Consider the following 142,782-nt stretch of genomic DNA (forward strand, 5'->3'; position numbering starts at 1 on the left):
AGTGCTCCAGGAGCACCTTTGGGGAACCTCTGATTGGTTGCTGGGCTTTGGGGGTAACACTTGCCCTTGAAATGTATGGAGGAGGTCTGGGCAGCCTGCGTGGTTCCCTGGGGGACAGTTGGGGCTCTTGGGGATGGGCTAAAGTGCTGGGAGGGTCCCTGCCTCGCTCCAGCTGGTCTTTCCAACGCAGAGGACAGCGGGAGAAGGACTTGAAATGGAGATGACACTGGGCAGTGACATCCAAGTGCCGTGGACAATGGAGCAATGTTTCCAAGTGCAGGAGACTCGGGGGCGGTGCTCCATCTGACGGAGACAAGTGACGAGTGACGTGAAGGGAGAGGGGACAGACAGGAGGACTCTGAGCAATTCTTTCAAAACCTGGGGTTTGTGGAACAGTGACTCCAAAAGCAGAGGACCCTGCATCAGGGACATCGAGGCAGAGCGCAGAGCTCCGGCACCCCTGACGCGGAGCGGAGCTGCGGGAGCTGTGCCCGGTGCGAGGACAGCACAGCGGTGCCTCCCACACGCAGAGGACGGCGGGCAGTGCCACCGAGACGCACGCGGAGGACACTGGGCAGCGCTCTCGAGGCAGCCAAGAGAGCCGCAGGGTGTCCCAGCGCCGCGGGCAGGCGCAGTGCCGGCAAGTGCCACAGAGGGCGCCTCGGAGCGTCCGCGCAGCCTGGAGACAATAAGTACAATTACCTTGTTTTAAGTCACCCAGCTTGTGGTGACTTGTTTCAGCAACAACAGAAATCGGATACAGAAACCTGATGCCCTCTATCTAAAATATGAAACTTCTGGCAGAATAACAATGCGCATTGATTTAGAAAGGAAACTGTGTGCAAGGGATTATACTGAAAATCAGGAAAGCCGTCCCTTCCCTGCCCTGCCCCACGCGCACCTCCCCCTCCGGATCCTGTTTTCTGGCACGTCCTGTTAGTAAAGAACGCCCTTAAGCTGCTCTTCAGCTCTGTGAGCTGTATACACTGCGGTTCACTTTCTGTTCTGAGAGGTTAAAACTGTTCCTGGGAGATGTGTTTCACCCCCCCCCCCAAAAAAAAAAAAAATTATGGCAGAGCCACGAATGAGGAGGACACAGGGAACCAGAGTCAGGAGCCCGTGAGGCCAGGGAGGGCTCCGGAGGAAGCTGTTAGCAGCCCTGCAGCTGCCGGCTTGGGGCGGAGAGGGCAGTGAGAGTGAGGTGGGAGGGTGCTTGGGGTGGGCTCTGGAATAAGGGATGTGCTATAGGAGGGGCTTGATGGACTATTTGGAAATAATTAACCATCTTTGGCTAGTAAGTTATGCAAGTTATCAAACAAGGGAAATTATATAACAGAGAAAGGGATTCGTTCAGGGCACACATACCAGTCAGGCCCACCCTGAATACGGATCCACTCAGCGTCCGGGTGTTCCCGAGTGCAGAGGGACAGCGAAGGGATACAGCGTGACCATGGAGGTGTCAGAAGACAGAACCAGGGGGAGGGGGGTGTGACTGGGGCAGAGAAGGGAAGGGGCAGCTTTGCTGATTTTCAGTACAAAATCCCTTTCACACGTTCATTCTTAAATCAACGCGCATGTGATATTTTGCCCAAAGTTTAATATTTTGGATAGAGGGAATGTGGTCCCTGTAACCATTTTCTATTGTTGCTGAAACAAATCACCGCAAGTTTGGTGACTTAAAACATGAACTTTATTATTTCCCCGATGTGTGATCGGAGTCCCATGGGCTCGCTGCTTCCTGGGCTCCGGCCTCACCAGGCCACCAGCTGACTGTGTGGGCTCTTATCTGACGCTCAGGGCACAGCCAGCCCCCATGCTCTTCAGGTCATTGAAAATGTCCATTCCCTGAGATCCTACTCCTGGGGTCCCCGTTTCCTTGCTGGCTGTCAGTGTGGGCCACCTTGAGCTTCGAAGCTGCTCTCTGCTCCCTGCACGCAGCCCTCACATCCCCCAGCCAACAAAGGCGCAGCAGACCCTTCTCACACCAGGAATCGCTCCGACTTCCCGTCTGTCAGACTAAACATGAAGGAAGTAGTGAAAGCATTTTAGGACCAAATCACATAGTACCGAAGGAAGCATAAACATCCGCCAGAAACTGCATCAAAATAGACTCCCGTGCCTGTCAGACTAAACCTTTCCCCTCTCACCCCTGTTTCCCTCCGTGGGCGCTCCCTCCAGGGCGCGGATGTGGTGCAGCACAGGGAGCACACACACCCCCGCAGGGAGCAGGGAGCAGAGAGCGTGGTGCCCCGGGACTGGGCGCCGGGCCAGCACCAGTGAGTGACCACAGGGACTTCCGCCTGGCGGCCCCAGGCCCTCCCTTCATATCCAAACCAAATGGCCCAGCTCCCACCCACAGTGCCCTCTCCACCTCAGTGCAAGGTCACCTCCTGTCAGAGACCTGGGGCACAGGAGGACTCCCGTGACCCCTGCTCACCCAGCGGCTGGTCACAGCCGGGACTCTGGGTGCAACCATTTCTCCACCCTGCAGCACCACTCAAAGAATTACTAGTACGTAAGGGTCGTTGCATAATGGTTAGAGGAAGGGAAAACCCTCAACGTGAATGTCACTCTCACAGTCCTAGTGTTACGCCCAGACTTCGTGATCCCCAAGGACCACCAGGGAGCCGAGTCTGATGCAATAAACAAAAGAGCCTTCTCCATGCTAGCATGGGGCCCCCCCCAACTCATGCCGGCAGCATGGCGGAAGAGAGCAAATTTCTCCCAGTCCAGGGGTTTTGAGGGCTAGGGATAACTCCGCCCTGCGGGGCGGAGTTGGGAGCTCATCCTTGCCCCGCCCTGCCCTCTCACTAGCAAGTCACTCGCAGCCCGGCCACAGGGACTTCTCCGTCCACAAGCCCTCCCTCCCTCCCGCCATCTAAGTCTTCCTCCATCTCAGATCCGGGTACTGAAGACTCTACTAGCCCGATGGCGACAACGCGAGGGCCTCTGCCTGGGGCTGGGGTTCGAGCTCCTCCACGTGCACAGCCCTTCTCAGGTGACATGTCACTCAGAGAGGGGCCGCTCTGGTCCCGGCTGGCCCCTCCCTCCCCACTCATTAACCTCAGAGGACCTCAAGCTCCTCAAATGCAAAAGGGGCCTTGGCCATGCTGACCTCTAACTTTGACCCCTTTCCCCCAAACTGACAGCTGGTGGCCACTGGTTGCAGGAGATGCTCTGTCCCAGAAAACATCTTTCTTGTGGAGGAGGCAGGGCCCCTCGAGGGCAGAGCACCAGGCTCTTCACTCTCACAGCAGGGCCTTCCTGGCCCAAGGGGAGAGGGGACAAAACCAGTAATGGAGAACCCCGGGGCTCTGATGGGGGCTGGGGGAGAGGGTGGCGGTGGATGCTGACGTTCTCGGGATAAATGACCACAGTCAGAGCTCAGACTGCTCCAGGATGGCCAGGCCAGGCGCACCCCGTGGGAGAAGGCACGGAGTCCTTCAAAGAAGGTGACAAATGGGAATTATGGGCGTCAGGAGGATGGGGCCAGGAGGACGAGAGCTTAGGGAATCAGCTAGAACCGGGGTCTAGGCTGAATCAGGTGCCAGGCAGGAAGCCTGAGGCAGACACACACTCACTTCAGAGTCCGTGTGAGGCAGTCAGGTGACCAATGGCTGGGGACAGGTTTGGCATCTAGGCGGGGCAGCAGGCTGAGCACAGAGGCACCAGATACACAGGTGAGAGCCGGGTGAGTGCAGATACCAGGGCACCCAGGTGGGAACGCAGCCCCTGCAGGCGGAGAGGAGGAGCTGGGATCTGGGCATGAACTGGAGGCAGAACTCCGTCAGCTCAGGGCCTCCAGGTCCCACTCAACCAAAGCTCTGACAACAAGCCTCGGGGCCAGCGTGGCTGCTCATGGGTGGAAGCTGGCAGCCAGGGGCAGCCTGGAAGCTTTTGGGGAGAAGTGGCGTGTGTTCAGGTCACAGTGGTGACACAGCAGAATCCCCTCTCCGACTCTCTCTGGCAGAAAATCCTGCCATCAGACAGCACCTGCCACCCTCTGGAGCATCCCTGGGCCTCGCAACCTCCACACCAGCTGCAGGCAGCCCTGTCCCAGAGCCCACAGCATCAAGAAGCGTGACTACAGATATAATTTTTGGAAAAAGATAAAAGTCATTTTCCGCTAAGCCTGCTGAATTAAGTAGATAATCACGATGAGTAATATTGTTTGTTCAAAAGTGAGTGACGATGGCATAACAAAACCACTTCTTTCCTGGCTCCAGACAGCACAGGGATCTCTTGTGATCTGACCCCTCCCAGGCCCCTGACTGACTGGTAAAGCACTGCCACCTGGTGACACAGAAGGAAACTACATGGCAAAAATCCTTACAAATGCAAACCCAAGGATCTGTGCTTGTATCCTGCAGAGGTCTTCCGTTTCCCTTTCACCAAAGTGTTCCCGGAAGTGAAAATGATGTGATCTACTCTGCAACTCTAAGTCGGCCAGGCTGTTAATATTTCCTACCTTCCATTTTCAACTTGAAGACATAAATCATACACATACTCACATAAACTTAGACACATTCCAGAAAGATTTTATCTACTGCAAGCATAAATCTATCCAGCTGCAAGAAGAACTGTATAGTTCTGACAAACAGATGCACACTGTGTACTCCACATCTTGTCAAGATAAGGAGCATTTGCCGAAGGCGGTTTGGCTCAGTGGTAGAGCGTCGGTCTGCGGACTGAAAGGTCCCAGGTTTGATTCGGGTCAAAGGTATGTACCTTGGTTGCGGGCACATCCCCGGTAGGGGGTGTGCAGGAGGCAGCTGGTCGATGTTTCTCTCTCATCAACGTTTCCAGCTCTCTATCTCTCCCTTTCTCTCTGTTAAAAATCAATAAAATATACTGGGGGAGGGGGGAGAGAAGATAAGGAGCATTTTCTTCAGCCTGGGCAGCCCCGTGGGCCTCCCCAGCAGCCCTCCCCCTAAGAGACAGTGACGCTGCTGTTTTCCATCACTACTGATCAGCCTTGTCTTTTATGTATATCTTATTGATTTTTTACAGAGAGGAAGGGAGAGGGAGAGAGAGTTAGAAACATCGATTAGCGGCTTCCTGCACACCCCCAACTGGAGATGTGCCTGCAACCAAGGTACATGCCCTTGACTGGAATTGAACCTGGGACTCTTTTTAAAAAAATATATATTTTATTGATTTTAGAGATAGGGATAGAGAGAAACATCAATGAGAGAGATCCTTTCAGTCCACAAGCCGACGCTCTATCCACTGAGCCAAACAGGTTTCGGCGAACCTGGGACTCTTAAGTCCACAGGCAGACACTCAATACACTGAGCCAAACCAGTGAGGGCAGCTTTGTCTTTTCTAGTTTCATGTGAGTGGACTCATATAGCATGAGTTCTTCTTTCACTCCACATGTTGCTAGAATTCATCCAGGCATCAGTAGCTCATTCGATTCATGTTGAGTAAGAAGTAGTGCATGTGTAAATATGCCATCACTTGTTTTGTTTTGTTTTTCTCATGCTGCTGATGGACATTTGGGCTGTTTCCAATAACAATAGTACTACTAGGAACATTATGGAATAAGTATTGTTGGAACGTATTTTTCATTTCTCTTGGGTAAATATTCAGGAGTCAGATTTCCGGGTCAATGGGTAGGTGTGTGTTTACCTTTGTAAGAAACCACTAAGCCGCAGAGACCGGTTTGGCTCAATGGATAGAGCGTTGGCTTGGGGACTGAAGGGTCCCGGGTTCGGTTCCAGTCAAGGGCATGTACCTTGGTTGTGGGCATATCCCCGGTGGGGGGTGTGCAAGAGGCAGCTGATCGATGACTCTCTCTCATCGATGTTTCTAGCTCTCTATCTCTCTCCCTTCCTCTCTGTACAAAATCAATAAAATATATATTAAAAAAAAACAAACCACTAAGCCATTTTCCAAAGTGGTAATAGCATTCATACCTTCCCAGCAGAAGTGTGTGAGTTCCCTTTTATTTCTAAACATTGGGAGAAGTCCATTTCTACATGAGCAGCAACATAAACTATGATTTCAGCATTCGATGAGGCAGGTGCTCCATAGAACGCCACACACTTTAAAATGGCAGTGTTGGCCCGGCTGGTGTGGCTCAGCCATTGAGCATTGAGCCAAGAACGAAGAGGCCACCAGTTCAGTTCCAGGTCAGGGCACATACCTGGTTGTGGGCTTGCCGGGAGGGGTGGGGGGCATGCAGGAGGCAGCTGATCGGTGGTATTTCTCTCTCATCCATGTTCCATCTCTCTTCCCCTCTCCCTTTCTCTCTCTCTAAAAAAAATCAATAAAATATATATTTTAAAGTGGAAATGTAGGATTGAAACATAATAAATCTGCTCATAAAAACAAAAAGCTATCACCTCACACCTATTAAAATGGCTATTATTAAAAAGGCAAGAAATAACATGTGTTGGAATGTGGATAAAAGGGAACCCTAGTACACTGTGGTGTGACTAAAATTGGTGCAGTCATAATGGAAAACAGTATAGAGGCTCCTCAAAAAAATAAAAAGTAGAACTATCATATGTCCAAAAACATCTAAAGCACTGCCCCCATGTGGCCAAAGATTCTGCCATCATGTGGACACAAGATGGCCAGCAGGGGAGGGCAGTTGGGAGGGACCAGGCCTGCAAGAGAGGGCAGTTGAGAGGAACCAGGCCTGTAAGGGAGGGCAGTTGGAGGTGATCAACCCTGCAGGGGAAGGCAGTTCGGGGTGACCAGGCCGGCAGAGGAGGAAAGTTGGGGGCAAACAGGCTGGCAGGGGAGCAGTTAGACATCAATCAGGCTGGCATGGGAGTGATTAGGGGGTGATCAAGCTGGCAGGCAGAAGCAGTTAGGGGCAATCAGGAAGGCAGTCCTGGATTGTGAGTGGGATCGGGCCTAAACGGGCAGTCGGACATCCCTGGAGGGGTCTCAGATTGGAGAGGGTGCAGGCTGGGCTTAGGGACACACACACCCCGCCCCCATGCACAAAGTTTGTAAACCGGGCCTCTAATATATATATACCTGGTCAGATTATTATGCATTCAGAGATTATAATAATCTGGCTACTCAATGTACATAGACTGAAAGTAAAGGGATAGAAACATATACTTCATGCAAATGGAAAGGGGGGGAGAGTGGGGGTAGCAATACTTATATGTGACAAAAGAGACTTTATAACCAAGGCTATAGTAAGAAACCATTTATAACAAGCAAGGATCTGGAAGAAACATTTTTTGAAAACTAACTGTATTGTAAGAACCTGACATTAAGCTTTTTTATTATTATGTAGCGCCTAACATTAGGCTTTTGATTGCTAAGGTACCATCTCTAGTAAACACATAGACAGCTATACAGACAAAGAGCCAGGCCACCACAACCTTAAAGCTCTGTTTTAGAAAACACTGGGTAACCTAGATAACTGTTTCAGTGACCCTGCTTGCCCCTTCCCACACCCCAATTCTGGTTCTTATGCTTTAAACTCGCCAGTAATGAGTAAACCTGTGAAACCCTGGGCACCCCATCCTTGGCCCCTATAAAGGCAGAGCCCAGCTCCACACGCTTTCTCTCTCTACCCATGAACTTTCTATGTGGCCCTTGGATGTGCTGTGTACCCTCCAGGATTTTTGAGTAACAAGTCTTTTTATAAAGTCTCCTAATGGTTGGTGCTGAGGTGCATTCTGCAATCATAATAAGATCCACAAAAGTCAACTACAACATTGGCTCCAGTCAGGGAAATGTCCATGGGAGCTCCCACAAGTAGTACACACCCAGGTGAGTGTCTCCAGCATTCCTAGATCATGCATCATTATCATAGACTGAGACCAACACAAAACATTAATGTATAAAATAATGTTGGTTGGATAATCCCAATGTTCCTGGACAAAGTGGTTAAAAAAATGGATAAATTCAGAGATTGAAATTCTCTAGGATGGACCACATGTTAGGTCACAAAACAAGTCCTAACAAATTTAAGAAGATTGTAATCACACTAAGTAGCTCTTTATCGATTCAGCAGAGCAGTCTCCCCAGCAGATGCAGATCTTTGTGAAGACCCTGACTAGCAAGACCATCACCCTCGAGGTTGAGCCCAACACCACTGAGAATGTCAAAGCTAAAACCCAAGACAAGGAGGGCATTCCACCTGACTGGCAACATGTGATTTTTTGCAAGCAAATGGCTGGAGGATGCCACACTTTTATAGCACAATATTCAGAAAGAGTTCACCTTGTACTTAGTGTTTCATCTGTGGGTGGCATCATTGAGCCCTCCAGTCACAACTGCAACAAGATAATCTGACATGTGTCATGCCCACTTGCATCCCACACTATCAACTGCTGCAAGAAAAAGTGTAGCCACACTAATAATCTGCGCCCTCAAAGTGAGGCCCTTCTCCCACCATCTGGAGCTCATAGGGCAGCCTTCTGCCCAAACCCTATGGCCCTGGGCCTCAACAGTATCCTTTTCGTTTACTGGAGGAGAGAGAGAGAGAGAGAGAGAGAGAGAGAGAGGGAGAAGAAAAATATCATACTAAGTATATTTTCCAACCACAATGGAATGAAACTAGAAATCAGTAGCAAAAACAAATAAAAACACCAAAAAATTCACCCATGTGTGGAAATTAAACAGCACACTCTTGAATAATCAGTGAGGCAAAGAATAAGTCACAAGAAAAATTAAAAAATATCTTGATGCCTTGGCTAGTTTGGCCTAGTGGATAGAGCATCGGCCCAGGAACTGAAGGGTCCCAGGTTTGCATGTACCTCAGTCACAGGCTCCATCCCAGGCCCCATTCAGGAAATGTTCAGGAGGCAACCAAGCAATGTGTCTATCTCACATTGATGTTTCTGTCTGTCTCCCTCCCTTCCACTCTCTCTAAAATCAATGGGAAAATATCCTCCGGTGAGGATTAACAACAACAACAAAAACAAGCTAATGCCCTGACCAGTTTGGCTCAGTGGATAGAGCGTTGGCCTGAGGACTGAAGGGTCCAGGATTCAATTCCAGTCAAGGGCATGTACCTTGGTTGTGGGCACATCCCCAGTAGGGGGTGTGCAGGAGGCAGCTGATTGGTGTTTCTCTCTCATTGATGCTTCTCTCTCTCCCTCTCCCTTCCTCTCTGTAAAAAATCAATAAAATAAATTTTAAAAAAGAACAAGCTAAGTCCAAAGTTAGCTGAAGGGAGAAAATAATAAAGGTTAAAGCATAAATTTAAAAAATAGAAAGTAGATAAACAATAGGGGAAAAAAACAATGAAATTAAAAGTTGGATATTTTAAAAGGTCAAGAAAATTTAGAGAAACAAAGGGAAGGAAGAAACTATATTACACTACACATACACACACACACACACACACACACACACACACAAACATGATATGGTTGTGGTCAAACAGGTATTACATTTGTCAAACTAAACAGACACTTTAAATGGGTAAATTTTATTTATGTAAATGACTAGTAAAACTAACAAACCTCTGAAAATGCAATCAAGAAAAAAAAGAGAAAGAATACAAACAAGCAATTCTGGGAATAAGAAGGACATAGCTACAGATAAAACAGGGGTTTTAAAGAAAAAAACCATATTTTGAACGGCAATAAAAAATATATTTTTTTAAAAACTTAACTTTAAAATTTGTTTCAAAAATAGGAAATCTGAATACCCTCTAAAACCAATCAAAATTCACATCACACAATAATCCAGTTTACCAGGTGACTGCAACTAAAGTATTCAAGGAACATAAACTTTTCCAGGATGAGGAAATCACTAAATTAGATAAATCCCAGGAATGCAAGTATTCTTTAACATTAGGAAATCCTTGAAGGGAGAATAAAGGGTACCATTTTATATATATAATAAAGAGGGCCAAATATATGGTAACAGAAAATTATTTTGTGCCCATCGGATGGTGGGCACAAAATGCAATACACAAGTCACGATAGAAATGTGCTTGAAACCTACATGATCTTATTAACCAGTTATCCCAATAAATTTCATTTTAAAAAAAGAAATAACTCAAAAATCTTTGATGCAATTTACTATATTAACAGATTAAAGAAAACCATATAATCATCTCAAAAGATGGAGATTTAACTGGTGTTTAAGAAAAAATATTTTTCAAAAGATAAAAAGAAACATTACATTGTATTTGTAATCATTTTTATTGGGTTACACCAGCAGAAAGCATACATAAAGGACTCCATATACAATACATAATGGTTAATTAGCACTTGATGCCTTACAAATCACTTTGTATCTATTATCTATCTAATCTAGTCACTCTCAAGAAGGTATCACATGTTTTAAAACATAAATGAAGAAACCCATTTTTAAAAAAAGGTGATTTATCCCAAATTCCAATTTTTATTCTTTATTTTGTTGATTCTCTGATGTCCTGTGTTATATGTCAAATTAAAAATGACAGATGTCTAACTAGAGATAATATATAACTTAAAAAAACAAAATTCTGAATTCAGTTCTCCAGTGGTTCCCACATGTTCTTGGAACAGAGACAAATTAAAAATGTCTAATTCCATAGTTTATGTTCTTAGTCATTTCTATCTTTTCTTCTCAAATTTGTAATCTACAATTAAACACTAGCTACCCTGGCCAGAGTGGCTGTTGGTTGTCCAGTAGACTGAAAGGTTGTGGGTTCAGTTCCCAGACAGGGAACAAACCTAGTTTGCAGGCCTGACCTGCAGTCGGGGAATGTATAGAAGGTTAATCAGTGCTCTCTTTCACATCGATGTTTCTTTTAATCTTCCTTCCCCTTTCTCTAAAATCAATAAGCATATCTTGGGGTGAGGATTAAAAAAAATAACACTGGTATCTTCCCTGGTTTGGGTCAGTGGAGAGTGCATTGGCCCATGAACTGAAGGGTCCCAGGTTCTATTCCAGTCAGTAGCAGGCATGCAGGAGGCAACCAATTAATATATCTCCCTCATATTGATGTTTCGTTCCCTGTCTCTCTCCCTCCTTCCCACTTTCTCTTAAAAAAAAAAATGTTTTTCAATAGAAAAATGTCCTCGAGGGAGGTTAAAAATAATGATAACAGCCGAAACCGGCTCAGTGGATAGAGTGTTGGCCTGCGGACTGAAAGGTCCCAGGTTCAATTCCAGTCAAGAGCATGTACCTTGGTTGCGGGCACATCCCCGGTGGGGGGTGTGCAAGAGGCACCTGATTGATGTCTTTCTCTCATCGATGTTTCTAACTCTCTATCCCTCTCTCTTCCTCTCTGTAAAAATCAATAAAATATATTTTTTAAAATAATAATAATAACAAAATAAAATAAATAACATTGGTGTTCTCTCCACTTAAAAACTATATTGTTCAAAGCTGGATGAAGCTTGAAGCCTGGTAGTTTCTATCTACCAACTTCGCAGCTCCTCTCTGGGGAACAAGTGAGTGTCCCTCTTGTTAATCCTGACTGGTTACAAACAACCTAGGTAAACCACAACCTCTGACAAACTTGACATATCACTTACGTGTCGAAAGGAAGGACATCATGAGAAAGGGGAGGAGTACTAGTCCCCCTTCCTCTAAGCACAGCTAAAACCTTGGACACCATCTATAAAACAGTGAAAGAAGTTCTGAGGATACAGGCTACTGGGGTACAGGGACCTGAAGAATGACAGCACAGAGTCCCTGGAGTTTTCCTCTTGCCTCATCTCTCCCAGGCTGGGTTCTGAGGAAGCTGGCAACCCAGAAATGCCACAGATACAGACCAAAAAAGGTACAAGAGAAGTCTTCTCTTTTCAGCCAAAGGACTAAGAAAGGAGTATACTCACAAGACAATTTTTTTAGGCAATAAACACCCTCCTCCAGCCAAAAGTCATAGGAAAAAATTCAGCCCTATCCACACTATCAAAGGCCAAGTGGGGTGCCTACACTTCCACCCTCACCAGGCTGTAATCCTCACCCTGGAGTAGAGTCAAAGAAGGTCAAGTGAGGAGACAGGATTTAAAACAAACAAACAAACAAAAAAACCCTCCCCATCCCACTCCAGCAGTATCAATGGAAACCATATGGGGAGACCAGGCTTCTAACTCTACCCAGAAACCAGACATCTCTCCCTTCTTACTGTTTTGGACATTGGAGGGTCAGGACTCCCAACAAGTCATGAGGTCACTCCCCACCCAATGCTGGCACATGGTGTCAGTGGCTAGGAGCACTAATGAGACACTCCTGCCCCTCCCAGCTAGGTGGTATCAGTGGAGCCTTACTGGGGAGCTATAACTCATACTCCTACCCAAATACTTTAGTAGTAGAGGCCAATGATGGACTTCCAACATCAACTTCCAAACACTTTATCCTCCAGGGCAGTGGCAGAAGCCAGCCCAAATAGATTTAAACAGTATAGTTTTCTAACATAATGCCCAAAATGTCCAGATTTCCACTGAAAATCACTCATCTTGAATGAGAAGACAATCCACAGATGCCAACACTGAGTTAACCCAGATGTTAGAATAACAGCTACCATAAAAATACCCCAGTAAGCAATTACAAACATAATTGTCCAAATTTAAAAACAGAAAATGTCGGCAAAGAAACAGAATAGAGAATCAAATGGGACTGAAAAGTTGATAACAAAAGTTAGTGATGGGCTCACCAGCAGAATGGAAGGGACAGAAGAAAGAATTGGTGAACTTGGAGATAGAATAAAAAGCACCCAACCAGAACAAGAAAAAAATTGCTATGGCCCTGACCGGTTTGGCTCAGTGATAGAGCATCGGTCTGCGGACTGAGGGGTCCCAGGTTTGATTCGGGTCAAGGGCATGTACATTGGTTGCGGGCACATCTCCAGTGGGGGTTGTGCAGGAGGCAGCTGGTCGATGTTTCTCTCTCATCGATGTTTCTAGCTCTCTATTTCTCTCCCTTCCTCTCTGTAAAAAATCAATAAAATATATATATATATTTTTTAAAAAAGATTTTAAAAGTTCATAACTGTGGGTCCTAATCTGAGAGAGTTGGTGTCCTCTAAGAAAAGAGCACTCACTCTCTCTCTCTCTACACAAAAGTCCTGAGAAAGGGCTATGAGGGCACAGTAGGAGGGTGGCTGTGTGCAAGCCAGGAACACAAAAACTAAATCAGCTGGTACCTTGCTCTCAAAAACTTCCAGTATCCAGATTTGTAAGAAATACATATCTGTTGTTTGAGCCCCCAGTCTGTAGTATGACAGCCCAACAAGACTAAGGCAGATTTGGGTGCTTCTATACCAAATACTTAACCATGTTAAAGTAGCTTTGGAACTGGGTAACGGTTGGAGGCTGAAAGGGTTTTAAGGTGTATGATGAGGTGTCAGACAGAAATGGAAACAGGAAGAAAGGCAATTCACCTGGTAAAGTGGCAGCATCCTTGGCTGAAAGGTGTTCCACTGTTTTGTGGAAGAGAGAACTTGGGAGCAATGAAACTGGGTATTCAGCAGATTTGTAGGCAAAATATTAAAGGTGCAGCTTGGGTCTACCTGTTTATAGTAAAATGTGAGAGGAGAGAGGTGAATTGAAGAAACAATTGTTAAGCAAAAAAGGAAAAAGAACTTGGAGATTTGGAAAATTCTGTCTATCCCCATTGCAAAATGAGAAAACTTGTTCAGCTGTGGCTGAAGGGCCATTTATAGAGATCGTGGGTGTGACTCATGGGTTTAATCAACCATCTTAGTAGAAGCCAGGAATAGAGATGGGATTAAACCATCAGAAACACTGCCAGTTGGTACTAAAGGGGACAGAAAACACTAGACAAGATGAAGTCAGGCTGTCAGACTTCTTAGGTCCTACAGGACCATATAGCAGAGCCCTATGCTACAAGGAAAGAATGACTGAATAGATTCAGAGACCATCAGGCTACCTCTTTAGTTCCAACAGGCGGGGATACACTGAAGTGTCAACAGGCCACATGGCCTAACACTGAAGCTTTGGGGGTAGGACTGCCCAGACCAGTCTCAGTGGCAGGACTACTGAAGCAGAGAATTGTGAAGGTGGAACCCCTGCTTCAGTGAATCTGGAAGGTAAGGCATAAAGATCTGATGGAATTGCCCCACTGGGTTTTGGAATTGCTTGGGACCTTTTTACTTCTTCCTTCCTTCTTTCCTTCTTTCCCTTCCCTTCCCTCCTTCCCTCCCTCCCTTCCTTCCTTCATTTTCCTTCCTTCCTTCCTCTTTTATACTGCAACATCTGTCCTGTGCCTGCCCCACCATTGGTCTGGTTTCACAAGTTCACAGCTGAAGATGAATCTGCCTCAGGATGAAATATACCTTGAGTCTCACTCATACCTACTTTACGGGATATGTGGGTGAAACTGTGGACGTTAGAGTTGATGCCAGCATAAGTTAAGACTTTGAGAGTTGTTGGAATGAAATGAATGTATTTGGCATGTGAGAACATGAATTTGGGGGGCCAGGGGCAAATGCTATGAATTGTGTCCCTCCCAAATTCTTGTTGAATGCTATTTCCAAATGTGACAGTATTTGGAGGAAAGATTTTTTAGAGGTAATTAATGTTAAATGAGGTCATAAGGTTAGGGTCCTAATCTGATAGGACTGGTGGCCTTTAAAGATAAGGAAGAGAGATCTTGCCTCTTTCCACAGGCATACATCAAGGAAAGGCGAGGATACAGCAGGCAAGAAAGCCAGGAAGAGATCCAGCACCAGAGACTGAAGCCGTGGGCTTCCAGCCTCCATAATTCTGAGGAATAAATTTCTGTTGTTTGAACCACCTAGTCTACGAAATTTTATTTTAATGACAGCCTGAGCAGATTATGATAAACATATAGTGAAAAATAATAAACAGAGTTTCAGGAACCTGTGATATTACAAGCAAAGTCCAAACATTTGTTTCAGTATCCTGGAAGGAGAGAAGGTGTGGGAATGGAGGCTGAAAATGTATTCAATGATAACTGAAAATTCCCCCAATTTAGCAAAAGTCATAAACCTACAGATTCAAGCTCAGTAAACAGGATAAATTCAAAGAAATCCACACAAAGAAACATCTTAGTCAAATGTGAAAACTAAAAACATAGCACTCAAAACATTTCTAGCAATAACCTTCAAAGTTTCAATTCAAACATATCATCTTCCTCTACCCAAGAAGAAAATGGTGAAAGGCAAGTATTTCAAAGTCTTTTCAAATTTTCACAACCTAATATTCAGTGTCAGTTCAGGCCTACAACTAAATTTTACTATGGTATGAAAAAGTCTAAAGTACAAACTACATACAATGAAGGTAAATCTTCATAAATAAGCACATTGTCAAGTAACTCAGCTTGAAACAGACAGAAAACATCAAAGACTCTTCTGTACTCCCCCTTTCTAGGCTACAGGTCTGACCCGGGTAATTAACGTGATTTTCAGTAGATATCTAAATAAGCAAGGTCTAAAAGACACAAAGCACAAAAGTGAACTGCCAGGCCAATGTTCTGTGGATTCAGGGGAAGCTGCCCTCATGGGAACTTTGTGACTGGCTAACTCACAAGCCTCATTTTTTCCCTGGGTGTGAGTAATCATCTGAGTAGTTATCTCAATCAACAATTTCCCCCTCAAGAATGATTAGTCACATCCAGGAAAAAAATTTACAGTCTTTAACTATTATGAATTCTATTTTGCTGGCCAAATTCTGAATGCTCACTAAAAACTCTTCCATATTCTTTGGTTTTCCCTCCAGCATGAGTTTTCTGATGTTGAGAAAGGGATGAACTCTGGCTGAAGGCTTTTCCACATTCCTTACACATATAAGGTTTTTCTCCAGTATGAGTTTTCTGGTGCTTTGTGAGAGATGAGCTCTGGCTGAAGGCTTTCCCACAATCATTACACTTGTAAGGTTTCTCTCCAGTATGTGTTCTTTGGTGACGGATGAGGGCTGAGCGGTCACTGAAGGCTTTGGCACAATCATTGCATTTATAGGGTTTCTCCCCTGTGTGAGTTCTCTGATGTTGAGTCAGGGCTGAACAGTAGCCAAAGGCTTTCCCACATTCATTACACTCATAAGGCCTTTCCCCAGTATGAGTTCTCTGGTGCTGGATGAGGCCTGAACGATCACTAAAAGCTTTTCCACATTCATTACACTTATAGGGTTTCTCTCCAGTGTGAATAACCTGATGCTGGGTAAGAAATGTGCTTTGGCTAAAGGCCTTCCCACATTCATTACACTCATAAGGTTTCTCCCCAGTGTGAATTCGCTGATGTTGAGTGAGATATGAGCTCTGATTAAAGGCTTTCCCACATTCATTGCATTCATAGGGTTTCTCTCCAGTGTGAATTATGTGATGCCGAATCAGGGCTGAGCGGTGACTAAAGGCTTTCCCACATTCGTGACATTTGTAGGGCTTTTCTCCGGTATGAATCCTCTGGTGGAGAGTAAGGTGTATGCTCTGGCTAAAGGCTTTGCCACACTCATTACACTCATAGGGCTTTTCTCCTGTGTGAATTCTCTGATGCAAAACAAAAGCTGAGTAGTAACTAAAGGCTTTCTCACACTCATTACACTTCCAGGGTTTTTTCCCTGCACAAATTCTCTTATGCCTCATTAGATCTGAATTTTGTTTTAGGTTCTTTTTCAACAAATCACAGTTACGTAGTCTTTCTCCTTGCTGTTGAACAAGTAATGACCTCCGGCCAAAATTTCTTCCAAATTCATCACACTGGTAACTTCTCTCTCCAGATTTCTTCTGACTGACAACTTCTTGTATTAAATGTTTCTCGTGGTTTTCCTGCTGACTCTCTAGAGAATCCTCACATCCACTGTCACCTTCCTTTGGAAATCTTTCAATTAACACCCCAGGGGATGACTTTTCTTCAGAAACATCCTGTTCTCGAGTTAACTCCTTGCCTTCTGGTTTAATCTCCCAGTCTAACAGAAACAAAAATGGACACGTATCATTTCCTAAACTGAAAGTAAGGTAATTACTATGGTGGGAAAATAGTAAAACAAACAAAAAATGCTGATAGGAACACATGAATTTAAAAGCTCTCAAAACAGGCTTGCAATCTTAAGAGAATGTGAGGAAAGAAAGATTACTGGGCAAAGAAGTACAGCTGCATACAGGGAGAGGGTGAGTAGGCATTCACAATTCCTCTGTCCAGTGGCTAGGAAATGAGAAAAACTAATGGCAAGACTAAGAAGAGGTGGGAAAAAAAAAAAAACAAAAAAAAAACACTGTCTGGGGAAACAGGGTTGGGATCAGAGAAATATAGTTTCCCAGAGACTGCCAACTGCCAGCACCAGACCATGGCATTATCAACTCACACCTTGAGAATGACCATTCTTAGCTGATCTCCTTCTGCCAATCTTTTCCCATTCCAAAATATCCCACTCAGTGCTAACAGACTAACCTTCCAAAACTACCACTCTCACACAAAAACCTGTTAGTTCTGTCTCGAGATAAGACACATATTCTAGTTACTAGCATTCAAAATGGTCAAGATCTACAAATTCACCCTAGCCAGTCTGTCTCAGTGGATAGAGCATTGGCCTGCAGACTGAAGGGTCCAGGTTCAATTCCGGTCAAGAACACATGCTCTGCTTGTGGGCTCAATCCCCAGTAGGGAGGATGCAGGAGGCAGCCAATTACTGTTTCTCTTTCACATCCATGTTTCTTTCTCCCTCTCCCTTTCTCTCTAATATCAATAAAAACATACTTTAAAAAAATCTACCAATTCAAATAATCACAATTCATAAGCAATTGGTCATTCTCTGACTTCCCCTTACCCAACAAACTGCAAAGAGTAAAATAAAACTAAGTGTTTGTTTGTTTGTTTGTTTGTTTTTAATGAATAGCATTAGAGAGGAGAAGATCAAATCCCTACGTGCTCAGATTGGTCCCCAACCTGTCAGAATTGCTGCCCCCAAATCCTAGGCTTTCTAGTAAGGGTTTGTGGGGAGGGAGGGGAAGCTTCACTGCTAAAAATGTTTAAACATTTCCAGGCTTAAAGTCTTTAATATCCATTCCAACCATGATGGTATATACAATAAATCAATATGATCAAATGTTCTCAACTACATATCTTAATTATAGAAGTGCCTGAGATTTTAAAGGACAAGTAGGTAGATACAGGTTATAAGCAAATGGAATTCCAGCTAAGAAGATAATTAACTTATTACAGGTCACAGAGCTTGAGTAGCTGAGATTTTGGCTTTGGACCTGGGGAGACTGGGTCCAAAATCTGGACTCATACCACATGCTATGCTGCTTCTGCTTAGATAGAAAAGGCAAGGGAAAACTCTGAGATCAATTTATAGCCATTGCTGTTAGACAAAAAGTCACATTACCCTCAGAAGTAAAATAACATACATGAAAAGCCTGGTTTAGAGCCTTGCACCCATGCAAATTATTAATATACATTAAAATGCTACTTTCATTTAACCTTATTGTGGGGGGGTGGTTTAAAAGAGTAGAAAGTATTTGCTTTCTAAAATAAAAAATTATGAATTTATAACAGATCATCATCCATAGAGGGTAAAATGTGACATGGGACAAAGGGACTTCAACTTTTCTATGGTCTAGCAAAATCTGAAAGGCTCCTTCACAAGCATTTCAAAGATGCTTTTCCCACTTGCCAGGAGGGTTTTTAATTCTCTGTTTCCAACACTTACTCACCTGGATTAGTGCCTTTTGAGGCTTCTCTCTCCAGCTTCTCCCCAGACTCCAACTGAGAGATTACATCAGGCTTGGAAATTGGAAGCCCTGTTCATGGGAAAAGTAAAGAAGTCTGGTGAAAAGCACAGCATTAGCTCTTTGGTCATTAGGAAAGACACTATGGGAGAGGTGGGTTCTGCGTTTCTCCCTCACCAGTGCTAAGGATGCAATTCAGAACAACTGAGGCCCTGTTTCTACCTCTTCCTATTAAAAGAATAAGCACCCACTTCTTAAGAGGTATTTTCACTAGGACTTCATCTTAATATCTTTGGTCAGAAAAGAAGGCTATTACCACCTGGGCAAATTCAATAAAAAGGAATGAATTTCTAACTCTAGGGGTGTTAAAACAATATCCAGAAACATAAAGCAGAAATTATATGTCTCAGGCCTTTCAGGAATTAAGACTCTTTTAACCATTTGTACACCATAATCGTCTAGAGATTCAAGTGGCAGACCTTTTTTAATTAAATTCAAAATATCATGGCAGTTAACTGGTTAATCTAAGAACCTCCGAGTTCCTTGGAGGAAGCAAAGCTATCTCATTGAGTAAATTCACAGGGACCGAGGAGCCATCCTTACCCAGCAAGACCAGATTCCTATGCTTCTCAGGCACATCTCCCTGTGGAGGGTTCAGCTGTCCCCACTGGGTGAGAGCCTCAGCCATATCCCTGATCATGAGCGACTCCTGAAAAACCAAATACATCCATGCTCACCAAGGGAGCTCCTTCCAGAAGTTTCTGGGAAGGACTCAAAGTGACAGAAGAAGGAAGGCATGAAGGATGGGAAGGTTAGACAAAATGACCTCTAACACCCCTTCCAACACTAAGATTCTCTGGTGTATAATAGTCCCCCCTTATTTGTGGGAACATGTCCCAAGATCCCCAGCAGATGCCTATAGACAGCACTGAACCCTATAGATACTATGTTTTCCTTATACATACCTTTCAACTTAAAATACGCACTATGACTTATCTTTGACATGTCTGAATTGCCAGCATCATAGAGGCCCTGATGGGTCTGACTCCCTCCCACCATCTGCCCTGGACCCCATCATACACTGCTCCTTCTGAAATCTCTGGGCTGCGTGGTGGCCGCCTTTCCACATGCTGTTTCCTGTTCCTGAATGCTTTACCCTTGCACATCCTTTCAGCTCTCCAAATCCCACTCACACTTCAGATCTCAGCTCAGGAGTTACCCCTCAGGGAAGCCTTCCTGACTCTCTGGGTTGTAGCACCATGTTCCTTCCCTTCTCTTAAATCATGCACACATTGAGGAGACTTTCTGATCAACAACTCTCTGTCTCATTCACCATAAATGCCTGGAGAGCAGAGGCCAGATCTGTTTTCCCTCACTGAAGCAGCCCTGGTACCTAGCACACAGCAGAACACTGTATTGGTTAGACAGATGAAGGAGGGAAGGGACACCTGACAAGAATCAGTAGAAACATTTCAAATGGCTTGGATGGCAAGAGGAAAGGAGGGAAACACCAAGGAGGAAAGAGGAGGAAGGTTCACTCTCCAACCTGCCTGCCTATAAATCAAGAACTATTCTAAATGTTAAGGTCTAAGTCTTGTAGGAGATGCAGAAGAAGGTGGCCACTGCCTTCATTGAGCTTGAGGTTTAAGTGATAGGACTGCCCACCATTCAAGATAGTATGTAAGGGGTTAAAAATGGCAGTAGAGTAGGTGGATGCTGCATGGACATGCTCCCAGGAACAAGCTGGAAATGCGACTGAAATATGGAAAGGCTTCCTAAATAATCAACGGAAAACTCACTGAAGAGAACCTTGACATCCAAGAACTGAAGGTGGAGACCACATAGAGACTGGTAGGAGGGGCAGAGGCACAAAAGGGCTGGCTGGGCACCCACAGACAGAAACTGAAGTCCTGGAGAGATATCTCAGCTATGTGGGGGGGGGGGGGGGAAGGGGGGGAGGAGGAGGTAGAGTGCTACTGAGAACTCTGGGATCTAATCTCAAAGCTGGACTCCCCAGAAGAGAGCACCAAACTGAGGAAGGTACCCACATAGCATCTAGCTGTGAAAAGCAGTGGGGTGCTGTCTGCTAGGGAGTGACAGCTGAAAGTTCAAGCACCCTCTTGAAGGGACAATACATAAAAATTCCCTGTGGAGCCACCAATCTTGTGCTCTGGTAGAAGGAGGGTGAAGTGGACTGGAGCTGTGAGAGCAGAACCCAGTACTGGGGATTTAGGAGGTAGAGCTCAGAAGGCAGACACCCCCAAGTTTCCTGGGCTAAGTCATTCCCTCACATAGCAGAGGACATCTTCCCACATAGACATCTGCCTTGCCTGGGGAAAAGACAGTCAACACACCCTATTGGAACACACCTTGCCCTGAGGCCACTTAAGAGATTAAAAGTAACAATTAGCCTCCAGGCAGAAGCAACTATCCCACCCTGTTAAACTCTCACTACAACTAAGGATGATTACCTGGGAGCAATTCAGGTCTGAATCCTATTAGTCTGTAGACAGAGGTGGTCTCTGGAGGCTTTAAGTCTTTGCCTGATCAAATTAGTCAGAAGCAGCTTTTAACAATGTCCTGCACTAGAGATTGAGGGTGTAGAGCAGGGGTCTTCAAACTACGGCCCGCGGGCCACATGCGGCCCGCAGAGGAGTCTGATCCGGCCCGCCAGGTTTTTTGGGCAGTGAGCGCAGCCGAGGTGTTACAGTAGGAATTAGTAGTTCATATAGTCCGGCCCTCCAGCTCTCTGAGGGACCGTGATCTGGCCCCCATTTTAAAAAGTTTGAGGACCCCTGGTGTAGAGGATCTACCTACTACATAGTCACAAACCCAAAAAGACAACCAAAATGAGGAAACAAAAAACAACCCCCAAATGAAAGAAGTAGAGAATAATCAAGAAGAAGAAATAAATAAAGCAAAGACAGAAAATTTATCTGAAACAGAGTTCAGAGTAATGATGGTAAAAATGCTCAACAGTATGAAAAAAGATACAGTTACTTTGAAAAAGAACAGTCTGAGATAAAGAATGACATTACACAAATAACACATTTGAAGGAATACACAGCAGATTAAGGTAAGCTGAGGATGGAATCAGTGACTTAGAAGACAGAAATGAAACTATCACTCAATTAGAGATCTAAAAAGAAAAAAGATTAAAAAGCAAGAGGACAGCTTAAGGGAGCTGTGGGACAATGTAAAACATAACAATATTAAAATAGTAGGTGTGCCAGAAGAGAGAAAGAATAGAGAAGGTGTTTGAAGAAATAATGGTAGAAAATTTCCCTAACCTGGTAAAGGAAAAAGTCACACAAGTTCAGGATACACAGAGAACCCCTAACAAAAAGAACCCAAATAGACCCATGGCCAGACACATCATAATTAAAATACCAAAAATTAAGGACAAAAAGAGAATTTTAAAGGCACCAAGAGAAAATAAAACTGTTACCTACAAAGGAGTTCCCATTAGGTTGACACCTGATTTCTCATCAGAAACTCTACAGGCCAGAAGGAAATGACATGAAGTACTCAAGGTAATGGAAAGCAAGGTTCTGAGAACAAGATTACTATATCCAGCAAAGCTATCATTCAAAATAGATGGTCAAAAAAAGAGCTTCCCAAACAAAAAAGGCTAAAAGAGTTCATCACCACCAAACTGGCATTACAAGAAATGATAGTGATTGCTGTAGGATTGCTGAGAAGAAGAAACAAAGAGAGAAACCTTACTATACAGAATTAAAATGGCTATAAAAAGGGATCTCTCAATAATAACCCTAAATGTGAATAGATTAAATGTTCTAATTAAAAGGTATATAGTAATAGAATGGATACAAAAACATAACCCAACTATATGCTGTCTAAAAGAGACCCACCTGAAAATAAAAATATTGGGTCGGCAGCTAAGTAATTGTGGGTTTCACACATATATGGCTTCAGTTGAATTTTTAGTTTGCAGACGTAGTACAAATGTAAAACACATTTTGTTATTTGATAGTTGGCTATTCAGCTGTTAATCAGTAAAAAAAGTTTTTTGATCTGTTTTGTAGTTTTCGTTTGGCGTTCGTTGAAAAATGGAAAATCAAAAGGAACATTTTCGTCATATTTTGCTTTTTTATTTCCGCAAAGGGAAAACGCATCGCAAGCTCATAAAAAGTTATGTGCTGTTTATGGTGACGAAGCCTTAAAAGAACGGCTTGTCAAAATTGGTTTGCCAAATTTCGTTCTGGTGATTTTTCACTCAAAGATGAAAAACGCTCTGGTCGTCCAGTTGAAGTTGATGACGCCCTAATCAAAGCAATAATCAATTCAGACTGTCACAGTACAACACGTGAGATTGCAGAGAAGCTTCATGTATCACATACATGCATTGAAAATCACTTAAAACAACTTAGCTATGTTCAAAAACTCGATACATGGGTTCCTCACGAACTGAAAGAATCACAGTTAACGCAACGCATTAGCAGCTGCAATTTGCTAAAGAAACGTAATGAAAATGATCCATTTTTAAAACGACTGATAACTGGTGATGAAAAATGGGTTGTTTACAACAATATCAAGCGGAAAAGATCGTGGAGCAGGCCAGGTGAACCAACTCAAACAACATCAAAAGCTGATATTCATCAAAAGAAGGTTTTGTTATCAGTTTGGTGGGATTACAAAGGAATTGTCTACTTTGAACTCTTACCACCCAACCGAACCATCAATTCTGATGTCTACATTGAACAACTAACGAAATTAAACAATGCAGTTGAAGAAAAGCGGCCCGAATTGACAAATCGAAAAGGTGTTGTATTCCATCATGACAATGCAAGGCCACACACATCTTTGGTCACTCGGCAAAAATTAATGGAGCTTGGTTGGGATGTTTTGCCACATCCACCATATAGTCCTGACCTTGCACCATCTGATTACTTTTTGTTTCGATCTTTACAAAACTCCTTGAATGGTAAAAATTTCAATAATGATGATGATGTCAAATCGTACCTGATTCAGTTTTTTGCTAATAAAAACCAGAAGTTTTTTGAACGTGGGATTATGATGCTGCCTGAAAGATGGCAAAAGGTCATTGATCAAAATGGGCAATACATTACAGAATAAAGTTATTTAGTTCCATGAAAAAATTCTTTGATTTTCTTTAAAAAATCCGCAATTACTTAGTTGCCGACCCAATTAAAAAACCACAAGATGAAAGTAAAGGAATGGAAAAGAAAAATAAAGCTGGAGTAGCAATACTCATATCCGACAAAATAGACTTTAAAATGAAGGCCATCACAAGAGACAACAAAGATCATTACATAACACTAAATGGACTGATCCAATAAGAGGATATAACCCTGGTAAACATATATTAACCCGATATAGGTGCACCTAAATATATTTAAAAAAAACTTCTAGAGGATTTAATGGAGAGATTGACAACAATACAGTCATAATAGAGAACTTTAACACCCATTTGACTTCACTGGACAGATCTTCAAGACAAAAACTTAACAAGGAAACACAGACTCTAAAGGACACCCTGGAGCAGATAGATTTAATTGACATTTATAGAACATTTCACCCCAACACAGCAGAATGTAGATTCTTCTCAAGTGTATGTGGATCATTCACAAAGATATACCACATGTTATGATACAAAGCAGGTCTCTACAAGTCCAAGAAGACTAAAATCATATCAAACATCTTCTCAGATCACAGTGGAATGAAATTAGAAATAAACTACAGTAAAAACACTCCAAAACATTCAAATACCTGGAGGCTAAATAGCATGTTATTAAACAATGAATGGGTTACCAATGAGATCAAGAAAGAAATTAAAAAAAACTTACTGGAAACAAATGAAAATAAATACACAACAATCCAAAATCTCTGGGACACAGCAAAAGCAGTCCTGAGAGGGAAGTTCATACCACTACAAAAAAACAAGAAAAATCAGCAATAAACTATTTAACCCTACATCTTAAAGAACTAAAATGAGAACATGAAAAGCCCAAGTAAATAGAAGGAAGGAAATAATAAATAATAAAGATTAGAGCAGAAATAAATAACATAAAGAATAAATAAATAAATAAATAAATAGTACAAAAAAAAATCAATGAAACCAAGAGCTGGTCCTTTGAAAGGATAAACAAAATTGATAGATCATTAGCCAGACTCATTAAAAAACAAAGAGGACCCCAATAAATAAAATCAGAAATGAAAGTGGAGAAGTAACCACAAAAACCACAGAAATACAAAGGATTATAAGAAAATACAATAAACAACTATATATCAATAAGCTGGACAATGTGGATGAAATAGACTAACTCCTAGAACAATATAATCTCCCAGAACTAAATCAGGAAGAATAAAAATAAATAAATAAATAAATAAATAAATAAATAAACTGAACAGGCCCAAAACAACTGATGAAATAGAAGCAGTAATAAAAAAAGACTTCCACCAAACAAAAGCCCAGGTCTGGATGGCTTCACAGGGGAGTTTTTCCAAACATTCAAAGAAGAACTAACACCTACACTCCTCAAACTATTTCAGAAAATCCAAGAAGAAGGAACACTTCTAAACTCTTTATGAGGCCAGCATCATCCCAATTCCAAAACTAGATAAAGACCCTATAAAGGAAATTATAGGCCAATATCCCTGATGAACATAGATGCTAAAATCCTCAACAAAATAATAGGAAGTTGCATCCAGCAATATATTAAAAAGATCATACACCATGATCAAGTGGAATATATTCCAGGGAAGCAAGACTGGTACAATATTCATAACATGATACAGAAGGACAAACCAAGATGGCAGCATAGGTAAACACCTGAAATTGCTGCCTCACACAACCACTTCAAAACTACAACTAAAAGACAAAATGGACATTATCCAGAACCACAGAAAGGCTGGGTGAGTGGAAATTCTACAACTAGAAGGAAAAAGAAAAGCACACTAAGGCTCAGAGGAAGTGCAGAAGTAAAGTGCAGAGGTACTGAGGTGCACATGGAAAGGGCTGACAACTGAGGGCGCTTGTCTTTTTCAATCAGGAGGGAGACACAGGCTCCTGACTGCTCTGAACTCCAGTTCCTGGCAAGACTCTGGAGACCCAGACTTATACAGGGAAAAATTGGACTGTCAGACATCGGGTGGAACTGGAGGGCGGCTTTCTCTCAGAAATGCTTGCAGAGATTATTGAGGGACACTGAGACCTGGGGCCATTTAAGGGAAGGCTGTTTGCTCCACCCTGTTAAATCCCTGAGACTCCCACTCACCCAAGCTGTGCGCAGAGGCTTTTGCATATGAATGCCCTGGCCCTTTGCAATCTAAAATTACCTAACAAACTGCAGCTGGGTCAGAGAGACCCAGAACATCCAAAAGAAGGGCCAAGGCCCCACAGCAACTTGCACTGCTTCACAGCTGGGCCTCATCTGGGCACCTCCAAACCCCAAACAAAGAAGAGGAAACTGCAGATCTTTCTGTAACTCCAGCTGGGTGGCCTCAGGTAGAGGCTAAATTAGCACCTCCTTGGAGATCCAAGAGCCAGTGTACGCAGTGGTCAGAGCGGGACCATCCAGATTACAACTCCTCGGGTCCATAAAGGACACACTCAGGGGGCAGATTCTGTGAGCACCAAAGCCCCACTTAAGCAAGTCTTTCCCCATAAGGGTGTCTCCAGCACAGTTCTCTCATCATAGACACAGCTGATTCTCACAGCCACTTGGCCTGGAGGCCAATTCCTTCCAGTGATACCAACAACTATCAAGGCTTAACTACAACAAGACTATGCACACAGTCCACAAAGGGGTGCACCAAGAGTATTCACCTCAGGTAACTGGAGAGGCTAGGCCACTGGGCCCTATAGAACAGCTAACACACAAAGCCACTCTATCAACACAGAAAAGCAGCCAAAATACGAAGACAAAGAAACAGGTCACAAATGACAGAAATGGAGGAAAGCAAACTACTAGATGTAAAATTCAAAACCACACTTATAAGGTTTTTCAAGAATTTTCTAGAAACTGCCAATAAATTTAGTGAGACTCAAAGGATATAAAAAAGGACCAATTAGAAATTAAGCATATACTGTCTGAAACAAAGAATAATATACAGAGATCCAACAGCAGACTAGAGAAACACAAGAATCAAGTCAAAGATTTGAAATACAAAGAAGCAAAAAATAGAAAAGAAAAAAGAATCCAAAAATATGAAGATAGTGTAAGGAGCCTCTGGGAAAACTTCAAGTCCAAATTATTGGGGTGCCAGAAGAGAGAAAGCAAGATATTGAAAACCTATTTGAAGAAATAATTACAGAAAATTTCCCCTACCTGGTGAAAAAAAGACTTACAAGTCCAGAAATCGCAGAGAACCCCAAACAAAAGGAATCCAAAGAGGACCACACCAAGACACATCATAATTAAAATGCCAAGAGCAAGAGACAAAGAGAGAATCTTAAAAGCAGCAAGAGAAAAACAGTTAAGTAACCTACAAGGAGTACCCATGTGATCACCTTTACCATTGCACTGAAAAAAATTAAGATACCTAGTAATAAACTTAACTGAGGAGGTAAAAGACCTGTACTCAGAACACTACAGGACACTGAAAAAAGAGATAGAGGAAGACATAAGCAAATGGAAGAACATACCCATGTCCATGGATTGGTAGAATCAACATCATTAAAATGTCCATACTACTCAAAGCAATCTATAGATTCAATGCAATTCCCGGTAAGATACCAAAAGACTATTTCACAGACCTATAACAAATCCTCCAAAAGTTCAGCTGGAATGGAAGAAGACACGGAATAGCTGTAGCAATCCTGAGAAAGAAGAATAAAAATGGAGGAATCACAATACCAGATATCAATCTATATTCCAAGGCTGCTGTTCTCAAAACTACCTGATATTTGCCCAAGAACAGACATGTAGACCAATGGAACAGAACAGAGAACCCAGAAATCAACCCAAGCCATTGTGCTCAATTAATATTTGACAAAGGAGGCAAAAGCATACAATGGAGTTAAGATAGTCTTTTCAATGAAAGGTGCTGGGAAAGTTGGACAGATACATGCAAAAAATGAAACTAGACCACCAATTTACACCATATACAAAAATAAACTCAAAATGGATAAAGGACTTAAACATAAGATAAGAAACTATAAAAATCTTAGAAGAATCCATAGGCAGCAAAATAGCAGACATATGTTGTAGCATTCTTTACCAATACAGCTCCTAGAGCAATGAAAATTAAAGATAAAGTAAACAAATGGGACTACATCAAAATAAAAAACTTCAGCACAGCAAAAGAAACCATCAACAAAACAATAAGGAAGCCCACTGCATGGGAAAACATATTTGCCAGTGTTATCTCCGATAAGGGTTTAATCTAAAAAATTTACAGGGAACTCATACAACTTAACAAAAGGAAGATAAACAATCCAATAAAAAAAAAAATGGGCAAGGACCTAAATAGACACTTTGGAAAGAAGACATACCCCAGGTTCCCTCACCACATTCCTGCCCACTCCACAGAGATACACACACACCCCTCAAAGACCTTCAACACTCTCGTCACTTAGAGACTTTTCTTTGCCAAAGCTGTTCTCTCTTGGAACATTCCTGTATTCTACTCTCCAACTCCATACTCTCTCTTGTTTTTGAAAGTGCAGCTTTTTATTCCAGTCTTTCCCTCCTCGCCCCCCAATATTCTAGACAATGGCAAACCTCTTCCAGGATCTATTATGACTTGTCCTTGCCAGTCATTTTTGCATTTAAAAATATGTATATACGTACTAGAGGCCTGTTGCATGATATTTATGCAAAAATAGGCCTTTCTTCCCCTGGCTTCACTCCCAGCCGCCTGCGAGCCAGCAAGTCCTCACTTCTGTGCAGAGCACAACTCCAGTAGTTCCTTCCACCTAGCTTCCCTCGTAGCAGGCATCACACCCCTTCCGCTCCATGCCTGCATATGCAAATTAGCCTCCATCTTTGTTGGGTTAATTTGCATACTAACTCTGATTGGCTGTGGATGTAGTGGAGTGATGGTTAATTTGCATGTTTCTCTTTTATTAGGTAAAATATTTCTTCTTGCTATTTAACTATTTTACTTATCTGCATCTTACTTCCTCGGTAAACTTCATGAGATAGGAGTAAGTGGTTTTTATTACATTGTCTTTCACCATGAGCCAATTACATTCCTGCAGAGCTACTAAGTGTGCATTAAGCACTAAGTGGGTAGGGGAGAAGTCATGCCAGGAGGGAAAGTTCTGCACAGTGAGGAACATTTGTCATGAAGTTCATCTCTCCTCAGTTTATCAGGGTAAACACAGTGGTCTAGAACAGTGTTTTTCAACCTTTTTTGGGCAAAGGCACACTTGTTTCATGAAAAAAATCACGAGGCACACCACCATTAGAAAATGTTAAAAAATTTAACTCTGTGCCTATATTGACTATATATAAAGTAATTCTCTTGAATAGGAATCAAATAAACACAAAGAAAGTATTTTATAATTACTTTATTATGAAATATTAAGTAAACAAAATAGTGAAAAATTATAAAATTCTTGTCTTGTCTGCACCTACGGCACACCAGGCAACATCTCGCGGCACACTAGTGTGCCGCGGAACAGCGGTTGAAAAACGCTGGTCTAGAACTCAGAGCTGAGCAATTCCATAACAATGGAAGAAATAATATCCATGATCTGAGAAAAAAAAGAAGTAACTTAGACCCACCAGGGCTGCAGGGATCAGCAGCACAATGAGCACCCCCTTTTCTTCTTGGTTCCCAGCATGGAGGTTTGAGTCCTCAGAAAGTGACCCTAGAAGTGGAGAAAGGAGCCAGAATGATTACTCTTGCCTTGCAGTGAACTCGCAAAAATGTGCCACACACATCTACATGTCACCTAAAAGAATCACCCAGGGAATTAAGGAATAATTCCACAACTTCTCTGAATCAAGACGGCCATGACCATGACTGCCTCGGGGTTCTTCCTATCCTCCTCTTCCTTAAACTTCAACAGAACTCCTCTAGACACGTAACCTAAACACATATTTCTGTCATCTGCTGAGCAATAGTCAAAAAAATAATCAAAGAATCTGTGTCAATACGTGTCTCCCCTAGGGATTCACTCCGGCTCTATTCCAGGCTCACTAGATGAAGGAAGATAAATTCTTTTTGAACACTTGTTTTTCGGATACAGTACACGTCACAGTAAAGCGACGGGTCTTAAAGGGCAATATCAAGGGAACTAGTCAAATCTTGTGACTTCTCAAATCCTCACTCTCCTCATCTTAGTCTCCTTCCCAATAGTGTCCTCTTGTGAGGACAAGAGTTAGTCGTTATCAAAAGTCAAACAGATCTGTAGGTTTGGGGGCAGGGAGGCATGCGCATCCTACTGGCAAGCAGGCGATGCAGGTAGCAGCTCTCCCTCCAGGAAAGGGCTCTCCTAGAGAAGTCAGATGCTGCCCATTCCTGAGCCGGCCCCAGCCAGAGGGCAGCTTTTCTCCTTTCATCTCTACAGCAGGCACCGCGTATTCCTCCGAAATTCTCACCTCTGCGCACAGGCTCAACGGCGACTCCCTCCCTGGGCCGTGCAGGAGACCCCCACCGCGAGGCCAGGGTCCACTGCTCTGTCCACCCAGAGGCCCGGGAGCGCGCGCGACCCTCACCGGGCCGCCAGGCGCCTATCCGGGGGCCTCCCTGAGTCCTCCCTCCAGCCACTCGGGTTTAGAGGATCCGCGCTCAGCCCTCTTCCACCCCAGGCTCGATCTCACACTAGACACCACCGAGGAAGCCGGGCGAGAGACAGAGGAATCTAGCCAGCGGGGCCAAGACCCGCAAGCCCGGAAACAAGGTCGAACTACAACTCCCAGAACCCTCTGCGCGGTGTAGTACAGAGGCTCTTCCTAGAGGCTCCCTGGCGCTCCATTCAGGCAGCCTTCTGCTATCATAGCTTTGTACCCCGTCACCGAATGCAGACCCTTGGGAGTGCTCGGCCGCTCGGAAGTCGTCTTCCAGGCACAAGAAAGGTTAACCCTTCTTCTAGGCCGTCTCTGGGCTCTGGCCCTGAAAGATGCCTTCGGCCGCACCAAACTGCACCTGCTGGGAACCCTCACTCCCTGCAACTGGACCCCGCGGAGGGCCGCGCCCCCAACCACAGGATTCCCGCCTGGGCTGCTGAACTCGTGGGAGGGGAGGCGCCTGCATCGAGTCCCCTCTACTAGGTCTCCCGGCTTTAGGCCCCTTGTGGTGGGGACAGAGGTCACCCCAAGTAATCCGGGATGTTTATTCCGGGCTGCACTTCGGAATAAGGGAAAGTAGGATCTCAGCCCCGGAAATTACTTCAACCCAGAAAAAGCCAGGTCCCCACAGGTCCCGCGGACCTCAAAGAGACTGGAACCTGAAACTCCTCCAGACTCCCCACAAGCTTTAAGAGCCGCCGGCAGGTGTCGGTGTATCTCCAGGCTAGTGCATGCTCTTGTTTATCTTCCCACTATAAAGTAACTAATTTTCCACCCAGATCAAATCCCAAGAAAGAAAATCAAATTAGCAAGACTGTCCGTGTTTCGCTACAAGCCACAGGTCCATTTGGTTTTTCTCTAATAGAATTGGCACTTTTAGCTAGGCATTAAATTCCCCAGAGTAGATTACATTTCTCCTCGTCACTCACCCCCTCATATCTCCCCCCCCCCCCCCCCCCAGCCTGCCAGGGGGATGAAAGAAAAAGTGGTTTTTACAGTGAAGAGGAAAGCGCCTACATGCTGGCTGGAACACAGACGAGTTGTCATGGAGTATGTGGACAAGATTAACACCCTAGGAATGGCGAACCAAAAGAATAGAAACAAGTGCCCCTGACAGTGTGGTGGAACAGATCTCGTGCTTTTTAACATAAGTGAGGTATAAACTGGGATTTTGTATAAACCCCTATTATATTTGGTTTCTGCTACACAGATAGCCACATTTACCTCCTAATTGGTCTCTAGGTTGTCTGCTTTTGGCCTAATCTGCTAGGCCTGGAGGAGAGGGGGCATATGGAGAATACAATGCTGTTGACTCAAAGAACCCAAAAGGGAGTCTCCACCCCCTTCCATCAGCAGAAATGGGAAATTTCTTTTAAATTCAGCAATGTCTGGAACACCAGGAAAAACCCTAATTTTTATTAACCATCTCCATCACAGAAATCCCCTGTTTTCTGCTATCAAATCAATAGTCAGTTCTCCATCCTCTCAATTTACCTACAAACAGTAGTTGATAAAACTGATTATTCCCTCCTTGACTGGTCATTCCTTAGTCTCCTTAAGTAGTTCCTCCACTTCCTAGCCTCTAAATCACTGTTTCTCAAATTGTTGCCTGATCAGAATCACTTGGATGGCTTGTCAAACACTGTGCTGAAAACACCCATATCAGGATGGGGTAGGGCCTGAGGATGTGCATTTCTAAGAAGTACCCAAGTGATATTGAAGGTGCTCATTTGGGAACCAACTAAACATTGGCATGTCCAAGGGCTCACTGAATAGTAGGGGAAACCTATGCCATTCAAATGTGGTCAACTGTCAATTTTTATTTTCAGCCATTAAATTCACATTCCAGGTTGGAAGAAGGGAAGGAAAGAGCAAAAGGGAGTTTTTAGGTGTCCCTCAGCCTTATAAGGTGCTGTGGGGTCCCTGTTTAAAGTGCACTAGATGGTCAAGGCTGCTCTGAGCCTAGGACTCATAATCAGACTGTTCAGGATGCTGAGCCTGGGAATCCTAATTAAGGTATGAAGATGTGCCTTTCTGTAGCCAAAATACTGATGTTACCATTTGGCAAAGTGCTGCTTTTGTTTGAGCATGTATTGATATATAAGCTGCTTTTGTGTGAGCATGTATATTGACCAGCCTGCTGTGGCTGCTTTTGTGTGGAATAAAGCATGTCCCGTTTGCCTGCCTGCACATGTGTATTCCAATTCCTGCCACCCAGGAAGGTTAAGTCCCTAGTTAAGGAGCTTGCACCTGACAGGTGCCTTGCTGGAAGTCATGTCCAACAAATTACAAATATATCAATACTAGTGGCCAGGCACATGAATTCATGCACAATGGAAGGAAATTCTATAATAGAACTGTCAACTAAATTCACGATCGACAATGACAGAATGAAGCACACACAACCAGTGAGAGCTTTATGGTATATGTATTACCCATGTGCAAGTCAAGTTAGCCTTTTATAGATATAGAATAAACTTGCTTAATTAGAACTGCTTTCTGATTTAGATAAACTTTTTCCAGCCCAGTGAAGCATCCCAACTTCTCTTTCAGGTAATTGTCCGAACACAGCAGTAAATATCAACATGAAGCAGATTATTATTGTAAATCACTGCAGCAGTGTTTGACTATATTCTTCACAGTGAGAAAACCTAGTCATTTTCAAGGTCCACCACTTCTTTTCATTTGCTGGCTAATGAAAATAGGATTCTACCTAGTCTCCTATCTACCTACTCCAGGACTTCTGTGAGGATCAAATGAAATGAGGCACAGGAAAATGCTTCACAGACATTTGTTTAAAGTGTGAAATGTTTCCACCTGATTATAAAGCAAGTCATGTTCCTGGGCTAAAGAAACTCCAAGGAGGCCTGAAGCTAAGGAGAGGAAGCCAGGTGCTGCTACATGATGTCATTACCCAGTTGGACACTTAGCATATTAGTCTGATAGGTAGGTAGATAGATAGATAGATAGATAGATAGATCATTGGCTTGGTATTTAATTTATTCATATACCATTGGACTGATATTTGATATAGCAGCAATTCATTGTCCTGCAAGAGAGGCCGAGAAATATTGTTGGGCACTCTGCTGCTCAGAACAGACTCAGAATTCCTATTATTAAAGAAGAGAAGGATATCGACTACAAGTTAGGCAACTAACAGTCTCTGCCATAGAAAGCATTACTCAATGCCCATTATGAGCACTTTAGCTATTGAAAGTTATTTTATCATGAGGTTCTATAAAATGACTCAATACATTGAACAGCTGATTCTAGGATAATTAGTCATTTGCCTCTTCTGCAGACTTTGTGCAGGTTTAATACACATGAAATCTACATCCTTACACAGTACCTCTGGCATGTTCAGCAAGCTGGGCACTATAACAGGGGCCAGATATTTGATCATCACAGGGACTGATTTTTGTGGCCTCTGCAACTGGGCTTCACCATCAGTCCATTTGTCCTCCTAAAATCCAAGATCCCTGCTTATTAACAAGGTTAAAGAAGAGAATGCCATGTTAATTCTCCATCCTTCATCCACTGGAGTGCTGGCACCAAAAAATTAAAGTAATTGTGCTTCTTAAAAAACATAACTGGACATGAGGATTCTGTCCTTATCTTGGTGCTCATGCTCTCTCAGCTCTCTCTCCCCCTTCCTCCCTCTCTCAAACTGCTTTATTACTAGGCAGGAATTCTCAATTGAAATCCTCATTCTCATTAGGAGTCTGCATTTGGTTTCACAGATGTTGATGTTGAGGACATCATGTCTAATAGGACTTGGTGGCCTGGATTTCAATTATATTCTCACCTATGTATTCTGCTTCTGTACTGATTACTCAGATGAGCTATGTCTAGAGTGGACTTTCACTTTGTGGTGTTTGAGATTAGACATAGCCCATCTCCTGGTTCATTGTAGCTGACTTCTTAAGCTTGGGACCCATCCTCCTCTAGCTGCCCAGGCTGAAGCTGACTGTTACAACTGGACTTTGAATTTCTTGGTATGAATATTTTTTCTTCAGCAGCTATGAGTGACTACGTGATGAAAAAGGAATGCAGCCTGTCCACGGTATCAGTGGAATATCAGGGCCAGACCAAGGAATCTTAGTCATCAATACAATTAAATCAAAGATAAAACACCAGCACCCTAGAAACAAGAACAGTTAGGTGACAGGTTGGTCCACTAGATGTCAGGTTAGAGGGAGAAGAGTCAAAGGTCAGGAAGCCTGAGTCTTTTGGAACTGAAGTGAAGAACAAAAATATATAACCCAAATCAGAACTCCATGTAGAGCGAACTAAGAGCTATTAGCACAACAGTGTAAAGTATTTGCAGTCCTAAATCAATATTAGCTTGATGTTTATTTTCATAATTATAGAAAGTGCATTTGGTTTGGGACTGAAATTCTCATGACTAGATATTTGTTAATTCAGTGCTCAGATTTTCTCTACCACACTCTCTTCATTTCAAAGTTCCCTAGCATTACAGAAACTTTCCTTTGAAGAGTTGATTTGTGGAGTACTATTAAATATGTGTGGTAAGTATTCAATTCTTTTACAATTTAGATAGGGCTTATTTAAGTACCAGAGAGATTATTTCATTTCCTTGAAACTAATTTCAAAGTATTAGTCTAAATCACTACAAACAGTACCAAGTATTTCACCTTTTGTCTTAAGAATGCTGGCATACTTCTAATTTGGCCAATTTCTGATTCCAAGATTGGGTCCTACTAATGATCATTAGGTGAAATTAAAACCTTAAAATTTAAGACCTCCACTACTACATGCCCTATTGTGAGATACCAATTAAAAGGTAAAATGGCCCTTTCTTCAGAACTTTAAACAGGAATTGGAACAGTATTTCACATTTTTTTAAAAATCCCTTTGCTGGTGAGGCTCAGTTAATTGGGTGTCATCACATGCACCTGCCCATTTGATTCCTGGTCAAGGCATGTGTCCTGTTGTAGGTGATGTTTCTTTATCTTCCTCTCTCTCTAAATATCAATTTTTAAAAAAAAGATGTAAAAGGCAAAATTATAGAACAAAAAATCCTCTGAATACCAAATTTAAAAAGAAAACAAAGAACTATTGATGCCTTCACTTAGTTTACCTCTATACTCAAAAATCTGTTAAAATTCTGAATTCTAGTGTCATCTTACTGACATTGCCAGAATATCTTAGGGAAATATTTGATCTCAATTTACTTTTAACAAAGAAGTAAATGAAAGATTTAGAACTCTCAGATATAGTCTCCAGCCAAAAGGTTATCAATAATCCCTTTTTTCTATGTAACATTAAATAATATCAGGTATTATTTACTTCAACAGAATGTTGCTTCCAAAGTCCACACATGAAAAGTCTTCCCTGCCACTCATCTGCTCGAAGAAAGGTGGAATACTTGGTACTCAACAGGGACATTAGTAAGCTGAGGTTCACCTTAAACAAATGCCTAGAGTCAAAGTTATTTTACTTGATAAAATTAAAATATTGGGCTGGACCTAGGGAATAGATTTTGGAGTCAGGACTTAAAAGTTCAGCAATGTGGGATCACATCAACCCAAATCTTTATTTTATATTCAGGGACACTTAAATTGAGGAGCAATTTCACATCCTGCATAAGACAAAGATTGGCAGAAGAGTCATTTGGAAAGATGGCCTAACAGTAATATTCAAAATATAACCAACAGCTATTGATATTAACCAAATATTGAGTTTACTTTTCTAGCCTCTTTGTTTATGAGATGTGGACAGAAGTGATAGCCATTAAAAATATTCTACAAAATCCTCCAGTTTTCTCTTCCATGATGACTTTGGAGTAGACAGACCCATATCAGGTTTTATGTGAGAAATGAATGTTTGTTTATTGGGGGGTTTACTTGTGATGACATCATAGCATAACTCTCTTCGATGGTGAAGAGGGAAGAACTGGAATCAGAAAGTGACTACAGCAGTAATGGGACCCTTTGATAATAAAGGTGTAGGCTAGATTGAAAGAATTCAAAGAAAGGATGTGAATCTATTAGGTGTTTTAAATGGAACTGTGTAAGAAGAAAAGTCATTCATTCAGGTAAATATTTATTGGGCACCTATTATTTGCAAGGCACTGGGAGCTACAAAGTGCTTACAATTTAGTTAAGTAGATAATACATGTACATAAATTATAAAACCAACTTTACAGCATAATGGTGAGAGGAATAGATTTTGAAGGTAGACCTGTATTCAAGAACTGGTCTCACTAGCGGTCACCTTGGGCAACTTATTTAACCCTTCTAAACTCCAGTTTGTTCACCTGCAAAATTCAGGTAGTAAGACTACCTATTAATAGGGTTTTTAATAATATATATTTTTATTGATTTCAGAGAGATGGAAACATCAAAAATGAGAATCATTGTTTGGCTGTTTCCTGCACGCCCCCTTACCGGGGATTGAGCCCACAACCAAGGCATGTACCCTGACCAGGAATTTTACCAGAACCTCCTGGTTCATAAGTCGAGGCTCACCCACAGAGTCACACCAGATAGGATTATATGAGAGGACCAAATAATCTCCTTGCAGTTGAGTGTTTACCCCATAATATGTGCTCAATAAGTGCTAGCTATTAGTAGTATCAGTATGAAAGAGATCTAAAAGTTGGGACACCCAAAAAGATCAGTGTGCAAAAAAGCTCCAAGAGAGAGGGACCGACAATTATAAAAAGAACTATTTGAGAAACCACAGTCCTGCTCTGATACAATTTTGTCTTTCCCTTTCTGTTATAGCCTCAGTTATTTAAAGTGCAGTGACACCAGGGACCTCAGATAAGAGGTGTGTCTGAGGATCACCTCCTAACATTTATCCTGCTGTCTGAGAAATGTCTGCAAAATGTTGACTCTTTACAATTGCATCCTAATTTCCAGCACCCCACATCTGTTTTATAACATGGTATATAGTTTTTATTCAAACACTGTGGTAGCAGAGGCAGGTAAGGAGAACAGTTAGCCAGAATAGGTAGAATGATTAATTGATCAATTTAAGATGAGAAAGACCTATTTTAAGTTTTCGTGGAGGTCCTTTGACTAAAACTTTCACTCAATTCAGTCTATTCACTGTTTGGCATAGCGCCGTTGATGTTGAATAACTGATGATTTAGAACTAAACACTTTTCCACATACGCTGCATTCAAAGGGTTTCTCTCCCGTATGAACCCTCTGATGTCGTGTAAGCCTGCTTCTCTGGCTAAAGGCTTTCCCACATTCACTACATTCATAGGGTTTGTCTCCAGTGTGAATCTTCTGATGCTGTGTAAGGGATGAGCGGTCAAAGAATGCTTTCCCACACTCACTGCACTGGTAGTGAGGGTCTCCAGCATGAGCTTTTTGATGTCTGTTCAGCGATGAGATACCATAGAAGGCTTTCCCACACTCAGTACATTCATAAGGCTTCCGGCCAGTATGGATGAGCTGGTGTCTAGTAAGAATGCTTTTCTGGCTGAAGGCTTTCCCACACTGACATTCATAAGGAGTTTCTCCAGTATGAATTCTCTGGTGTCGAGTGAGGGATGAACGGTCAAAGAAGGCTTTCCCACACTCGCTGCATTTAAATGGTTTCTCTCCAGTGTGAATTCGCTGATGTACAGTTAGGGATGAACGGTCAAAAAAGGCTTTTCCACATGTACTGCATTCGTAGGGGCTTTCCCCAGTGTGAGACATCAAATGTCTGCTGAGACTGCACCTACGACTGAAAGCTTTCCCACACTCACGGCATTTAAAGGGCTTCTCTCCAGTGTGAACTCGCTGATGTACAGTTAGAGCTGAACGGTTGTAAAAAGCTTTCCCACACTCATGACAATCATAGGGCTTCTCTCCCGTGTGAGTCTTCTGGTGGCGGATAAGGGATGATTGATCAAAAAAGGTCTTCCCACAATCACTGCATTCCTGGTCTCTGTCTTTAGTGAGAATTTTCTTGGGACTGGTTAACCCTTGCTGCAAGCTTTCCTCATGGGAAAGGGGTTTCTTACAAGTCTCTACTGTAGGACTTTCCTTCTCTGTTTCCAACCTACCTTCTAGTGCATGAACTTCCAATTTAGTACACAGAGGACTTTTTCTTTCAAGCTTTTCCACTGAAATTTCTTCTGACTTTTCTTCTGAATCACTTTGAATCTCACCTTGAATCTCGGGCTTAGTCTCCCAGTCTGTAATGGACAGAAAACAGAGATGCAATTTCTTTCCTGGGATAGAAAATATTACAGCAAAAAGAAGAGGTACTATGATAAATCTGAAAAGTGATATGTCATTGCATTGCTTGCTCTGCAAAGAGCTACACAATTTAGGTAAAGACTGAGATTTGGGAATAAAGAAGGAAGCAGGAATAGAACTGATGTTGGACATCTTAGAAAAGAATGCCCAGGATAATTATGAGAGTATGCAAAGTGGGAAGGATGGTGAGAAATAGGAATATCAAATTGTGAGTAGGCAACTTGACAGATCTCAGGGTAACATTTGGTGAGAAAAAGATGAATAATTCCAGCCCCAACCAGGTGGCTCAGTTGGTTGGAGTGTTATCCTGTGCACCAAAAAGGTTGCAAGTTTAATTCTGGTCAGGACACATACCTAGATTGCAGATTCAATCCCCGGTCAGGGCACATATGGGAGACAACTGATCAATGTCTCTTTCTCACTATAGTATTTCTTTCTCTTTCTCTCTCCCTTTCTCTCTCTTTAAAATCAGTAAACATATTCTCAGGTGAGGATTTTTTTTAAAAAAAGATGAATAATAGCTTTAAATGTCAAAAAATTAAAACCTGGTGGGCAATAGAGAATAGCACTAACCTGGCCAGAGTGGCTCAGTGGTTGAGCACCAACCTATGAACCAGGAATCATGGTTTGATTCCAGTCAAGACACATGCTGAATAACTGATGGGTTGTGGACTCAGTCCTCAGTAAGAAGCATGCAGGAGGCAGGCCATCAGTGATTCTCTCTTATTATTGATGTTTCTATCTCTCTCCCTTCCTCTCTGAAAACCAATATATATATATATATATATATATATAAAATATATTTTATTGATTTTTTTACAGAGAGGAAGAGAGTGGGATAGAGAGTCAGAAACATTGATGAGAGAGAAACATCGACCACCTGCCTCCTGCACACCCCCTACTGGGGATGTGTCCGCAACCAATGTACATGCCCTTGACTGGAATCGAACCTGGGACCCTTCAGTCCACAGACCGACGCTCTATCCACTGAGCCAAACCGGTTTTGGCAAAAAAATATATTTTTTTTTAAAAAAGAGAGAATAGCACAAAAGCAGAAGATCTGAATTTGAGAAAATGGTGGTAGCCAATGCTCCCCCCCTCAAACCCCCAAATACCCACAAAACAAAACAAACTCTGCCCTACCCTGTTCATATGCAGTTACCTAGAGAAATGTTCTCTGGCCATCTTCCTTCATGAGGTCCATGAAGATCAATTACCCAAGGTTTATCCTCTCTCTTCAACTGGAAAATCACATCAGGTTGAGGAACTGGAAGTCCTGCTCATGGAGAAAGAAAGAAGCCAGGTATGGGACAAATATACACAACCACTCCAAAACTTCATCCCAGCCTCTAGGACTTTCAGAGAGAAAACACAGAAGGCAGACCACGTGTGCCAAGAATGCAGAATACAAAGTAATACAGAGAATGCAGGGACATCTGGAGAGAGGTCAACACTACTAGTTAGGTTCTAAAAGGGATCGCTGCACTTGGTCAAGAAGTCGATAAAATCCCCTTGAATGAATGTGTTTATTTTTTCCTCAGAAGTCAATGGGCTTTAGCACTGGTAGGATGGGTGGGAATAGTCCTTACTCAAGGAAGATAAGAATGAAAGCATAATCTTGAGTAAAAAAATCTAATGAAAGTGAATTTTTATTTGTTTATCCTTTAGTGATAAATTAATTTAATTATATCAGTCATGTTCACTGTAGGAAAATTATAGGTATACACTTTGTATTCTTGTTTTAAATTTTCTATTCATTTCTGTACAGATATACTATGTTAAAAACTGCATAATGAAAATGTTGATTTGTAAACTTGGTATTTTCACATAACAACAAATTTAAAAATTATTTCAATTAAGCACAAATCTACCTCACCATTTTAATGGCTACCCGATACTATATTGTATGGAATAATATAATTATTTAATCTCCTGCTGACAGATATTTCAGTCTGTTTTTAATGTTTTCCTATTTAAAAAAGCCCCAATATAATGAACATGTATGTACAGCATGGACTGCTAATCCTATTCTTTCCTTGGGACCCATTTCTAGAAGTGAACCTATCCATTTTTTTATTTAACCCTCACCCATGGGTATTTTTCCATTGATTTCTAGAGAAAATGGAAGGGAGGGAGGAGGGGAAGAGAGAGATGGACAGGAGGGAGAAGAGGGAGAGAGAAATCACTGTGAGAAAGACACATCAATTAGTTGCCTCCCACACTTGCCCCACAGGAGCTGGGGAACCTGAAACCTAGGTAACTGGTTTTTTCTGTTCTGAACAAGGCACCGGCCCTTGATGGGGAATCGAACCCGTAACAATTCAGTCCAGGCAGGGCTGAACTTACCCATTTTTTGTTATATAGATTTCACTCCTAGAGATAGCCTTGAGGTCTAAACTTCCTTTGCATTGCACCCCCAACTTGGGAAAGAGAAGCATTTTCTTACTAGACCCATGGATCATGTATCCAGTTGTATGTTGATTCTCTGCTGACAAAGAGGCCACATCCATCACCTCCCTGTGGCTTCTGATCTGATGAATTCTATATTCCTGACAATTTCATCCCATCAAAGCCTCTGATAAAGGCTTAGCAGTCTCTTTTAATACTCCATGAACACTATTCTGTTCTCCATATTTAACCTGTTTAAACTAATCCAGGGGGTGCTTTTTTGAGTGAAACGTGCAATCTGACTCCTCTTATTAGCACCTGCTGTTGACTGCAAGCCTGGTTCTGAATCTGTGCATCTCTCAGCCTCTTATTCTGGAAGCTCCTGAGATGTTCTCATCACCTGCAAGAGTCCAACTTTACTTCTCAAGAATACCTGACATCAGCAGTAATTCTTAACTTTCCCTTTGTCATGAAAGTCTCTAACTGCAGAGTTCCATCTATGGGCATCGAAAATGCACTTAAGACAAATATTCAAAATCAAACACATTTCTAGTGACCTACTGTGAGGCACAATCTTGTATTCCCACCTCACCCCACCCCCACCCCCACCCCCACCCCCACCCCCACCCTCACCCCCACCGCACCTTCTTTTAAAGTGAAACATATCTCTCCTCTGCTTCTTTAAGGAGTTTCCTTCAACAAGCTGGCTCCTCGCCTCACCCTTACTCTGGATGGAGCTGAGTAAGTTACCTGACTGATGAGCTGGGGGAAGAGCAGGCATAAATAACTTGGCTTCTTGTCTGTCCCTTCTGGAGAGACAGCTCCCTATAGCAGATACACGTCTGGTCTGCTCCTTAGGGCTCTCTGTGCTGCAGGGCCAGGACTGCTGAGCGAGGGAGCCTGTGGTGGTCCCTGCTTAAGATTCAAGGAGCTGGGTCTCAGGATTAGGAAGCCCACTGTCACTGTACACCTAAGCCTTATACTCTTCTATCTTGTCTCTCAGTGGTTCAGAACTCAGGTGGAAGAAAAGGTATCAATTTATTAGCCTCTCAATCCATTTTAGCGCAGTACAGAGACCAGCTACTTAAGGGAAGCTCTCCTTACCCAGTGAGATGATGCTCTGATAGTTTTCCAGCATCACCTCTTTGTAGAGGTCCCTCTGAACAGGGATCAGATGCCTCCATTCTTCATCTGTGAAAATCACGGCCACATCCATGAATGTCACTGACTCCTGGAAACACAATCACATTCTCCCTTACTCATAACCCTTCATTTTACATGGACCAGATAAAAGTGTCATAAAGACAGCCTGGAGGTTATGAAGGGTGGGGAAGAAAATGGTTCTGACAAAATAGAGATCTGGCACACTTGGGAAAGCAGCATCATTCCCCTTGGTCATAATCCCACACCACCATAGTCACAGCTGAGCTCTGAATATCAAGGCTCTTTGTGAGACTTACAGGAAACTTGCAAAAAAGAAACAAAGAATTCCCATGGGTCCTTCACCCAGCTTTACCCAAATGTTAATATCTTCCATATTTGCTTTATCTTCCTGTCTCTCTGGAGAATATATTCCTATATTCTTCCTGAACTTAAGAGTAACTTGCAAACATGTTGTCCCTTTACTCATTAATATCTTAGTATATATATTTTGTAAAAACAAGGGTATTTGCTTTTATAATCACAGTATAATTATATAAAAATCAACAAAATAGCATTGACATTTTACTATTATCCAATCTACAACTTTGTTCAAACTTTACCCATGGTCTTTTTTTTACATATCCTTAAAACAGTGATGTTGATTAGATCATCTTTAGGATCCCTCTCATTTTACTCTAATGTTCTGTGATTCTGTTAGATTTCATCTTTACTCCTCATCCTAAAACCCCAGATGAGTCTTCAGTGTGTCTGCAAAAGTTTTGAGCCAGAGCATGTCATTCAAGACCCTACGCCTTTGCATGAGAAGGCGGCAAGCACATGACTGTTCCCACCACACAGTCCTCAGGACTCAGGACTCACTGAGGCGCGCTCACTCCCCAGCCTACCTCAGCACTCCCTGGACTGTTTGGGGTCTGCTTTTAGTCCATACAAAGAGAAGTCAGGACTAAACTGGCCCATTGTTCCCCAAACCTTCCAATCAGACCCGCACATTCATTTTTTTAGGCAAAATCACTCGAGCGAAGGCCACAGGGGCTGTGTGTCTGATGACAGGCTAATGGGACCAAGCACACATTCAAGACAAGAAAAGGCCACTGAAGGACACCACAAGTCAAATGGGAAGGAAGCACTCCTTATGGAATCGTTTATCCACCTGGTCGTTTATCCACCTGGTGGGTCTGATAAAAAAGCTCCAGGACAGAGAAAGAAAAGGGTTAAAGTATTTCTACATCACCTGGCATCTGGCAGCTGGAGCCACAGCAGCCACTCCCTCCTGGGTGCTCTCCATTAGGAAAGGCAGAGTCCTAAGGCAGGAAAAGTGTGGGTTGAGAAAGAAAGTATGAGAAAGACCATCTTTTTTATAGATTTCTGAACCAGGAAGCAGGAACTCTCCATATACCAGTACATTATATATTCATCCTCAACTTAATACCCTATAAAAAGGGAAGGAAAGTAAAGCAAGGCCCCGGAACCAGAGCAAAGGGGCATGGATACAGCTAGTTAAAGCACAATATGGTGCTTGTTTGACCATAATCCTAGAGACAGAGTTTAGTTCCTCTGTGTCAAAAACAGATTAAGGTTCATACTGTACTTATAAATTCACATTCAATACTGCCTGGAATGGTGCCCGGCTGGTGCCTGGTTGCATGTCCGCCTATGAATCAGGAGGTCATGGTTTGATTCCCGGTCGGGCACATGCCAGGATTGTGGGTGCGATTCCAAGTAGAAGGCATGCCACCAGGCAGCAGGTCAATGATTCTTTCATCATTGATGTTTCTATCTCTCTCGCCCTCTTCCTTCCTCTCTGAAATCAATCAATCAATATATATATATATATATATATATATATATATATATATATATATCTCCTGAATGGTTACTGGATAAAAAGCATAAGAAATTTTATAAATGACTACATGTATATGTCAAGTAAATACCCAAAGCCTCTTCAAGGGAAAAATACCCTATTTATAACCCTGTGCTCAAAGATGTGGGCAGCCACGCTGAGCAGGCCACAGGTGGGCTATGCACAGGCTGATTAGCAGACTGAAATGTGATTGACTTGAAGAGATGACATCCTTCCTCATGAATGTAAACTAAGAGATGACAGGTGTAACTGAAAGGATGTGATGGACAGAAGTAGCTATGAGGATTAGGGGAGCCAAAGTTATCAGGAAGCAGCACCCATGAACATCCGGGAGGTTAGGGGAGCCCAAGTTACCAAGAAGCAGAATCCATGCGTGTGCTGGAGGTAGGACTAGACAGAGTCAGGGGGAAGAGCAGCTCGGTTGCATTAGTGACAAAGCACTGAAGCAAAGACCCAAGAATTCCTAGCCCCTGGGCTCCAATTTGCATAATGTCCAGCCTTATTTGTTTTTGGATGTCCAAAAGACCACAACCCTCTTAGGCTTTGTGTGAACCCTTACCACTACTCTCTTTAGTTAAGTACGTCTCAATTTCTTACAATCAAAAGTCTAATTAACACAGAGAGATCAAACATTGCTGGGATTTAAGAGTGGGATGGGAGAGACTGTGGTCCTGCCAAGGAGGAGGAAGAGGTATGGCTTGCTGATTGCTCTCCTGCAGTCAAGGAAGTATGTTAACCGATCCTTATTTTTCATTCATCCATTCATCCAAACATGTATTCAGCCCTAAGTATTGATACCAAGCCTCAACACCATATGACACCTTCCTTGTCCTCTAAAAGCTTATAGCCTAGCACATAGGACAAACAAGTAACCAAAATAATATTTTACTGCAGAATGGCTAAGTGCTGTAAACAGATACGCACAGCAAACTATGCGAGCACATGAGGTTTGCCTAACCCAAATGGAGGGAGAGAGGAACAGGACAGGTTTCTGGGCAGAAATGGGACCTAAGATAAGCTGTGATTTGTGGGAGAAGATTCTAGGCAGGAAAAACACCTAGTTTTCAAAAACAAGCAGGCATGTCTTTACATGGAAAGGATTGACAGCTGCAACTACTTTAGAATGGCAGATGTCTAGCTGCAAGCAGAGCTGTGGGAAAGGATGAGGATGGAGAAGCAGGCAGCAGCCAGCTGGACCCAGGAGAGCTTTGTACGGTCCCTTTTCTATGGCATGGGGATCACTGGAGGATTTAAGCATGGAAGCGACATCATTAGATTTTAGAAAGATCATTGCAATTTGTATCAAGGGCCTGGAAATATACATATTCTTTGATCAGCAATTCTTCCCCAGCTTATCCCAAGGAAAAAAGTAAAAATATATGCAAAGCTTTGTCTTAACCATCGTTTATACTAACCTTTATTGAGTGCTATGTGTGGAAAACTTCTAAGCATTTAATCCTTAAAATAATTCAGAAAAAAATTTGAAATATCCTAAATTTCTAAATAGAAAATTTGATTAATTTATGATCCAGCTTATCTATACAATGTAACACCATTAAACATCTTATATCCTATATAATAAAGAGGTAACATGCAAATTAACCCTCAGGCCCTCACAAGATGGCTGCCTACATACAACCAGGGCAGGGGGATTAGTGAGGGACAACCAAATAACTGAACAGCAGGCTATGTGGGGCAACCAGGCCAGCGTGGGAGTGGGGTGAGGGCAATTAGGGGTGTCCAGGCCAGCAGAGGGGGTGGGCAGTTGGGAGCAACCAGGTCGGCAGAGGGGGGGGCAGTTGGGGGTGACCAGGCCGGCAGGAGGGGGGAGTTAGGGGCGACCAGGCCAGCAGGGGGGGCAGTTAGGTATGATCAGGCTGGTAGAGGGGGACAGTTGGGGGCGACCAGGCTGGCAAGGGGCGGGGGGGCAGTTAAGGGCAATCAGGCTGGCATGCAGAGGCAGTTAGGTGCAAACAGGCAGGTGAGTGTTTAGAAGCCAGTGGTCCAGGATTGTGAGAGAGATGTCTAACTGCCAGGGATTGGGCCTAATTTTGGGATTGGGCCTAACCTGGTAGTCAGACAACCCTGAAAGGGTCCCGAATTGAAGAGGGTGCAGGCTGCACTAATTGGACCCCCATGCTCAAATTTTGGGCACCAGGCCTCTAGCCATATTAATAACTAGCATTTTTTATTTTTATTTTTTTTTAGCATTTGCTACTGACCAGGAACTGTGCTATCTTTTAATGAAAATAAGTCTTTATAGTACAGAGATTAAAAACTGCTAGAAGACCTGGGCTCAAATTTTACCTCAGCCTTTTACAAAGCCTAAATTTCCTAAACTGCAACACAGTACGTACCTTATTGATTTATGAGGATGGAATTAAACTATCATCATAAGGAGTATTTAGTACAATGCCATTCCTGGATCTCAGTGTTTCTGGAGAAAACACTTTTCAAATTCTTATTCTTATTCTATTAATATATCTTCAAATGAGCGCTTGCCTAAAAGCTTTTACTGTTCTTATCCTAGCTCCCTAGCTACTCCAAACCTTCAATTTTAGCAGAGCACTGTCTTTTACTATACTGAGCTTCACAAGAGTGAGTGCCAAGGGAGGCAGAACCAGGAGGTAGAAAGCAACCACAGACCTGGAATTATTATTGATTACTTATGCTAACAGCTGAACCCAGTTGTTTAATGCTTACTTCATGGAGTTGTAAATAGTGAGACAATTAATGTAAAGCATTTATCATCCAGCTTGTTCAATTAATGAAAGCTCTTTTCCTTTCTACTGCACGATACAAACCCATTCATCCTACCATTCAATGAATATTATGCACTAGGCCCGTGATCGGCAAACTGTGGCTTGCGAGCCACATGCAGCTCTTTGGCCCCTTGAGTGTGGCTCTTCCACAAAATACCACGGCCTGGGCGAATCTATTTTAAAGAAGTGGCATTAGAAGAAGTTTAAAAAATTTGGCTCTCAAAAGAAATTTCAATCATACTGTTGATCTTTGGCTATGTTGACTAATGACTTTGGCTATGTTGACCACTGCACTGGGCAGAAAGGGAGTGAGGTCAACAAAACAGAAATGTCTGCGTCTCTAGGACTTTACCTTAGTATCTCACAACTGTCTATGTTCTTTTCCACAATTGTTCTTGCACAGAATCAGCTCCCTGCATTACGCAGTTTTTCTCTCTCCACATCTCGCATCTCTCCAGTACCTTCTTCCCGTATGTTCAAACAGATACAGTCCTCCTCTATCTGAAACTATCTTCACTGAATCTCATGGCCTCCCTCTAGCAAAATAATTCTCACTTAGGTTTTCCTTTCACGACCAAACTTCTTGGATGAGTAATATATCCCTATCTATTACACATCACCACCACCTATTCTCCTTCTTCTTTTCTTTTTTCTTTTCTTTTCTTTTGGTAATCCTCACCAGAGGATTTCCCCCCCCATAGATTTTTCTTAGACAGAATGGAAGGGAGGGGGAGAAGGGGAAAGAATAGAGGTAGAAAGGGAGAGGCACATCTATTGATTGCCTCCCGCACGTGCCCAACTGGGGTCAGGGATTGAACCTGCAACCCAGGCTTGTGCCCTTGACTGGGGACTGGGAATTGAACCCGAGGCCCTTGGGTGCACGGGATGACACTGTAACTACTTAGCCACATCAGCTAGGCACCTATTCTTCTTAAATCCTTATTCTGCTTGTGCCACCCTTCACATACCTGAGACCGCATGCTTGAAAATTAACAATGCCTTTCTGAGCTCTAATCCCAATAATCCTTCTCTCCTTATCTATTTCTCTGCAGCTTTTGATTGTTTTGACAAGTTTCTACTTCTCTAAGCTACTGTAGCTGCTCTGATACTGCACTACCCTGGCTTTCTTCCTCCCACTAACACTGCATCTTTCTGCAACTCTTTTTCTCAATCTTGCCCTGGGAACAGGGATACTGTGCAAGGCTCAGCCTTTGTACAATGCTCTTCTTGCTAACCCTCAAAAAACCCATTCACACCTGGTACTCCATTTTCCCAGTGTAGTCCCAACACCTCTTCCAAACTCAACCCTGCATTTCCAAATGACCGCCAATTTTGATTTAGGTGTTCTGCCAGGACCTCAAAACAATCTTCCCCTCTGCAACTCCCTACATCAACTCCTCTCCCTGTTTTACATTTCAATCAGCTGTTTAATAGCCTTCCAGGTGCCCCACATTCAAGTTCTTACCGCACTCTTGTTCTTCTTAAATCTAATTAGTCATCTCTTTCTTCCTAAGTCTAACTAGTTACCTGGTTCTTCTGACTCTTCTTTTGCAATGTCATTTGTGTTCTTCATAATTGGAGTCCTAACAGCTTGTTTCAGGATGACTACCACTAACCGTTCCTAACTGAGTCCCTGCCACTAGTCCTTTCCTCTCTCTAGTTCTGGATGTGACCTCTAGAACAACTGTCCCAAAACAGTTTATTCCTGTCAATCACCTTGCCTATATGTCTTGTCCTGATCCTCTATGTGTCCTCCTCCATGAAGTTGCCCCTCACCCTTATCACTCGTGGAGGTCAAGATAGGGGCTAAACCATCAATCTGAGGTTTCTGGGAAAGAAGGACTGAAATGGGCGGCACCCTACACATGTGTCAGTTCCACCTACCTTTAGTAAGCACCCATAATGGGAAGAAGAGGCGAGATGAGTTGAATATTTTAATATTATGACTTTGTGGTCAAGTATCTGTAATTTTTTGCAATTTGGTCTCTGGCTCTGCTTGAGTGACTAAGTAGCTTTGCAGTCTGAACCTGATTCTGTCTACCTGACAAACTGCACTCCCTGTATTGTCTGTTGAATCATTACCTGTTTGAAAAGTTTGTTATATGAGCTCCAAGGGAAACTGAGGCAATGGTCATAGTCTTGTGTCACCCCTGCTGCCCATGTCTCATGACTACAAGCGTTGGCCATATCTCCTACCTTTACCTACTGACCATGGATTAACGGAAACTAGAAAGACCGGTTGCTCTATGTATAGTGTATATTTATGGCTTTGCTCCCCGTTGCAACCAATCCCTTTACCGGTCAGTTTCGTGTGTGTGTGTGTTTTGCCTTTAAAAACTCTGCCTCTCCTGCAGTTCATCCTGGAGGCCGTCTCCCTGTTCTGCAAACCATTGCTGAAAAAAACTGTCTTTAGTCTCTCAAAAAGGTCTCCTGAAGTTTTCGTTGACAGAAGACTCCCAACTTCCAACCTGAAAGTTGGCAGGTAACAGACATATACTGCATAGTGTATCAGGTTTATCTGAAAGAACACGAACATACACACACACACACACACACACACACACTCACGCATGCTCCGCCGTGTCACCCAATTCTACTCCCACGCCTCCTCCCCCAGGATCTCACGGCCGGGCGCTCACTTCGCATCAAAGTCACGTCTCTACAGCCCTCACCTCTGGGACTCAGCGCTCAGGACCCAGGAAGACGGCGCTTCTTCAGGTCCGGAAAGCAATGAGTCTGCGCAAAGGGCTGGAACGCCTGCGCGCACAAAGCTCGGCCTTCGCAAAGACTGCATTCCCCAGAAGCCTCAGCGGCCGGCGCGCTTAAGGATGACGTAAAACATGCGCAGGTCTGCGCCTCTGAAAGGAATCAAAGGCGACCCTGAAGCATGACTGCGCTGTAGCCGCCAAGAGAAGCTACGGTTGTGGATGTCTGGCTTGTGGTCACCCTGGCACTGCCGACCACGCGTGTGTCACAGTCCCCCAGTCCTCCGGCGGGAAAGGTGTCTTTCCGATCCTCTGGCTCTCACCGCCCCGGACATGAGTCTTTTGGCGCTCGGAAGGGGCTTGTTTCTGCTACAGCTTGTCCACAGTCGGGAATTTGGTTCTGAGATGTGAGCCACAGAGACATAGAATCTGGTTCCGAGGACGGGGCTGGGCCTGAGGCAGGGGATGTGCACATTCTTGCGCGGAAGAAAAGAAGAGCCGAGGGCGTGAGTGTATTTAACCGGGGAGCTGCCCCGCTGGGCACACCAGCCTGTCTTCCCTGGTACCGCTGAGAAGGGCCCTGGTGGAGACGTCGCAGGGATTCTCAACCTTTGATGCATCGGAATTGATGGGGGGTGGGGGGAGGAGAGAGAGGGAGAGGGTATATTCTGATAGAGCACCTGGAGTAATGTGAAGAGTAATATTATTTTAAATCTTAGGAGACATATACATATGTGAATAGGGGGTTAGGTTTTTCTTAAGTTTCCTTCTCAAGGTCTGTGCGAAGCCATTGAGGAAGTGACTCAGGTGTGAATCCAGCCAGCAGAACGACCAACCAGGAGTCAAAACATCATCTCATCGCCTGGTGACTAAAGACAAACAGCTGACATCTGCGGACCTCCAGGGTTGCCTCACCCTAACCCCTTCCCCTTTATAATTCCGCACCTTGTTGGAAGACAGCATTTGAGGCTTGTAAACACCTGTCTTCTTGGTTGGCTAGCCTTCTCAATAAATACCTAATATGATTCAACCCTGCCTTTATTGGACATAGGGACAGGCACCCCGGGCCCAACCGGGGGTGTCCTGGTAACAGAATCACCTGCAGAGATATATATTGTCTGAGGAGTGAGAGTTTCAAAAGATCTCCAGATGATTTAAATGAGCAGCAGCTAAAGCTAAGAGCCACTGAGCTAGAGTTTCAGGGAAGACTGATGATCACACAAAGAATATGATAAAATCCTATTCAGGAACAGGATTCCCCTTTTAAACAAACTACCATAGGCAAGACATTGTCACAATCCCTTGTGACCACTGTTTTGTTCTGTAACTTTAGTTTTGCTTTTTCCAATGTCATATAAACAGGATTATACATTATGTAACCTTTAGACTCTAAAGTAGGGGTGTCGAACTCAATTAGAGAAGGGGCCAACATCTAAAATCCAGCCTAAATTGCAGGCTGAATGGTTTACTGGACAGTCATAAACTGACAATGTCATAAACTGACAGCGGAGTGCAGTGATGACAGCGCGGTGCGGACCACATTGCAAGGCCTGGGGGGCTGGATTTGGCCCTCGGGCCTTGTGTTTGACACATGTGCTCTAAAGGCTGGGAAGTATGGAGACACATCTGAGGTAGGGTAAGCAAGCTCCTTTGTTTGAAGTAGGGTTCTTGTCAGGAACAGCAGGAGGTTAGGGTAGACTAAAGAGGGCATTAAACGCCAAACTGAGGGGCAAAATTTTGTCCTGTAGGCAGTATGAAGACTTTCAGCGGCACCAGTAGGTGCACAAGAATGGTTAAAACAGCAGATATACACTAGAGGAAGGGACCAATTTTAGGCTGAGACTAGCAACAAAGCTGTTGCAGGCATCCAGGTATATAAAGTGACGGGTGGGGGTGACAGGCCATTGGGGAAAAGTGAGATAGAGCACATTAAGCTAATGTAAAATATTTGCTGTTTCTGCTCCTGTGAACCTTGGCTATCTGGGAAGAAACACATGATTTTTAGCCGCCTAGACTGGCATCCTGATCTCAGCTGTCCAGGTGGCTCCTGTGCGTCCCACCTGCTGCTCCCCTCTGCCTTGCCCAAATTCTTGGACCCCTAGATCTTGCCTGTCTGCATGGATCCACTTTAAACTGGTTCCCTGAATTTTGGGCTCAGCCTCCTCATCTGGACTTCAAATGTTTGAGGGATTGTCCTAGTACAAGCTAACTCTTTTTAGTCTGATCTGTGATAACTCCTGTTCTCAACCTAAATTGCAGAGGCAACATGATATGAACTTGAGAGCAGGTAAACTTAGGGGTTACTATTACAGTGGAGCTTAGCAGCCACTTATACACAAACTGCATGCAAACTGCACTTCAGAAAGAAGCCTGCCTCTTCCTGAATTGGCCCCTGCACTGTTTCTGCCATCTCTTATAAAGGAGTTCCTTGAATCTTATTTCAACAAGTAGGACTGAGTTTTTCCCTATCCAATTGGAGCTGCACAGCTCCAACCAACATCTATTCTGATCAATCATGTCAGTGTCTTTTGGGTCAATCAAACAGAGGATTTGGATTTACATGGGAACAGACCAATGAGGGACCAGGGGTGGGACCTTCTGTCTCTATAAACTAGCTTCTCTCAGGCTCTAGGCAGGCCCTCGTCCTTTCCACCAAAGGATGATTTGTGTCTCCCTGGCTGAGCTGAAACATGGAGATGTCTCCCTAGAGCAGAGCAGGCCATTGAGGAACAGAGCAAAGCTGTCTAGCTGGTGAGGGGCCTGGCTCCAGGGCTGGCTCACAACTAGCTGCATCACGTTTGAGTTAGTTTTGTGTTTTTTTTTTGCTAAGTAAAATTCCCTTCTTCACCACACCCCAAAAGTGAGGATTCCTGTTAGGACTGAATTGGTGCCCACGTCCATCCCTTGACAATATTGATCTACCTTCAAGGTTACTCTTCTACCTCCTAAGGAAGCCCTGTACCACTATCAGTTGATCAAAGCAGTAGCAGGTCAGCCTGGATTCAAAGGAGGTGACATGAACTAGGCAAAGGTATGCAAGTACATAAAGAGAAGGACGTATTGGGGGACCATCTTTTATTGATTTTTAAAAAATATATATATTTTATTGATTTTTTACAGAGAGGAAGGGAGAGAGATAGAGAGCTAGAAACGTCGATGAGAGAGAAACATCGACCAGCTGCCTCTTGCACACCCCCTACCGGGGATGTGCCCGCAGTCAACGTACATGCCCCTGACCGGAATCGAACCTGGGACCTTTCAGTCCGAAGACCAATGCTCTACCACTGAGCCAAACCGGTTTCGGCTTACTGATTTTTTTTTACAGAGAAGGGAGACTGATAGAAACAACGATGAGAAAGAAACATCGACCAGCTGCCTCCTGCACGCCCCCTACTGGGGATGTTCCCACAACCAACGTACTGTACATGCCCTTGACCGGAATCGAACCTGGGATCTTTCAGTCAGCAGGCCGATGCTCTATCCACTGAGCCAATCCGATCGGGGCAAAAGTCTATTTAAATGGGATGCATTATAATAGAGGCAGGAGTGAAACCAGTTGTTTAGTTCGGCGAAGAAAAAAATAGTAGAAGCAACTATCAATCTCGATAATCTTGCGCTCTAGCTTGTCACTGGTTTTGCTTTTCTGAATTTGAAAATTTTACATTAACTTTGAAAATTGGAGGTTTGTCTGGGCTGGTTTCCTAGCTTCCTACAAGATGCCCATGTATTTCCCCTTCTGCATACCTGTGTCATCAGCGCAGGCCCAGATCAAGACATGCCCAGGTGAATAAAAACTGTTGCCCAGAGTTGGCAGAATAAAGCTAATGGACTCCAGGAAGGTACTGGAGTGGGTATGAACGAATTGCGCCATACATACTCCTTGTCTGCCTTACCGCGTGGACCTCCGCTCAGACCCATTCCCTGACCTCCGTGTGCAGTCCACCTAGAGGTTAAGTTCCCGGGCCCAGCGCGTGCGGGCGGGAGAAGGAGGTTTAAGACCCTCACCCGTCGCCTCGGAAATCGGTTTGGCCCCGCCACCTCTCGCGAGAGAACGCTGTTAGCCCTAGCCCCGCCCTCCATCCGCGGCGACCAGCCCAAACCCCGCCCTCGGGTCCTCACCTGAGGACCCTTACAGGCTGTCCGCAGCTGCGCCGGGCTCTTTCCTTTCGGTGCAAGTCTGGACTGTGTCCCACCCCGGGCTGCGCTGCGGCGCTGCCATCTGGCCTCGGGGACTGAGGCCCGGGGAGCAGAGGCCGGCTCTGGCTGCGGTCTGGCGGGCGGCGGGGAGGGCTGCCTGGACGAGGCGCTGCAGGGGCTCCAGCATGGCGGCGGCGGTGCGCGCAGCGGGCTGCCTCCCCGCGCTGTGCCGCGTGCCCGCGGGTGAGAGCGGGGACACGGAGCGGGGCCTTGAGAGGAGCGGGAGGGGGCCGGGAGCTCCTCCGGGCGACGAGGAGCGTGGAGCCGCGCGCGGATCCCGGGCCCCTCACGCCGGGCTCCGTCCCACCCCGATCCGCTGTGTGACCTTGCGCGCGCTCTCGCCCTCTCTGGGCTCCAGGATCAGTCAGTAGCGGGAGGTCCGAGGCCCTTTCAGTTCTCCAGGTCGTTCCTGTCCTGTGCGCTGGGCAGAGAGGGGCCGGGCGTACTGGCGGCGCGATCCGCGGGTCTCTTGGTGATGTCGCCGCGGGGTTCGAGGTGGATGGCGGCCAGCAAAGCTGAGTCGCGTGGGAGTCCGCCGTGTTAGGCTCCGGGCTGGTCAGTAATCTTACTAAACCGGGGTGTTTGGAAGGTCAGCTTACCCGTTGGCTGTTAGCTGCCATCATCTAGTTCTAGTCCTTGACAGCGTTTGTTGTCAGCCCTTTTCATAATAGTCATCTTAGTGAAGTGGTATCTCTGGTTTTGATTTGCATTTTTTTTATGGTCAATGAGCATATTTTCTCATTGCTTTTGGCCATTTGTATATAGAGAGAGCCGTTTAAAATCTTTTCCTATTTTTAAATTGGGCTGTCTTTTTTGACGTATTTTCATTGATTTCAAAGAGGAAGGGAGAGGAACATGAACATCAATGTTGAGAGAGAATCATTGATCAGCTGCCTCCTGCACGCCCCCTGCTGGGGATCAGGAGCCCGCAGAATTGAATCAGGGCTTCTTCAGTCTGCAGGCCAACGCTCCATCCAAACCAGTCAGGACTTGTCTTTGTTCTCTTATTCTATAGATATTGATATTAATGTTAATATGGGCTTGACTGTTCTTAAAGTGCTTTTTCATGTGAAAATGTATCTTAATTTATTTTTATTTTTATTTTATTTTTCTTACTTTACAGGTCACTTATGGTCCAGGCAGCTTTACCTACACACTTTTCCAACAGCTTCCACTTTGGCATTGAAGACTGTTCCCAGTAATGGTGAGATTTGCTTATTTAACTACATTCTCTTATAAGATCTAATGCTAGAGTACTTTATGTGGTTTTTAGAAATGTAAATGAACAAAGCACATTCTTTGTAATGGAAATGCATAGGGTCTAAAGAGTATTACTTCTTATTCTTTCTTTCTTCCTTTGTTTTATTCATTATCATTTTTCTCCTCTATACCTTCTACACTTCCAACCCCCAGTCCAATCACCATACTGTAGTCCACGTTCATGAGTTCTGTCTTTTCTTTTTTGCTCAGTTTCTCCCCCTCAACCCTACTGTGTGTCAGGCTTATAACATGTAATATCACACCAAGGAAATTGTTATTCCCATTTTACAGATGATGAAGTAATTCTCTGAGAAGCTGAGTGACTTGGACAGGGTCACACAGTCAGCAAAGGTCACCCGGACCAGGTTCGATTCCGGTCAAGGGCACATGCCTAGGAGGTTGCAGGCTTGATCTCCAGTAGCGGATGTGCAGGAGTTGGCTGATCATTGATTCCTGCTCATCATTGATGTTTCTATCTCTATCTCTCTTTCCCTCTCTCTTCCTCTCTGAAATCAATTTTTTAAAAAGTTCAGGATTTATGTGACTTAATTTTATTAGGAACAATTAATTATTTGGTGCTGGCAATGTTTCTTCACAGCCGTAGAGCTTCTAATTCAAAGTTTTTTCCCATCTACCTACAGGCCCTTTGTCATCTCCAGGGACCAGAGACAATTGTCATTTCAGCGGCTTGACCTGTGCTCTACAGACACAATGCTGGATTTCTTCTCCCAGCAACTTGATGGGCCAACAGCATAGATCCTATAGTTTCTTCACTAAATGTACGTAGACTGGCTGCAAACTTCCCATTTCATGAAACAGGAAAATGAAAGATGCTTTTGTATCTTAATTTTTCTTTATTTTCTGCTTCCTTAAATGAATTGTCTCTTCAATGATTAGTATGTGCTATACTATTAATAGAAAAATGTTCCTTCATGTACCTTGTAGAATTATCTCACACGCAACCAGTCATATTTGTATTACACTTTGGGAACCACTTTTTTACTTTAATTCCCTTCTTTGGGGCTCCTGAGGCTGATTTAGATTCACACCAAGAATGTACTCAGAGTCTGTTTCCAGTTGTGCTTTAGTTGAGGTAGGATATCTAATCAGAAAAAGTTTATTTATTTTATGTAGACATTTTGTATTTGTTTTGTTTTTTTCAGACACAGTGTTTTAATCGTTCTCCTTACAAAAGCGTAAGGCACTGGGACCGGAATTGCTTCTCCAGCTGGTAGAAGGCCGGCCCAGCCGCTCTCACTCTTCCCCCGGCACAAGGCCGGCGTGCAGTCCCGGCTCTGGCCCTGCACATCGGCATCCAGCAAGGAGGGCCCGAGCGACCTCGTTCTGTCCGGGGCTCCGAGGGGACAGCCGGGGGTCGGTGCCCCGCCGCCCAGGCCAGGGTCGGCCTGTGCAGGCAGCGGCTCTTAAGTAGATATTTTGTTAACATGACTCCTACTTGTGATAGAATTTGAATGAGTTCAATCTGAAATGATATAAATGGAGATTGAAATTACAACTCAACATTAGGCAAATTTTAAAAAACTAGAATTATAAAGTCAGTTTATTTTAAACTATTTGGTAAATATAGAATCAAAAAAGAAAGACAAGACACCTATAACCCTACTGCCTGAAATCCTGGGTTTGCTGTCTTTTCATGCAGCAATATATTATACATTTCCATGTTAGCTCACAGGCTCTTCCTGTGCAGTGTTATGACAGCTGAGTATTTCACTGTGTGGCTGTAGTTCACTGTAACGTGGAGGTCTATAACTAGGTCATTGTGTAGCAATGGGGGAAAGAGGGCTTGGTGGTAGGGACATAACGAGTAGCATAAACCGTGTTGTATCTGCAGATTGGGTGCAAAAAGAGAAGTGGATGCAAAAAGATGGAGTGGAGTCTCTTGGGGCCCCTATCCCCAAATGTTTCTAAGAGTTGACTTTGTACTTAGGGACTGTATCAGAGGCCTTGGAAATTTTTTTAAATAGTCTTTGCCTTATCCTAAAAGGCCTTTTCTCTAACTCCTCTTATTCTAGAGGTGCCTTTTGCCCTCGTAAGCCCTGTCCCTGCACTGCTGTTTCACCAGCCTCAGGCTCTGCATTAGCCTGTATTCTTAGTTATGGGACTCTGTACCCTCATGAATTTATTGGTTGCCAAGTCATATTGAGATTAGCTTCAAGTGCGTGTTCTCAGTTGAAATTAGCATGGGGCTAGTTTTTGCTGTTTTTTTGACAGAAAAGAGTTGAAATAATAGTAAATCTATTCTATATAGCAATTTAGGTTAATTAGAATCTTAGACCAGTTATAATAGTAAAATCTCTGTCAAAACAATTCAACTTGTAGCTTTTAAAATTTTTCTTAGTATTAATTAAGAATGTGAGATAAGGCTCACAATGTAATAAATAAAAAAATACAAATGTTATAATTCCAACTTTGTCTAAAACAAAAATATGTATACACTTAAGTGTGCATGTATGAATTAAAAAAATAGGATATACATTCTGATCAAACAGTAGTGATGAGATTCTGAATATTTTTTATATTCTTCATACTGTCTGTATTTTCTAGATTTAAAAAAATAACCAGCCCTAACCGGTTTGGCTCAGTGGATAGAGCCTTGGCTGTGGACTGAAGGGTCCCAGGCTCTTTCTGGTCAAGAGTATGTACCTTGGTTGCAGGTACATCCCCAGAAGGGAGTGTGCAGGAGGCAGCTGATCAATGTTTCTCTCTCATCAATGTTTCTAACTCTGTATCCCTTTCCCTTCCTCTCTGTAAAAAATGAATAAAATATATGACCTAAAAATAAAAAGAATAAATGAATAAAAAATAACCATTTCTGTTATAATCTTTAAAAAAGTTTAAAACCATTTTAAAAAGCATAATACCATTCAAAAGTTGACATGTGACTTGTCTTTTTCAAATGTAGTTAGAAATTTTATTTTCCTTTAATGTAAAAAAGATGCTTTAGTTTTTTATTTCCTTGTCTCAATATCAAGTTCTTTTGCAAATAGAACCCCTTTTAGTCTTAATGAGTGAATTGCTCATTCTGCTTCTAAGTGATTAAAAATTCTGTAATTGATTTACCTCTTTATGCCTCCTTTGGAAATGCTCTCATTGTGAACTTTCCGGTTTGGATAGCATTTGTAGGCACCATAATTTTTAAGCAGTCAGGAAAGAAAATTAACTGTTTAGAGTTTATTCTGCAGTTGGTTATTTTATTTTGAACCTGTGCTGCTTTCAAGTGAATCAGTATCCTATAGTTTGAGCTCAACCTAAACCCTTTGCTCTGATCTGGCGTGATGTGGAGCCTCACTTACTTTTTTGACCTTCAGTTAATGGAGATGAGCTGTACTAATATGTGTTTTCTTTTTTTCTTTTTTTTAAACAAAGTATACTGTGCAGGTAAAAGCATTTAAAGTATTATAAATCCAAAACATTTTTCCTTTTGTGTTATCTACCCTGAGGGTCAAGGTAAGGCTTTTCAGGAAGCAAGCAGGTAGAACTTTTAAACCCTAAGGGAGGATGAAAATACTTGTGTTGTAGATATTTTTACTACGACAGGCAGGCAGCTATATGTAGTTTAAATTTTTGACTAGTACAACATTTGTGTGGCTCTGATTCTTTATTAACTAAATTGATAATGGAACAGAACCTGTGTTTGTAAAACCAATTGGTGATACTGTGAAAGGTTGGAAGTCCTTGGGAAGAGAGAATTTAAATCTAATTAATGATTTAGTTTCTACACCAATAAAATTTAGAATTATTTTAGTATTTATTCACAATTAAATTCTACTCCAGTAAAATTCAGAAGTAAATAATCTACACATTCCACAAACACAAAGTGGAAAATACTGATTGAAATGTATGGTAGAAAAAGGTTTTGGGATCCTTGAAATTCACCAGTGGAAATCAGCAGTGTCAGGTCTGTATGTAAAATAAAAGACAAGCATGGTTTAGAAAAGACACACACTCACGTGCAAATGTTAACTCTCAGACCCCTACTCACTCGTTCTTTCCTGTGTATTGATTGGCCTTTAATCAGCCTTTAAGGTGAATTAAGGCATTTTATTTTGAAGATGTTTAGGTCATTCACAGAAGAAAGCACAACATCCAACTTATTAAGACTTATGGATTCAGATTGACATGTCGGTTCTTGTTTAGGCTAAAAAGTCTGTATTGCCGAAACCGGTTTGGCTCAGCAGTAGAGCGTTGGTCTGCAGATTGAAAGGTCCCAGGTTCGATTCCAGTCAAGGGCATGTACATTGGTTGCGGGTACATCCCTGGTAGGGGGTGTGCAAGAGGCAGCTGGTCAATGTTTCTCTCTCATCGACGTTTCTAGCTCTCTATCCCTCTCCTTTCCTCTCTGTAAAAAAATCATAAAATATATTTTAAAAATAAAAATAAAATAAAAAGTCTGTATTGAAGAAGGATAGTTATTGATTATCTCAGTGCTTTTAATGGAGGTAAGAGGATGGGAAGAGATCTGTAAATAGTTGATAAAATGTCTGGGGAAAAACTTGTTGGAGAGAGGGATTTAAATGTTGGCTGTCTTTTGTGGAGGAAGGCCATATTTTAAAGTAATAGAATTGGTTCCTTTTGGGTTTTCCAAATGTAATTATGAGATATGTGTAAAGATTGGTTTAATTTTACTTTCATGCCTGCAACAGTACAAGTGAAGCTGGCATCTTCTGTTCTTTTCTATTCAATGGGAGACCATGGATCATTGCTTAAAAATAATATAAATAAAATCCTCTCTCGTTACAGTGACAGCAGATGAGCTATGGAAAGGTGCTTTAGCAGAGACTGGTGCTGGAGCAAGAAAAGGAAGAGGCAAGAGAACTAAGAAAAAGAGAAGGAAGGATTTGAACAGGGGTCAGATCATTGGTGAAGGTAAGTTAAAAAAAAAACAAAAAAAAACCCTAATGTGCTTTTTAAGGTTTCTTCCTCAAATTTTATAGATATTTTTACAATCTAGAAGCATTAAAACATTTCTCTCAAATGGAGGACATGAGGATCTGCTGCTTACCCCAGGATTCTGGGGGAGAAAAATTTCATAGAAAGCGATTATTCATTCATTCCTTCACAAGCCTTTGGTATCAGTGTAGCATGTGATTCAGGATAAAAGATGGTGAGTTGGCAAACTCTCTGCAAAGGGCTAGGTAGTAAATAGTTTCAGCTTTGTGAGCTACATAGTCTTTGTTACAACCAGGGGCACAAAATAATCATGGACAATACATAATCAAATTAGCATAGCTTGTTCCAATAAAACTTTATTTATAGAAACAAGTGGTGGGCTGGATTTGGCCTGTGGCCCTTAGGTTTACCAACCTGGGAACTCTTGATTATTTATTCTTGTGTTTTTTGTTGTTTTTTTGAAGAATAAAAATAGCATGGTGTACTTGAATTGACATTTCGTTGTGGTTGTTGATAAATTATTGTTGACTAGAGTCCCGGTGCATGAAAATTCATGCACAGGGGGCGGGGTGTGTGTGTGCGTGTCCTCAGCCTGGCCTGTGCCCTCTTGCAGTCCGGGACCCCTCGGGGGATGTCTGACTGATGCTTTGTCAGACATTCTTAGCACTGCCACGGAAGTGGGAGAGGCTCCCATCACCAACCTGCGCTGGCCAGTCATGAGCCAGCTTTTGGCTAAGCAGTGGTCTCCTGTGGAAGCATACTGACCATCAGGGGGCAGCTCTTGCATTGAGTGTCTGCCCCCTGGTAGTCAGTGTGTGTCATAGCGACTGGTCCTTTCTGCTCATTCTGTCCTTAGGGTCAATTTGCATATTACCTTTTTATTATATGGGATAGTAATAGCCTTTTTTTTTTTTCCTTTCTTTTTTTTTCTTTCTTTTTTTTTTTTTAATAATGGTCTTTCAGACATGACATAAACACCTTCACTGTTCTAGTTACTGCGTATCTACTTGGATATTTTTCTCTGCCTTACCTTGTATTTTATTTACTCATTTTTAAAAAATACATTTTTTATTTCAGAGTGGAAGGGAGAGGGAGAGAGAGTTACAAGCATCAAAGATGAGAATCATTAACTAGCTGCCTCCTGCACATCCCCTACTGGGATGGAGCCCGAAACCTGAGCATGTACCCTTGACCAGAATCGAATCCGGGACCCATTTAGTCTGCAGGCTGACACTCTATCCACTGAGCCAAACTGGCTAGGACTATATTTTATTTTTTTGTTAACATTTAAAAAATTATAACCAGCCGGGACTGGTTTGGCTCAATGGATAGAGCGTCGGCCTGGGGACTGAAGGGTTCCGGGTTCGATTCTGGTCAAGGGCATGTACCTTGGTTGCGGGCATATCCCCGGTAGGGGGTGTGCAAGAGGCAGCTGATCAATGACTCTCTCATCGATGTTTCTAACTCTCTATCTCTTTCCCTTCCTCTCTGTATAAAATCAATAAAATATATCAATATATTAAAAAAATAAAAAATTATAACCATAATATATATATACACATACATATATATATGATTCTCAGTAGAAACTTCAGACCCTAGGAGAAACCTAAGTCTTTCTGATACCCTTTCCATACCCTCCTTCTCAGTTGCCTTGAAGAATAAAAATAGTATAGGGTACTTGGAAACATCTGATCTCATTTTGGTGTGTTTCCTTCTGGCATTTTAAAAAATATTTATTTTTATTGATTTTTCACAGAGAGGAAGGGAGAGGGATAGAGAGTTAGAAACATTGATGAGAGAGAAATATTGATCAGCTGCCTCCTGCACACCTCCTACTGGAGGTTTGCCCATAACCAAGATACATGCCCTTAACTGGAATCGAACCTGGGACCCTTCAGTCTGCAGGCCGACACTCTATCCACTGAGCCAAACCAGTTAGGACCCTTCTGGCATTTTTAACGCTCACCTATAATAATAAAAGCATAATATGCCAATTACACCAGACTTTCTGGACGAAGCCAGGGCTGCGAAGGAAGCCCGGGTCCCAGGTGCCTACGGTTGCGGAGAGAAGCCGGGTCCCTGTTGCCGGAGGGAAGCCGGTGTCGGCAGGCGGGGCAAGGAAGGCCCACTCTTGAATGAATTTCATGCATCAGGCCTCTAGTATTTACATAAAAACCTTAAAAGAAATACGTATTTTCTTTTAAAAAAAATAATTAAACTGTATTATGTGCTACACATACTATCTTATAATTTACCTTTTTCTCTCAGAGCTTGGGAAATTGTTCCACATCAGAACCCACAGAACCATCTCATTATTTCAGTTTAGTGCAGGAGGTTTCATATGTTGGCTATGCCACGGTTCGCTCACCCTCCAGGAGTGCTGGACTTGTAACACATTGTTTCCACTTTTTGCCTTTGCAGATAGCTCTCAGTGCCCCTCCTTGTCCAGGCACACATATGCCTCCTGCCTGTGTGGGGGTATGTCTCTAGCCTAATACCATGAAGTGGAATTATTAGCTGAAAATTTTAATGGATGTGCCAAGTGGCCTGCCACGTGATGATGTTAGTTTAAACTCCTACCAGCAGTGTAATCTGTACACCCATTGCCTGGCATTTTAACACTCGAATGCTTTAAAGAAATTCTTACTCGTGTATGTTTTTAAACTTTCAGGGCATAGTGGCTTCCTATGGCCTGGTCTGAATGTCCCTCTTATGAAGGATGGAGCTATGCAGACCATTGCCCAGAGAAGCAAGGAAGAGCAGGAGAAGGTGGAAGCTGACATGTTCCAGCAGAGAGAGGAATGGGACCGGAAGAGGAAGATGAAGGTTAAGCGGGAGCGAGGCTGGAGTGGAAACACATGGGGAGGTGTCAGTCTTGGCCCCCCCGACCCGGGACCCAATGGAGGTAGAGTCCTGATTTTGCTTACCTTTGTGGCAGAGAGATTGCTTGTAGTACTGGAGTTCCTTAATATGAGCTACATTATTATCCAGCTGTATTTATGGAACATTAGAGGCCCGTAACCAAAAGTATGCCACACACAGGATGCAGAGCACTGGGTTCTGACACTGCTGTTGTGTGGCTTCTCAGGGCCTCACATGTGGCGGAGTGCGTTATGGATCTGCACAGCAGTTTCCCAGCACAACTGGTCGTGGGTGCCTGTGGAGCGGCAGGGTGTGGGGGTTTCCATAACAGGATAAACCAGATCGTTGTCATTAAGCCTCATAAACAGAAAAATGAAAGAGAAATTCAAAATACTTCTTAGGCCAAATTAGAAACCAAAGTCCTCCACACCCAAACACCCAGGTATAGAGAGAAAAATCTCGAGCATCCATTCTTGAGATGAAGAATAGACAGGAGTGTGGCGCTTTCTTAAGTTTGGCTTAAAGAGAAGAGCGGAGGCTGAGAGGGAGAGACTGGCAAGCATGCTTAGAGCTGAACAGAAGGCTTCATTTGGGAGAAGAAAGATGGGGAGAGAAAAGAGATAAGCAAGTCCTTACCGGGGACCCAGATTCAGAGTAGAGATAAGTGCGCCAGCCGTGACAGATTCAGGTGAGCCTGTATCGGTAGGGGGCAGGGTGTGTGAGAGATATCTGTTCAGTGGCTTCAGCTGGACTGGGAGGAGGAGGGGCCATCTGCTGAAGAGAGGATGGGGCAATGATGAGCATGCTACCAGAATATTTTTTTAAATATATTTTTATTGATTTCGGAGAGGAAGGGAGAGGAAGAAAGAGATAGAAACATCAATGAGGAGAGAAAATCATTGATCGCTGCCTCCTGCACACCCCCTACTGGGGATGGAGCCTGCAACCCAGGCAGGTGCCCTTGGCCAGAATTGAACCCAGGACCCTTCAGTCCATAGGCTGAAGCTCTATCCACTGAGCCAAACCGGCAACGGCTGGCCACCAGAATATTTTGATGAAAGTAGGGTATCTGGGACTTTCTCCCAGATTATCCAGAATTGGAATTAAATACTGTAGAGAAAAGAAGACTGACCATGAATTGATAATTGTTGAAGCTGGCTAATTAATACATAAGCCGTCACTTGGCTATTCTTTTTTTGTATATGATTGAAATTTTCTATAGTAAAAAATTAAAGGAGCATAGAGTGTTCAAAGTGGCTATGAGGTAAGTGGAGAGGGGCCTAACTAAAAGGACAGAAGAGGCTGACAGGTCCCAGGGGGCTCTTGATTGAGTTAGAGACCATGAATGTTTAGGGGTCCACTTCTCTTCTATGGCACCCAGCAGGCCAGGGGTGGCAGACAGCCAATATGGAAGAGAGACAGGCCTAGACAATATGGAGGAGAGAAAAGGGTGAGGGAGTCCAGGATATCCACACGCTCTGGAGGAAATGGTGGGCTGTGCTGTGTTGGCTGTGGGAGAGGCTATGAAGACCGGAAGGGGTAAGAGGGAAAGAACCAAGAACCATCGGCTGGGGATACATTGAGAGAAAGCTGGAGGGGTAGGAGGATGCAGTCAGGGAGGGGGTGGCCGAGGTTACTGGCATGAATTTAATGGTGGAGTGGTCTGGTGGTGGTGGAGGACCAGGGCATGGCCTGCGATGTGGCACCAAAAGATTCACTTTCTCACATAAATGTTGATGATCACGCCTGTGTTGAAAATGCTTTTGTACGCTAATTGTATTGACACGTATCTGTATGCCTGTTTCTTTTCTTTCCACAGAAAGATATGATGATTTTGATACCAGGATACTTGAGGTAGGCTCACTGAACCCAGTACCCAGTTAGGTCTTGGAGAAGTTGGGAAAGTTCAGGATGGTGGATAGGGCACAAGGACTGTGAGGAAAAGCCTTGATGGGTGATCTTTTCTAAGACACAGAGCTGATTTGGGTAAGAAAATAATGAAACTTGAGTTTCAATCACTTGATATGGGTTCTTCTGACAGTTGCCCTTTCTGGGGCACTATCAATTGAGTTCTCATGACAAGGCAGCTTTGGTGGTGTTGATAACAGAATTTAGGAATTACGTGGAGATTTCCTCCTTCCTGAAGCCAAGGTAGTATTAGTGATCTGTGCTCAGATCCAGCTGAATCCGGCTTCAGTTCAGGAGCAGGGATGGCAGGAGCCATGGGGCAGGGCTGGAAGCATGGGGCTGCTGTGGGTACAGCTCTCACCCTGCAGGCCTTTGAAACTAGTCTGCTTGAGGTACATTTCAGTCACTTTCCAGGGCAGTCCCTAAGGTAGTCACCTGCCCTTAGAGCTGGTGCTGCAGCCTGGTGAGTGTTAACTGCCAGGTGGAATGGTCATTTATTTAGCTTGTGACTGAATTTTATGTTTTATTTCTTCAATACCAGTTGTCTATACAACTTAAATATGTTTGCAAGTATTTTATGTCTTTGGGTCCCAGTGTATACTTATTGGAAGTTAATTCCTTTGAAGAATTCTTATATATGTGGCTGTTTTCCTGTTAGATGATCCACAGCAGTGGACTCAGCTACCTTTTCTTTTAACCTCATTTTATGGGAAAGCTGCTGCTATGTAAGCTGCTTAGTTAACAGTTTCATGGTTCCTGGCCTTTAATATACATCATACACACAAAAAAATGCAAGTTTTCCTGTAGTTCATAATAAGCAAGTATTTCCAAATTCTCTATTTTCAGGTGAGTCTAATCCTCAGCACGGAGATCTGGTTTTATGCTATTTTTTTTCTATATACAGCGTTTTATTTCTAAATGCACATTTCTTTCATATTTCAATATCTCTGGTATAGACATGTGTCTTTTGGCCACCAGTTATAAGCCATGACAGAGTTTAATCAGCACCTTTTTCCTTTGCATACGTTTGTTAAAATGGGGTACATTGTGTTTTGTAGTTTCAAATTCCTTTAAGTTACCTCAGAATTGCTAACAAGCTCTAGCTGGTTTGGTTCCGTGGACAGAGTATTGGGGTGTGGACTGGAGGGTTCCAGGTTCGATTCTGGCCAAGGGCACATGCCTTGGTTATGGGCTCGATCCCCCACTAGTAGGTGTGCAGGAGGCAGTTGATCATTGATTCTCTTTCATCATTGATGTTTCTCTCTCTCTCTCTCTCTCTCCCCCCACTCTCTAAAACCAATAAAAATATATTAAAAAGAACTGTTATAGCCATGAGAAATAGGAGGAGAGAGTCTTATTTCCACTTTACTCCTGAAGAAACAGTCTAGGGAGAGACTTCATGTGAAGTTAGCTGTTTGTGCTCATGGACTTGAGGATGACGTGTCTGTTCATGGGTGCGTGCGTGTGCGTACGTGTGTACGTGCGTGTGCTGCACATGTAAGGTGGCTGCTCCAGTTCCCACTTCAGAGTTTCCTTAAGGTAAAATATTTATGAAACATTTTGTCTTTTAGGTAAGAAATGTTTTCAATATGACAGCAAAAGAGGGAAGAAAGAAATCCGTCCGTGTGCTGGTCGCCGTGGGGAATGGCAGAGGAGCCGCAGGTGAATGAGGTGCAGTGACATTGGGGGCTGATGGCGGCGGCGGGGATCGTGTGGCCTTTACTCAGCCTGAGTCCATGGGTTCATGCCGCTGACCAGACTTTCTAGTGATGAATGAAATCTTCTGGGGTTTGGGTTCACTAATCTTATTGTCACCCCATGAAATTCCTTAGAGGGAAAAGAAAGAATGGATCTTCTACATCTTTTCCTGTGAGGACCAATGGGTATTTTTTTAAAAATATGTTTTCATTGATTTTTAGAGAGGGGAAGGGACAGGGAAAGAGAGTTTGCGAGAGAGAGAAAGATCAGTTGCCTCCTGTATGCCTCCTTTTGGGGGATTGAACCCACAACCCCAGGCATGTGCTCTGATCAGGAATCAAAACTATGACCTTTGGTGCATGGGATGACGCTTAATCAACTGAGCCACATGGGCCAGGGCACCCATGGGTATTTTAGAAACACTTGTGTTATGTAAATAGTGGAAAATGAGGGGGAAAGAAACCACTACATTACATGCTAAATAGTAGGGACATGGTTACAAAAAGAATACAGCCATATACCGTAATATTCTTAGGCCACTAAAGAATTATGGAAACTTATAAAAATAATGCTAAGTAAAAAAAGCACAACTTCATATAAGACAAAATATAATTCCAACTTCTGTGTTGTTGTTTTTTTTAAGTAAGATAGGAATGCACACTTGAAACCTATATGATCGTAATAACCAATATCATTCAATAAATTTTTTATAAAGTACAAGAGGCCCAGTGAACGAAAATCCGTGCAGTTGCTGTCCCTCAGCCTGGCCTGTGCCCTCTTGCAGTCCAGGACCCCATTTTTTTTTATTTTTTTAAAAATATATTTTATTGATTTTGTACAGAGAGGAAGGGAGAGAGATACAGAGTTAGAAACATCAATGAAAGAGAGTCATCGATCAGCTGCCTCTTGCACACCCCCCACTGGGGATATGCCCGCAACCAAGGTACATGCCCTTGACCGGAATCGAACCTGGGACCCTTCAGTCCCCAAGCCGACGCTCTATCCATTGAGCCAAACCAGTTTCGGCCAGGACCCCATTTTATGAGGTGTGACTGATGGCTTAGGCCCACTCTCCCGGAGGGAGCAGGCCTTAGCTGCCAGTCAGACATCCTTAGTGCAGCCATTGAGGTGGCTTAAGCACTTGGCCAACCATGAGCCAGCTTTTGTCTGAGCGGCACTCCCCCGTGGAAGCGCACTGACCACCCCAGGGTAGCTCCTGCGTTGAGCATCTTTCTCTTTTTTTTTTTTTTTAAATATATTTTATTGATTTTGTACAGAGAGGAAGGGAGAGAGACAGAGAGTCAGAAACATCGATGAGAGAGAGTCATCGATCAGCTGCCTCCTGCACACCCCCCACTGGGGATATGCCTGCAACCAAGGTACATGCCCTTGACCGGAATCGAACTTGGGACCTTTCAGTCCCCAAGCCGACGCTCTATCCATTGAGCCAAACCAGTCCCGGCAATCTTTCTCTTGATGGTCAGTGCACGTCATAGTGACTGGTCTTTCCTCCCTTAGTTTCAATTTGCATATTACCCTTTTATTATATACGGTGTTTATATGCAAAGGGAAGAATGGAAGGCTATATACTGAAAAGGTTAATAACATTTACTCTCATTCATCAGGTGGCCATTCATTTAAATTTTCTTCTTTTCTATAAAGTTTTCATAGTGAATGTCTACTAAATGTGTAAGGGAAGAAAACTGCCTAATTAACTACATTGACACTTTAAAAATAAGTCATACATATGTATAGTATGTTGCCAAAGGAAACCAGTCTCAACAGTTATTTTTGTATCTTTCCCAGAAATTGTTTATTCATATATCTATTTTTTAAAATTTACACAAAGGGATCATAATATGTTCATAATTATGTGCCTAACTTTTCTCAGTTAGCATTTTCCAGAGATCTTCCTGTATTAGCATAGAGAGATTCACCCGCATTCTTTGTACTGATTGCATAGTTTCCCATTTTGCATGTTTATTGGCCATTATTATTTCTTCTTTGAGGTCTGTCAGTTCATTTGCTTTGCCCATTTTTCTGATGTGTGGCTGTTCTCCTCATTGAGAATATAGTTCTTTGTGAGTTATGGAAATTGGCCCTTTGCCTATCACATATTTTGACTTAGTTTTTTATTTTTTCCACATGTAAGTTTTAATCCACAGAAGTTTTAAACCGTTATGTAGCAAATTTATCAGTCTTTTATTCTGGTTTTGTATCTGAATTTCTGGTTTTGTGCTTAGAAAACCTTCATTTGAAGATTATAAATACATTCACTTATATTTTTTTGTAGGACTTGTATAGTTAAATTAGGAATTGGAATCCATTTGTCCCAGGTTTTCAGATGTCTTGCGTCTCTTATGTAGCAGTTTTATGTTACTTTAAACAATTAACTGTGACAGTGGAGGCATTTATGGTAACTTTTGATAAACCTCACTTCATGGGATTAAGTACCCACAAACTCAAGAATCATGGATTTTTATCTCCTGGTTCTTTGAAATCTAAATTGCATTTGAAAGTTCCAGGGAAATCATGGTTTTACTCTATAGTAATGTATGTTTTCCCAACCTTTCTGGTTATTTTAATCTGTTTTCAAAAATACTCAAAACCATGTTTAGTTTTTTTTTATTGAGTAAATTTATTTTTTTGGAGAGATTAATAAAAGGGAATGTTATGGATTTTATATCCCAAAAGTGTACCGTTTCCCAAATGTCCCAGAACAGAGAAGCAAATCTCTGTAGCCTCCTGCTTTGTCCTTCATTTAGTACAGCAGGTTTTCCGTGGGCGGAGGAGAAGTGAAGTACTCTGAAATATTGTAGGAGCTGAAACTTGAAATGTGGTCAAAGATGTGCCAAATATATGCCGTTTTTCATACTTTGGCTTTTCTTTTGAAGGTTTTGCCATTGGGAAAGCCACTGATCGGGCGGACGCGTTCAGAAAAGTACGTACGTCTTCCTTTCGTTGACAGTAAGAGATCAGCAGACTAAGTGCTAGACATGATGGAAACCACACATAAAAATAAACTACAATAACCCTCTCCTGAGGCTTCCACATCTCACAAAGAGCAGTTTCTGAAACCTATGTTCTTTCACATCATTTTCATCAGATTTATGATTGTTACCAAAATTGTGAGACAGCTGGGAAAGTGTCTCACACTGACAGAATGTCCAAGGACACTAAGAAATTGTTAATTTTTTGAGGTTATGATAGTGATATTTTAGCTTTTAGAAATATATACTGATATTGTTGTGTAACTTTGAAATTTTTCATAATAAAAGCCTAATATGCAGTTGACCAAAAGTGAAATAACCAGTCGCTATGATATGCACTGTCCACCAGGGGGGCTGACGTTCATTGCAGGAGCTGTCCCCAGCCCGCAGACCCTAGGCCAGCCAAGTTAGGTGTAAGAAGGTCCCCCCACCCCACAATCGCCCTGCTGGTCACCCCGCAGAGGGAGGTGACCGGCAGCAGCGGTGGTGGGGAGCAGGGCTGGCAAGCAGGTGGCGCCAAGGTGGGTGCCAGTAGGGGCCCACCAGTTGCCCTGCAGATTGACTCTAATCCCTGGCCAGGCCTAGGGACCCTACCTTTGCACATATTTTGTGCACTGGGCCTGTAGTATTTTATGAGGTTTTTTTGTTCATCCTCACTGAAGGATATTTTTTCTATTGAATTTTAGAGTGGGAGAGGGGGGAGAAGAGAGAGAAGCATCTATGTGAAAAAGACACATTGATTGGTTGCCTCCTGCAGGTGCCCTGACTGGGGCCTGGACCAGTCTGCAACCCAGGTACATGTCCTTGACTGGGAAACAAACCCCAGACCTTTTGGCGTGAGGGCTGATGCTCTGATCACTATGTAACACCAACCAGGGCAAAAGATATTTTTTTTAAATCTCTGAGAAAAGGTATATTCCAACAGTAAATTTAAGAAAAATATTTTTCGTCTTTCAGGCAAAGAACAGAGCAGTTCACTATTTGCATTATATAGAACGATATGAAGACCATACAAGTGAGTGTTAATCTTTTCTTTTAAAATTTGCAAGGCTGTGCTTGCTCGTTGTGTGGTAGTATATCTCTACTAGTGATTTAGTGCACAAAATTTATGCGGGGGAGGGGGGGGCTGTCCCTCAGCCCGGCCTGTATTCTCTCTAATCAGGGACCCCTCGGGGGATGTCTGACTGCCAGTTTGGACCCGATCCCTGTGGGTTCGGGTCCAAACTGGCAGGCGGAAATCTCTCTCACAATCCGGGACTCCTGGCTCCTAACCGCTCACCTGCCTGCCTGCCTGATCACCCCTAACCATTCTGCCTGCCAGCTAGCTCACCCGCAACTGCCCCCGCTGCCAGCCTGCTCACTCCCAATTGCCCCACCACGCCAGCCTGATCACCACCACCTGCTTCCCCTCCGCCCCATTCCCCTCTGGCCTGCTTGCCCTCAGCTGCCCCCCTGCCCCCACCAGCCAGCTTGCCCCCAACTGTCCCTCCCCTCCCCCCCATGCTGGCCTGCTCGTCCCCAACTGTCCCCCTGCCCCACCAGCCTGATCGCCCCTAACCACACGTGCCTCAGCCCCACCATCATGTTTTTGTCCAGAAGGTCTCCCAGTCTAATTAGTATACTATTTTTTTTTATTAGTATAGATAGCTTATATAGGATAGGATTGCTTAAATTGGAGGGAAAAGCCTTTTTCAGCAGGAGAAGATGCTATTGGTAGAGAAAACACATAATCCCTATATCTGGCCTGATAGCCAGTCATATGCACTATACTGCCAAACTGGTCATTAAAAAATTAAAACTCTTTCTTACACCTTACACCAAACAACTGTTGCCCTTTAAGCCCCTTAGGTTCTGCCTTCATAGTTCACCAAGATTAGGTTCTGATTGGTCAGTTTTTATGCCAGTCAACATCAAAAGCTCCGCCTCCTAGGCAGCCATTGGCTTCTGGCACTTCACCCAGATTTGGTTCTGATTGGTCAGCTTCTATGCCAGTCAGCGTCTCCAGGCCTGATCAAAGAGGCGGGGCTGATCAGCATCCCTGTGGAGACCTGTAGAGAAACAGACAGGGCTGCTGATGTCGGAGAGAAAGAGAGAGGCAATGGCTGATCAACAGCTGCCACTGAGGCTGCAGATCAGACCCTGCCTCTCTGTAGACCTCTCTTCAGGCCTAATCTGTAGCCCCCTCCACAGTCAGTGCTGGGTCACTGCCCTGGCACCAGCTGCAATCAGTGTTGGATTGCCTTGGCAACTCAGCACTGACTTCGGTGTTTGGTCAAGCCTTCCAGCCTTTGGTCATTACAGACCCTGGCTCTTTATATATCCTATGCAATAAAAGAGTGATATGTAAATTGACTATCACTCCAACATAAGATGGCTGCCCCCAGGTGGACAAAAGATGGCCACCACAAGATGGCCTACAGGGGAGAGCAGTTAGGTGGGACTAGGCTGCAGGGGATGGCATTTAGGGGTGACCAGGCCTGCAGGGGAGGCAGTTAGGGGCAATCAGGCTGGTAGGGGAGCAGTTAGGCATCAATAAGGCTGGCAGGGGAGTGGTTATGGGGTGATAAGGGTGGCAAGCAGAAGTGTTTAGGGGCAATCAGGAAAGTAGGCAGGTGAGCAGTTGGGAGCCAGTAGTCCTGGATTGTGAGAGGGACGCCCGACTGCCCATTTAGGCCTGATCCTACTGGTATCGGGCCCGAACAAGCAGTTGGACATCCCTTGAGTGGTCCCAGATTGCAGAGGGTACAGGTTTGGTACCCCTCCCCTACCCCTACCCATAAATTTTGTGCACTGGGCCTCTAGTATATATATAAGATGGTAACTTTGTATTTCTGTGCTTGCTGCTACATTCTTACAATAAACATGTAAAATGTAGAAGCAGACTCTCTCCTGAGAAGGTGGTGATGGGTAAATCAAACTTTGTCACTTATCCTTGGACACTGTGTGCTGGCTCCTTATGGTTGTATTAGTTGCTGTGTAATATTTGCAAGGACATTAAAGCTCATACCTAACCTTGTTCATCTTTATGCTTTCACCCTCCAGTATTCCATGATATCTCTTTAAGGTTTAAAAGAACACATATCAAGATGAAGAAACAACCCAGAGGTAACTTAAAAACTCTTACAATTTTTTGAAGATAAAGCAGTGCAGTTATAGTAGTTCTTTCATGTCCTTTACTTTGCTCACTTTTACTTGAGCTCATTTTGAAAATACTAAACAGAAAGCTAGATCTTTAAGTTAGATCTTTAAGAAGCCTGAATAATTTTTATACCTAACTGGTTTTTAAAATTGCCTCCCACCCTGGCCAGTGTGGCTCAGTTGGTTGGAGCGTCACCCCATACATCAGGGGGTGTCATGTTCCATTAATGGTCAGGGTGAGTGCACACATTGATAACTCACTCTCTCTCTCTATCTCTCTCTCTCTCTTTCTTTCCCTCTCTCTCAAATTTTAATTTAATTATAGAGGTTAGAATTTTTTATTTTCTTTGTCTTCTATATCTTTCAGGTTTCTATATAGTTTAACCTATTATCTGTGCATTGGGGTTAAGTATTCTGCTGAAGCAGTAGGATACATTATAGATAGCCTTTCCTGAAGCATGTGCATCACGGTTTCTGTGGGAGGATATTAACCAAAATGAGTGCCAAGTAGGAAAACTGTATTAAGAAAAGTAAGAAAGACGCTTGTGTATCTTTGTGAATGTACATGAGCATCTCCTGGGGAGATCGAGAATGCCATGTTCCTAAGCTTTAGACATAGGCACTTCTGCCTTGGCTGCAGGACGGGATCTGCTTCCTCACACAGCACTACGAAGCATTTCCTACACCATACACACATGAATTTAGCTTTAATTAAACAAATGTTTTCTTTACATTTGAGGTCTTCACAATCAAAGTACATACAGTAAGCCTTCACTTAACATTGTTGATAGGTTCTGCAAAATAATGGCTATCATTGGTGGAGCATCTCGTATGGTCTTGGAGCTGTGCAGCACACACACCTTCCCTCGAGTGCTCCCCATGCCCAGGTCATCCAGGGAGCCTCCGAGGCCCCACTAAACATCTGCCTTGCACTCTCCGTGTGTGTGTGCATCTATACACCTTCACACATGGCCATATATTCTGTGTGTATATAACTCCACATAGAAGAACAGACCACTGCATTGTTAGCCTATCTTTAGCCACCTTCTAAAGCCCTCAGTTCTCAAATGGTCTGGAATAGCTAGCCCACAATTTTCTCTTTCAAATAAGACAGTTCTAGGTAAGAATATAGTTTTTACACACATATATTGAATCAGCAAGAAAAATGCTGTGCCTTAAAGAGAGGGGGGAGTTTTCTGAGTTTCACATCTGGCTAATCAGAATGTTAGCATCTAAACTTGGAGCTCTTTTCTCTCACTCACTCCCACCTGCATTTGCCAGGTACTGGTCTAGGCTCTGGGAACACAGCAGTGAACCATCCAGCCTCGTGGAGCCCACATTCTACCTGAGGGGAACATCAGGTTAGACAGGTTCACTACAAACCAAACATATCTCTTCCCGTTTAAAGCCCTTACTTCCCATTCTCAAAATTAAAATAAAATAAAATAAAGAATTCCACCCTACCCCCAAAGCCTCTATGACCTGACATCTCGCTAACCTCATGCAGACTCCACCCTCCTGGAGCTGGCGTTCCCACCTGGGGACTTTGCCACATTCTACCCGAGGGAACATCGGATAGACAGGTTCTGCTGAGGGCCTGAAGCAGCAGTCAGGATGCCGGTTTAGGGAGATCCTGGCCTTGGGAAGGAAGGGTGACACCTTCAATCTTGTGGTTAAAGATTGACCCCTGAGGATGAGGGATTTAAGTGAGACATTTAAGGTAAGAAGAAGTATGGAGAACAAGCAGGAAAATGCCAAGTGCAAAGTCCCCCAGGTGGGAATGCCAGCACCAGGAGGGTGGAGTCTGCATGAGGTCAGCGAGATGTCAGGTCATAGAGGGCTTTGGGGGTGGGGTGGAGTTCTTTATTTTATTTTATTTTATTTTATTTTATTTTATTTTATTTTATTTTATTTCAGAGAATAAAGGGAAGTAAGGGTTTTAAAGGGGGAGAGATATATTTGGTTTGTTTTTAAAGCTGTTCCTGGAGCAGATATTGTAAGTAGACATTAATAGGACACGTGGCTGGAGGTCAGGCCTATTAGGAAGTGGGAAGGATGGGCCAGGAGACCATCAGAGGAGAGTGTTACAAACCCAGGAGTCTTTCCAGGAGAAGATAGTAGACATCTCTGCTCAGTGCAGCCAAGCAGTCAAGGGGTGACTACAGATGTGTCCCTCAATGGTTAGTTCCTAACAGGATGCGAGGAACTGTCAGGCAGCTCAGTTCATCTTCATAACAACCCTGTTATTGTGCCCATGTGCTCAAGACATTTATGCTATTTCTTTGGTTCAAATAACATTTAAATAAGGATCGCCGGGGAAGTTAAGTAACTTGTCAAGGGTCACCCAGGTGGAAGTGATCAGCTAGACTGGGAACCAGAGTCTCCTAAACCCAGAGCCTGGAGCTGTGTGAAAGCAGAGGGACTGACTCCGATTCTTCCCTTTTCTAGGCTATGGTCTCCACTGCCACCGGGCCATCATCACCATCTGCCGTCTCATTGGCATCAAAGACATGTATGCCAAGGTCTCGGGGTCCGTGAACATGCTCAACCTCACCCGGGGCCTCTTCTATGGGCTCTCTTCCCAGGTAACCTGCCTTGGTCTGAAACGGAAGTTCTGGTTTGCATTTCAGTTGTGTGCATTGAGACTACCATGTCCTGGGGCCTCCTGAAGACATGGGTTTTATGCTGACTAATCAGGTAGTTCATTCGACTGAAGAGTTAGGTTATGCAGATTAACCTTTAAAAAATACTTAATGGGTATTTTGAACTTTCAAAATTAATTATTTTTTAAAGTTACTAATTAGACTCTTTTATTATGAAAAGAGCACATGCTTGTTCTAAATCTCCAACAATATAGAATTAAAATAAAAAGAGAAAGTCCATTTTCTAATTTAGACCTTTCCGTTGGGTCTGGTGTGAGCCTCTCAGCCCCTGCTCCACTCATGAGAGCTGTCTTAGGGGAAGCAGTGTCCACGGTCCCAGCCCAGGTAGTTCTGGCAGCTGCCTGACATCTGAGGAACCCTGAACCCTAATACACCAGGCTATCACCACACAGTTGGGAGCTCTGGGTTACTGCCACCTGCCCCCTCACCCCGGGGGGTCATAGCCACGGTCCTGCTCCCAGTTGGCAGGAAGACCTGACTACGCCTTGAAAGGGGGGGGTAGATCTTAGCAGAGCTGCATGAGCAGATAAGACGGCTGGGTTCAAGAGACTCCTTTCTGTGGCCTCCATTTGTTAAGGATTTTGACAGGCTTCCTTTTAGAGAGTTTGATGGCTGTTTTTGAATAAAGTTTTCTGTGAAGTCATTGTAGCTCTCTCTGTTCAAAATAGGAAAATTAACGAAAAGAAAGGGCTTTGTTTAAAAGAAACATAAGTAGGAATAAACTTAACCAAGGAGTTATAGGACTTGTACTCAGAAAATTATAGGACACTGAAAAAAGAGATAGAGGAAGACATAAACAAATGGAAGAATATATCATGTTCATAGATTGGTAGAATCAACATCATTAAAACATCCATACTACCCAGAGCAATCTATAGATTCAGTGCAATCCCCATTAAAATACCAACGGCATATTTCAAATACCTAGAACAAACTCCCCAAAATTTTATCTTGAATGAAAAGAGACCCCGAATAGCTGCAGCAGTCTTGAGAAAGAAGAACAAAGTTAAAGGAATCACACTACCAGATATCAAGCTATATTACAAAGCCACTGTTCTCAAAACTGCCTGGTACTGGCACAAGAACAGACATAGACCAACGGAACAGAACAGAGAACTCAGAAATTGATCCAAGCCATTGTGCTCAATTAATATTTGAAAAAGGAGGCAAGAGCAAATAATGGAGTCAAGAAAGTCTCTTTTATAAATGGTGTTGGGAAAATTGGACAGATAAATGCAAAAAAATGAAACTAGACCACCAACTTACACCATATACAAAAATAAACTCAAAATGGATAAAGGACTTAAACAGATGGGAAACCATAAAAATCTTAGAAAAATCCATAGGCAGCAGAAACCATCAACAAAACAATAAAAAAAAAGTCCACTTATACTTTAAATAAGAACATATTTACCAATGTTATGTCCAATAAGGGTTTAATCTCAAAAATTTACAGGAAACTCCTACAGCTTAAAAGGAAGATAATTCAATAAAAAAAAAAAATGGGCAAAGGAGCTAAATAGATACTTTTCAAAAGAGGACATACAGGAGGCCAAGAGACATATAAAAATATGCTCAAAGTCACTAATCATCTGAGGGATGCAAATCCAAACAACAGTGAGTAATATCTCTCACTGTCAGAATGGCTGTCATCAACAAATGACAATGCTAGCGAGGATGAGGAGAAAAAGACACCCTCCTGCACTGCTGGTGGGAATGCAGACTGGTACAGCCACTGTGAAAAACAGTACGGAGTTTCCTTTAAAAATTAAAAATGAACTTCCATTTGACCCAGTAATCCCACTTCTAGGAATATATCCCAAGAAATAAGAAATACCAGTCAGAAAGGATATATGCATCCCTATATTCATAGCACAATTTACAATAGCTAATATTTGGAAACAGCCTAAGTACCCATCAGCAGATGAGTGGGTTAAAACACCGATACATCTACACAGTGGAATACTATGCTGCTATAAAAAAGAAGGCTTTCTTACCATTTGCAACAGCATGGATGGAACTGAAGAGCATTATGCTGCCTTGGCCGGTTTGGCTCAGTGGATAGAGAGTTGGCCTGCAGACTCAAGGGTCCCAGGTTCGATTCCAATTAAGAGTATGTACCTTGGTTATGGGCACATCCCCAGTGGGGGGTATGCAAGAGGCAGTATAAAGACAAAATAATATTTTTTTTTAAAAGAGCATTATCTTAAGCAAAATAAGCCAGTCAGAGAAAGATAAATATCACCTGATTTCACTCATTTGTGGAATTAACAAACAACATAAACTGATGAACAGAAATGGATCCAGAGACATAGAGTTATCAAACAGACCGTCCAACCCTGAGGTGGTAAGAGATCAAAGGAATGGTATGCATGCATATGAGCATAACCAATGGACACAAACAGTAGTGGGGTGAAGTCATGTGCTGGGGGGAAAAGGAGACATGTAATACTTTAAACAATTAAGAATTTAAATTAAAATAAAAGATATTTTTTGAACAGCTGTGTGTGTGTGTGTGTGTGTGTGTGTGTGTGTACTATCCAAAATATCCTTCTAAAGTTCTTCTAAATTTAAACTTGTTAGAGGTTTAATTATTTGATGTGACTAAGATTGTTAACTTTTTAAATATTTTTATTTATTTCAGAGAGGAAGGGAGAGGAAGAGTGAGATAGAAACATCAATGAGAGAATCATTGATTGGCTGCCTCCTGCACACCCCCTACTTACTGGGGATTGAGTCCACAGCCCAGGCATGTGCCCTTGACTGGAATTGATCCCAAGACCCTTTAGTCCACAGGCAGACGCTCTGTCCACTGAAACCAACCAGCTAGTCCAAAATTGGTTTTAGATACCTAGCTCATATTTATGATCAAGTACACTGTTCACTTATATGTTTTTGCTTCATGTTAGTACTTTGAATCTTCTAATGTAAGTATCCCAGATACCACCAGCTATAAAAAAAAGTTGCATTATTTAATGTGCTACTCAAGAGAAAAAGTGCCACCAATTTAAGTAATGTGCTATTGATTATAAGACACTGATTTAAATTAGTTTGTTTTTATGAAATAGCTCATCTCTTTTTCTAATTTCAAACATAATGTAGTATTAGAATATTTCAAGGTAGACAGAACCTGGCAACATGAGATTAAACATATCAGATATTTTAAGAAACCATGTGTAAACTATCCACTGATTTTATCTGCCTGTTTCCAGACTTTGATGGCTACCTTCTGTCATGAATTTCCTGGCACTCTCAGCCGTGCCAGCAGTACCACCTCCACATCACTTTATTTTATCCATAAATATGTATCTGAAAGATAAGAATTTGAAAGTACTCCACAATACGACTTACTTTATTACCTAAAGAATTAACGGGAATTTACGTAGTATTATCACACATCTCTTTGGAGCTCACAGAAATGTCCATTTAGCCCTAGCCAGTTTGGCTCAGTGGATAGAGCGGCAGAGTGAAGGGTCCCAGGTTTGATTCTGGTCAAGGGCATATGCCTGGGTTGTGAACTCAATCTCCAGCAGGGGGCATGCAGGAGGCAGCCAATCAGTGATTTTCATTGATATTTCCATCTCTCTCTTCCTCTCCCTTTCTGAAATCAATAAAAATATATTTTTTTAAAAAAGAAATATACATTTAAAAGTAATTTTTTATGCAATTTGTTTGAATCTGGTTGCTGTGCCTTTTAAGTCATTTTTAATGTGTAGGTTCCCTTCTTTCTCCTTGCATTTGGTTAGTAGAATAAACCAGGCTTGTTCGTACTATGGTTCCCAGTCTGGTGCTGACTACATGTCTGCATGTGGATCCTCCACATTTTCTTTCCCTTTGTGTCCTGTGAATTGGGAACTAGACTGGGGCTTGACGAGATTCAGATTGATTTTGGGTACAGCCTGTCACATGGTTGGCAAGGCTTCGAAGGACAACGCCTTCCCTCTGTCCACCTTGTGGGCAGGAAGGTGAGGATGAGATTATTCCACCTACAACAGGTCACCCCAGAATCAACTGAAAGGGTATTTAAGTCCTAAGTGGTACAGTGTTGTCACTGCCGACTTCCCTCTGGCTGAAGGCAGTTCCTGCTCTTTGAATTACAGATGTGCCTCACAGACCTAACTACTCTTCTCTGCTCGGTCTTGCCCAGGAAACCCACCAGCAGCTGGCTGATAAAAAGAGTCTCCACGTTGTGGAGTTCCGGGAGGAATGCGGCCCTCTGCCCATCGTGGTCGCCTCGCCCCAGGGAGCAGTGAGAAAGGATCCGGAGCCGGAAGATGAGGTTCCCGACACCAAACTGGACTGGGAGGATGTGAAGATAGCCCAGGGGATGAAGCGCTCTGTGTGGTCAGGGTTAAAGAGAGCTGCCACCTGAGTTCCCGTGGCCTCGTCCGCCCGTGGGCAGGTCAGCACCTGGAGGAGACTCCGCTCTCACGCCTTGGAACATGATGGCTTTTTTTGTTTGTTTTGTTTTAAGAAGAAAGACCAACCTCAAGTTCTTTATTTACAAATAATAAATAATTATAGTTTTAACATATTGAGCATGTGATATGTATTAGTCACTGTGTTAGGAACTTTGCATAATATCCTTGTTCAAGACTATTTTTTAAGACTATTTTAAATATTCATGTATACTATAACCATAAATGAATTAGGCAAATGGTCAGACCCAATCAGAAATAATGTGCAATCAAGTGGTAGTGACTGTAGTCACACAACTCGGAGGTAGAGGAAAGTGGGCAAGCCTTGTTCCTTTTTACTTTTATTAAACCTCTTTGAATAGATATTTCAGTGATTGCCCTAGGTATTGCATTATGCATACATCACTTATTACCAGGGCACTAATGTTGCCTTTTTACCAGCCAAGTGACACATAGACCTTTCCTCCCTTAAAATCTCTTCAACCTCCCCATTTCTAATTGTTTTAAAATTTTTCTTTTAGGACATTGAAAACCACATTAGCGCTATTCTTTCTGCTTCCAGCAGCAAACATAATAGAGAAAGCTCAAGGGAACAAACAAACAAACAAATCCTATCTCATTTACCCATGGTTTTACTCTCTCAATTGCTCTTTTTTTTTTTCCTGATATTCCAAGAGTCCATTAATCGTTTTGAGTAGGAAAAAAACAGTTCTGTGTTTCTCCTTTACCATCACTGCCACCATATATACTCCTGACACCAGATGGGGGCAGATTTCTTCCTCACTAAGCAATTGTCTGCAACACCAGGAGGGTGTCCTACAGTTAATTCTGACACTGCCTGGAGACAGCGTCAGATCCCACAGGTTGAGGGCTCAGTCGCACAAGACTGCCATCCTCCATTTCAGATGCCAAACCTATGATGGGTTGTCACCTGTGCTTCCAACTGACCAGCTGTAAATAAAAATCCCACGATCGTCTCATTGGGATCCATTGATTTGCTAGAACGATCACAGAACTTGGGGAACAGTTTACTTAACTTTACCATTTTATTATAAAAGGATGCGATGAGACACAGATGAGCATCCAGAGGGACGATGGGAGAAGCATGTGGGAAGGGTGTGGAGCTTCCATGCCCACTGGAGGTGCCCCTCTTCCTACACCTCCCCATGCTCACCAACCAGGAAGGAAGCTCTCCAGACCCCATACATTTGGAGGCTTTCTCTCATAGGCACCATTGATCAATCATTAACCCTATTCCTAGCCCCTCTTCCCTCTGGAAGATGGGGGTTTGGGGTGTTAGAAAATTCAAAGCTGCTTTTTGTTTTTAGAGAGAAACATCTATTTGTTGTTTTACTTATTTATGCATTCATTGGTTGTTTCTCTTTTTAAATATGTATTTTATTGATTTTTTACAGAGAGGAAGAGAGGGATAGAGAGTTAAAAACATCGATGAGAGAGAGTCTTCCATCAGCTGCCTCTTGCACAGCCCCCTACTGGGTATGTGCCTGCAACCAAGGTACATGCCCTTGACCAGAATTGAACTTAGGACCCTTCAGTCCGCAGGCCGACGCTCTATCCACTGAGCCAAACCAGTTTCAGCATTGGTTGTTACTTGTATGTGCCCTAACCAGGATTGAACCCACAACGTTGACATATCAGGATAATGCTCTAACCAACTGAGCTATCCAGCCGGAGCTCAAAGCTTCTAATCATGACTTGGTCTTTCTGGAAACCAGCCTTCATCCAAGAGCCCACCCAGAGTTATCTCAACAAAAGACACTCCTGTCACCCAGGAAATTACAAATGATTTAGGAACTCTGTCAGGAACCAAAGTCAACTGCCATACTGTTTCCCCAGAGGTTGCACCATTTTACATTCCCACCAGCTGTGTGTGAGGTTTTCTCCACATCCTTATCAACATTTTTTATCTTTTGGTGATAGTTGTTCTAGTGTATGTGAAGTGATACCTTGTAGTTTTGATTTGCATCCTTTATGGCTAATGATGTTGAGCATCTTTTCATGTGCTTATTGGCCATTTTTATGTTCCTTGAAGAAATGTATAATCAGGTCCTTTGTCCATTTTAAAAATGGAGTTATTTGTGTTTTTATTGACTATAGTAGTTCTTTTTTTAAAATATGTTTTTATTGACTTTAGAGAGAGAGGAACAGAGGAGAGAGAAACATCAATGAGAGAAAACCATCAATTGTCTGCCTTCTGCACTCCCCCTACTAGGGATGGAACCTCCAGCCCAGACATGTGTCCCAAACAGGAATCAAACCAGCAACCTCTTAGTGCCTGGGATGTTGCTCAACCAACTGAAACACACTGGCCAGAGCAAATGTAATAATTTTTGATAGATTCTACATATGAGTTCTCTATTAGTTACATAGCGTCCAAAAGTTTTCTCCCATTTTGTGGGATATATTATTTTATAATTTCTTTGAATGTTTTTTCTTTTTTCTTATTTATTTAGTTAGTTAATATTTTGTTGTTTGTTTTTTTTAAAATATATTTTATTGATTTTTTACAGAGAGAAAAGATAGAGTTAGAAACATCAATGAGAGAGAATCATCGATCAGCTGCCTCTTGCATACCCCCCACTGGGGATGTGCCCGCAACCAAGGTACATGCCTTTGACCGGAATCGAACCTGGGACCTTTCAGTCTGCAGACCAATGCTCTATCCACTGAGCCAAACCGGTTTGGGCTGTTTTTTCTTAAAAATAAATAAATAAATAAATAAATTATATATATATATATTGATTTCAGAAAGGAAGGGTAAGGGAAAGAGAGAGCGAGCCATCAATGATGAGAATCATTGATTGCCTCCTGCACACCCCCTCCTGGGGATCAAGCCCACAACCCAGACATGCATCTTTAACCAGAATTGGACCCCGGGACCCTTTAGTTCGCAAGCTGATGCTCTATCCACTGAGCCAAACCAGCTAGGGCAGTGGTCCGCAAACTCATTAGTCAAATATCAACAGTACAATGATTGAAATTTCTTTTGAGAGCCAATTTTTTTAAACTTAAACTTCTAATGCCATTTCTTCAAAATAGACTTGTCCAGGCTGTGGTATTTTGTGGAAGAGCCACACTCAAGGGGCCAAAGAGCCTCCTGTGGCTCGCAAGCCGCTGTTTGCCGACCACTGAGCTAGGGCATCTTTGTACTCATATACTCTGTCAGGGGTACACTTGGCACAAATGTTAGATTTTTCATGGTGTCCCACACATTCCTGAGGCTCTGTTCATTTTTTTAAAAATATATTTTATTGATTTTTTTACAGAGAGGAAGGGAGAGAGATAGCTAGAAACGTCGATGAGAGAGAAACATCAACCAGCTGCCTCTTGCACACCCCCCACCAGGGATTTGCCTGCAACCAAGGTACATGCCCTTGACCGGAATCGAACCCGGGACCTTTCAGTCCGCAGACCGACGCTCTACCACTGAGCCAAACCAGTTTCGGCTCTGTTCATTTTTTTATAGTCTGCTTACTCAGTTGTTTAAATTGGGTAATTTCTATTGTTACATCTTTAGAATCATTCATTCTTTCCTCTTCATTCTGCTTTTGTACTCATCCATTTAAAATTTTTATTTTGGGGCTGAAACTGGTTTGGCTCAGTGGATAGAGTGTCAGCCTGCGATTGAAGGGTCCCGGGTTCGATTCCGGACAAGGTCATGTATCTTGGATGCGGGCACATCCCCAGTGAGGAGTGTGCAGGAGGTAGCTAATCGATGTTGCTTTCGCATCAATGTTTAACTCTCTATCCCTCTCTGTAAAAAATCAATAAAATACCGTATTTTCCGGCTTATAAGGCGACTTTTGAAACAAAAAAAAGTCAACGAAAAATCGGGGGCAAAAGACCAAAATTGCACAAAAATTACCTGCAGATCTTGACGGCAAAGTAAGTCTTTTCTTTGAAGTGGGGAGTAGTCTTATACAGTGAATATAGGCCTAAACCTATGTTTTAACTGTAAAATTAGGGGGTCGTCTTATACGCCGGAAAATACGGTACTGTATATATTTTTTAAAAAACACACAAAAATAAAATAAAATTTTTATTTTGGCTGTTATGTATTCCAGTTCTAAAATTTCCATTTTAATCTTATATTTCTTTGATGAGGTACTTTTTAAAAATTGTTTCAAGCGTACTTATAATTTCTGAAATATATATTTTTAAATACATTTTTATTGATTTCAGAGAGAAAGGGAGAGGGAGAGAGATAAAAACATCAATGATGAGAGAATCATTGATCAGCTGCCTCCTGCACGCTCCACACTGGGGATTGAGCCAGCAACCCAGGCATGTACCCTTGACCAGAATTGAACCTGGGACCTTTCAGTCTGAAGGCTGATGATTTCTGAAATATTTTTATGGTGGCTGCTTTAAAATCTTTATTGTATAATTTCAGCATATGTGTCAGCTCAGTGTTGGCATCCTTTGATTGTCTTTTCTCACTCCAGTTGAAAATTTCTTTTTTTTTTTTTTTAATAAATCTTTATTGTTCATATTATTACAAATGTTCCTCATTTTCCCCCTCCATTGCTCCCCTCCACCAGGTTCTCACCCCACCCTCTGCCCTTTCCCCACCCCCCATTGACCTCATCTATAGGTGCACAGTTTATGTTCAGTCTCTTCCTGCACTCCCCCACTCCCCTTTTCCCCAAGAATCGTCAGTTCACTCCCCTTCCATACCTCTGATTCTATTATATTCACCAGTTAATATTGTTCATCAGATTTTTTAATTCCCTTGGTTTTTAGATTCACTTGTTGATAGTTATGTATTTGTTGCTCATAATTTTTATCTTTATTTTCTTCTTCTTCCTAAAGAACCCCCTTCAGCAATTCATATAATTCTGGTTTGGTGGTGATGAACTCCTTTAGCTTTTTTTCATTTGTGAAGCTCTTTATCTGGCCTTCGATTCTGAGTGATAGCTTTGCTGGGTAGATTATTTTTGAGGTTCTTGCTATTCATCACCTTGAATATTTCTTGCCATTCCCATCTGGCCTGCATGGTTTCTGTTGAGAAATCAGCTGACAATCATATAGGTGCTCCTTTATAGGTAACTACCTTCTTTGATCTTGCTGCTTTTAATATTCTCTCCTTGTCTTTTGCTCTTGGAATTTTAATTATGATGTGTCTTTGTGTGGTCCTCTTTGGATTCCTTTTGTTTGAGGTTCTGTGCGCTTCCTGGACTTGTAAGTCTAATTCTTTCACCAGGTGGGAGAAGTTTTCTGTTACTATTTCTTCCAATATGTTTTCAGTATCTTGCTCTCTCTCTTCTTCTGGGACCCCCATAATTCTGATGTTGGTTCGCTTGAAGTTGTCCCAGAGGTTTCTTACATTATCTTCAACTTTCTGGATTCTTGTCCTCTTGATTCTGCGGAGGAGTGTCTTCTGGCTCTTTATGTTCCAAATCTTTGACTTGATTCTCGCTATCTTCCATTCTGTTTTTAGGACTCTGTATAATATTTTTTTTATTTCAGACAATGTATTCTTTATTTCTAGTTGATCCCTTTTCATATCCTCAAAGGTCTCGTTTATTTTATCAGCCTTTTCTAGGAAATTCTTGAAAAATCTTATAACCATGGTTTTGAACTCTATATCCAGTCGCTTTTTGTCCTCCATTTCTTTCATTTGTGATCTGTTTCCTTGTCTCGGCATTTTCGCAGCTTCCCTGAGTTGGTAGGGTGGCTTTGTGTGCTAAGTGTCCTATATGGTTCAGTGGGTCAGCCTCCCAGTTACGTGAGGTGTACACTCTTGATGCACCCCTTTGTGGACTGTGTGTACAGCCTTATTGTAGTTAAGTCTTGATTGTTGTTTGTATCACTGGGAGGAACTGACCTCCAGGCCAATTGGTTGTGAGGATCAGCTGTGTCTATGCCAGGAGACAGCCTTATTCAACTAGACTTGGAAAATTGCAAAAGTTTCTATGTTCAGCTTAAATGGGGCGGAGTTTCAGGGTGAAGCCTACAGCCTTGGCTTCTGTCAGCCCCGCCCTATGAGGTTCCTGAGTTTCAATGTTCCTCAGTGTCCTTTGGTACTCGCTGCAAGCACCTCTGAGAGAAAGGTGCCCTCAAGTTTTGCCCACTAACAGACAACAGTCCATCCTCTATGCTCAACATGCCCACATCTGGGGCTCTGCCTTTCGCTGCTCCCCTGAGTTTCTGCCTTACAGCCTAGAATCCCTCTGTATGAGTCTGGGTCCCCAGGGTCTGGTCTAGAACTGGGGTTTAGTGGAGTCTGAACTGGGGTTCAGCACAGTCTGGAGTTTTTATCTCCTTCCCGCTAGGGAACGCCAACCAGGCACTCAGCCACCCCCACTTCTCCAGCTCAGTCCTCTCCCCATGCACACACCGTGTCTCCGTACCTTAGGCTTTTACAGTTCTTCTGATTTTTCTTCTGGTTTTCTCTTTCCTTCTCGTTGTAGAATTTCCAGTCAGTCAACTTTCCTGTAGTTCTGGATAATGTCCATTTTGTATTTTAGTTGTATTTTTTTGAAATTGTTATGTGAGGCTGCAGTTAAGCATTTACCTATGCTGCCATCTTGGTTTCTTCTCTGAAAATTTCTTTTTCTTGATAGGACAAGTGGTTTTGGCTATATCCTGGACATGCTCAGAAAATTATTATGAAATTCAGGGTGTTATGGAAATCTTCTGTAGCAGGTGTCCTCTTGGCTGCACAGGGCTGGGAGGGGAGCACTACCTCGTTGCTTCACGTGGGGATGGAATCCAGGTTCCTTCCTCAGGCTCCTGGAGGCCTCTCTGCCTGGGCTGAGCGGGAGTAGCCCAGTGATACTGTGGTACAGGGAGGAGGCCTTGGTGGGCAGGATGGCGGTGAAAGTGCCCAGCCTGTGACATCGGATGAGGATGGGGCCACATTCTGTGTATGATATTTGGCTTGAATAGGGAAGTTTTTCGTCTTGCTAGCTAAGAAGTATTAAGACATTGACTTCAGGCAATGACCCCTTGGAGATGGGAAATAAAATTATTCCCACTTACTATCTGGAAAAAGTGCAAGGCTCCAGGAAGGCTCCTCCTATCAGCTGAGAGCCAGGGCAGTCAAGGTGGCTAGAGTTCACACAGGAGAATTCCTTAGGAGAGAGCTGCACAGCAAGAGCACTGGAGAAGTCTGCAGGACTCATCAACCCATCAAACACTTGTGGGTGAAAGAGTGAGTGCTTGTGAGTAAATAAATTACTCCTGGCCAGGGAAGACCTATCCAAACGGATCAGAGGAAATGGTGCCTAAAAATAGTGCCTGCCTTCAGTAGCCGTAGTGGAAAACCGTGTAACTCACGTGGCATTGGAAAAGCAGTGGGAGGACTCTGGACTTAAGAGTGGAAAAATTAGCCCCACAGTAAGCCTACCTCTTGCCCCAATTTAAAACCGTAAAAGCATGCCGAAACCAGTTTGGCTCAGTGGATAGAGCGTCTCAGGTTCAATTCCGGTCAAGGGCATGTACCTTGGTTGCGGGCACATCCCCAGTAGGGGGTGTGCAAGAGGCAGCTGATCGATGATTCTCTCTCATCGATGTTTCTAACTATCTCTCTCTCTTCCTCTCTGTAAAAAAACAATAAAATATATTTTTTTAAAAAATAAAAACATAAAAGCAAGGCTCAATTAGAACACAACTGTTTGCAAGTAACTGTGTGTCAGAAAAAAGCTTTGTAAGAATACAAAATATAATAACCAGCGAAGTACAATTCACAGTATCTGGCCTCTAATAAGAAATCACAGAGGTGCAAAGAAGCATGAAAATAAAAGCCATACTGAGGGGCACACCAGCCAGTTGAAACTGACAGAAATAACATAATCATTGAATTAGTAAACAAGGACATTGAAACAGATTAGTAGGCAAAGACTAGAGGAAACAGCCTGTTAAGAGGCATGGAATACCAAAAATATGCAAATAAAATTTCTAAAGGTGAAAAATATACTGGATGTGGTCAGCAGATTAAACTGCAAAAGAGACACGTGAACCTGAAGACATAGCAATAAAAGAAATACCCAAGTTAAACAGGAAAAGGACTGAGGAAGAAGGGCTCTCTATGTCTACCTCCGGGTGATGGCACACAGGCCTTGCATGATGTCTCGGTCCTAGTGTTACTGTGGAAACCCCAAGAGAACCAATCCAGACAAGTCGGGACACCAAACCCACATCTGCTCATGTGGTTGTGCCCAAGAAAGGAAGGGTTCTTTTTATCCCTCCCTGCCCCATCATCTCTCCCAACCACCTGGCTACTTGCAGGTCCTATTGGCTGCTGCTGCCACCTCTGTTCTTCCTCAGTGCTCTGCCTGGGAAACAGCTTATCTGGGCCCAAAGCAAACAGGGCTTGCTTACTGCTCCCCAAGACTGCAAGCTAGGTTGTTCTCCCAAGTCAGGAGGAGTTCTCATTCAGAGAAGAGTTTTAGGACAGGAAAGAGTGGGATCCCGTGTCTGAAACACCTCCATTAGAGAGCCTTCCTTGCAGATTTTCAAAGGTCTACCAAAACAAGTAGCCCTCCTAAGCCCAAAGAGCTCAGAAGGGCAGCTGAGAGCCTGCATTCAGCCTGGCTTGGGGGAAGGGGAGAAGGCAGGGAACAGGGAGGAGGCATTCGTCTACGTGACCCCTCTGCAGGATGGCTCCGGCCTGCCTGGGCTCTAGGTTGGCCTGATCTGGCTCTAGGGCCTCTTGGGCATGATTCAGTGTCATGGAACCTGCCTCCTTGTCTGCACAGTAGAAATGACACTAGCTCCTACCTAATAGAATTGTCATGAGGTGGCAGTAATGAACATGTGGGAGCTCTTAGCTGCAGTCACACCAAGAATGACACAAGGGACTTCATGTTTAACGCTTGAGGGAACAAAGCTCAGCAAAGGATGCTGGCTAGGATAGAGTCCAACGCTGACCACATGGTAGCCTTCTTCCCCCTTCATCACCCCTGTTCCCCACCTTCCTACCTAGTGAGGCTTGAAGCCCTTGCCCTTTCCATTACTGTGGGGCCTTGCTATGCCCGGGCAAGGAGGGCACCCTGGGGACAGATTGCCCCCCCAAAGGGGTCAGACACCTTTAATGTTAGCACCAGGGGCCAGCAAACTGCTTGACTCTGGTTAAGTGGGATGAAGGGCAGGACAGCCCTATCGGAGCATCTGACCACCCAGGCCAGCTCCCTGGCATGCTGTCTCAGCATGCATTCCTGTCATTGTTTGCCCAAGGCAGGGCACAGGTCGAAACTGGAGGCCCAGCCCTGATTTTAGAAGTGAGAGGTCCGTGGAAATATGCTGTCTGTCCACCTGTGCTTTTCCTGCTGGCCATTCTTCCTGGCCTGGGTGACAGCATGACTCAGAAGGGACCCTCTGGGCCGATGCACTTCCTCCTCCCACAGCCACTTTCCATCCTGAGAGCTGCGGAAGCCACCGTCCTAGCGTTGGTCTGTGGGGTGGGTATGGGAGACCTTGTATGGAGAGATGTCAGGGCATCTGCCTGAGATGTGGCAGGTGGGGGTAGTGGTGGGAGGTGGAGAGCCAGGACACCCAGGAGCAGGTGCATGTTGGGGGTGGGGCACCTCCAGGGAGGACGTGGCCTGCCAGCTGGGCAGGGTTTAGGCCAGCAGATGACAATGGGTCATCACCACCATCATCATCTTTGTCATCACCAACATACATAGCACAGTGTATGAGAGTGTGCGGGCTGATTGTTGCATGATGCCCACGACAGCCATGCTTCACCCTAACGGGTGAGTGTCCTGTGTGATCCACAGGCCGTCATCAGTTTTAACCCCAGAAACTGGAGGCACTGGGAGGCCATGAGCCTGAACACTGTCCTCACACTCGGGGACAGCTCTCAACATCATTGCAGGTTGCTAATTCAACCCCTCTGTTCTGCCTCAGTCACAACCACAGGAAGCAGCCAGGTATCTTAAAAGAGGAGCGCATACTGCCCAAAGGTCCCTCTGTGTTCTCGCAAATGGCAGGCTGTACCTTCTCTTTATAAGAGTAGTGTTCCATTGTAGATGCACACTAATTCATCCATTCATTTATTTTTTAAATATATTTTATTGATTTTTTACAGAGAAGAAGGGAGAGAGATAGAGAGCTAGAAACATCGATGAGAGAGAAACATCGACCAGCTGCCTCTTGCACACCCCCTACCAGGGATGTGCCCACAACCAATGTACATGCCCTTGACCGGAATCGAACCTGGGACCCTTCAGTCCGCAGACCGACGCTCTACCACTGAGCCAATCCGGCTTCGGCTCATCCATTCATTTATTGATGGACACTTAAGTCACATCCACATCATGGCCATCCTATATAATAAAAGGCTAATATACAAATCGACCAAATGGTGAAATGCTATGATGTGCACTGACCACCAAGGGGCAGACACTCAATGCAGGAGCTGCCTCTGGATGGTCAGTGCACTCCCACAGGGGAAGCACTGCTCAGCCAGAAGCTGGGATCACGGTTGGCGAGCATAGCGGTGGTGGTGGTGGCGGGAGCCTCTCCTGCCTCTGCAGCAGTGCTAAGGATGTCTGACTGTCCAGGCGGCCTCAGGGGATGTCTGACTGCCGGCTTAGGCCTGAGGGCTCCCGGACTGTGAGAGGGCACATGCACCCTCTAAGTGCATGAATTTCATGCCCTGGGCCTCTGGTTGTGAATAATGCTGCTATGAACATGGGATACAGGTATTTCTGGGATAATAATGATTTCCTTTTGCTGAGTGAAATGAGTCAGCTAAAGAAAGATAAATACTTGTGATCTCATGTGTGGACATTAAAAATCTCATAGAAACAGATCAGATTTGTAGCTGCCAGAAGTGAGGGTTTGTGGGGTGGGGTAGAAGAATTGGGTAAAGGTGGACAAAAGGTACAAACTTCCAGTTTTAAGATAAATAAGTCTTAGGGATCTAATATACAGCATGGGGGACTACAGTTAATAATAATGGATTATGTATTTGAAAGTTATTAAAAGAGCGTATCTTAAAACTTGTCATTGTAAGGGAAAAAATTTAACTAGATTTACTATGCTGACCATTTTACAGTACATACATATCAGTCATTTTGTACACATGACATATGGCTGGCTTCTCCTCATGCTGTTTGGAACCTCCAATGTAGGTTAGTAGTTAGAGAACTGGTGACATCGAAGAACTTGCTTGGCATGTCTGTGTCCCCACTCCCAGAGGCACAGGAGCTCTCTCATGGTGAGATGTGGCAGTGACGGGGAACTTGGGGGCTCTGGAGACAGACCCTTTGAACTGGAGCCACACTGACTTGCTGTGTGACCTTGGGTAAATCATGTAGCCTCTCTCTCAGATGCCTCATCTAAATGGTACTGAGCACATATGATGTCACAGGGATTACATGAAGGAGTGAAGCTCCTCCAGTGGCCCAGGTACCCCATGTTGTTGACAAGTCTCCCCTTCCTGCCCTGGTGACCGTGTTTGGCTGAAGCAAGTGGTGGAAGCTGAGCGTTTATCAGGCTCCATACCGTCTGTAGAGCCTGGCACTGTGACTCCCACCGGAGAGGCCCCAGTCTCTGCCTCCAGCACCCCAGCTCTTAGCAGAGGCCACGCCTGGGCATGATGGAGACACACAAAGGCCTTTGAGTCACACAGAGGGTGAGGAAAACCGCTGTAATCTGTTTTTCCAAATTGTATTATTTTAAATGCCCTGGGTGGATGCCCATGTGCAGGGACACTCAGCTGGGCCAGAGGCACTTTGTCCCCTGAAAGGCCCCATTGTGACCCCAAACTGGCCTGAGTGGTCCCGGAACAACAGGCCCTTGTGTGGCCCCAAAGGCTACTTGCTCGGCCCACGGCTGGCAGTGTGAGCAGTTTGCTCTTCAAGGTCAGCTCAGGGAGGCTGTGGGTTCTAACAAGTCTCTTTAGTTCTGTTCTAGAATGTCAACAAGGCCCAGCTCCTGAGAACTGTGTCCTCCCCAGAGGGTGTATCCAGTGGGGACCCATGTGAGCAGAAGGGAGGATCGGGGTCTGTCCCCTGGGATTGAAGGCAGATGAAACCCCTCACAGGCCACCACGCCTTGCTCGGAGAAGGCCCCCAGGAGGTGCCACCAGGGTCCCCATGAAGCCAGGGGCCACGGCCACTGTAGCCACAGGCCAGGACATCCACCAGCCCAGCTGAATTTGACCCACAGCCGTCTTTCTTTCCTCCGTGATGTGCACCCTCACCACACACTTGTGACGGTGGTGGGTTCTGCTCTGAAGGCTTTGGCTCTGGGTCACATCGCAGACATCAGCTTCTTACCTTCTTTACAAAGCAGTGCCATAACACTGGCACCGCCATGACTTCACCCCCCAGTGGTCAGGGGCGGTGCCTCTGAAGGCCCTTGCCCACTGGCATGGGACACACTACAGGGTCTCGTCTCACTGTCACTTCCCGAGGGGCTGGAGGACAGACTTGCAGGAGGACAGGTCTGGGCCCTGGAGGGTAGCAGGTGAGCACTTGGCTCCAGGGACAGCAGGAGCAAGTCCTGAGTGCAGCTCCCCACCTGAGTGGAGGCATCATCACCCGTGAAGTGACAGGTGCGGTGGCCACTGGCAGGATGAAAGGACCCTACAGGTATGTAAGGTGCATATGCTGTAAGGACCGGACCCAAGGAGAGAGCTCCAAAGGTGGCAGCAAGATGGTTACACATGTGCAGTTGTGGGTCTCAGCACATGGGTGGGTGTTGGTGCTACCTGTCCTTTGGTCCACGTCAGGGCCACCAAGCAGGCGACATATAAAGAATGCCCCACTGGCTGCTGGGGTGGCACCAAGAGAGGCCCCAGAGGAGGCTCCCTCCAGCCCAACACCCAGAGGCAGAAGGGGGAGGCGTGGCCACAAGAAGCTTTGGGGAACAGACACCATTCCATACCTTGAGGGACCAAAGGTCCCAGCACACAGTAGGTGCTCAATCAATGCCCATCAACCAGTATTTAGACCTGCAAACACTTCTAAAATAGGTGATGCAGGAACTGAGCAATGAGATGCATGGGGTTTGGGGGGGGGCGGCAGGGGGGCCTCTGGGGAAGGAAATGGAAGCCAGGGGAGGGCGTTTGTGAGGCTGCCCATCCATTAACCTGCATGGTGAACCAATGCAAATCGAAGGGTCCATGAAGCTGCCAGACTGCAAAGTTAACTCTGAGGTGGGGGAAGAGAAACTCCTGTGGGAGAGGCCCCCTGCAAAGCCTGGGGCTGGTAAAGGGTTCCATAACTGGGCCCATTTGCAACTGAGAAAGAGAAAATAGAGAAAGATCATATCAAAGTTTAAAGAGTGGGATTAAAATGTAGAAACCTTGAGAAACTCAACTAAGCCTGCCTCTTCTCTTTTTTGATTGAGGGTGGGGGTGTCAAAAGCAAGTTCCATTAGCATCCTGGTGCTGACTCACTGGCAGTTTTGTTAAAAAAGTGAGACTTCCCTCAATCATTTGATTGTAAATATTGTTAAACACCTGACAAACTTCCTTCATTTCTTAGTTCAGCGAAAAGCCCCAATCAAACCTTTGCTCCTGCCGGCTCATTTGGGTGGAGCTCCGACCCCGACCCATACACAACCCTGACCCATACACTAAAAGGTTTCGGGTTTGACTCCCAGTCAGGGCATATCTAGGTTGTGAGACTGATCCCCGGTTGGGGCATGTACTGGAGACAAATGATGAATGGTTCTGTCGCATTGATGTTTCTCTCTCTCCATTCCTCTCTCTCAAATCAATAAAAAAAATATCCTCAGGTGAGGGTTTAAAAAAAAAAAAAATTGCTCCTAATTTACTATGAAGATTTTACTTACATTTGGTGTTAAGTGGACTCATTAAAAGTGTCCTTTTTCTGCTACCATTACCCTGGGATAGTAAAAGACAACCTGAAGATACCCCGAGACCCAGCTCAGTCACGGGGTCCCCAGGTTGGAAGGGAAGTAAACTGTCTACTAGTTGAACCTCTGCCTGACGCTTCAGTCTTTGCCCTGCATGGCTGCCGGCAGGTCAGGCAGCCTCTGCCTGTGCAGCGCATGGCCGGGAGCTGACAGTGTTTGAGGCACCCACTCTGGTGTCCCAGTCTGAACATCACTAACTTATTTGGGCGACAGGACAAAGGCACATTTGACGCTGAGAGCTGGGCTTCCAGCAGTCCTGAGTGCCCTCCTTCCTAGCCGCCCTGTCCTTTCAACCCAGACACCTCATCCCCGCAGCAGGCGCTCACCATTGTTACTCCGCTCCGGAGTCTGTCCCCTTTCTCTCCCGTGAAGTGGCCCAAGGAAATCCTAGAACAATTTGCCGTCCACGCCCTCACTGGAGCAGAATCGGAGCACACGCCGAGTGTTTCTGACCCGCTGCCCAGAGCATGAGAAGCTCTTTGGTTTCTGTGGCTTAAAGGCGTTCTAAATGAGCACAGACCCTTGTCTTGTAGGGAAAAGAAGGGGGCCCTCTGGCTGGTACTTGGGGAGTGTCCAGGGAGGATGAGGCCATCCTAGCACACGCCCTGGTAGCTGGGGCGGGCGGATGCCCAGTGCCAGGCTCTGAGATCACTGCAGTGGCCAAGCACACAGCTGCCACCTGAACTGCCATCTGATGCTGCCTCCAGAGTCACTCTGAACCCAGGAGGCCTCAGAAAGAAAGCGGAAGCGATGGCATTCCTGATACAAAAACACCCACTAACGTACTGAACATAAAGGCACTTTATGGAGTGTCTCAAAGGTTTATCATCTTCCACTGTGGACATTGCGGATATCTGTTGGGCGAGTTTTTTCCCTGGTGACGGGTAGAATCTCCATGAAGACTTAGAAACACGCCTCGAAATGGGGGCTGCAAGAGCCCGGGGAAAATTCCGAGAGTTCACGAGATCCGTCCAGCATCAGCAGGACCTTCGTTCCAGGGTCTCTCTGATCACAGCTCCCACTTCCCACCCCCCCCCCCCCCCGATGCCCTCCACCCCACCCCATCAAAATACAGGAAATGACCCAAGGGAGACAGACCTCACTGGAGGTTAAAGGTAGCTGGCCCCCACCTCCAACATGAGGTCTGCGGGGCAGTAGACACAGAAGCAGTGCTGGGCTTTTTTGGTTTGTTTCCATTTCTCCACCGCGGAGAGCATGCCTGCATTCTACAAAGTTGTGCTGGAAGGCGGGCTTGTCAGTTAGCACATCTGGGTGTTAAGCTAAAGTTCTTCCTCCGCTTTACGAAGACTTCCACCGGATTAAAGAGAACACGGCGTGGGCCACGTACAGCAGCGTGGCTACGTATGAAAACACCTGGAACCAAGACAAAGGACCATTAGCGGGCAGGCTGGGGACAGGGCACAGCGTGGGCTGTGCACCAGGCGGGCTGCTCACGCTGTTGGGCGACAGGCCCGCCCTGTGCGGCCAGCCACTGCTTCCCACCACTCACGCGGCACTTCCCTGCTGAGCCCAGAGGCGGCCCCAGAATGCTTTCGGCACAGAGCTCCCGCTGGCCAGCCAGTCCGCTGGACTCTGCGTGAAAGATCGCTATCTATAATACCTTCTTGTGGGTTTGTTGGCTCTGGTGAAGGTCTCGATGGTGCCTGCACAACCTCAGGCCCCAGCAGGATTTTCTTCTACGACTCTTAATGTCACAGGCCTGGGTGAGGGGCAGGGCTCCAGAGGAGGGATTTTGAGCTTTTGCACAAAGGGGGTGTTTACTAAGAAAGCTGCTGGAAGACCCAGCCAGCTACTCTGGCGCTGGGAAGAAAGGCCTGGAAATGTGGCTATTGGTCGCTTGATGGCTGCCACACCCCTGACTTTCCCACTGGGCACCCTTTACTCCTATCACCCCGCTCTGGTGGCTGGCCTCCCTGAAGGCTGCCGGCCCTCATGTCAACTATCTGCACCTGGTCTTGTGACCTTATGCTCAGGGTCAAGAGTTTCCAAGCCGGGCACCGCATTTAGGGTGGCCACGCTTCCGTGACTTTGGAAAATGCCCATAAACAGCGGCGGCACCGTGCTGCTCTGTCCCCTACTCCACACATGGGCGAACCCTTCAGTCTGGTTGGCCAGAGGCGCTGAGTGAGCCGAGTTACTCAGTAACAAACATAAAACTCATCCGGGGACTCCCAAGCCCCCGGTCTGGAAGGAGCAGTCATACATGCTGCTCAGCCCCCTATGAAGACTCCCCACTACCAGCAGGGGCCAGTTCCCCATCTGGGAATTCCAGACCCATGAGAACCCTCCTCAGAAACTCCTCAAAGTTCCCAAAAGGAACAGGAAACAAGTTCTCGGCTCTCGGGCCCTGGTTCTCCCCTGTGACCTGGCGATCTGACAATGCCTACACCCGAGGCTGCTGGGAGGGTCGAATAGGAGTGTTCCCCGGGGAGCTCCCAGGCCGGGCATTCGGCCTGCAGGTCTCTCCCTCCTGCCCTCGGCGAAGGCCAGGCACGCCCCTGGGCCAGCCCGGGCCTGGCAGCACCACACTGACGGATGGCGAGACAAGCCTTGGTCATCCCGTCCCTTCTGGGCTTTGCTTCTTCAGAAAGGAGGGGGAGGTTTAGTTCATTCAAAAGTTAGTGAGCTAAAACAATAGAGAGGGGCCTGGGCGGGGGGAGTGCGAAGGCGGAGGCTGGCGGACTCACCACAGCGGAGATGTTCTCGTGGTACTGCCTGTAGGTGAAGCCCTCGTACATCTGGATGGTGGCCAGCGCTTCCAGGACCGAGGCGCTGAGGTAAAAGAGGGCGGCGGTGCAGTGGTAGGCTGCGTCCTGCAGGGTCAGAGAGATGGGGCCGGCGTGACTGTGAGGGCAGCGGTGGTTCGGCAGGGCCAGTCCACGTCTCTGTCCTCACCTGGCCTGGCTTTGGTCCCCCTAATCCTCCCATCACCACCCCCGCCAGTGCCCTCCTCACAAACTGCTAATGGGCGTTTCCCAGCAAAGATTTTTGTCACTGGGTTGGGGCCAGAGCCAGGGCTTTGGTGAAGAAGGGATGCTGTTTTCCCGTGAGGTGGGACCAAGAAAGGCGGGAGCATTCATTTAATAGGTGGAAACGGCTCCTGCTTTCCCAGTCCCCGGTAGGATGCAGCCTTAGTGGCCAGCGTGAGGTGAGGGGCCCAGCCAAATCCGCATCCCTTCAGGGCAGGTGGTGGCAGGTGTCTCACATTTTACTCTCTTGATGGGCCTCAAGGCAGAACTTATGCTGAAAAGAGATCAAAGGTCATCTCCCGGCCCCTCTAAGTCCCTCTCTGGCAACCTTGCTTTAGGAGGCATTACTGGGAGCTGGGCCATAAGCATGTCCTCCCATTGGGCAGCCAAGGCCAACGCCAAGGGCAGGGTGGAAGCCGGCCCTCCTGGAGGAAGGAGGAGCCACGAGGACCTGGCAGGTGCCAGCAGTGAGGGCAGGGGTGGGCTGCTAGGTTTCCTTGAAGACGGTTGTGTAAGAGAAAGCAGGGTAGGCTCACAAGAGTCAGGCGGGGACCATCAACCTCCTCCTGACCTCCCGGCGGATGCCTGGACAGCTTGAACTTGGAACATGGGAGGGGCACATCTACAGGGCAGCCTCGCCCAGCATGGGAAAAGCCAGCCTCTCGGGAAGAAGGTCCGAATTGCCCCCCCACCCTCTCAGACCTCCCAGCTGGGACTCACCAGGGTGATCCAGGAAGCCTCCCCTCCGTGGGCACCGATGATGTACAGGACGAGCAGGGTCGTGGTGGCCACGAAGCAGAACACAGACACGAACATCACCCATCCCTGGACCAGTGGCATGGGCACCAGTGACGAGGCGATCAGAATCCATACCAGGCCCCCGAAAACCTGCAGAGGGAGCAAGGAGGGAGGGTGAGCATGGGACGGGGAAGGGGTCAGGCTGAGCAGGAAACGGAAAGGGAGGCAGAGAACATGGGGACACTGTCCTCACCGGGAAGACTCTCTCATCCCCTCTAGGCTGGGATCACCCATCCCCATCTCTCCAATCCCCTGCCCGATTGCCTTTTCCATTTTAAAAATGCAATTGAGGTTTTCAATTTGACAAGTGCTTATATCACATTTACATACCAGGCACTGTCCTGAAAATGTTAACTCAGGCCCTGGCCGGTGTGGCTCGGGTGGTAGAAATGTTGCTCAGTACACTGAACAGCTGGAGTTTTGATTTCCAGAAAGCACACATAGGTTTCAGGTTTGATCCTCGGCCCTGGTTGGGGAGCATGCGGGAGGCAAACAATCGATGTTTCTCTCTCTCTCCTTCTGTCTAAATAAATAAATAAATAAATGAAAATGTCCTCAGGTGGGGATTAAAATATGTATAATTTTAGTTAATCCTTACAACAACCCTATGAGTGAGGTACTGACCCATCTGTCAGAAATGGAGGTACATAGAAGTTAGGTAATGTATTGTCTAGTTTTCATTAGAGGGGTTGTCTTTATTCTGAGGTTATATCCTTCCTAGTATCCTAATATTAAAATATTCTTTCCTTTATGAAATGGTAGTGACCAGCAAAATAAACTAGTCACCTTATGTCATTAGCATTTTTTAATGTTTTTATTTTTATTTATTTGTTTATTTTTTAAATAAATCTTTATTGTTCAGATTATTACAGGTGTTCCTCACCCCCCACCCCCCAGCATTTTTTTTTTTTTTTTTAAATCTGACCCCTGAGATCCCCAAGTCTGGGAAGTGTGCTGACACCTGGAGTCCAGCTGGAGTGGAGAGGACCCCAGTCAGCCCAGTCCCCTTGGTGGCCCAGGACAGACCTGGAAGCAACACTGCCCATTGTTACCCACAAGACACCCCGTGATGTCCACAGCGTCAGTGAGCCCCATGCTTTCAAAAAGGAGCGTGAAGACAGACATGATGCTCAGTTACACCCCTCCAGGCCTTCGTTCCACGTCCTCCTTCATCCCAGTGAAATCAGCTCAGCCTCACCTCCCCGCCCCACCCCAGCAAGGACAGTACGTGGAGCTGGAGGTGGGTGGACACGGCTTTGCAGTCAAAGGTTCCCAGATACTGGGATGCATGACACTGGTTTCCTAAACATCAGTTCCCAGCCCTATGGTCCGAACGCACGCGATACCTGCTCCCACCTGCTGGCTAAGAGAGCCCACGGTCCTCATGCGTGTTCTCGGCCACTTGGCTGAGAAACATCAGGAGAGAATCACATTTGATGGAAAAGTCAGTGCATTTATCCAAACCAGGCTGGGCCTAATGCATCAGATATGAGCCTCTCCGCCCGGAAAGTCTTCTTACTGATGCATCTGAGCTGCCTGAGGCCTGTGACACACTTTACACCTTACAACAACTGGAGCAAAACCAATGAACTACAAACCCTTGGGCAGCCATAGAACAAGATGTGTGTGCAGATACCACCAATGGTGGCCTTTAGGATCAAGCAGATCGCTCGGCCTTTCCCATAATGGGCGCTGACAAAGGGACGCAAGCGTGCTGATCGGCAGGCAGGAAGTGGATTTAGGAGGCAAGAGAGTGCGGCATGGAGAAGGGGGAGGAAGGGTGTCAGTGCCTGGCTGGTTGGCAGAGGCAGGGGTCTAGGACACTCCTCTCCTGAGCATCCCCCGCTGGTCACCTAGTGACGATGCAAGGGGACCAGACCTGTCTAAGTCAGTTCCCCAGGCACATGCTCTAGGCCCTAGGGATCCTGCACTGCTCTTTGGCAGCACTGGGCCCCAAACAGATAACTATTCCATTAGTTACAAAACTGCACTTTGCCGGATCAGGTGATGGACAGGTCCCTTGCTCACAGCTAACCCTGGGTGTGGGACACCTGTCTAGCCATGCATCGTGTCTGAGCTAGGGACCTGGCCTCAGGGTCCTGATAGATGGGTGTGGCTTAACTAGAGCCACATGTGAGTCAATCCCAAAAGAAGAGCTTGGGGCGCCCATGGAGGGGGTGCACTCGCGATGGGACCTGTGTGGCTGGAGGTGTTTTCGTGGTCTGTAGACATGGCATTGGGGGCCGCTGAATGTCACAAGAGGAAAATGGTTCTTTTTCATTCTTGGCGTTTCTAGAGCAGAGAGAGGGGCTCAGGGGGGAGCCAGGCGTCTGGAGCTCCCCTAGAATATTGGCTCCAAGGATGGGTGAGCAGAGGGAAGCTGAATAACAACATTTTTTTAATTTTTTAACTCAGTGATGTAGTTATTTTGGGGGGAAATTAACTGTAAAATACATTAACACACAGATGGCATATGGAAATGGCAAAATCTGAGGAGGTGGCTCTTAGCCCCTGGCCTGCAGACCATTTAACTGTCATCTGGACTCTTCCCCAGGTTGCCTGGCTAGAACCAAGGGCCAGAAAAAGAAGGTGAATTCCAAGTGAAGTCGCTGCACTGAGGGCTCGCCATGGGCTCCTGACCATGCTCTCACTGGATATGACCGTAACTCTGGTGTCCAGCTCCTGGCACCATGGCAGAGGGAAGCTGCAAGGTGAGTCCGGACCTCCTGACCGGCTTCAGGTGTGGTTTTATCTCATGAAGACTGTGCTCCAGCTCTGTAGAAAAACAGACATCTCTCTCTCTCTCTCTCTCTCTCTCTCTCTCTCTCTCTCTCTCTCTCCCTTCTTCCCTCCCTCCCCCTCCTGTCTATGGTAAGAACACATCCCACCTCTGAGTATAGCCACCTTGCAAAAGTCCTTCAGAAAATTATGCTAACTTTCTTTTCTTTTCATGGCTTATCTGTATCAGTAGGTTTCATAGTGAGATGGTGGGGAGAAATTGTTTTAAATGAGATGTAATTCACACGCCATAAATTCACCCGTCACGTGTACAACTCGACAGTTTTTCCTATATTCACAGAGCTGTGCAAGCATCATCCCCAGTCCACTTAGAATAATTTCATCAGCTCAGAAGAGAAACCCTGTGTCTTTAGCTATCTACCGCCTCCACCCCTTCCATCCCTACTCGATAGCTCACCAGCTCTGTCTCTATAGACGCCCCTGTTCTCACCTTCCACGTAAGTGCAATCATATAACGTGGCTTTGTGATTCGCTTTTTTCATTTAGCAGAATGTCTTTCAAGGTGAGAAATTCTCTCTCAGGGAAACTTTTACAAAAAAAATACCTCTTTCTCAAAACACCCACAGCCCGTTCTGACCCCCACCATTTGAGGGACACTGAGTGAATGTGTCTCATCTCGTTGGGCATCCAAACTGAGAAGAGCTGGGGTTCCCAGGGAAGTTCTTTTTTTAAAATATATTTTATTGATTTTTTACAGAGAGGAAGGGAGAGGGATAGAGAGTTAGAAACACCAATGAGAGAGAAACATCGACCAGCTGCCTCTTGTACACCCACTACTGGGCATGTGCCCGCAACCAAGGTACATGCCCTTGACTGGAATCAAATCTGGAACCCTTCAGTCCACAGGCTGAGGCTCTATCCACTGAGCCAAACTGGTTAGGGCTCCCGGGGAAGTTGTTATAAGACAGATGCCACCAGCCCCACCAGGCCCACAAACATGTTTTAAGTTACACATCACAAGAAGGGACTGTCCTCAGCACAGATGACATGGTTAACCCCATGGCTTTTGCTCCCAGGAGATGGGCGGTGGGCCTGCTTTCTGCCCTCACAACCCTGCTCAGGAGGTGCCCCAAAGGCAAGGCAGCTGCTTTGGGAGGGGCCACTTGGGAGGGCTACTGAGGTGGGAGCAGAGCAGCCCTGGGCACAGGGGGTTGAGCTGTGGAGAAACCCTAATCCCAGCTAGACATGTGTGAGCAGGGTCCTGGGCACAGATGCCATGCTGTGAGAATCCCAGGGCGGGGCTGTTAGAAGCTGTGACCGCTCTGCTCCCTGGCACAGGTGAGGTCTCCATGTCGCCTGCGGGGAGCAGCATTTGCATGTGAGCCCTGAGAGGGCACCGCCACATCCGATGACAGAGGCTGTGGCAAGAGATCCAGCCACTTGGTCTCAGCTTTCTGGTCTGTAAATGACAAGTTGTCCCTGTCGCCCCACATTGCACTGGTGTGAACTGGCTGGAACTACGGACATGAGCAGGGAGCTTCCGGCACCGAGCTTCCGGCATCGACCGGGGGTAAGACATGCGTGCCCAGGAGGCCCACAGCCCAGTGGAGATGGACACAGAGGCCACCAGTCTCACGGCAGGATGATGGCCAGGCCTGGAGGTGAACTTGGTTGGTTAACTAGGCCAAAGGCTCAAGAAGTAGCTTTTGGGGGAGGAAAAGGACGTGCCAGCTCAGCGGATGCGGAGGCAGCAGTGAGGGTGTCAGAAGGCCGGAAGTCGAGCATGAAGCGAGGGGCAATGAGTGGCAGGACACGGAGCTCAAGGGAGGGGGAGCTATGAGACAGAACTGACTAGCAAAGTCATGGCAGAGCTAGGATTCTGCGTGAATCATGGGACCAAGCCAGGACCTGCCCCTCTCCGCCCAGCAAGTGTGCAGAGAGCAAACAGCGCGGGCTGCACCCACACCCGGCAGATAAGGCACCCTGGGCAGGGAGCGGTCACTCTGTCCCAGCCACAGGACCCCACTGGCCAAATATTTGTCAAGAGCAAGGGGGTAGGTAAAGGTTCAAGTACTTCCCTTCATGAAGAACACTCTCACTGGCCCCAGCTTCCGGGAAGCAAACGCTCAGAGGCCATCACCCACCGCCCCGGCCTGCAGGTCACCATCGACCATGACAGGGATGGCGCCGGGTGGTCTCAGACAAACGTCTCTAAGTCCCTGGGCTGAACTCTCTCTCTGGGACCCAGCTCCCCAAGCTGGAACGGCAGGTGGGACCTGGGCTAAGGCTGTATGGTTTTCAGCTCAACTCTTCATGCCAATTACTAGAGACACCTTGGTCTAGTGCCCAGGGTCTGATGCTGCTGGACAGACAGAAGCAGTTACAGGACAAGCGGCAGACATCCAGGCTCCCATCAAAGGCCTGGGAAGGTGTTTCCCTACCAGCCCATGGAGGCTGCTCTGGAAACTCCTGTCAGACGGAAGGAAGGCTCCCGTCTCCGACGCCCAGCTAGCGACCCAGTGACACCAGCCATACACTGGGTTCTGGGTGCAGTCTCCTTCCTCCCCTCTCCGCTCCTTAAGCCTCAATCCCTGTCTTACCTTGGACGTGAGCTCACCCTCAGGTGTCCTCCGGACATAGGGACACAGCCTCAGCGTCTACGAATGGGGGCTGAGCTGGTGATCTGGGCCCCTAACTACCCTAGTGTTTCAGGCTGGAAACCTTACTTTAATTCAGGCCGATTTGGATGCTGAGGTTTTCTGAGAACCAAAGATCATGTACAAAACTAAACAAAATTCTGCCTTAGCTGGTTTGGCTCAGTGGCTATAGCGTCGGCCTGTGGATTGAGGGTCCTGGGGTTGATTCCAGACAAGGGCACATGCCGGGGTTGCAGGCTCTATCCCCAGCAGAGTGTGTGCAGTAAGCAGCCAATCAATGATCCTCTCTCATCATTGATATTTCTCTTGTTCTCCTCCTCTCCTTTCCTCACTGAAATTAATTTTTAAAAAAAATTTTTTTAATTAGAGAAAATTCCCAAAGACCTGAAGAGTTCATATCTGTGGTTGACCTGATCAAATGCTTTGATGTCAAAAAAATGTCCTTGGGAGACAGTCTGGGGGAAGCTCTGGTGTAAACTCAGAGGTTTTCTCTTTTCTATTTGGATTAACCCTCAGGAGGCAGGCGAAGGTTGTTCAGGGTGTAGATCAAGCATGTCAAACTGACGGCCCCCGGGCCGCATGCGGCCCACAGTGAATATTTTTGAGACACAGCCAATATAACGGTATGTAAGAAACGTTTTAATAAAGTTTCTGTAACTTAATTTTTACAATAACCTGTTATGCAGAATTATTGATAGTGAGCTATAACACTAGCTAATGATTGATTACTATAATCCTGTTAAATTCATTTCCCTTACACACCTTACACAAAGGCTCACCCTTTCTCTCCACAAATACTAGCAGTGAATATTTTAGCAGCCGATCGCTGCTAAATAATGATGCTAAATATCGCATCATTAATCTTGGACTGACTTGTTTGGTGTGTGCAACAGGGAATATTTTGCTTTCTGAGAACAAGAAAAATAGATTTATTTGTGTTATATTCAGTATCTGGTAAGTTAATGTTCAAGAAAAAAATATTAATTTTTATTAAAATGTTCTATTATTTGATGATAACAATGACTCATTTATTTCAGCCCTTTGCATTCAACATGTCTCTATCGAAATAAATCTACGTATCTATGAAAATTGAAGCTTTTGATTTTTGTGGCCCACATACACTTAAAACTTCATTTGGCCCGTGTTAGCCTTTGAGTTTGACATGCTTGGTGTAGACTTTAGAAGAAGGATCTGAATTCCAGCTCTGCCACTTACTAGCTGGGTAGCCTGCTGCCCCTGGGCAAGTTACGTAATATCTCTGCTCCCTATCCGAAAAGCCACTGCAGGGAAATGGAGCAGCGTGTCAGCTGGTGGCCAGCTGGGCGTCGGAGACGGGAGCCTTCCTTCCGTCTGACAGGAGTTTCCAGAGCAGCCTCCATGGGCTGGTAGGGAAACACCTTCCCAGGCCTCTGACAGGAGCCTGGATGTCTGCCGCTTGTCCTGTAACTGCTTCTGTCTGTCCAGCAGCATCAGACCCTGGGCACTGGTGCTTTCCAAGGTGTCTCGAGTGATTGGCATGAGGAGTTGAGCTGAGAATCATACAGCCTTAGCCCAGGTCCCACCTGCCGTTCCAGCTTGGGGAGCTGGGTCCCAGAGAGAGAGTTCAGCCCAGGGACTTAGAGACGTTTGTCTGAGACCACCCGGCGCCATCCCTGTCCATGGGACTGGAGTGAAATGGGATTATACCCACAGAACACGTAGCACAGATGAGTACACCACGTGCTACAGTCAACTGTCATGTAAATCCCATATGAGGTAGTAAATCCCACAAAGTTTAGGGCTGCACAAGTATTCACTCCAAACCTTGTAGAATTTAAATACATCTTCAGCCGAAACCGGTTTGGCTCAATGGATAGAGCGTCGGCTTGGAGACTGAAGGGTCCCGGGTTCGATTCCGGTCAAGGGCATGTACCTTGGTTGCGGGCATATTTTCAGTAGGGGGTGTGCAAGAGGCAGCTGATCGATGACTCTCTCTCATCGATGTTTCTAGCTCTCTATCTCTCTCCCTTCCTCTCTGTACAAAATCAATAAAATATATATTAAAAAAAAAACACTCATTCAAAAGCATCAAAAAGAGGAAAACCTATGATTTCTCAGAAATCTAAAGTGGGGGAAAATGTGTCTGCCTCTGCAAAAACACACAAAGGACATCCAAGTATGAGAAGTGCTTCCTTTAAACAATGAGCCTCGGTTGCAAAGGAGAAAGGAATCTTGGCGCATTCTTGAGATTCGTAAGGCGGTGCCCTTGCCTGCGCAGTGCTGAAGGGGCTCGCCGTCCACAATGGCCCAGTGTCTCCGCCTCGGGACTTGGACAACTGAGCTCAGTGCAGAGGAATTGCTCAGATTCTCCGGATATTTTCCTGGGGCTCTGCTGCACTCTGACAGGGTCTCCACCAGCAGACACTCTTCCAATAACACATATGTCAGGGCGTGAACCCGAGAGGCTCCCGCGTTGGGCTTTCATGTGCACACCTGGTGGTGTGGCCCACAGCTCTGAGCGCCTGGGGTTGTGACTGTGCATGTGAACAGAAGGTGGTGTCCTGGCCTCTTGAGAGGTAAGGACACTGGCCACAGCCCTTGTGCACCCAGAGCTAGGTTGTCCTGTCGCTTTGCTCAGGTCCCCAGGAAGGAAAAGAAAAGATGGCCACAGCACAGGTGGTGTGCCCCCAAGCCTGTCGGTGCTTCCCCAGGCCACCAAGGACAGCAGCTCCAACCCATGTCCTCACTGAACTATGAGCAGCCAGCAGTAGCTGCACCCTCGGGAGGGGAGGGGGTGAGTGACTCAGCCAGGACAGCACATACGCACCAGGAGGCAGGAGAACGCAGAGAGGGGGTCAGGGGGAAAGACCCAGCATCCCAAACCCTGAGGTCTCCCCCAGGGACCCCTGGCTCCTCCCTTTGGAAGGCGGGTCTGAGAGGGAGGCTGGGGACCCTCCTGTTCTGAAGGGCGGGATGGCAGGAATTGTTCAAATTCCCTAGATGTTGTAGCAACATCTATTTATTTATTTATTTATTTATTTATTTATTTTTAATATATATATTTCTTTATTGATTTCAGAGAAGGGAGAGGGAGAGATAGAAACATCAATAATGAGAATCATTGATTGGCTGCCTCCTTGGCTGGAATCAAACCCAGGACCTCCCAGTCCGCAGGCCGATGCTCTATTCACTGAGCCAAACCGGTAGGGTGCAATACAGAATTTAAAAACACCTTCAAAAGCATCAAAAAGAGGTCCAAGGAGACCCTTTCATCACTTGCTCACTCACTCACCCACTTGTTCATTCATTTGTTCACTTGTGCATCTAACAGACGCCAGGAGTGACCAGGAGGATGGTCAGCACTGTAGCAGATGCACCCGGGGGACAGACTCACCCACAGACACACACCTACACAGAGCTCCCTCTCCTGTCCTGTCCCCTCCCTTCCAGCCTCGCCACCAGCCACTGTGCAGCTCTGGGTCCACCAACCGCAGAGTCCTGGTGAAAGTGTTGGGGCTCCAGTGAGGGTGACCAGCTAAACACCTTTCCCAGGACAGGGATGGGGGCCAGACCTGGGCACAGGATCCCCTCCTCTGACCCATGGCAGGTGGCTGGGGCAGATCAGAGGATTGTGTGGGGGCCCCCTCCCCCGCTGCAAACTGACAAGGCGCTTATTAGGAGTCTGACCTGGGCTCTCCCAGGTGCGCGCTGCGGCGGTGGAGTTTACCTACAGCGGCAGCTCTGCCCCCCTGGCTCCCTCATGAGCAGGTTCCTTCCTCTCAGAGGGACCTATCATGCCGTCATCCCTCCCAAGGGGTCTTCGATTGTGTCCCTTTATCTAATCTGAAGGCAAGACCAGACTGAGGGGATGGGGTAGTTTCTGTTTGTGAAGAGGGGGCAGAGACTTGGGGTTTAAAGAAATGGGGGTGAGTGCACATGCACAGTTGATATTAGCGGGGCGAGTGTGGCGGGAGGAGGCCCCTGCTCAGGCCTGCTACCCCACTGCCTCAGGGACAGCAGCGTCCTCTGTCCCACGTGTCCCCACCCCTCCGCGCCCGCCGGGGCAGCCAGCAGGTCCTAAGTGAACGAGCGCTCCTCTCAGATCCACAAAGCTGGGGCTCTCCTCAGGCATGTCCTCCGTCCGGTGGATGGAAAATTTTACCTACCACACCCGTAACCCACTGGCTTTACTTAGCAGCATAAACAGAAACAGGAGGTTCCGTGGAAAATGCGGGTAAGCCACCTGTGAAAGACAGAATCCGCCGCGGACACGCTAGGCCAGGTGGGCGTGGCTTCCGTGCAACAAAAACAAAAGGCAGTGATGGGAGTCACCGAATCCCTCAGCAAAACCAACAAAACAGGTGTGTGCCTGCGAACTGCCCATACAGCGCCCCAAGCCTCTCTCGAGGGTCCCAGGGCTCTCCTGGGGATGGGTGGCCACTGTCAGTTTCATCATCTGTCTGCCTGGGCCACGGACTCACCCTGTGATGCATAACCACTGCCAGGCGGGAGCCGGGACGCCAGCCCCCACCCTCCGGTGCACGCTGACAACAACTGTTGCCAGGCCCACGGCCTGTGAGGAACGTGGGAAACTCGGGGTCGAGGGAGGAGACAGACCACAGCAGGCTACGCAGTATGAGTGCTGAGTGCTAGGAAGGGGTGCCCTCAGGGGCGGCTTCCAGGGAAGGTGGGGGAAGCTGGCCTGAAGGGTGGAGGCCTCAGCCCCACCACGTCACTTACACCAAAGGAGCCCTTTGGAGGGAGACCAGTGAGGACTACGAGCTGGTTCTGAAAAGCATCCTAAGACCCAAAGCTGGTGGTTCCCTCCCTGCCAGGCCCCTCAGTCCAACTGTGCCCGGCTTGGCAGCACGCAGTGCAGGGCAGGATGGAGGCAGGGGAGTGGGGCACACTCTCATGCCAGAGCCTGCCCTCCCTGAACTGACAGCTTCCAGACGGCGAGGCACTGGCACCAAGGATTACAAATCGTTTTTGAAAGGTTTAATCCTGGGCCACTGGTAACTGGTCCTTTGTCTTTGGGCAGATGCAACCATTTTCATCACACTCAGAATTCACAGGCTCTGCACCGCCCTGGCTCCAGGCTGGCAGGAGAGGGGCTCAGGAAGTGCCCCACCCCCCGGCAGAGGCAGGGCAGGTCAGCCGAGGCCCGCCTCCCCCTTGCCACCCCAGCTGCCTGGCCAGGGGCAGCTCCAGGCTGAGGAGCCCCTGGGAAGGCCCCACAGAGGGTGGTGTCCGCAGTGTGAGGTGACTCTGACACAAGCCAAGTGTGGCCCCCAAAGCCCCCAACACTCCCACATCTCCCACCTCTGCCTTGCACACCTGCTCTAGAAGGGCATCCAAGGCAAAATGGGTGCAGGCTCGGCCTCTCGGCCCCCATCTGCCCTGATTGGCCAGCTGATCTAGAGCAGGTGTGAGTTTTTAGGGAACAGATAATAACTGGCCCTCACAGCTACTGCGCAGTCAGTTCTGTGTGTCACGTTATTGTGAGAGCTTTGCACGTTACACAGCGTCCTAGAGGCAGGCGCTGTTACATCCCCACTTCACTGCTCTGAAGGCTGGTCTCTGTACCCGTGACAGTTCCCCAAGGTGACCTACCCGAAATCCCGTGAGAACAGTAACACGGAGGGTGCGGGGGAAGCAGACGAGCCCTTTAGCCTGCGTCCTCCTCCCACCACCCGGGGTCCAGGCGAGGAGACTGCAGAGGAGGCCTGAGGAGGCCCCCCCCCCCCCCCCCAACTGCTCAATAGCCTCTGTTCTTTCAGAGGAAAAGAATAGCAAGGTTTGTGTTTAAGGTCAAAAACAAGCAGACGAGCAGAACGCCAGGACACCGGCCCTCTTCTGCAGGCACAGGTTGCAGTCCTCTCCGGGCCCATCAACATGACCCTTGTCATGAACTGCACCCCGCCCCCACTGACAGGTGTGGGGTGCCGCTTATCTCCTGTTCTCCATTTGCTCCTTTTCTGGAGTGCCCCCATCAAGCCTACACCCTTGCACTCCAGGGGCCTCCAAAGTTGGAGCCAGAGTTTCTGGGTCCTCCTCACGCCTCCTCCTCTGCCCCAGGCCTCCCCTCCGCCCACGGGCCCTCTAACAGGAAGGCTCTGGGGTGGAATTTCAGGTCAGCCGCCCTGGGCTTCCCCTTCCCCCTGCTGTGGGCATCAACCTGTGATGCTGGCGACAAGGCCTTTCTTTTAGTTCCCCATATTTTTCTCAGGTCCTAGGGCAGGGGTCCTCAAACTTTTTAAAGTGGGGGCCAGATCACGGTCCCTCAGAGAGCTGGAGGGCCGGACTATATGAATTACTAATTCCTACTGTAACACCTCGGCTGCGCTCACTGCCCAAAAAACCTGGCGGGCCGGATCAGACTCCTCTGCGGGCCGCATGTGGCCCACGGGCCGTAGTTTGAAGACCCCTGTCCTAGGGCTTTGCTCATTAAAGTGATTCAACACAGGGGCTGTTTTGCCCCCAGGTGGGCAGAACGGGAGCTAGGAGTGAAGCAGGAGTGGCAGAGAGCCGGCTAAGAGTGACAGAGAATTCATGCCTGGACATCGCCCTGGTGCCAGCAGGAACCACAGGAGCAAGTCCTTCCTTCCCCCCAAATGCAGAAGGTCAGGCCCCGTTGCAGAGAAAACCAGGTCCCACTCAGGGCTCCAGGAACAGTCTGAAACAGGCAGGAGTGTGCCTACACTTCCCTGCGGCTTCGGTGCCTCACCCCCTGTCCTCACATCCGTCCGCACCAGAAGAGAACACCCGCTAGGGTACCTTATCGGTGCCTGCCCAGGTGGCCGTTGGTCCAAAGCCCTACTGAGAGGAAGCCCCCCTTTGCCCACTGGGACCTGGGCTGTGTCCACAGGCTCCTGGCTCCATTGGCGTTAGCGCCCAGCCCCCATCCAGGTCTGGAAAAGCTGGGCCCCTTCGGCCTGAGCCAGGCCCCAGATGGTTCAGTCCCCGCCCCCAGGCCTTCCCTCACAGAATGCATCCGTAGCCCAGAGCAAAGCAAAGCCATTCCTAAGCCAGTGGACCCTGTACTCCCCACCCCTCCTCGGCAGCAGGCCGGTGTAGGGCAAATAGCTTTTGTCCCAGCCTGCACTGCCCCTGCAATGGCACCTGGTACCCTCCCTCTCCCCTGAGAGCACTATCGGCATGTGGAGGCATCGCCCCGTCTGCGCCAAGCAAAGCTGAAGGGCACCCTTTTCCAGTGCAACTTGGCTGTGTGACATGTGCACGACCGTCCCCAAGCTCAGCCCCATCACCACACCTAGCATTTTCAGAGAACAGCTCAGAGTCACTGACTCCGAATCAAAGCAGGCCTCTGGTTCTTGAAAAACTGGAAAAGTCACTTCTCAACTGGAGGACAAATCCCTTAGAGACCTCTACCTGGAATTCTTCCCTCCCTTTAGAGAGGAGGAAAGGAGAAACCCTGGGCAGTGCCCTTATCCACCTCTAAGCAGCTAGGAGAGGGGCCGCAGCCCAAGATAGGGACAAGGCCAGGAGCCTGTGGACACAGCCATGCTCAGCCACTGGCCTGCAGGGCCAGTCCCCACACCTGTGTGAGCGCAGGAGAGGTCCCTGGCTGGGGCAGCAGGAACATTTCCCGGGGAGCAGAGAAGGTGCCTGCTCTGAACCCAGGAGACCCTCAGGGCACCTGGCTCCCTGCCCCAGCCTCTCACTGGATACTGTCCCTTCTATTCGTTCTTTCCCCCCAAGATTAACTGAATTTATTGAATAAGCAAAGACCGAAAGAAAAGGCTGTGAGAGGATGCCCAAGAGGCAGAATGACTGGCGTGAGAGGTGAAGGGAAGGGGGTGTCACTAGTCAGCATCGCAGTGAGTTTGAGTCAGTCATCGGAGGAGATGCTCCTGTGACTTTATACACACACATCAAAGGCATCACAGGTCATGGTGACAAGAACAGATCATCACACAGTTTAACACATTCACATGAACACAGAGAAGAATTAGATAGAACTTATTTTTCATGGTACTTAACATAGATTCAAACAAAGATGGTACCATACAAAATGTATTACAACCCCAGTAGGCTATACTTCCTGGAAGATCAAAACCATTTCTCATTCATGCCAACTCCACGTGACATGCAGTGTCACCAGCTTTCCCATCTCCCTGTCAGCCCTCTTCAGCCTTCTGTAAATCTTATTCTCTGTTGATTAAATTCTTGCTCAACCGCTGCTGTGCATGTAAAAATTCGGCATTAATTTCTTCCAACTCTGCTACCCATTGCTGAAAAGAAACGTCAGGCTGAGAAGCCGGCCTACTGTGTGCGCCATGGCCACGCAGTGGGAGCACGGGGATGGCCGAGTGGCATCCCGGATTCCCCTATGTCCCCACTATTCTGTCCCTGCCTAAAGCATTGAGGGGTGAGCTGGCTTACAGATGACCAAGGGGTCTGTGCAGTCCTTATCAAATGCAGGTTCTTAAAAAAAAATTTTTTTTATTGATTTCTAGAGTGAGAGGAAGGGAGAGTGAGAGAGAAAAATATATGGCTGTGAGAGCATAACCTGGATTGGCTGCTTCCTGCACCAACCCCTTCAGGGTTGAGCCAAAACCCAGGCATGTGCGCTGACCAGAAATCCAATCAGCAGTCCTTCAGTACTCCGGCTGACCCTCTAACATTGAGCACACCAGCCAGGGCTCAGATGCAGATTCTTGGACCTTCCCTGGACTTAGTGTTTCAAAACCTCCAGTGTGTTTTTGACAAGCAGGCCAGGGGATTGTGAGCTCTCCAATGGCTCTGAGATGTCCCTTCATTCTCAGGGTGGGAGAAGGGAGCCAGGCATTGCCCAGGACTGCCTGGGGTGGGGTGGGGCAGGGCCACCTAGTCATGGACCCTTGTGCTGTAGGCAAAAGTGCATCGTGGGCATCCAAGGAAATGCAGAAACCCGGATGTGATTTGGTGTCACTGCAGGAAGTGCCACTCTGGAGACCAAGTTATGGGGCAGCTGCCTCCTCTCTCTGGGCTTCAGTTTCCTTTCAGGTCCACAAAACTGGGTTTCTGTGACTCTGTATTCCTCCTCAGATGCTGCCTGCTCAGTGTAGCCAGGATGTGGACCAACCTCCAGAAAACGGCTGTATCATTGTGCCCCCAGAAACCCAGTGCCCACTCCTGGCAGGTGGAGATCTAGGGCAGGTCTCAGAACGTGCCTCGTCACAATCAAATAGTAAGAGGTCCCGAGTCATGTTGAGTCACATAAACGGTGTCATTTTAGTAACTAGTATGTCCAGTTCACTGTAAACCAATCCCAGATGCCCCATCCCCTCGCTAAGCCCCCACCCAAGTGCACCCTACAAAGCACTGCCTCTCACCACCTTCAAGGAGGGGAATGCTGCCAGAGAGGTGGGTGGCGCCCTAGCACAAAGCTCTCATGCAGACTGGGAGGAGGTTGGGAGTTAGTAATTTCATACCCCATTTTCAGGCACTTCCTTTTCACAGTTTGTGTGTGTGTTGGAGAGGTGTCTCTCAGGGCACCTTGTGAGAGGCTTCCCCTTAGCTCTCTGGCTAGAACTGAGACTAAAAGCATCCAGTTCTGTGAATGGTGGCTTGAGTGTCATAATCCTGTGACTTAAAAGAGGAGAAGGAAACCAAGACTGTGGATTCCATAGAAAAAGCCCCCTATGGTGGCGGAGGGGTGTGGGTGGGGAGGAAGAGACAGGAAGAACCCTGGGGTGAGTTGCTGGGAATGGGGAGACAATGAACATTTCATCTCGGTCCATAGGGAGGTACACTTGTGCTCCACTGCCTGCAACAACAGCGTGGCCTATGTAGCTCCAGGGGTGCTCACTTCCTGTGAGAACCCTGCAGGGGTCAGAGGTCAGAAGCTCTAGGGTAGGGGTGCTGCACCAGGGGAAGGCTGCCAGGCCCCACCCTGAGTCTCCTCCTTTCCCAGGTCCCGTGGCAGTTTTCCTATCCTGGGAGGGGAGTGAGCTCCACCCTGGTGACTCCTGGAGGCCAAAGTTTGACATCTGCACCTCCCAGGCTACTGGGAGGTCAAGCATGGGAACATGAAGAGTGAATAATCAACAACTCGCTGAACTATAGATTTAAAAAAATAAACATTTCACACCCATTGAATGAGCAGAAAATTACATCTGACTCTACCAAGTGAGGCAGGGATGAGAAACAATGGTGACTTTCCTAGGCTGCTAGTGAGATTCAGGAAGGTCCGGGTTTAACCTGAAGCTTATAGCATTCGGGGACCTTCTTTATAAAAGAATACAAAACGGGGCAGGGTTTTGGAAGGGGCTGAGCAAGTGGGAGTCCTGAGCTTCATTAAGCTTCTGCCACCTCCCAGTAAGTCTGCTTCTGGGGTGTGTACATCACAACAAACCAGTGTGCACGTGTATAACCTCAGCCTGCATGGAAAGCATGCTACAGAAAGTGTGTCCATTGTGTGAGACCGTTCTCATCCCGTGAAGACAGGGAGAGCAGGGCATGTACAGCTCAGCACACGGAGCCTGAGGCGGTCCTCAGGCTGCAGGAGCAGGGTAGTTCAGATTTGACCAAGTTCAATGATAATGACCTGAGAGCCTATGAACGTTTTACATATATACTTTCCTGTAATGTTGGAAATTAAAAACAAACCGAAATTAAAAACAAACAACATAAAATTAACCATTTAAAACTGACCAAGTCAATGATATTTAATATATTCGCCATGTTGTGCAACCACCATCTCCATTGAATTTCCAAACATTTCCGTCACCCCAAGAGGAACCCGTACCCATCATGCCGCAGCCCCTTTTCCACTTCCTCTCAGCCCCTGGCAGCCCCCAGTTTGTGTCGTATTTCTATGGATATTTTATATAAACGGAACCAAAACCAGGTGACCTGTACTCAGCACAGTGTTTCCAGCACAGGTTTTCAACTTTGCAGTATGTATTAGTGCTGGATTCCTTTCTGTGGCTGAGAAAGATATGCCATTGTATGGATAATTACAACCTGTTCATTGATCTGTTCATTGATGGACCGCGGGCTGTTTCTAGCGGTTGGTTATTGCTGATGGTGTTGTGATGAACGCGCCTTTGCCCATGTATCTAGTCAGGTCCGTGCTGTCCGTTCTTTTGGTTATAAACCCGGGCATGGAATTGCTGGGTCATATGGTCTTTTTTTTTTTTTTTTTTTTTTTGAGGAATCACCATTTTCGCATAGCAGATGAACCATTTTCCCCACCATCAATGCATGAGAATTCCATTTTCTCCACAACCCGGCCAGCACTTGTCACTCTCCATTTTTTAAAATGTCATTCTAATTTTGTGTGCAGTGGCACCTCACTGTGGTCTCTGATATTGTTTCCCTGAGTGACAACCTTATGTGCTTATTGGCCACGTGCCATGTGCGTATCTTCTTTGGAGAAATGTCTGCTCAAGTCCTTTGCCCATTTTTTAATTGGGTTGCTTATCGTTTTGTTGTTGAGTTGTCAGCATCTGTAACTTTAAAACCCCTCCCAGGGTGGGAGCACTGCCTAGGCCCTTTAATCCTACTTTCCCGGCCCCTGGAGCCACAGGCAGCTCTGCATTTACAATCCTGCAGGGCGAACTCTGCAGGGCTGCGTCTGCCTTCTTTCTGCTCTCCGAGCCCACCCCCAACCTAGAGAGGAAGAGAGGGAAGACAACCTGCACCCAGGGCCTCTCAGAAAAAGAGTGGAGGGAGCAGGACTGAGGTGGAAGAGAAAAAACAACTTACAAGACAGGTGAGAAGGAAGTGCTCAGGCAGGGAGAACTATTCCTTCTAGAAGCCCCCACCGTCTCAGGCCACCACCTGGAGGAGTACATTTCCACTAATCCCTGGCTCTGGTTGTATTTCCCACACCCGGTTCTCTCCTTTCACTTGGTGGGTGGCGGTGGGGGTCCTCCTGGCCCCTCCTTTGGAGATGGCTCTGCGGGCTGTTCTCACCTCAGGGGAGGTGGTGAAGGCCGCGAGGGCATGGGGCGGGGCCATTCCTGCCCCCAAGCTGCCGCACCAGAGGAAGCAGAGGGCACGGGGAGGCCAGACCCTAACCTGCCGCCACCTGAGCTGGCTCTTGCGAAGGCAGGAGGAGGGCCCCCAGAACCCTCCACATGGAGCCCAGATGACACTCACTCCTGGTTCCTGTTATAACGCCCCCTTCCCCAACCAGACAGCTACACAGAGCGAGCCACCCATGGGAGCAATGTAGAGACACTAGGGAGAGCTTCCGTTGTTTAAGAATGTCTCTGCCCCACCACACCCCGCCATCAGCCTCCTTCTCTTTCGGTCTTGAAAGAGACCTGCCTTTGTAAGAACAGTCCAGTAGCCTCTACAGGAAGTGCCATTCCTCAGGTGCGTTTTCACCAGTAACCCAGCCTTGGGCGGGCAGGCGCAGGGGAATGAGCCTTTTGGGGAATGAATGTGCCAGTGGCACAGCCCCTCCCCACTCTGCCGGGCACACGGAGGGTCCCTGTCTACATCTGGCGGTTGGGCTTAGCGATGTCCCCATAGGGCTTCTTCTAGAGGTCCTTCCCTTGATTCTGGCTAGCCCCAGGATCTGAAGTCACTCTGGATATGCCCAGGTTTGGTATCAATTCAACTCTCGTGAATTCAGTGATCCAGTTCTACAAAGCAACGTGGGGCCCCTTAGTCCTCCCCCCAAACCCTCCATGGATGGCAGAACCTGCTTCCTTTGGGGATCACCCTTCTGCCCCCATCAGGCAGTAAGAAACGGGAATCCCATTTTTTAACAGTCAGGTTTGGCCATTTTCTTTTCCTACCAGCTCTCCAGGCAGGCAGCCACCTCTGTGGCGGGGGTACAGGAAAGGAGGCTCCAAAACCTTCACGTCCAAATCCACAAAATAAACACAGCTCGCCCCCCTCCAGGTAAGAGCCGTGGCACCTGGGGAGCACTCTCCCTTCCTGCAGCCACCGGGGAGCTGCGTGCTCCGGAGCATGGAGAGACCACGCGCAGGTGCAGAGGCCTTGGCAGCTCAAGGTCAGCCCAGCCGCGGGAACGCTCTGCCTGCACTCCCCCCGCCCCCAACACACACACACACACACACACACACACACACACACACACGACAAAAATCACTAGTGGAGCAAACCACAGCCTGTTTTGCTCCTTCTACGACACCAGCCTCATCTCCAAACTTTGGTTGGTGAACTCAGGCTTCTTTTGCAGACTTTAAAAAACAAATCCTAACCCTGGAAAGAGCTAGGCACCTCCGCTTTCCAGTAGGGCTGCTTCTGCGTGGCCCTTGCCAAGCTTTGGAACCGGTGCGCAACGAAGGGACCTGGCCCGCCTCCAACCTCTGACCCTGGTTGACCACTTGGATTTCCCTCTTAAGTCTGTGTTTCCTATTGTCCTTGGCCTGGAAAGGGTCAAAGGACTGAAAGGGAAGAGGGGTCAGGGGTCGAGAGACCCTTCTCACCCTGGGGAGCTTGCGAATCACTCCCCAGCGCGGGTACGCGAGCCACTTACAAACTCGAGGATGAAGAGCAGGTCGGGGAAGGTGGTGAAGACCGCGAGGCCGCTGGGCAGGGAGCTGCCCCCCGACGCCGCTGCGGGGGCCATGCCTGCGGGCTGCGTCGGCCTCGGGATGGGACGCGCGGCTCTGCTCCGCGATGACCGCCCGGTGGCTCGGTGGAGGCCAATGACGGGGTCCTCGCGCGCGCGGATTAAGAACGGGGGCGCTGGGCCGAGGAGGGAGGAGCCGGGGCCGCTGCCCGCCCCGCCCGCCTCCCTGCTGGGCGCGCCCCGGGGCCGGGCGCGGGGTGGGGAGGGAGCTGCTGGCGTCGCCCTGACCCACCCAGAGGGCGGCCAGAGGCGCGGGGAGCGAGGGCGGGAGCCTGGCTATTGGACACAGCTCCGGGGCCACAGGGAACAAGAATAAGCCACTTAGGTTGTGCACTCCGAGCAGGTGACCACCCTTAGGAATGACAACCATCAATCACTACCTCCCCAAACTCCTCACCCTGGCGCCCCACCACATGCCATTGCATTAACTCTTAAGTCGGGCATCTCTCTGCGGGGTGCATTCATATGCGCGACGTCCGGTCCCTGCTCACCACGGGCAAGTTCCTAGTCCTGCTCCCGGGGGTCTGCGAGAGCGGAGCCAAGACCATCTCTGGCCAATCCCCCCACCCACACCCCCCAGTCCCTTCCCCCACCCCCATCCTTCTACTCCCTTCCCCACCCCCACCCCCACTCCCCCCTTCTTTCTGCTGCGCTGGAACCCGCGAGCCTTCAGAGCTGGTGACTCTCAGCCATCCAGCCCGGAGGAGGGCTGCCGCTGCTGCCGGCGCTGGGGCTGATCTGCGCTGAGCCCAAGCGGCATGGTGAACCCTGGAGCAGAGTTACCCCCTCCGCCCAGAGGGGCAGCTGGCGCCTCCTCCTCCAGCCCTTTGACTGCCTGTTAACTGTGGCGCTTGTTTTTGTCTCCACTCACCACCCCCCCCCTCCCCACCCCCCGCACTACAATTTCTTTCTTTAAAAAAAAATTACTGATTTTAGAGGGAGATAGAGAGATTTGTTGTCTCACCCATTCATACTCACGCTCCATTCATTGGTTGATTCCTGTAACACCACAACCTTATCTGGAGAAAAAGCTCCACCCAGCTGAGCTCCCCCCACCCCCCCCACCCCCCCACCCCCCGCCAGTTTTGTGTTGTTGTTGTTTTTAACTTTATTTTTTAACAAGTATCACACTGAGTGGTTGCCTGTTTATTTTAATCTAGGCACTATTCCCCGGGCATCCCCCCCGCCCTCTCTCAGGCTCCCAGCACGTCTATGGCTTCAGGGCAGGGCAGCCAGCCAGCCCTCCTCTCTCCAGTGGACCCCTCACTCTTTCCCTCTACATAGCTCTGTCCTTCCCCGTCCCTCTGAAAGAAGCAAGTTCCTTGCCCAGGAGCTATCATTCTGAGCCCTTTTGGGCAGGGACCAGGCATTGAGATGAGAAAAATCCCACTGCGCCTCTGTGAGTTTCCTTGGGGCTGCTGGTTTTGATGGCCTGAGACCCAGGGACCATTGTGCCAGGGCCCATTGCCCTACCCTCTCCCTGTCTTGGGGGGCCCCTTATGCCCTCTCCCTGTCTTGGTGGAGCCTACAAGGGCTGTGAGATAGTCATATTTACAAGAAGTCCAGGACCACACCCCAGTTTCCAACGGAATATGAAAAACCAGCCCCAGCCAATAATAAGTCATTGCAGCATTCTCAGTCCTTTTAGCAGCATAGTGGGTATGAGTGTGGGGTCAGTCTTGGCTGAATCTGGGACTTCTGTCAAAATAATAACATGGCCTGCCCTGGCTGGTGGCTCTGTTGGTCGGAGTGCCGTCCTGTATTCTAAAAGGTTTTGGGTTTGATCCCCAGTAGCTGTGGGTACAAGAGGCAACTGGTCAATGTTTCTCTCTCTCCCTTTCTCTCTAAAAATCAATAAAAAACATATCCTTGGGTGAGGACTTATAATAATATGGCCTGGGGTGGGTTTCTACAAAGTAGAAAGTAAAAGTTACACTGCTGTGCCAGCTTTACGGCTGACAAGGTCACCTCCCACTTGTGTATGAGTGGGAGGGGATGGGGCAGAGGGACCTGCTCTGAGAAAGATCCATGGCACCGGAAATGCCAGGAATCAGCAGATCATTTGCTTTTTGAGGCCAGAGGAATGACTCTCCTTTGACCCACAGGTAATGGGGCTCAAAAAGGTGAATAGGCTGCCCAAGGGCACAGAGTTGGTGGGGGTATAGCTCAGCTTGAACCTGAGGTGATGCTGTGCCTGCCTCCAAAGCTACAAGCACAGAAGGCCATGCTAAAGATGGACAATGCCAATCAAATGCCATGCTCCATGCAGACCATTGGCAGACGCCCAAATCCAGCCTTACTGGTCATCTCAAGCACGGCACGGGGCTTGTTCTCTGAGGCATCCCTGCCCGCCCACAGGGCTCTGATCCCGACAGGGAACAGAAGGTTAGAGGTCATCCTCCCTGTTTATGGCTGGGGAAGCTGGATGAAGGCCAAGCTCACAGAGCTACTGTGGGCCAGCATTTACCCCAAGGGATTTTATTTGTTTCAGTCACCACAGCCCTGAATCTCCATCCAAGACATTAAGCAACGAGGGCGCCTGCTGGACAGGTGCATTAACGGCAGGCACAGCTGCCTTGGCTGTAGCTCTAAGTGCCCAGCACCACCATGGGCACTTGGTCCACATGACCCCATTTAATCCCACAGAGCCTTTCTCCTAGGTGTCACCAGAGCAGGGAGGGGACGTGCCAGACCACAGGGAGGGCAATAGGACCTCTTGACTTCAGAAGGCTGCCGTTCCCACCGCCTCCGTCTCTACTGCACAAAATGCACACCCTTCAAACCAGAAGTGCTGATTGCTCCTCAGAGAGCAGTCCCTTGATGGACCAATGGGGCACCTAGACCCTGCTGCCTCCAGTGACAGTGAGCCACAGCGTGTGGTCTTTTTCTTTTGTTCCCAACCTCCTCTAGGTTTGTGCTTCCTAGTTGCCAGAGAGGCTAGGCACCCCCCACCACCTGAGGCGAGTCATCTCCAAGCTCTGTATGCTGGCCTCGTCTGGGTGTTTCAGGGACAAGGGCAGAGGGGGAGGGGCTGCAGGTCCAGGTTCCCTGAGATGAGTGAGTTCCATCTAAAAGGAACAGCACATGCAGAGTCAGTAGACACCGGGGCTGGGCCTATACTGGCACTTTCCACATCTCTGCAAATGCTGAGCAGTGAGGCCTGGGCCAGTCACTCTACGTTGATGTTGGGGGAGGAAGAGGCCCCCATTTATGAGCACCTGTTGGGAGCACTGAAGATGCAGCCCTGGTAGAGGCCCCTGTCCTCAGTCCCCATCGGTACCAGCTCAGTGAGAGCCAGGCAACAGGGAGAGCATGGGAGCAGGGTGCATGCGATCCCTGCATCTTTGAAGCTCATCATTCGTTGATGGAGACAGGTATCAGCCATACATTCACATAATAAATGTGCGATGAGGTTTGATGCTAGAAGGAGAGAGGGCGAAGTCCTGAGAATATTCACCAGTGCAGCCTGGCTTGGCCTGGGTAGGGGAGCTTATGGGAGGAAGTGCCGCTTGAGTGAGTGAGCAGTGGCTAACTGGGGAGGATCAGCTTGTGCCAGGTCCCCCCATCCCCTCACCTCCCACTGTCTGTAGGCTCTGCTCCACACCCGGGATCCTGCAAGTACAAGAAAGGACATCCTAATAAGAGTCAGAGGCACTCGGGACAGGTTGGAGGCATGCAGGTTAGAAGGAAGTGGACACTCGCAGGGAGTTCTGGAAGACAGAGAGATGCTGACAGGGTTGCTGGAGGAGGTAGAAAGGGTGTGACAGGGCGAGAGAGCAGCCCAGATGAGACCTGAAGGCCAGAAAGCTTTTGATCTCCGAGGGGAGCAGGATGGCTCCTGGGACAGAGCTGGAAAGGCCAAAGGCAGGATGGCTCAGGAGAAAAGAGCCGAAACTCACAGGGTGTAAAGCATGCCTCAAGCTTAGTCATCCCCTGTTCAGCCCTGAGAGTAATCTGGCTCCTTCTGTCTTCCCCAGAGAGGGCCGGAACCTGCATCTCTACCCCAGCACTTAGGCCCTGCCCAGAGAGTCACTCCGAGAATTTGGCCCAAGTTGCCCAAAATGCCAGGAAATATTAGACAGGCAGAGCAGGGCTGGGCCCAGGGATCCCTGGAATGTGGTCCTGGCAGGTTTGGGGCTGGCCTGCTCCCTGAGAAGCACCTTCCTTCGAGGTTTCGCTTACCCCTGAGAGCCTTTGCCACACAGCATGCTTCTTAGACTCGGAAGCAATTGCCCAGTAAACATCAGATGTTAGCAGGTGCAGCCTGGAATGGACGTGGCCCAGGCCTTTACTTTACTCTCAGACTCATCCTTCCACGTGGGCTTCCTCCGAGGCCTCCCCACAGGAACTCACCCTCGTGAATGACCAGGAACCCACCTTCTAGAAAAGCCACTTGCTTCCCGCCATTGAGAAAGTAAGGGGAAACTTTAACCTCCCACCTACCGTGCCCCTGGGCCCTCTCTCACTATCTAGTCTGTAGCATTCCTGTTTTGTGTTGAAAAAATATGCTTAACCTTAGAAAACATAGAAGGGAAAATTGTGCTATGCTCTCTGATTCTTCCACATCAAGACAACCTTGTCATCTCTGAAGATGATCTTCTAGAACTCATGACGAGACAGACAGTGCCTCTTTGAGCTCCTGTTTCTGCAGAGTGATTTGTCTATTCATTCAGCTTCAAACCCTCCAAGATGACCCCCACCTGGAATGCTTGCAGGCACGCTGGCCTCACCTCCACCACCAGGCTCCCACAAGTGCCTTCCTGTCCAGCCTGGTCACCTGCACTCTGACAGCAAGAGCCAGGCCACGCTGTCTGAGTGCAGGTGACCAGGCTGGACAGGAAGGCACGTGTGGGAGCCTGGTGGAGGTGAGGCCAGTGTGCCTGCAAGCATTCCAGGTGGGGGCCATCAAGGTCTTGCCAAGGCCAGAGTGAGTTCTCTTCTGGGGGAAGGAAGGAGAGTCCTGCAGGTGCCTACCGTGTTTCCCCAAAAAACAAGACATCCTTCGAAAATAAGACCTAGCGCAACTTTGGGAGAAAAAATTAATATAAGACACTGTCTTATTTTTGGGGAAACAGGGTATGTCTCTTCGATCCTTGTAATGCTTAGGCAGTGCCAAGTTCTTGAAAAAGAGCCAGAAGACACAGGGACCGGAGACCAGCCCAGGGGTCTCTGAGTTGGTCCATGGACGCTGGAGATGCAGATTAGCATGAAATATAAAAACCACACAAAACCCCAACCAAGCAGAATGAGAAGCTTGGTGCAGAAGAAGAATGGAATGTTCTCATGAAGTAGGACCTCGCTCATTCATCTGTTGGTGCCCAGTGCTTAGCACAGGGCCTGGGACATGGGAAAGGCAAGGAGTGAAGGACAGGAAGAGAAGATGGGGAGAGGGAAAGAAGGAATGAGAGAGGCTTCTGGAAAGCCAGGGACCTACAGACTCCACAGGGGCTGTGTTCCATTGGTTTCCTAAAACTGCCTGCCATCCGTGACACAGAGTGCGCCCTTTGGGTGAACTGATTTCTATACCAACAAACAGACCTGTTTTTCCAACTGCTGGGCCTAAAGGAAGTGGAGGGAAAGCTCTTGGCTGCCCCGGGTCTTGGTCTATGACTCAGAGCAACTAAGCCCTTGGCAGGAAGGGAGGAAACCCGCCTCGGCCTCACCTGGGTGACAAAGGAGGAGGCTCAGAGAGGTGCACACAGAGGTGTGCAGGAAACCACCGGCCAAGGAGGGTGGACGGCAACCGCAGCCTGTGGGGAGGAGGGCTGGACCCTCATCTGACCAGCCTGGCTGGTTTGGGGAGCAGCCCTGACTGTGCAGAGCTGGCCACTGCACCGTGGCAGATGACTCAGACCCCATCATCTCAGCCTTACCTTTCAGAAACATCACCTCTCAGATCCATCATCTCCTCTGAACTCCTTCACCATCAGAGAGACCAGACTTCTAGCACAACCAGGTTCTCTGAGACACGACCTCCTCCCTCTCTGTCCCCCATCTCTGACCACTGCTCAGAGGGAGCAGCCAGGTGGGAAAGGACAACCTCTTCTCCAGAAGGCTTTGTCTCCACAGCCACTTGGCCCACGACAAGTCACCCAGACACACAAGGCCTGTGTCCTCACAGTGGGACCCCATGCCAGGAGGGGAAGGGACAGCAGACATTCATGTACCAACACAAGAGGGTTGGCCTGGAGAGCATCTTTGCAGGTGAAAACAGGAAGTTGCAGATTAACACACAAAGCATAATTCACATTTTTCTTTTTGTAATTATCATTATTATTTTAAATATATTGTATTTATTTTTCACAGAGAGGAAGGAAAAGGGGTAGAGTTAGAAACATCAATGAGGGAGAAACATCGATCAGCTGCCTCCTGCACACCCCCTACTGGGGATGTGCCTGCAACCAAGGTACATGCTCTTGACCAGAATCGAACCTGGGACCTTTCAGTCTGTAGGCCGATGCTCTATACACTGAGCCAAACCAGTTAGGGCTCACATTTTTCTTTAAAGAAACTATAAGTTTGTAAATGCGTAGATGAAATACTTGGAAGGAGAGAGGAGGCACACTTTTCACAGTGGTTCCATCTGGGGACGGGATTATGGTGAGGCAACGGTGGGACAGAGGAGGGTAGGGAGGAAATGCCACTTGTTCTTTGAATGGTGGACGTAGAATATAGAACGTGTCATTGGAAAACCCAATAAAGAAAGGCATGGTGTGGCTCTAGGCTGTGGTCCCCTTTGTTCTGCCATGCTGGAAACACCTGTGGGCTGTACAACCAGACAGCAGGGGTTAAGGACCCCAGATCTCAGACCTCCCCCTTCTGGAAATGTCTTTTTTTTTCCTACCCCAATCTCCAAGAGGCAGGCTAGAGGTGTGGACAGAGACAGTTACACCTCTGGGCCAGGAACAAGGTAGCATGCCTCCTGGGCCCGCCCTGGCTGATGACATGCTTGCTCGGGCTGCCTCAGTCCCTGGCTGTCACAGCCCTCTGTTTTGGGTGTCCTTCCCACCAGAAGGAACTACGCATTCAGGCGGCTGGCCCTCCTGAACATTAGCCTCTGGCTTCTCCACTGTATATTGGCTTCCACAGAGGCAGCCACACACTGAGTCAGGGCTGCACCTCTGATTTTATTACAATTGTTCCCCTCTTTCTAGTCTCATGTTGAATATACAACAGACAATGAGACATTGGAGAGCCCTCAAATTACTGACAGAGAATTTGAGACTTAGTTAAAAATCTTCCTTCTGACTCTGGCCAGGTGGCTCATTTGGCATCATCCCATACACCAAAAGGTTATGGGTTTGATCCCCAGTCAGGGCACATACCTAGGTTGCAGTTCGTTCCCTAGTCTGAGTGTGTATAGGAGCAACTGATCAATGTTTCTATCTTACATCATTGTTTCTCTCTCTCTCTCTCTCTCTGTTCCCCTCTTTTTCTTTTTATTTTTTTTAAAAAAATATTTTATTGATTTTTTACAGAGAGGAAGGGAGAGAGATAGAGAGCTAGAAACATCGATGAGAGAGAAACATCGACCAGCTGCCTCTTGCACACACCCTACTGGGGGTGTATCCGCAACCCAGGTACATGCCCTTGACCGGAATCGAACCTGGGACCTTTCAGTCTGCAGACCGACGCTCTACCACTGAGCCAAACCGGTTTTGGCCGTTCCCCTCTTTCTAAAGTCAGTAAAACATATTCTCAGGTGAGGATGAAAAAAAAAATCTTACCTGGCAAGTATGGCTCAAATAATTGGTTGAGCATCGTCTCATGCACCAGGAGGTCATGGTTTGATTTCCAGACAGAGCACATGCCCAGTAGGGGGCAGGCAGGAGGCACTGGTTGATGCTTTAATCAATGTTTCTATCCCTCCCTCTCTCTTCCTCTCTCTGAAATGAATAAAAAACAAAAACAAATCTCACTTCTGCTATCAATTCACTGTGCAACTTCAGACAAATTACTTGATTTCTGTGCCTTGGTGCCCTGCCTATAAATAGCCATCATGATCCTGCTCTCACAGGGCTATTGTTGATTAAATGAGATACAGCAGGTCAAGTGTCAGCTGTGAAGTAAATTGCAAGATTAATAGATACTCTCAAAATCCGCCCAGGTCCATCACTGTCACACACGTGTGTGTGTGTGTGTGTGTGTGTGTGTGTGTGATCCTCCATGTGCCTTCATGCCCAGAAGGAAAGTTTTCTCCCCCACCTGGACACTAAGTCCGTTAGATTAGAGAACATTCTGGCTCTCACTCACACACCTGCATCTCTGCCTCATTGCCTGGTTTTCACCTCCCGGGCCTGAGGCTGTTTCTGTCCCTTCCTGTTTCAGCCAGTGGAAGTTTCTGTTCCGGTCACTGCAGGAGCCACCAACCGTGAATTTCTATGACTCAGAAGATGGGAGGCGGGCAGAGCCAATCCCACAATCAGCAGCTGAGAACTAAAGCAAAGGATGACACTGTCACCACTGCCTTTGACCTTTTAAAAGGGGTCCTCCCAGCCTTCTAATGCCAGGGCAGGAAATTTAAAAAGGTCCCAGAATTTTCTTTTTCTTTTTTAAAAAATATATTTTATTGATTTTTTACAAAGAGGAAGGGAGAGGGATAGAGAGCTAGAAACATCGATGAGAGAGAGACATAGATCAGCTGCCTCCTGCACACCCCTACCGGGGATGTGCCCGCAACCAAGGTACATGCCCTTGGCCGGAATCGAACCTGGGACCTTTCAGTCCGCAGGCCGACGCTCTATCCACTGAGCCAAACCGGTTTCCGCAGGTCCCAGAATTTTCATCAGCAGTAAAATCTCTCAGCCCCAGTAGAAACCCAGCCATCGTGGCCTGGCTTCCTCCTTGGTTCACCCCCATTGCTCTCATTGTGCCATCAGCTGGCACCACAAAATGATATAGACCAGGGACACACAGGGGCAGCAGCTGGATGTGTCCTCTCCTCCTCGCCAGGCCTTACTCACTGAGCCACCTGTTCTGGAGGTTTCACCCTGCAGTGACCTCTTGGGCCTGTGGGGTAGGTAGGAGCCTGCCCAGCTGGGAGACAGGGGACAAAGCAGAATTGCCACTGGCAGCGGTCAGTCCTGATTCACTGGGTCCCTGAGCAGCTGCCTTCAGCCCAGAAGGCTCCACTGGCCTCTGTGATAACCTCTCACCTCCTGCTCCAGCACAGCCAGCTCAAAGGGCTGGGTCTTTGTCTCCACCCTGCAACTGCGCCAGCTTGTCTCTGAGTCCTGGGATGAGAGGAGGGTGAGCACTTACACCTCCTTGGTTAAGTTAATTCTTAAGTATTTTATTCGTTTTGATGCTTTGTACATGGACTTGTTTTTCAAATTTCCTTTTTGTATCACTCATTGTTCGTGTATATAAATGCAATAGGCCTTTGTCTCCTGCTACTTTGCTAGATTTATTTATTCTAACAGGTTTTTTTTTTTTTTCTTTTGTAGAATCTTTAGGGTTTTCTGCATATAAGATCATATCATCTGCAAACAGAAATAACTTTATTTTTCTTTCCAATTTGTATGACTTTCATTCCCATTTCTTGCCTAATTGCTCTAGCTAGAACGTCTAGTGCTATGTGAACTGAAGTGTTGAGAGTGGGCATCCTTATCTTTTTCCTGGTCTTAAAGGAAAAGCTTTCAGTGTTTCACCATTGAGTGTGATGCTCACTGTGGGTTTTTCATAACTGGCTTTTATTCTGTTGAGGTAGTTTGCTTCCCTAGTTTGTTGAGTACCTTTATTTATTTTTGCCATGGAATGGTGTCGAATTTTGTCAAATGCTTTTTCTACATCAATTGAGATGATCATGGCTCCTCCCTCCCCCCAGCCCTTCATTACAGTGACTGATTTTTCACACGTTGAACCACCCTTTCATTACAGGAATAAATCCCATTGTCATGGTGTATAATCCTCTTAATATACTGCTGAATTCTGTTTGCTAGTGTTTTGTTGATAATTCGTTGTTCGTAGGGATATTCGTTTATAGTTTTCTTGTAATGTCTTTGGCATTGGTATCAGAGTAATGCAGGCCTCATCAAATGAAATTGATTTGGAAGTGTTCACTCCTCTTCAATTTTTTGGAAAATTTGAGAAGGATTGGGATTAGTTCTTCTTTATAAATGTTTGATAGAAGTCACCAGTGAAGTCATCATCTCCAGGGCTTTTCTTCATTAGGATATTTTTTATTAAATCTCCTTACTAGTTATAGGTCTATTCTGATGGTCTATTTCTTTGTGATTAAGTCTTTGTAGGTTTTGAGTTTCTAGGAATGTGTCCATTTCAGCTAGGTTATCCAATTTATTGGCATACAATTGTTTATAATATTCTCAGAATCCTTTTTATTTCTGTAGAGTTAATAGTACTGTCCCTATTCATTTCTGATTCTAGTAATTTAACTTTTCTCTCTTTTTTCCTTAGTCCATCTAACTAAAGACTTGTCAAATTTGTTGATCCTTTTGAAGAACCAACTTTTGGTTTCATTGATATTTTTCTACTCTCTCTATTTTATTTATATTTGCTTTAACCTTTCTTATTTATTTCCTTCTCTAACATGGAGTTATTTGTTCTTTTTCTAGTCCTTTAAGTTGTAAAGTAATATTTATTTTATTACTTGATATCCTTTTTGTCTTATAATGTCTTTGTAGCTATAAACTTTCCCTTCAGCACAGCTTTGACTGCACCTCAAATTTTTTGGTGTGTTGTGTTTTAGTTTTCACTCATCCTCAAGTATTTTCTAATTTCCTTTATCATTTCTTCTTTGATCTTTTGATTGTTTAAAAGCATAGGTTTAATTTTCACAACTTTGTGAACTTTTCAGTTTTCCTTTTGTTACTGATTTCTATCTTTATTCCATTGTGGTGAGAGAAGAGGCTTTGCACAATATTAAGCTCTTTAAATTTATTGAGACTTAATTTGTAGCCTAACGGGAAGATGTCCCTTGTGCACTGGAGAAGAATGTGTGTGTGGTTAGTGGGTAGAGTATATATCTATTAGGCCTACTTGGTTTATTGTGTCATTTAAGTCCTCTCTTTATTTATCTTCTGTCTGGTTGCTCTACCCATTACTTCGAGTGGGGTATTGGAGTCTTCTCCTTGAAGGTGCAAGCCTTCAGTAGACTCCAGAACTCCAAAAGCGTTACATCAGACAGATTCCACCAGAGTAACTGTCCAGGAGGGACACAGATGCCCGGCGCTTCCTGCTCTACCATCTTTCCAGAATCCTCCAACCAACAGCTGCACCTTCTGGGATATGCAGCCTCATGCGCAGCTCCCTGTGGAGAGGGGTAAGTTGATTCTCCCTCCCCCACAGGTAGGGAACCAAACAATACAGTAAAAAGGAGTTTATTTTAAAAATTGAAAAGGGAGTATTTTTCTAACCACACCTACAGCCTGAACTCACCTGGCTTGGGGACTGGCTCTCTGAGTGCGGAGTACATTTGCAGGGCTGATGAAGAGATGGGCTCAGGTATCCAGCTCCCCAGGGGACTGTCGGGCTATTTCTAACCGGCCAAGAACTGACTTGGCCAATCCTCCGTTGACTCTTTCCTGGCTGTTGTTGTTCTCAACAGGCAAAGGCTCTCTGATGAACTCTAGACCCCTGGAGGAGCCACGCCCAGGAAGGTTCTAAGCTCGGCTACATTTGGTCTTCATAAATGAGGCGTGGTACCAGAGCTCAGCATTTCCCTAAGAACTCTGTCTGGGAGGACTGTTTATGACTAAGGCACTGCTGCTGGGCCTGCACACACATGGTGCTATGGTTACAATTTTGAGAAAGGTCCCCATATCACAATGTTGTCCTGAGTTTCTTCTCATGGCTTTTAAAAGCGATTCCATTCATATGGATTAATACAGCGGAGCTAAGTTACTGCTTTCTTTTGTTGATTGCTTTGTTTCCATGTCGCTGCATCATTCCCACTTTGTTATGACCTTTGTAGTCTAAATTCTTCCTGCTGGAAAGCAAGAACCAGTCTGGTGGCTGTTGTAGTGTAAACCCTGGTATTTATTTCTTTTATTTCCTTTCTGAAATGCAAGTGCCTGACTTAAGCTTTGATTGCCGAGGCATCCATTTCAAAGATAGATATCCAGACAAACCATCGCTGGCCACACCTCGATGGGAGCCTAGGCATTAGTGCTCCTTGTGTTCAAGATCTTGGTGGATATAAATAACTGGCCATTTGGGCCACTTGTTTATTTTCTCTTCCCACATTTTTAAATCCCTGCTGTTTGTTGTTGTTGTTTTTCTCATATGGAAGCATTTATTTGAGGCTTAATGTGAAATCATACAAATAATTTAAAATGGAATTGCCATGGCCTAGAGCAAAGAATATCCTTACATGATATTATTCTACAAAGTCATTATAATTTTCCCCAGATTTGGGTTATCCCCATTACCTATAATAGTACTTCGCACCCTTGGGTATCAATAAAAAAATCTTTTTTTTTTTCTTTTTCTTTTTCTTTTTTTTTTGGTGCTTGGAGACAAAGATATTCTAGATATTTTAGAATTACAATAGCATAATGTACAATTATCTCAAACAAACTTACAAACCAATCCTTTGAATGTCTGGCAGCAATTTGAAAATGACATGAAAGGATTTAATCCCTTCCACTGTGTAGAGGGCCCCCTGGGAAGGCACCTGAGCATTCTATATTGGCCCCTCTTGCCCCTTTGGCCAAGAGTGATCCTCTTCTTGTGGTCCAGTTGCCCGCAGCTGTTGCCTGAACTTTCAGTTCATGTCGAGGCTGAAGCATCATGGTGGCTGGTACCATGGATCTCTCTCCCGCCCAATGGGGTGAGTTGGGCGCTCTCTGGAGAAGAAACATGGGTTCCCCAAAATAAGAGATCAGTGCCCGAGCCTCGCCAGCGATCTGGTTCATAGGACAATGCTCAACCAACTGAGCTACACTGGCCTGGGTCATAGGTGTGTCTTATTCACTAGAAGGTCTTTTATAAAATAATCATCTTAAAGCAACAGAAGACCACTATTTGATGTTATCCTGCAAGATCAGTACTTTAACAATCTCCTGGTTTTCTCCAGTATCCTCCTGGCTGCCACTTGTTTGGTGATTGCAACTTACTGAGACAACTTGCTGTAAGTGCTCTTTAAAAAAAAAAAAAAAAATCTTTATTGTTCATATTATTACAGAGGCTCCTCTTTTTCCCCTCCAAAGCTCCCCTCCATCCGGTTCCCTCCCCATCTATACCCTTACCACTCCCCACCACTGTCCTTGTCCATAGGTGTAAGATTTTTGTCCAATCTCTTCCTGCAACCCCCACAGCACCTTCTCCCTGAGAAGTGTCAGTCCACTCCCTTTCTATGCCCCTGATTCTATTATATTCACCAGTTTATTCTGTTCAGCAGATTTTTTAAAAGAAATATATATATATATATATATATATATATATATATATATATATATATATTATTGATTTTTTACAGAGAGAAAGAGAGAGGGACAGAGAGCTAGAAACATCGATGAGTGAGAATCATCAATCAGCTGCCTCCTGCACACCCCCTACCGGGAATGTGCCCGTAACCAAGGTGCATGCCCCCGACCAGAATTGAACCCAGGACCTTTCAGCTCACAGCCCGACGCTCTATCCACTGAGCCAAACCGGTTTTGGCTGTTCAGCAGATTTTTTATTCACTTGATTTTTTGATTCACTTGTTGATAGATATTTATTTGTTGTCACTTTGTTGTCCATAATTTTTATCTTTACCTTTTTCTTCTTCTTCCTCTTCTTAAAGAATACCCTTCAGCATTTCATGTAATCCTGGTTTGGTGGCGATGAACTCCTTTAGCTTTTTCTTGTCTGTGAAGCTCTTTATCTGACCTTTAATTCTAAATGACAGCTTTGCTGGGTAGAGTAATCTTGGTTGTAGGTTCTTGCTGTTCATGGCTTTGAATATTTATTGCCACTCCCTTCTGGCCTGCATAGTTTCTGTTGAGAAATCAGCTGACAGTTGTATGGGTACTCCCTTGTAGGTAACTAACTGTTTTTCTCTTGCTGCTTCTAAGATTCTCTCTTTGTCTTTTGCTCTTGGCATTTTAATTATGATGTGTCTTGGTGTGGTCCCCTTTGGATTCCTTTTACAATATTTGGGGTTCTCTGCATTTCCTGTACTTGTAAGTCTATTTCTTTCACCAGGTAGGAGAAGTTTTCTGTCATTATATCTTCAGATAGGTTTTCAATATTTTGCTCTCTATCTTCTTCTGGCACTCCCATAATTCGGATGTTGGTACGTTTAAAGTTGTCCCAGAGGCTCTTTACACTATCTTCATATTTTTGGATTCTTTTTTCTTTTCTGGTTGGATGTTTTTTGCTTCCTCATATTTCACATCTTTGACTTGATTCTTGGAATCCTCCATTCTACTGTTGAATTGCTGTATATTATTCTTTATTTCAGTCAGTGTATGCTTAATTTGTGACTGGTCCTTTTCCATTTATTTTGGCATTCTTACTAAGAGCCTTGAAGGTCTCACTAAGTTCCTCCAAGGTTTCTAGGAGATTCTTGAGAAACCTTATAACTATGGTTTTGAACTCTATATCCAGTAGTTTGCTTTCCTCCATTTCTTTCATTTGTGACCTGTTTCTTTGTCTCTGCATTTTGGCTGCTTCCCTCTGTTGATAGAATGGCCTTGTGTGGACAGGTGAGTCTACAGTGGAAGAAATGATGTACTGGAAACACACTTATGTGGCAGAACTTGCTTCAGTGAGGATTTGGTGCTCACTGAGTCTGCCCCTTGAGTGTGACACTTATGAATGTGAAGAATTGTAATCTGGTATGGTCTCACACTGACCACTGGATACACTGGCTCTTGGATCTCCAAGGAGGTGCAAAGTCAACTACTGCCTGGACCACCCAGCAGGAGCTATAGCGATAACTACAGATTCCTTCTCTTTGTTTGGGGCTTGGAAGTGCCCAGATGAGGTCCAGCTGTGAAGCAAGGCAGGCTGCTGCTGCTGGGCCTTGGGCCTTCTTTTGAAAGCTTTTGGGCTCTCTGACCCAGCTGTAGTTTGTTAGGTTTTAGGTTGCAAAAGGACAGGCCATTCATATGCAAAAGCCACTGCTCACAGCTTGGGTGGGGTGGGATCTCAGGGAATCACCAGGGCAGAGCAAACAGCAATGGCTGCCAGTCAACTCTACGCCAGGGAGGTCCCCAAGTCTCTGCATCCTGTTCCCCCATGCAGGAACAATGATCGCTGCCAGCACCTCTGAGGGAAAGCCACCTTTGTGTTCCAGCCTGATGCCAGATAGTCCAGTTTCTCCCCGTATGAGTCTGGGTCCCCAGAGTCTCACACAGAACTGGAGTTCAGAGTAATCAGGAGCTTGTATCTCCCTCCTGATTGAAAAACAAAACAACAGTGCACCCAGTTGCCAACCTGTTTCATGCACACCTCTGTACCTCTGCACCTCCTACCAGTCTCAATGTGCTTTTTTCTTTCCTTCTAGTTGTAGAACTTCCATTCAACCAGCTTTCCCATGGTTCTGGATGATATTTGTTTTGTCTTTTAGTTGTAGTTTTGATGTGGTTATGAGAGGCAGCAAGTGTTTACCTATGTCACCATCTTGGTTCTCCTCGCTGTCAGTACACTTATTTACCAATAGTGAGCCCAAGAAACCTTAAGTTCCCAACTCCACCCCAATAAAAGCAGAACCCCAGGTGCCTGTCTCTCTCTACATGTGACCCCCTTGTATAATCCCAGGTGTGCTGTGTAATTTCCAGGTCTTGTAAGTAATAAATCTGTTTCTTTCTAAAGTTTCCTAATGGTTATTCCTGAAGGGCATCTTGCAATCATAAAAAGAACCACAAGAGTTGGCCCAGCCACAGCACTGCTTATTAATAAGTTGAGACCAATATGAAACACTGGCCACCAAAAAAACTCAGAAGCCCCCAAGTTGGGGCCAGAAGGGAAGGCACTTCTTAGCTCCCAGCTCTGGGTTCTGTCTGCTAAGGCATCCAGCAGAGGAAAACAACACAATGGGTGTGTTTTCCTAGCTATGGCCTGAATAACAGAGCCCTAGCACAGAGAACAGAGAACAGCTTGGAACAGCAGGCATAGAGCCTGGGGCAGGCGGGACCAATGCCAGCAAGGATGGTGGGAGCTGGGCGTATGGGATCCTAGAAAGCAGAGCTGAGAGTGAACCAGAAGGCTCCTCTCCCACTCCAACCATGGGCCTGAGGGCACCTGTCCGGAAGCCTGATTTCCTTTTCATTAGCTTCACACCAAAGCCTGCAGAGTCTCCAAAACATGTCATCCACCTGTCCATTTTCTCCCTCTCCCCCACTTCCCTGGCCCAAGCCTGAGGCTGCCTTGGCCACAGCCTCTGTGCAGCCTCTGCAATGGCTCGCTGGGGCCTGTGCCTGTGCCCTCTGATGGCCTCTCCTCCACAGCACAGCTTACCTGGCCCACCAGCTTCATTTTGGTTTCACAGCTCAGGGAGTCACTGTACTCCTCTCCTCTCCTCTCCTCTCCTCTCCTCTCCTCTCCTCTCCTCTCCTCTCCTCTCCTCTCCTCTCCTCTCCTCTCCTCTCCTCTCCTCTCCTCTCCTCTCCTCTCTTGTGCCCCCCATGCAGGAACAATCCACTCCATCCTCAGAGGCAGGGCTTTGGTGCTCTCTGTTCCCTCCACCCGGAACATCTCTTCCTGAAGGGCCCAGTCACATGATCTTCTCTTAGTGGGTTCTCCCTGACAAGCCCTCCCAGAAACCCCTTCCTCCCTACATCACTTCTTATGTACCCCGGGCAATTTCTTACAGCACTTTCTTATACTGGAAATTATCCCATGTTTGCTCGCTTATTAGTGCTGGCCTTCTGGAAAACCTGTCTCACCCTCCTCCCTGGGAATAGCCCTGGCACTGAGGAGGTCCTCAATCAATAGTTGGGTGTGACATCCTTTAGAGCAGAGGTTCCCAAACTTGTTTGTGCCGTAGACCCCTTGCCATGTTTTTCGGTTTTGGGTAGACCCCCTACTTACCTGATATTGATTTTTTTGTAAATTTCTAACTGTAGTGAAGTTTAGTGTTAAAAACTTGAAATAAAAACACATGTTAAGTTTTATACATTTATTTATTGAATTTAAATTAAAACTACTCAAAATAAAATTTTGTATCTGTTATATAAAATATACGTAACATAAAATTTAATAAAAAATAATGTACCTACTTTTCTCCGGCATTCTCAAACAAAATAACACTGATTCACTATAATTTGTATGATAAACTACCAGTTTATATATTTTTAAATGTTTTCTCAGCACTTTCCTATTCAAGATTCAGGAAACGAATGAACGTATTTTTCTCACATTCATATTTATAGAGTGACGAATTGAACAAGTCGGTGCAAGTTCGCGAAGCTTTGAGACAAAAATTGGCAAGAATGTTTACTGCGCGTATGCTTGTAACAAGATGATACTGGTATATCATTATGTGCAGGTTTTTATCCTACAACTTACACAATTTTATAAACATATATAATAAATTTTTTACTTCATAGGTACTTTTATAAATAATTTATATGTTTTTATATTATAAGATAATATGATGTAAGTAAATAGGTACTATCAGTGTATGTTGAGATCCACTATCGTGGACCCCCATTTTCATTTCATGGACCCCCAAATTTTTTTTTCGCTGACATAGACCCCTTGCAGGTTGTCATAGACCCCTGGGGGTCGATATAGACCACTTTGGGAATCACTGCTTTAGAGACTGCAAACCAACCTACTCCCTGAGCATGGCTGCTCCTGACATTTCTGCATATGAAAACTAGTCTGTAGCTAGCCCTCCAGACTGAGCTCCTTCGGAGGAGCAAATGCCCATTAGGCCCTATGGTGATGCTGGGTCTGAGCGGGACAGGAGACATTGCACCCTGGATTGTCTGAAACCTACTACATGATCTGTGCTGCTCACAAGGCTGCACCACTTTCTTTTTTTTCCTTAATCCTCTCCCTGGGATATGCTTTTTATTGATTTTAGAGAGAGAGAAACATCAGTGAGAAACATTGATCAGTTGTCTCTCTTACCACTCTGACTGGGAACTGAACTTGCACCTTTTGGGGTACAGGATGATGCTTCAATCACCTGAGCCAATCAGCCAGGGCTTGCCTCACTTTCTGAGGTCTCTGACCAACCGCTTCTTGTTCTCTGTCAATGCATAAGTCCTCTCCATGGAAAGTCGGTCAGAATCCCCTCACCACATTTTACCCTGGTTGGCAGGTACCTGGTTCTGGGGCAATCAGAGTTGGTGCACAGTGATCCAGAGTAGGGGGGTCCAATCAGGGATGTGGTTGGAGTGTCTTAATGGAGGGAACTGCAGCATTAAGGTTGCAATAATTCACCTGAGGTGCCATATATTTTTTGAGGTTTAAGAGCAGGTAAAATGAAGAAGCACTGGGGATAATCACCCATTCATTATTAGATCTTACCTAGTAAGTTTTAATCCTTGAAAGCTCTATTTTAACTTACATAGGACCATATCTCACTATTATAACTGGGTCTCATCTTGTCAATCCAATTTACAAGCATCAGAGACAATTTAATTTTATCTTGTTACTCATTGTGTCAGAGCGTCTATGGAATATTTTAGAGCAATGGGTACTGTACCTGTGATAAATTTAGCCAGGGCTATAGTTAAAGTGAGGCATACCTGTTTTTTCTATCTTATACTTAACTAGATGTCTGCACCATCTCCAATCTGGGATCCCTCTCACAATCCAGGGTAAAATTGCTGGCTCCCAATTGCTTACTTGCCTGCCTTCCTGATTGCCCCCAACTGCTTCTGCCTGTCAGCCTGATCACCCCCTAACCACTCCCCTGCCAACCTGATTGCCCTATCTGCTCTTCCCTACTGGTCTGGTCCTCCCCAATTGCCCTCTCCTGCAGGCCTGGTAGCCCCCTAACTGCCCTCCCCTGCAGGCTTGATTGCACCCAACTGCCCTCCCTTGCAGGCCTGGCCCCTTTCAACTGTCCTCCCCTGCTGGCCTGGTCACCCACAACTGCCCTCCCTTGCTAGCCTTATCCCTCCCAACTGCCCTCCCCTGCTGGCCATCTTGTGGCAGCCATCTTGTGTCCACATGGGGGCAGCCATCTTGTTGTTGGAGTGACAGTCAATTTGCACATTACTCTTATTAGGTAGAATAGAGGCTTGGTGCACAGGTGGGGGCTGGCTGGTTTGCCCTGAAGGGTGTCCCAGCTCAGGGTGGGGGTTCCTTTGGGTGTGGGGTGGCCTGGTCAAGGGGTCTGTGGTGGTTTGAAGGCTGGCCATACCCCCGAGAGACCCAAGCATAGGCCAGGGCCTGCTGGAAGCAGGTCTGGGATTTATTTATCTTCTTTAATTGAAATTTTATAGCCTTGAGTGGAGGCCAGGGCCAGCCAGGGTTGGTGGGAAACTTGGCTTCCTCCATCACTGGGGGCAACCCAAGCCTCCTGCTCATTCCAGTTCCATGGCAGCCACCATCTTAGTTGGGTTAATTTGCATACTTGCTCTGATTGACTGGTGGGTATAGTGGGGTGATAGTCAATTTGCATGTTCTCTTTTATTAGTGTAGATTACTTTCTTAAGTAATTATAGGGGATATCATGTTTGATTTTAGTGGGGTTTACAGGTAACAATCAACTTGCAAGCCCTTCCCACTGTAATTTGAGACCTAATATTAAGTCTAAGAAACTGTCAGTTGGTACATTTAAACAAATATTAAAGTTAATTTAGAACCTAGGTTATAGAAGCAAAATTGCCAATCAGCACCCTTTTTTGTTGTTGTTGTTGTTACATTGTTTATAAAGTAAATTTTAGATTTCCAACTGAGTTGTATTCTGGACCTTTTTTTAAATTTAATTATACACACATGTATGTATAAATGTATGATTTATATATGTGTGTTTATATATATACAGAGTGGGCAAAAGTAGGTTGACAGTTGTTGGTTTGAAAAATTATGCAATAATTAATAAATAATAATACAATATTAAACTGTGTTTTGAGTACTCACCACTATATATCCACTTTTGCCCTACTCTGTATATTTTAAAAATTATTTTTTACCTCCCCATGTATCCAGATTGTTTCTTTCTGTGTGTGTGTGTGTGTGTGTGTGTGTGTGTGTGTAAGGAGCTGCTTCTAGAATCCCAATGCCATGATCTTTTGTCTCTAATAACTCACACTGGAGGTTCCAGGAGGTTCCAAGGAAGTGGGGAGTGCAGGGGCCCTGCCTCCTCTGCAGCAATCCTTCTCCTTCCAAGGCTGCCCCCTCCCAGAAGTCAGGGTTCACACTTTGGAGAAGGGTGGCATCCTCTCCATGGACAGGCAGTTAGCCCCCATCTGAGTGTTAGGTCCTTTGCATATTCATGTGGGGGGTGGAGCCCAAGCACATTGACTTGGGATTTTGCGTTACTTAAGCAATTGAGTAACTCTTTGTGCAGGTGTTTCGTGTGTGTATTGGGGGTGAGGTGGGGGGGTGGTAACTCACCACAACCCTGAAGCTGCCTGAGGTAGAGTGCAGTCCCCAGAGTTTGCCCAATTAGCACCATTCATCTGGAATAGTCCCACGCTGGGGGGCTTTGGAGCTGAAGGTAGTGGCCACCATGAGCAGACACAGAGCAGGCATAAGACTAACAATTAACTTGCAAGCCCTTCCCACTGTTTTCTGGAGCCAAAGGGAGAGCGGTCTCCCCACCCAGCGATCAGGCCACCCTGCCCAGCTCACAGCGCCAATTGTTCTCGAAGATGTAAAGGTTCCTTTGATGGTGGACACAACACAAAGACGCTCAGATAGATGAAAGGCAGACTGTCACTCACAGCTCCAAACCAGAGCAGGCTGCCCGGCAGGCCACACGGGGGCTTGCCCCGGGACAGGGTAGCAGGCAGCTGGAGCTGCAGAGGCAGCTGTGTGACCAGTGGGCTGGGGTTAGCTAGGTTTCTCAGCCCTCCGTGGCCAGGCGACTCTGAATAATTGCTAGGGATTGAGAAGCTGAGGGACTGTCTCTGGCTGTCAAGTGCCCGGTTTCTGATGATTAGGGCTACAACAGGGTCAGAGCCACATGAAGGAAGTGGTTGGTTGTGGGCTTAATCAGCTGCTCAAGAGAGTCACTGACCAGCCTCTAGCCAGGGCCTCAAACCTGGGTCAAGACAGCATTTAAAACAACAACTGTCTTACAGCTGTGCGGGTGGCTGGGCCTCTCCCAGAGCTGAGGGGTTAGCCCTGCGCCCCTGGGTCCTGTGAACTCGCAGTGTAGACGGGAAGCAGTGCTAGGTTAGTCATGGTAAAGCTATTCACAGAATTAGTTCAGGCCTGGGCACAAACCACAACCCCAGCCGATCATGAAATCCATGCGGTCAGCCTTCATTCGTACATTAACTCCACTGGGACACATTCAGCATCTACTGTTCCATAGGCGCCATGTGGGTGCTGGCAAGTTCCCACGGGACAGAAAGTCTCTTCCTCATGCAGCTTTCACCCGTGGGAGAGGTCTCCAATGTGGGGAGGGTGCTTTAACCGCCTCCCATTCATCCACTTGGAACTGAATCCTGATACTCAGGTCTACGCAGGAGCTGGGTTTGGCTTGGGGGCCTTACCGTGGGGTCAGAGGGGCAGGCCTTCAAGTCCCGCCTGGTTTCACCAGAGATCAAGGCAGCACATGGCTTAAGCCTCAGGTGTAGGCCTGAGAGCACAGAGGTTGCTCTAGGATGTGGCTTTTTTATGTCCTTGAGACTTAATGTGTTTTAAATCCTCTCAGATATTCTAATACTGTTGATAAATTTAGGATGTCTTAATTTAAAATCACCAACCTTGACTGATGACACATTTTAAATTAATGAAAAGGTTAACTTATACCCTACCTGGCCACATTCTTTTAAACTTGACAAGACATTTAGAATATGAACTATATAAATTTACAAGAAAATTTATTATTATAGATTTGATTAATTCTCAAGAAATTCTGTTTTCATTCTAACCCTTCCCTGGGCTGTGGTTGCAGAGACAGGCTGGAGCAGGGGGCAGAGCAGGAGGAGGGCTGACAAGCTGGCCCGCCTGTGGGAGGGGCCAGGCAGCCAGGGCTGACCCCTGCCTGAAGGGGGGGTGGCTTCTTCTCAAGGTGCCACCCTGGTTTTGGCTGCAATAGAAACAAGGCCTTAAGCCAAGGGGGGGGGGGGGGGGGGGACGGGGCTCATCACACCTGCACTGCAGGGATTTGGGGGTCTGTCATGTGGAATCTACAACATGAACCTATCGTGACACCCGAAGATGTCCCAATCCATTTCACAGACAAGGGAGTGTGTGCTGCCTGTGATAATACAGAAACATCAGGGCACAGGAGATGCTGGACCCTACAGCCTAGGAGAATGAGCGGCCTGCCCAGTTGTCCGGCTCTCCACCTGACCACCTGAGGACGAGGAGAGTGTCAGGGGCAAGCCTTCCAGTTGAGGATTATCCCTGTTCCTGAAACTTACACAATGTACCATAAATACTTTTGTTAATAACAGATGGCATGACAACCAACATAAATGTCAAACTGGTGGTAGTATAAATTATAAACAACTACCTGTCACCAGGCCATCAGGAAATATGGCCCTGGCAGGTACTGCACCCTTTGTCTTTTCAGTCATTAGACCTGAGTTGCAGTATAAGAAGCACTGTAACAGGTCTGACAGCGGAGAACCACCTGTATCAGGGCTGGATCCTCTGTCTGCTCCGACTCTACCCCCCTGCAAGCAAAAGACCCCGTAATAAATCCTGTTATTCCTTCGGAGGTGCCTGCTTCGCTCTGTGGTCTGAAGGTACTTTCTCCTACGGTGGCCTTTATGCCCCCGCCCCCCTGTCAGACACAATATACTTCTATCACCACAAGGGTGCCTCCTTGCCCCTTTTACACTCACAATAACTCCCCTCCTGCCCACCCCTTTTTAGATCCCAGTTCACTAACTGTTCTCTATTTCTATAATTTTGTGATTTCAAGAATATTACTTCAATTGAATCATACAGTATACAACATTTGAGTGTTATTTTTTTATTTTATTTTTTTAAAAATATATTTTATTGATTTTATACAGAGAGGAAGGGAGAGAGATAGAGAGTTAGAAACATTGATGAGAGAGAGTCATCGATCAGCTGCCTCTTGCATACCCCCCACTGGGGATATACCCGCAACCAAGGTACATGCCCTTGACCGGAATCGAACCCAGGACCCTTCAGTCCCCAAGCCGACGCTCTATCCATTGAGCCAAACCGGTTCCAGCCTGAGTGTTGTTTTTTTAAAAAAATCAACATAATTCCCTGGAGATTTCTCCAGGTTGTTATATGTATAGTTTGCTCCTTTTAATTGTTGAAAAGTATTCCATGGTATGGATGTACCACAGCTGGCGAATGACATCCAGTGTGAGGCTATGCAAATAAGGCTGCGGTGAACATTCGTGTTCAGGTTGTTAATGTGGATGTCAGTTTTCAATTCTCAGGAGTGTGGTTTCTGGATCCTGTGTTGTTTCATGTTTAGTTGTATGGAGTCCTATACTATTTTGCATACATTCCCATCAACAATACACAAGTGATCCAGTTTTGCCACATCCTTGCCAGCTTTGACAACAGTGTTGTCATTGTTTTAAATGTTAGCCATTCTGATAGGTGTAAGGGTTTAATTTGCATTTCCCTAGGAGTGAATGACGTTAAACAACTTTGCATGTGCTTATTGCTCACTTGTACATCTATATTTTAAAAATATATTTTATTGATTTTTTATAGAGAGGAAGGGAGAGAGATAGTTAGAAACATTGCTGAGAGAGAAACATCGATCAGCTGCCTCCTGCACACCCCCTACTGTGGATGTGCCCGCAACCAAGGTACATGCCCTTGACCAGAATCGAACCTGGGACCTTTCAGTCCCTAGGATGATGTTCTACTCACTGAGCCAAACTGGTTAGGCTGTATATATATTCTTCATTCAGATTCTTTGTCCACTTTTTTAATGGAGTTTTGCCTTTTTATTATTGAGTTGTAAGAGTTGTTTATATATTCTAGAGACAAGTTCCTTACCAGATACATGATTTGCAAATATCTTCTTTCATTTTGTGAGTTGCCATTTCGCTCTTTTATTAGCATCCTTTGTAGCTTAAACAGTTTAGATTTTGATCAAACCTATCTTATTTTTTATTTTTTGCTTGCACTTTTGGTGTCATATCTGAGAAACCATTTCATCCAAGGTCATTTATTCCTATGTTTTCTCTTAAGACTTGAGTACTTTTGCTTTTAAATTTAAGTCTTTGATTCAGTTTGAGTTTGTTTTTGTATTGGTATGGATCAGGGTTCCAAAGTCATTCTTTTGCACATAGACATCCAGTTGAAAACTTCCTTTCAATATTGAATTGTTTTAACATGCATGTCAAAAATCAATGGACTGTAATTGGAGGGTTTATTTCTGGATTTTCAGTTCTATTCCTTTAATCTATCTGTCCAAACTTTTGCCAGTACTACACTGTATTAATTACTGTACTTTGTATTAAGTTTTCAAATTTGGAAATGTGAGCCTTCCAACTTTGTTTTTTTCTTTTTTCAAACTAGTTTTTGGCTATTCTGGGTCCTTTGCATTTCCACATGCATTTTGGGGTCAACTTTTCAATTTCTGCAAAAACTGCCAGTGAGAGTTTGGAAGGTTTTGCGCTGAATGTGTTGGTTAATTTGGAGGAAAGTTGTCATCTTAATAACATTGTCTTCTGCTCCTTAAACACAGGATGTCTTTCTATTTATTTAGGTCTTCTAAATTTTCTTTCAACAGCGCTTTGTAGTTTTCAGTGTATAAGTCTTACACTTTTTAATTAAATATATTTCTAAGTATTTTATTCTTTTAAAATTTTTATTGATTTTAGAAAGAGGAAGAGAGAAAGAGAGAAAAACATTGATTTGTTGTTCCACTTATTTATGCATTCATGGCCCTGACCGGGGATTGAACATGCAACCTTAGCCTATTGGCATGGAATGAAGCTCTAACCAACTGAGCTACCAGGCCAGGATCAGAATTTCATTCTTTTTGATGTCATTGTACATGGAATTGTTTTCTTAATTTTATTTTAGGATTATTCATTGCTAGTGTTGAGCCAGCATTCACTCTTAATGGACCTTTGATTTCAGTTGTAATCATAGTTAAGGAAATACCTTCCAACCATTTAATTTGCCTTTATAAATTTAATTAATGTGCTTTCCTTTTTAAGTACTTCAATATTCTGACAAGAAGGTCATTTTGAGCCTTTTCATTTCAAATATTGAATTTGAAATATGGTGACCCTTACATTCTCTTAAATTGGAGGTGGGGACTGTCCAGCCCAAGGGCAGTATAAGGCCTGTGAAATCATTTGGTCTAGCCCTGCCAACGCATTAGAGGTGAGTGAATTAAGTGTTTGACCAAATATAGTAGGCTAATTTTTAAGTTGATAATTATATATGGCTCCTCAGGGTCCTAGGAGCTGCCATAGCTCAGCTCCTGCACAACCTATGTCTTGCTCCCACATGGCCCTGCCTAGCCCTAACCCTAGCCCTAGCCCTAACCTTAGCCCTAACTCTAACCCTAACCCTAACTCTAACTCTAACCCACATGGCCTCATGGCCCCACCCAGGGGCCCAGGAGGCTGTGGACATTCAGTGAACAGAGCTGAGTGCAAAGGGTGAACGTGGTTGCGATGGCCACGAAGGGCAGCACACACAAGTCTTTCCCCTTCCTTCCACGTAAAACAGACCTTTCTCCATGGCTTGGCCCCAGCGACATGGGTAGGACACCAGCCTCTTTCTTTCAGCCTTGGTCCAACATTTTGGGTTGGGAACATTCTGTTCAGGGGCCTCGATTTCCTCATATGTGAGGCAAGGGGCGCCTCCATGTCACCCCTTTGGCAGCCCACCCTGGCAAGATTCCCTAGGACCTCGCCTGGGTCAAGACCCCTCCTGGGCAACCCCACTACTTCCAGCCCTGACGCCCTGACACCACCTGGAGGACCACGTCCCTGGCCCTCTAGTGGCCACCTCAGGTAACTGCACTAAATGATCAACGAGTGTCCTGCTTCAATACGGCTCCTGCATTAATTTCCCTTAATAGTCTTGGAGAGGAGAAATAGTTCTATCACTTTAACGTCAGTGGGCTGCTCCCTATGGTTGTTAGAGGAAGGATGTGACCCAGCGCCCTCGTGGGTTCCCTCCAGGTTTGACTATGCAAGTGAGTGACGATCACACTTCACAGGTTCCCAAACCGGCTGCCGCTGCCGTTACAGGTGCCTCATGGCGGCCCCGCCTCTCAGTGCACCTGGAGAGGTGACATAAATGCGCTCGGCATGACTACCCTTAGCCCATAGTCACACCATAACCAAACTGCATCTGACATCAGCCACTGTGGCTTGTCTCCAGCCTGAAGCACCTGGACCTGGATGTCCCGGGGAGGCCACCAGCACGCCGAGTTGTGGGTAAGAAACGTGTCTTGAGAAATCCACGTGCCCTGCCAGGTTCACAGCTTCCACTGCACTCATGGTCCCCACATGGGGGCCGGGCAGGTCGCCTGGCGGAGTTGGCCCAGGAGCGTGGCCTGCTGTATTCCTTCTTCCTAAAGGCAAGAGCAGGTCTCCATATAGAGAAACAGGAGTCTGAGGAAGGAGGCGCCCTAAAAAGCCACCGCAGCCCGCTGCCAGCCTCCTCCCACAGTGGAGGGGAGCCCTGCTCTCACACTCAAGGCCACAACTGACCCTCCAGGCCCCACGTCCATGTGCTGCTCCAGTTGGCC

At 45.8% G+C, this 142,782-nt stretch overlaps 4 protein-coding genes across 8 annotated transcripts; 1 reads left to right on the forward strand and 3 right to left on the reverse strand.

The window, feature by feature from the left end:
* Positions 1 to 1,810: 1,810 nt before the first annotated feature.
* On the reverse strand, positions 1,811 to 30,404 carry ZNF892 (zinc finger protein 892). Of its 3 annotated transcripts, none has more exons than XM_084900355.1 (6): positions 30,105 to 30,404; positions 29,286 to 29,371; positions 19,174 to 19,279; positions 18,556 to 18,642; positions 3,582 to 3,732; positions 1,811 to 2,016 (listed from the first exon to the last, which is right to left on the reverse strand). In XM_084900355.1, exons 3-6 carry the CDS (start codon positions 19,268 to 19,270, stop codon positions 1,980 to 1,982), a joined length of 372 nt encoding a protein of 123 aa, XP_084756481.1. In that variant the 5' UTR covers positions 19,271 to 19,279; positions 29,286 to 29,371; positions 30,105 to 30,404; the 3' UTR covers positions 1,811 to 1,979. The 3 variants fall into 3 exon arrangements, with proteins under 3 accessions (XP_084756481.1, XP_084756480.1, XP_084756479.1); XM_084900354.1 differs by lacking the exons at positions 1,811 to 2,016; positions 3,582 to 3,732 and adding exons at positions 9,459 to 16,808; positions 27,311 to 27,373; XM_084900353.1 differs by lacking the exons at positions 1,811 to 2,016; positions 3,582 to 3,732 and adding an exon at positions 9,459 to 16,808.
* A 5,942-nt stretch (positions 30,405 to 36,346) lies between these two features.
* Positions 36,347 to 49,423, reverse strand: ZNF2 (zinc finger protein 2). Its single transcript, XM_084900693.1, has 5 exons — positions 49,369 to 49,423; positions 43,302 to 43,371; positions 42,011 to 42,137; positions 39,681 to 39,794; positions 36,347 to 38,454 (listed from the first exon to the last, which is right to left on the reverse strand). The coding sequence occupies exons 2-5, from the start codon at positions 43,353 to 43,355 to the stop codon at positions 37,367 to 37,369; spliced, it is 1,383 nt and encodes a 460-aa protein (XP_084756819.1). The 5' UTR covers positions 43,356 to 43,371; positions 49,369 to 49,423; the 3' UTR covers positions 36,347 to 37,366.
* Positions 49,424 to 53,512: 4,089 nt separating this feature from the next.
* MRPS5 (mitochondrial ribosomal protein S5) lies at positions 53,513 to 79,561 on the forward strand. 3 transcript variants are annotated; one of them, XM_084900357.1, is made up of 12 exons: positions 53,513 to 53,781; positions 54,722 to 54,802; positions 55,500 to 55,637; positions 59,620 to 59,745; positions 62,444 to 62,677; positions 64,454 to 64,488; positions 66,114 to 66,204; positions 69,135 to 69,181; positions 70,188 to 70,245; positions 72,273 to 72,335; positions 74,817 to 74,953; positions 79,179 to 79,561. In XM_084900357.1, exons 1-12 carry the CDS (start codon positions 53,724 to 53,726, stop codon positions 79,401 to 79,403), a joined length of 1,293 nt encoding a protein of 430 aa, XP_084756483.1. In that variant the 5' UTR covers positions 53,513 to 53,723; the 3' UTR covers positions 79,404 to 79,561. The 3 variants fall into 3 exon arrangements, with proteins under 3 accessions (XP_084756483.1, XP_084756484.1, XP_084756485.1); XM_084900358.1 differs by having other exon boundaries at positions 53,767 to 54,093; XM_084900359.1 differs by lacking the exon at positions 53,513 to 53,781 and adding an exon at positions 53,797 to 54,000.
* Positions 79,562 to 94,092: 14,531 nt separating this feature from the next.
* Positions 94,093 to 116,190, reverse strand: MAL (mal, T cell differentiation protein (MAL blood group)). The gene is made up of 4 exons (XM_084900939.1): positions 115,938 to 116,190; positions 97,020 to 97,187; positions 96,018 to 96,143; positions 94,093 to 94,683 (listed from the first exon to the last, which is right to left on the reverse strand). Exons 1-4 carry the CDS (start codon positions 116,028 to 116,030, stop codon positions 94,609 to 94,611), a joined length of 462 nt encoding a protein of 153 aa, XP_084757065.1. The 5' UTR covers positions 116,031 to 116,190; the 3' UTR covers positions 94,093 to 94,608.
* Positions 116,191 to 142,782: the final 26,592 nt, after the last annotated feature.

The sequence above is a fragment of the Pipistrellus hanaki genome (genome assembly GCF_964339955.1).
Source record: "Pipistrellus hanaki genome assembly, chromosome: 12".
NCBI classification, from domain to species: Eukaryota; Metazoa; Chordata; class Mammalia; order Chiroptera; family Vespertilionidae; genus Pipistrellus; species Pipistrellus hanaki.

Excerpts from the sequence above, each read along its gene's own strand:
- ZNF892 (XM_084900353.1), bottom strand. The coding sequence starts at position 19,270 with ATGATCAGGGATATGGCTGAGGCTCTCACCCAGTGGGGACAGCTGAAC. Across the intron at positions 18,643-19,173 it reads TAGGAATCTGGTCTTGCTGG|GGCTTCCAATTTCCAAGCCT; the intron begins GTAAGGATGGCT and ends TCCCATGAACAG. Across the intron at positions 16,809-18,555 it reads CTCAAAAGGCACTAATCCAG|ACTGGGAGATTAAACCAGAA; the intron begins GTGAGTAAGTGT and ends TGTTTCTGTTAG.
- ZNF2 (XM_084900693.1), bottom strand. The coding sequence starts at position 43,355 with ATGGAGAGCACCCAGGAGGGAGTGGCTGCTGTGGCTCCAGCTGCCAGA. Across the intron at positions 42,138-43,301 it reads CTCCAGCTGCCAGATGCCAG|GAGTCAGTGACATTCATGGA; the intron begins GTGATGTAGAAA and ends TTGTGTTTCCAG. Across the intron at positions 39,795-42,010 it reads TCAGAGCATCATCTCACTGG|GACTTCCAGTTCCTCAACCT; the intron begins GTAAGGAGAGCT and ends CTCCATGAGCAG.
- MRPS5 (XM_084900357.1), top strand. The coding sequence starts at position 53,724 with ATGGCGGCGGCGGTGCGCGCAGCGGGCTGCCTCCCCGCGCTGTGCCGC. Across the intron at positions 62,678-64,453 it reads CGACCCGGGACCCAATGGAG|AAAGATATGATGATTTTGAT; the intron begins GTAGAGTCCTGA and ends TTCTTTCCACAG. Across the intron at positions 70,246-72,272 it reads ACGATATGAAGACCATACAA|TATTCCATGATATCTCTTTA; the intron begins GTGAGTGTTAAT and ends TTCACCCTCCAG.
- MAL (XM_084900939.1), bottom strand. The coding sequence starts at position 116,030 with ATGGCCCCCGCAGCGGCGTCGGGGGGCAGCTCCCTGCCCAGCGGCCTC. Across the intron at positions 96,144-97,019 it reads AGGCTTCCTGGATCACCCTG|GACGCAGCCTACCACTGCAC; the intron begins GTGAGTCCCAGC and ends CTGACCCTGCAG. Across the intron at positions 94,684-96,017 it reads ACGAGAACATCTCCGCTGTG|GTGTTTTCATACGTAGCCAC; the intron begins GTGAGTCCGCCA and ends TCTTGGTTCCAG.